Source organism: Rhopalosiphum maidis, chromosome 3 (assembly GCF_003676215.2).
Source record: "Rhopalosiphum maidis isolate BTI-1 chromosome 3, ASM367621v3, whole genome shotgun sequence".
In the NCBI taxonomy this organism is placed as follows: domain Eukaryota; kingdom Metazoa; phylum Arthropoda; class Insecta; order Hemiptera; family Aphididae; genus Rhopalosiphum; species Rhopalosiphum maidis.
Genome location: NC_040879.1, coordinates 27,628,723 through 27,748,731, shown reverse-complemented (window position 1 = coordinate 27,748,731; position 120,009 = coordinate 27,628,723). Strand labels below are relative to the sequence as shown.

Genomic DNA, 120,009 nt, shown 5'->3' with positions numbered 1-120,009 from the left:
TTAATACTTCATATTTCATTAATTTTAATTTAAATTTTCATGGTAATTTTTAAATTTATTAACAGTATACTCATTTACAAATTATCAAACAAAAATTAATATATAAAATAAAAACTATTTTATCTACTATTTTTTTCCTTGCTTTACTTGAAACCAACTCTCTTAATACTTAAGTTAAGTCTAACGACTTTAACAAATTATTCTCAGAATATAAAATCATTAGTAGTCTAAGTTTTTATTTATTGATGACATTAATGTCTATTGATAACAATGGAAAATTTCCTTTGAAAATATTAAATAACAGTTAAATGCGTCTTTTCTACCATAGGTAGTGCTTTTGTAGGTATTTATTATTAAGTTGTTTTTGTCAGTAAAAAAAAAAATGATTTTTAGAAAAACTATTCTTTAAAATCACTGAAAAATGTGTATCAGCTTATTATTGTTTGGGCCCCTTTTACTATGGTTCTTGAAAGGTCCCCGGGGCTTCCGCCTCAGCTAGACTCCTTTAATCCAGTCATGATCAGCGTTCTTTGTGTTAATTTGTTTTCCCTACCGCATATTTTTGTGTATTGATTTATGTAGTGATTATGTAGTTTTAAGACTATTTTTATCATATTCGAAAATCGTATATAATTCCTATTATACTATAATATAGTATTTAAATCGGTAAAATGTAGTACTTACTCCTACCGAACGACGCGCTTCTGGTGGCAGATAAACCGTACGCCTTTTGTCGATCCAATTTTATAACAGTCGGCTATGGGAGTTGGGTGTCTTCAAATGCGTAGTATTGATTCAATATTAAAAATTATTTGATAAATGTAAAATAACAATATTCTTATAGTTAATTTCACGAATATAATATTATATACTGTATATTATAATATGTCATATCTATGTAGTGGACGTAAAATGTCAGAAAAAGAAAAAAATGCTAATAAGTACTTATTATTTTACATGTTAGAAACAAATTATATTAATAATTATGTACTCAAACAATTTGCAGTTAGGTACATGATCTAATTCTTCATCCACGTCCGCATCAGATAATTTAAATAGGTAGTTTATATTTTATATATTTTAAATACTATTTGTTTTCACCTTAAACAAGCTTGGTATAGGAACGTTCAAAAATATTGTTTAGCAACTGAATACCAAAATAATACGAGTATTGGTAACTGGATTCAACATACTTTTGGCTTAATATTTTTAGAACCCACTGGAGTATCCGATTGCTTTACTCAAAATTTAATTACCGAATGTCCAACTGACGAAAAATTAGTTGAGTATTGCAACTATTTAGTAGAAAACTATTTCTAAAGACAGTGTTTTTAGTCCAACATTATTGGCATGCAATTCGGCAAGTATACAGTTCACAACAAATGCGTGTGAATCATTTCACTCGTATTTCAATAAAAACTTTTATTCTAATTCTCCGTCAACCATAAGCTGGTGGTTAAATATTATACGCAATGACATCCAGACAGAAATGTATATCAAAATTAATGTCGTTGAAATTCCCAAAAAAACAAAAGATAAAAAAACGAGGGAAAGACAAGAATACAATGAAAAACTTATACTTTTATATAGATCTGGTGAAATTACTAGGAATGATTTTGTAAAAAGCATGTGTAGAAATTTTAAAAAATAATAATATTTGTGATTATATTTTTTGATGACTTTTAGTGAATTTTAGTAAAAAATTATATACCCAGTGTAAATTGTTTAATGTTTTTTTGTATTATAACTGTAATAATGTATAATTAAATATGTATTTTATAAAAACTTTTCTTATGACTATTTTTAAAAATAGTTAATAATAATAATAAAAAGTTAATAATACTATATGTATTATATTATTTAAAAACGACTAAAATGGCTTTGGTCGAAACGGGTATCTGGGCGAAATGGGCTGCGCCCAAATGTACCTGATATAATTATAATAAAGTAATATAATTTTTTCTCAAATAATAATCAATTAAATAATTATAGTCAATACAATTTTATTTAAATTATAGTCAATACTACAAATTTTTTAAAAATAATAATCAGGATTGGTATAAACTGTTTCTAAAAACTATAGACTATACCCTAAAGGTTATAATAGTTGATAATATACAAAGCTTTAAAATGTATAGACTTATAAAAATAACTTTATTATACGTTATAGAAACGACGTATTTTAAATAAATGAATTAACTAAGTCGTTAATGTAAAATGTCGACGCAAGTAAATTTGGCACAAATGGGCTGTCAGAATAAACATACCTTTTTTCGCTCAATTGGACCATACCAAAACGAATACATTTTTTTTTGGAAAAAATGGTTAATGGCAATTTATTTTAGTGTTCAGAAAATTTATAATCAACATTAAACCAAAATAAAGTCATAAGTGTTCATCTGATCAAAGTGCTATCGAATCTATAAAATCTGAAATAAAAATAAAAGAAATTTCTGGTTCTACACCTAGAGTCATTTTCAATGAAGTAATTTACTAGGCACCTAAACAAGTTTTAATGAAAATACCTACAGAAGAATCAATAAAACGAACGATCCGAATTCAAAGAAGTGGAAATAATCCGGTCGAGCCAAAACTAATCAAACAATTTTACTAATTAATCACTACACATAAGTTCAAACTGATTTATACAGTTGTGAAATAATATAAAATTAATAATAGTACAATTTAATGGGAGGTAAAATAAAATGAAATCAATACAATAAACGCAATCGTGAATAATTTTGTACTATTATAATTTAATATTATTAATACTAAAATTTTGCTGTATGCTTTTTTTTATTATTATTTTTTTATTTGATTTTACTTATATTGTTTGCGTGGTATTGAAAGGGTAATTGAGAAAATTCATTTATTTATCTATTCTATATTGTATGGTTATAAGTATGAAATACAATTTAAATCTTGATACTGAATACCTTACAACAAAATTCCAGGTAGTTCATGATCATTTCTCTATTCCTCACGAAGGTAACTTAGGAAATCCGTTTCTTACCGAAAACCGCATTGCAATAGATTATTACTCGTCAAAAATCTTTTAAATTAATACCGACCCTCTTACACTTGTGCAGCGTGCAGAAACCATTGTAACAATCGCTAGCTCGAAACCCGAAGGAACAGATTTGGTAGTTCACTCATAAACATTACCAAAAAGAAACATTCGTCTTGAAATTGTGGTAAACAAAGTTAAGAAAGGAAAATTCTTAGCTATTGCCATCAACACTTCAGAAGAGCTCATTACAATACCATCTTTTTATATAGAAAACATCGAATTTGAAGAATTCCGAGAAATCCTCGCATTGCTCGCATTCGAGGAGCTATACAATATCAAGAGCTAAATGCGGAAAAATCAAATAGTCTCTGGAAGGTGATTGGCGAATATCCAGATATTTTCCAGCTAGAGAGAGATCCATTTCTTTCTACAGAAGCAATACAACACGAGATCCATCTAAAGGAAGGTGCGAAACCTGTTAGCTGTCAGGAGATCGTCAGGTAAATGGAAGAGTTGGAAAGCAACAATATTATACAGCCGTCTGAGTCCTCTTGGAACGCACCACTTATCGTGATTTCAAAGAAACCAGATGCACAAGGGAACCGAAGTGACCATTGGAGAGCGTAGCCTATACCCAGGATAGACGAAATTTTAGACCAGTTAGGCCGGTCGAGGTACTAAACAACGTTGGATTTGGTCAGTGGATACCACCAAGTATCAATAAGAGCGGAGGATCGCCATAAAACAGCTTTTCCTTCGACAAAGGCAACTATGAGTTCCAGAGAATGCCATTCGGATTAATCGGAGCTCCTAGAACGTTCCAACGCTTAATGAACACAGCTCTATCAGGGATAAACGGTACCAAAGCTTTCATATATTTAGACAACATAGTCAGGGGATATCAAAACAGCCACTCTGAACCTGCAAGGGCTCTCTATTTCCAGGCAAAACTGATTGATAAACATGTCATATGAAAAATTCCACAGTGCATAATAGAAAACGTCAAATTACTCATAGATACTGGTAGCGACTTAAATATGATAAAATTATCTACTTTAAGAAACGTAGTCATGGCCGATGAAAGCCAAAGATATCAGTTAAAGGGAATTAACGAATACTTAGTACGCACCTTAGTCTCTGTAACCCTCAATTTAAATCTTGATACAGAATCCCTTATAACAAAATTCCAGGTAGTTCATGATCATTTCTCTATTCTTCACGAAGGTATCTTAAGAAATCCGTTTCTTACTGAAAACAGCATTGCAATAGATTATTACTCGTCAAAAATCTTTCAAATTAATACCGACCCTCTTACACTTAAGCCGCGTGCAGAAACCATTGTATCAATCGCCAGCTCGAAACCGGAAGGAACAGATTTGGTAGTTCACTCGCAAACCTTGCCAGAAGGAAACATTCGTCTTGGAAATGTGGTAAACACAGTTAAGCAAGGAAAATTCTTAGCTATTGCCATCAACACTTCAGAAGAGCTCATTACAATACCATCTTTTTATATAGAAGATATCGAATTTGAAGAATTCCGAGAAATCCTCACGTTGATCACGTCAAATGCTAATGAAATAACAAAAGATACGCAACGCATTGCTCGCATTCGGGGAGCTATACAATATCAAGAGCTAAATGCGAAAGAATCAAATAGTCTCTGGAAGGTGATTGGCGAATATCCAGATATTTTCCAGCTAGAGAGAGATCCATTTCCTTCTACATGGGCAATACAACACGAGATCCACCTAAAGGAAGGTGCGAAACCTGTTAGCCGTCAGGAGATCGTCAGGTAAATGGAAGAGTTGGAGAGCAACAATATTATACAGATGTCTGAGTCCTCTTGGAACGCACCATTTATCGTGATTTCAAAGTAACCAGATGCATAAGGGAACCAAAAATACCGAGTTTGTGTCGATTTCAGACGCCTTAACGAAGTGACTATTGGAGAGCGTAGCCTTTACCCAGGATAGACGAAATTTTAGACCAGTTAGGTCGGTCGAGGTACTATACAACGTTGGATTTGGTCAGCGGATACCACCAAGTATCAATAAGAGCGGAGGATCGCCATAAAACAGCTTTTCCTTCGACAAAGGCAACTATGAGTTCCAGAGAATGCCATTCGGATTAATCGGGGCTCCTAGCACGTTCCAACGCTTAATGAACACAGCTCTATCAGGGATAAACGGTACCAAAGCTTTCATATATTTAGACGATATAATTGTTTACGCTTTAGACTTACAGGATTACGAATCCAAATTATGGGATTACCGATGGAGGAGTCAAATCTAACCCCGGAAAAATCCAATGTGTACATAACCATCCAGTTCCCAGGAACTCGACAGAAATTAAACAATTCTTGGGGATATCTGGCCATTATAGGAGATTTATTGAAGGATACAGCCAGACGACGAAACCACTCACAGCACTCTTAAACAAAGACGTACCATTTGAATGGTCGACTGAATGTCAAAAAGGTTTTGAGACGCTCAAACAGAAGCACCAGTATTGCAATATCCTGATTTTGAAAAACCATTTATCCTAACTACGGGTGCAAGCCAATTCGCAATTGGAAGTATCTTATCACAGGGAACACCGGGACAAGATCAACCTATCGCTTTTGCATCCAGAATTCTAAATAAAGCTGAACAAGCCTATAGTACGACCGAAAAAGAGTTGTTAAGCATAGTCTGGACAACAAAGAATTTTAGACCTTATCTACTTGGTCAACAATTCAAAATTTACACAGATCACATGCCATTAACTTGGTTGTTTAATGTAAAGGATCCGGGTTCGAGGCTTCTACGTTGGAGATTAAAGTTGGCCGAATATTAATAAGAAGTAATTTACAAAACAAGAAAACCCAATGCCAACGCCGACGCACTTAGTCGAATAATGGAAGTTAAATTCGTGTACTAGGGGTCTCAACAAAAATTGGCAGAATCACTTATAAATTTGAAACTCTTCCACGAATACATATCAGATAGCTCATGTAAAAATTATCGGAACACGTGAGTCCAAGAGATATCTGGGGATTTCTTCACCATTTCAGAAAAATTACATTTAGTACACTGCGTGTCCGCTAATCTAAAGCTGAATTAAAGTATCGTCCTGGAATTTAGAAGGAAATTCGGACAACTTACAGGATTTAAAACTTCAACGTCCAAAGAAGACCGAAGTAGTATACTTTTAATGGGGATCACGGTACATCATCAACCTCGTAATGATGGACAAATTTTGGCAAATACCAACTTTGGAAGACATTTACGAGTCTTTACTGAACCTCGGATTTTTTTTGTCAGGAATTTGAAATTCGGAATCTGACTATGCCCAAAATCGGTTGTGGAGCAGACTAATTAGATTGGTCCTCGATACTAAGTATGATTAAATACATATTTCAGAACTCAGAAATCAATATACAGATATTCTCTAAACAAATGGTTGTTGAATTGAATAAGCAACAAATTATATGTGAATATCATATGGCAGGACACCGTGGAGTCAACCAGAAAGTCAAGCGAATTTAAAAGTAATTTGATTGGGATGGGTTTAGTCAGGATTTCACGCATTTCATTAACAAATTTCCATCCTGTCAAATTAATAAGACTTTGTTCTGTAATACCAAGCAACCTATGGTAATCAGTACTACGGCGTCCAAATCCTTTGAAAGAGTATTTATCGATATAGTAGGCCCACTCACTCAAACTTATCAGGGAAACGTATAGATCCTCACCCTTCAATGTGATCTTACAAAATTTTCGGTAGCAACACCCATGGCTAACAAAGAAGTTAATACTATAGCATATAATTTCGTTACATCATTTTTATGCATCCACGGCATGCCACAGAATCTAATAAGCGACCAAGGGACAGAATTCCTTAATAAAATCAAAATCATAAAATATAACACCTAGGTATTAGGTGTAATGTATATATTTATTATTTTTAACGCTATGTTTGGTGAACTTAGAATTAATGTTGTAGATGTTTTTATAAGATTAAGAATTTAAGTTTTATTTACTAAAATTGTTTATGATGAAAACATAATTTTTCTGAAAATCAAACACAATATTATTATTATGATTAAGAATTTGTTGTTTTATTTATTTGTCTCAATTATTTTATTACAATAATGCTAATGTATATTTAATTAAATATGACAAATACTGGGAAGAATAATAGGAATCATGAAGATATAATTAAACCAGATATCATACTATTCTATAATGCTAGAAAAACTGGAATAGATTTATCGGATCAGTTAGCGTCATACTGCACTCCTATGAGGAAGAGTGTTCGGTGGTATCACAAAGTTGTAACTGAGATAATTTTAAATACTTTTGTAGTGAATGCTCAAATTATCTATAATGAATAAAACTTGAGTAATAAACTAATCATACATACATTTTGTGAAGTACTTGTAGGCAAACTTCTAAATTTAAAACCTACATCTTTACGTGTTTCGAATGCTGAACAACCTCTTGATGATAGATTTCAAAGACGACAAACAATAAAACATGAACTCGAAGAGACAGAAGAAAAATTTTTAAGTAACAGAAAAGAAAAAGAAAAAAATGTATTGAATGCTATAACATTTTCGAAAGAACTGGAATACAATTAAGTTTAAATTGAATTTTTTATTTATTATTTCTAGGGAAACTATTAACAAGGCTAAAAAAGGACAGCATTTTGCAGTCTTTGCCCATCAAAACCATCTGTTTACGTACAATGTTTTTAAGATTATTTCAATAAATAAAATGTAATAATACAATTTTGTTACGTTTTTGTATAATTTATTATTTTTAAATATTATAAAGTGGAATATTTTTTATCAATTTATTCAAGGTACCTCTATTTTTTTCTTATTTGAATTTTAACAACGTTTTATATTTTATTTCTTATACTAATTATATAAATATTACGTTTTTTTTTTGTATAAAATACAAATATATTAAATTTGAAGGATTTTTTTTTTTTTTTAAATATGATTAAATTTTTCTTGTCTACGCCATAGTTCAATCTAAATATTATTAACTCCAAGCCTTAAAGAATTAAATATGTTTAATGCCGATGTTAAATTTGGTAGCGGTCGACTCAAGTGGCGTCGTTAGTGGGCATGTGCAACGTGTTAAAAGAAAATACTTTACATAATCATCTCCCTGCTAAAAACGTTCAACGACAAATTATATCAAATCAAGTTTTTCTGGTTTCGGTTTTAAAACGGTTTAAAGCCCTGGAAAATACACAAATATAAATTTAAGACCTTTTTAGCTGATATTGAGGAAGAAAAAATAAAGAACAGTGATCACTTAATTAATTCTAAAAAGTGCATTATAGATGACTCTTCTACTTCTCAGCCTCAGTTAAAGCAAGTACACATTGAGTGTTATGGATCTATTAAGCACACACCAATTACACAAAAAATTCTAGACAACGCTATAATTAAATTTGTTGATAAACCATCCTTTATAGAAACCTACGCCTTGGGTTACCAAAAAATATAAAAATTATGTGTAAAATAATTTTATCAATTAATATTCAACAATCTGTTTTGGATATGAAAAATGATCTGATAGAAAAGTTAAGCAAAGTGTCATATGTTGCTTCTACAGCTGATGGTAAAAGAAGTTATTTTGGTATTACTGTGCATTGGATTGATCCAAAAACTTTGTCACGTTGTATTGGAGCCCATTCAAAAAACCGTATCCATGCATGCAGAGTAGATAATCCAAATCTCATGGACTTTTCGTTAATATCAAATGATTCAATTTTGAGATTATATCATAATCTCAAATTTATTAATATTATTCATTTGCGTAGGTGTACTTCCACAAATATAGCACCTTTGGCTTGAAGTTCCCGTCATTTAATTGTATACCTAAATTAATTAAACTAAAATTATATGAATCAATGTAATATTATCAAACAATTATACTTTTCTATCAACCATTGTGAACATCGATTTATACGTAACTGATATTTTATTGCCATTTACAGAAATAATTGAAGCACGCATTTGTTCAATTTGATCCTCAACAGCTTTAACTTCGAGCAATGTGGTTGAAACAGTTTCTTTTTTGAAGTCGAACATTATAGGCCGACAAAAACGTATAGATGAAGTACGGTTGTTTTTCCAAAGAACAACTTTGTCATTTCTATTGTCTAAACAATGCATTTGAAGGGGTACAGTAGAGAAAATAAAAAGGCTGCTATTACTGCAAATATTTGGATTTTCATAAATCTGTTTACAAGGTGATTGTCCATTACTGCCGTCACAGCCCCATTTGTAAAATATTTCAAAACTATTAAAATTATTTTCTTGATGAATTTTGACAGTAGCAATTTAAAATATTCGTTTTGAAGTGTGATCAAGAAGATTTTGTAATTTAATTTCACAGCGTGTCTCAGATATAAAACAATTATTCGGGTAACATAATTTTTTTGCATCTATAGTTGATGCATATGATGGATAAATATCAGCATTTCGGTTTTTAGCAGAAAATCTAATATTTATATACTGCTGTTTTGTTAAATTATTTTCTACAAAAGAAGTTAACACTTCGTCGGCGGTATATGGAATCAATTCCGTCGTATTAGATTTTTTCATGGCATTATTAATTTTTAAAATTCTACTTGTTGATGATGTAACCTCTTTAAAATGTTGGACAATACTTCTTTGTTCATGTTGTTGAAATTTGCTATTAGCAGCATATAAGACTTCAGGAGAAGTCATGTTTGAAGATATAATTAAATTATTTATTTTTCGACGTTTAGTTCGTTCGGAAGACTCCATAAAAATTTTAACAGAACGACCAATATTGGTAGAATTCGAAACTAAAATTTGTGGTATAAGTGGTGGAATTTCGAATACACTATTAAGCCACTCAGTGTTCGTGGCATACAATTTATCGAACTTCCTGTACGATTTCAACCATTTTTGTGATAACACTAACGAAAAATTAACAATTTCACTTTCAAGTAATCCTATAGGGCATGGACCAGTTGCGCCTAAAACAATATTTGTGTTTTAGATCAGTATACCAATTGCGCCGCTTAAATTTTAGATCAGTGCACCGATTGCGCCGCTTAAATTTTAGGTTAGTACACCAATTGCGCTACTTATATTTTAGGTTCCCTATTTTTACATGGATATATGTAAGTTACTACACAGCAGAAAAAGTTACATATGTATATACACAATTAAATTTAGCTAACTAATATACACTCAAATATACTTAATTTAAAGCAAAACGTATACAACATTACGGGAAAATACAACAAGCTAATAATAGTACCTATCCCGACTCGACATAGGGCGAAATATAAAATATTTTATTTATTATTATTAACGAGCATATTATAAAGTATGAATTTGAGTGATAGATTACTCGTATAACAAGTTTTCATTATCATTAATGATCGTTATCCACCTATTTATCTGCCTAATTTGTACGTTCCACACACTGTCTAATAGGTACTATACGACATATAGTATATATGGGATAACACAAATCACAATGATATGACATTTATATGTACGAATGTACGATATTGTAATTTGTTTATGATTCACTCTGTATATTTAAAGAAATTTAATGATCAAAAAGAGTACTAATAAAAACATAGATAGTAAAGGTACCTTGTCAGCAGTTTAGTATATTTTGAGTGTTTGAAGTTACAATATGGACCTCTTTCAACAAGTTCTGAGTGAAAAAGGCTAACCGTTATTGATTATCAATGAATTTAAATTTCGAAAAATTGGCAAATCAAAAGATGGAATTGATCCGTATTTGGTATCGCCATGCAGCGTCCCACCATTGGTATTGAGTGAGCGCCGCGCTCACCTCGATGTTTTTTTCAACATAACTCATTATATAATAAACATAGAATATTGAAACCAACACCAAATTGTTTATATTTTAATCTTTTACTAAAAATGTTCTTACAATTTTTCTTAATTATAACTATTTTGAACAATAAAAAATAATTTATAATTTTATATATATAATAATATTATTATTATCATTCATCTTGGCCCGAGTGGTTTGACATGGTTTGCTGATTGTTACACAGTACGCATGTAAATGTTGTGTGCTCCTTACAAGTCGGTCTGCTACATACTGCACACTGAGTCTACGAAATGTATTCACATTTTTAAATTGAAAATGGTATAGAATTATATATTATTACAGAATACCGAATTATTTACTAACCATAGTTTTGCGATTTTTTTTTTCGGACAAATGGTACACTTAGGCCGACTACCGCTGCTTGAGCTTTGATCGACATTGACAGCAGTCTTGTGTCCAGACAATTTTATAATTTGTTGACGAAGTGATATGGACAAAGTTGGTTGTTGAAGGCAATTTATCATAAACGGTTTTGTCAACTCATTTTCTAGGTTTTTCAAAAATTCACGAATACTTAAAATTTTCCCGGAATTTTCTCGATATATCATTTGGCTGTTTATTCCAGATATATTCATCAAGAAGAAAAATATGGTTGTGACCATCTGCAACTAATTCTAGAAACTGAATACTCGCCCTTCAATTCATCCACAACATCCACTCCACCCTTTGTTTGGTTGTAGAACATTATAACTTCAGGTTTTTTTTCAACGGATTCAGGGTCAATGTCTCCTTGCTCACGCATAGTTGAAATAAGTAACACATTTTTATTTATTTTTTTTAGCACATATGATGTAAGCAAAATATCTTCTCCATATCCATAAACAGATGAGTTCAATGTTCTTTTTTTTGTGTCCAAAAAACATGGAGGAATTTCACGTTTATTTTTCCGTATTGTTCCAACTATAGTTAGGTTGTGATTTTTCAACAAATCTAATGATAATGGTATCGAACTATACCAATTATCCATGGTTACATTACGTCCCGTTTTTGAAATAGGGGCAACAATTCTTTTTACAATGCTCATAGGACTGTTATCGCACTTATACTGTCCATCTGGCTGTGTCCCAACATAAATTTCCATGTTTGCTGTATAGAAAGTACGGGAATCAACTAAGGCCTGAATTTTTATTCCGTATTTATTAGGCTTATTCGGAATGTACTGCCGAAAACTACATCGCCCTCTACAGCCTTCGAGCATTTCGTCTATTGTGACGTTTTCTCCACTGTATAATTATTTTGACAGCGTGTTACGAAGTTATCAAATAATGTACGAATGGATGCGGGTTTGTCAGTTTGTTTTCTTGTAGCTCTAGTACCAATATCATCAAACCTTAAAGTCCTTAGTAAAATGTAAAATCGAGCTTTAGACATAACTGCACGAAAATATGGTGGGTCGTCATCTGACCATAAGTCATCGAGATTGAGATGGTTGCTACGTGTAACCTCAGTTAAATATAAAAGTCCGAATAGTGCATTTATTTCAACGGATCTAAAGATTCCATAAATGCCATTATTAAATGTAAATAATCTCGTTCACTAATTTTACATTAATCAAATTCTGCAGCTAAACGTGGAATTGCTAATTGTTTACGAGGTCTTTTGGGGGGGTTTGAAGTATTGGTTTCTTACTCTTTAATGGTTTCATTTTCATTGTTATCTTCTTGAGAATCAGAATTCGAAGTTCATTAAAATAAATAGAAAAAATATTATAATCAAATTAATGGGCAATTTTTATTTTATTTATATTAAAAACTTACTTTCAGTAGCCTTTTCTCTATCTAATCGTTGTAGTCGCTTTTTTTTCCCAAATTTTCTCTATTTTTATCAATACCAATCATGCAACCAGCATTTCTCAGGCTATTTAATTAAACATTGTTTATTTTCTTGAAGGTCGTTATTATTAATGCTTTTTTATATGATCTATCATATATATCATTCAAAGCTTGAAAACGCCTATTAATTAAAACTTTACTCGTTTTAATACTCTTCTATAATTTTTGCCATAATTCATACAACTTTTTGAGTTTTAACTTACATTTATGGGGCTCTTGTGTTGGAATCCGTGTTTTTTCAAATATATTACACTGTACAATGACTTAATTTGCATCAGTGTTTAAGTTAAAATTAACAATACACATGTTATAAAACAAAACTCGTTAACAATGTACATTTTATGGTAGTTTACTACCTGTTATTTGGTGCTTATGATGCCCAACGAGATAAATTTTTATAAATGATATTTTTGATAGAAAGAAAAAAAATAATGTTTTGAGTAATTCTAAACAATTTGAAAATAAAAGAATTAATTAAGTTGAGAAACCAGTCTTATGCACCAATATTTTTAATGATTTTTTCTCAAAATTCGGCGCTAATATAACCCACTCCATTAAAAATAAATGCCTAACAATGATGACTATAATAACTATATTAATACACTTGAAAACTGTATTTCCTATTTCAATGATATTTTATTTAAGGAGTTCTCAGAAACTGTAGTCCATGAAACAATTCTAATACTAAAAAATTATAAATCTCCCGACTTCGATCTGATAACTTCTGAATTACTTAAAATAATTACTCCTGCTATAATTAAATCTCATACATATCTAATTAATTTAAGTTTTAAAACAGGAATCTTTCCTAAAATATATAAACAATCTGTAATTGTCCCTTTTTTTAAAGTAGGTGATGCTACTAATATTTCTTATTATCGCCCTATAGTGTTAATATCAAATATTAGCAAAATATTTGAAACACTTGGTAAAAACCAATTGCAGTATATTTTAACTTCAGAATTGTTTATAAATTTTAACCAATTTTGGTTTAGAGAACACATGAACACTAATGATGCATATACTTCACTTAAAAATTTTATTTATGGTGACTTAATCAGGCCGATAAATGTCTAACAATTTTTATCGACATTGCAAAAGCTTGCTGTTGAATGTAAACAACACACCCTATAGTATGTAGATTATAAGTAAAATTATTCACACTGTAGTTCGGCAGACGCTGAATAGGCATTTTTGTATAACTAGCATATTCTCTATATGTAGTAGTCTGTAGGACAATCAGTCGTTGTTTTATATTATGCCTCGGAGCACTATAGTTATTCGTTTCAATTATACATATTATTATATTATTACATATATCCGATCTTATTATTATTTACCTTTAGCTTCTGTATATCTGGTGTACTTTAACACTTGCAAATTTTTAAAATGGTTTAAATCATATCTATTTAAAAGGACTCAAGTAATGCGAATTAATGGTCAAATTAGTAACGTGAAATCTGTTAAATTTTGTGTATCTTAAAGCACTATTTTGGGGCCTAAATTATTTTCAATTTACATAAACGACCTATTTGAGCTTAATCTAGATGATAAATCTCTTGCTTATGCAGACAATACAGCTGTTTTTAAAGCAAAAATAATTTTGATCTAGCAGCAAAACGCGATTTTATTAAAATAAGGACTTGGTTCGCAGTCAATTCATTATCATGCAATATTGATAAAACAGTTTTTATAACTTTTGCATTATCCAAGGCCTCGATGCCACCAATAAATATCTTAGAAAACCATTCACCAGCTTGTTTAAAAAATAGGAGTTGTGGTTTTAATTGTTTTAAACTAACTCATGTAAATAATGTCAAATATCTGGGTACCTATTTACTTTGATGAAGATATAAAATGGAAAACACAAATAAATTTAAATACAAAAAGATTAAGAAACCTTTTCTTTACATTTAAAGAATTAAATGTTGTTCTAGATTTTTTTCACTTTGCGTAGAATTTATTTTGCTTCGGTGCAGTCTGTTTTATCCTATGGAATAGTTTTATGGAGATCGGCTTACCCGACCACTATAAAACAGTTAAACACTACATATAGAATATTAATAAGAACTGCATTAAAAGGCTAGAATCATGATGATAGAATGAATACCTCACAACTTTTTGAAATCCTAGAAATATTTAATATAAAACAACTCTTTGAGTTCCTTTTATTATTCTAGCTAGATTCTGATTTGAGTGTTCGAGTTAATGAGTCCTTAAGTATTATTCTTAAGGGAAGAAGGGAGAATAGTCTTATAGTTCCTAAATGTAATTCTACGGCTTGTCAAAATTTGTTTCAATACAAGGCTATAGCAATGTTTAATAAATTACCAAAATATATTAAATTAATAAATGATAAAATGTTGTTTAAAAAAGTATAAAAATTATATGTGCAGAGAAATAATCATTAATATCACTTATGATGATAGTGAATATCACAGAATATTCACTCTTTTTTTAATCACTTTGTCTATGCATTGTTGTCGTCGAAAGAAACTGTTCAGTATGTTCAGAGCAGTAGGTACAATTTTCTTTTAACGAACACAGAATTGTTTGTGAACCGGCAAAGATCATGACTGACTTTTGAGTCATAAATGTTATAATTTTTATTTTATTTTTTATTTTTTATGTGTATTGTTTAGTATTATAATTCATTGAATTTAAAATATTTAATGATAACACTAAAAAATGTATTGTGTTATTATTAATTAAAATTTTTTATATGTATTAAAATGTATCGTTTTTTGTATAGATTCGGATAAAAGGTGTTCGGGTTTACGGACTTTCAGCTAAAAATGACATTCGGGAACAATACCGTTAACCGCCAATGAGAGTAACTAGAATGATAAAAAATTTGGTAATATTCAAGATTTCAATTTTGATAAGAATAGTGCTTAAAATAAAAATGTAAATAAATAATAGGTAACATTTTAAAATTTGGAACTATGATTAACTGTGGTTAACATAACTATGGTTTGGAGACTTCCACAATGGATTTATACATAATGTAAGTGGACGAACGAACATATGTGTTATCAAAACTAGTTATGTTTTCATTTGAATATGAAAACTGGTATTGTTATTATTAGTTTTATCTATTTAAAAAAAAATGTACATATTATTCGAGACTGGGCTTATTATATATATTTGTCTCATGTTTTAACAACAACATTATTTGCTTGCTGAATCTCCTTTCCATGTCTTTCGTTATTTTATCATGGTATTCGTCGTATTTTTCAAGGCCTAATTTCATCTTACGATTTTCTTCTTCTAATAAATCTTTTTCGTAACATACCTGTTTTAAACGAGCCTTTATATTTTGCAATTCTTTGTTAAAGCTTTTTAATTGTCTTTTACAATTGTTGTAACTTTTGTTTTCCTTTTCTAAATATTCATTTCTTTTTATGAGTACTTGAGAAGATTCATTAAGCATTTTTGTTTTTTTTTCAATGATTGACTTACGACTGTGTAAAAACTGATTATCTTCGGCAATGGATTCTAGTTTGTGTTGCAACGATTCAGACAATTTTAAATATTGATCTAACTTTTCTTCAAAATCGTCTTTTAACTCTTCGATTTCTTTGTTGTACGTATCCATCAACATCCTCGTATTATCATTATTTAAGGATCTAACCGTTCGTAACTCTAATATATGTTTTTTTTCGACAAATCGAATCGCATATTTTTGTTCTTCATCTATTTCTGCTAAATAACGGGCTGCGCTACATTTTATTACATTGACCCTGTCATTTAAACGTTTAATACTTTGAACTGCTATATTTATTTTTTCGTTTGTATGTTGTGCACTTTGTTTTTTTAAATCATCTCGAAGCGAATGATTCAATAGAAACAAATCATTGTTATGATTTTCCCATTTTAAATCTGTTGCTTTAGTGGCTAGTTCACATTCTAAACGTTTGACATCCATGTTATAGGTGTTTTGATATATAAACTCTTCGCGTTGCATACGTAACTGCTTTTCAAGGCCCTGTATTAGGATTGCATCATCAATTGCTTTTTTTTCCATTTTAGTTATCTCAAACTGAAGTTTATTTACAGATTTTTGGACGACTTTCATGGCTATATTTGCTTGATTCCGATCAACTTGTAACAATAATATTTCTTTATCTTTTTGTTTCAGCATAATAACACATTTTTTTGAGTACTCTAATAGTTTACTAGGGCTGAGTTCCGTTACATTGACTTCATCTAACTTCATTTTTGAATTTTTAAATTTGAAACTGATGATTTTCAAAATGCTATCCTTTATTTAGGTTATGTGTGTATTAATAAAACAACTAGACAATATTTAGTTTATAGTTACCATAATAACAAATTTTTGATTTATATTTTTAATTTTGATATTTATATTCTATTTTTTTGGCCATATATCCCAATCAGAAGGTCAATTTTTGAAAATAAGCGACAAATTCACGCATACGATGAAAGTCATAAGTCGTAGATTTTATCGAAGATGACTAATTTTAATCGCAAACGATTTAAAATTGGTATTCCTGAACTAATTAATAATATTTCATCATTTGTCGAATGCGATAAAAAAACGTATTACTCTTACTTTACGTGTATATCTCTTTTCTACACTGCTAGTGATCTATATATAAGTACAACCGCTAACTATAGAAAGTTTCAATTCGTCGAAACTTATTAAAGAAAAGCAGATTCAAATTTGGTTTATTGAATTATTTATAAAGTTATAATTGTTGTATTTTTATAGAATGTACCTAATATTAAAATTTTTATTATAGTTTTTTACTTTGTTAATATCTAATTAATTGTTAAGAGGATAGCCTTGATTGTTTTCTCTATCTGGCCCATGCGCAAAATAGACAAAACGCATTTAAGCAGATGCAGAATCCTTTATTTTTGTTTTTGAATACATTATCTTACAGCAAAAATGTAAAATCATCCATTACAATAACGATGAAAAATAATATTTTTGAGGGTATGAATATCGATTTGTTTAAATATTGTCTCAAACAATTTAAACATTCTTCAAAATTCACAATTTTTTTTTTTTTTGGAAATCGAATATAAAATAAACTAACAATAAAATATAAAATTTGTATATTATTCCCTCAAAAATATTATCCTCTATAATTTTTATAATTAGTGACTCTAAGATAACTCAAATCATAAAAATGATAGGTGAAAGTATTAATCTATGTGCTGGGTCTGAGAGAGAAAACAAATATTGCACTAACATCTTCTTTAGAAGGTGCTACTGCATCGACATGTGTTGAGTGTTGACTCTATTTTACATACGCCTAACATATCACATTTGCTTTCAGTATATATTTTACTCTATTATTTTTTTTTGAATTAAAGTAAACTTATCAATGATATACATACAATTAGTATACAATTTAAAGTTAAGATTATTATCCAGACCCTAGATTCTAGGACATATCGGAGGGTTTTATTGATATTTTATATGAAACAATTCATGTTAATTTAAAATTAACAAAAACCTACGATTTTAAAATGCTAACTTTCTTCAAAATTAAAATATCAATAAAACTTTCAGTATGCCCAGATAATAATTTTATCTTTACATTTTACAATATATAAATTTACTCCAGTTAAAATAATATAATTAAATGGATTTTTTTATTCTGTTTATTGAATTATTCTGAACGCAAAATATTCGGATTACTATTTACTGGAGCAGTGTCATAAATATCATCACCACGGGTTTCATCTTCATTGTCTTCGAGTACTCAGCGTTTTCTCGGAAAGGGTTTACGGCGTTTCTACAAAAAATAAATTTATAAAATGTAAATTTTTTGATTAAGTTTTCATGCTATGAGCATAGTAATATACCATACCTTCGAATTGTTGGGTTTCGGTTTCTTGGGTGGTGGGGGGTCTCCGTCCCCAGGGTTTTTGGCCCGCGTGGTATGTAAAATATTGGTTATTTCTTTTATTGTTTCTGTTGATGATATGAATAAATAGTTTTCCTTACACTCGTAGTCTAATTCAATCCAATTTTCGGCAGTAAATTTATAATTATCATATTGGAATTTTTGACCCATACCAGATACATTTGGTTTACCAAATATTTTTGGAAAGAGTACCTATTTCTATATATATTTTTCATTACATTATAATGAAAATCATACATTATTGATTTTGAAATATCCAATATTGCAAATCCTACATAAATAGGCTTATCAAATTTAATTTTTTCCTTATTCATATGAATGGCCATTAAATTTTTTGTGTATATAATTCGATCTTTAGATGTTGTTTTTGGCATTAATCGATGTGCTTTTTTCTTGTTAAATACTAGTGACATTGACATACGTTTTCTTACATTTTCCATACATTTTCCAATGACACTATTCACTAACAGTTTCCAGAATTGTCACTCAAATTCTTTCTTTGACTTAACCCTTATATTTGTACATAAATTTATATATGGTGCTATATATATGGTGTTATATATATAATTTATATATCCAACAAGATTGTGAAAAACGCAGAATCCTATGAATTTTTTTCACTTTTAATCCATTAACGATGGCCTTTTTTTAAATTTCCATAGTGAACTACATAACTGAATTTTGGTTCTTATGTTAACAGTTTTTTACTTTTGAATTGGGAGGACATTTATTCTCGGGTAAAAATGAGAAATCATTATGATTGTCATGTAATTGTTTTGGATAAATAACATCTACTTCTAAAATATAACCATTGTTCCAACTAGGATTTGTGGACTGTATATTAGGGTAGAGGTTGCGAAATAACGTAACAAGTAAGTGCTTGTTATGCCCGATGAACGGCGTACTATTGAAGATAACTTATTACTATAGAGGGTGCACAAAATATTTGCTGGTCAGTCTAATGGGACTTAAGTACTAATTTGCCACGTAACATGCATAATAAATAAATTAATGACATAAATAAAAAGAAATGTACAAATAAATCTTATCGGAACGAGCGCAGTGATTATGCTACTTGCTGGTGACACTTGCCGTTGGTGACGGATACAATGGTGACGGTGGTGACGGTGGGTAAAGGTGATGGTGATGGTGGTAACTCTAATTTTTTATACAAAGGCACAAGAGTGGTCAGAAACCTCGGTATGAGTAGGCGGTAGAACGCAAAGCTGTGACTGCCGTAATGTGTCGTGTATACGTACGCGGTCGGTGCACACATACACACACACACACAATTAATAGATATACGACGGCCGATAGTAATGCCGGTGCAGACTTATCTGGGGTCGTCCGAACAACAATATTCAGCATCATCTTTAATTTGTGTTATATCTATTGACAAATCGTTAAACCATTCAAAATTGTTATGAGGTAAAGCAGATAACATTGATTTTCCATATAGATTTACACAGTCCAGTTAAGCTAACCACGTTACAGGTTTGTTTGAATCATAATTAATATTTTGAATATTAGGAATGTTAGCTTTTACATGTCTTTTAACTGAATGACAAATTCTGCCACGTAATCCATTCTCTGGAAAAAATTGAATATCATACTGTTTAAGCCGTTCTAGTTTGACATTAGTATGTTTTAACATACAATCGAATGCAAATCCCGGAGTGGTCATAAAATGTGAAGCATCGAGTTTAAGTTATGAAAGTATATCGGAATAAATGAAACATTAGTCAATTCAAAATTACAATTTAAACAAACAACTGATCTAAAATGTCATGTAAAATGATTATGATCTCTTACTTTAACCAAATTATCATTTTTAAATGATTTGAAGCAGCATTCACATAACCTAGCATTTTGAAATTTGTGCTCTTCATCAACAGTTAATTTGTCTATCGGTATATTTATCTTATAAATATTATACACTTTTGAAGCTATATCTATCATTGTCTTTATGAAGTGTTTTGCTGCAGCATTACGGTTTCTATAAACATGAAGTTTTGTTTGAGTTTTATATTTTTTTTTATTAAATGTTCAGGTATAATGTCATAATCTATTTTTACGTAAAATACATAACTCATAGGTTTAAGTTTATGAGTTATCAATGTCTTAGTTGTTTATTACAGGTTTTAAATAATATTCGAAATCAGAATAAATTACTATAGGGATTCGTTGAGATCTTTTAAAATTTTTAAAATAAATAGTATCGTCACCACCGTTATCAAACATTACAGGTCTTCCAAGTTTATATTTTCCGCAAATTTTTTATATTTTTTTTATCCATTAATACCCCATAGTTTGAATTTACAAGGGGTATTACTAAAAACTGTAAAACATCTTTTACATATAATTAATTTAGATTTATGTTTCGTCTTTTGACTACGAATAAGTCTACAAAAATCATTAATAAAACAATAATGTGACGTTATATCATTATTAATTAAAAGCAGATCAAAATGGTTTTTATTTTCCACATTATTCATATATAATGGGAAAACAACATTTTTATTATCTAAACTAAAAACATTAACTGATACATTATTTAAACGTTCGAATGATCTAATTTGTTTAACTGGTGTCGGAAAATCGATACAATGAAAATTTAATCCACTTTTTTTTCAAGTATTTTAAAATATTGATTATTAAATTTACTTTTATATGAATGAGTATTATATTTTGTTAAAATTGCATATTTGAAACATTTGTCATTATTATTTTTTACATTTATAACAGCTTTCTTATTCCGTATAGAGACTGGTAAAATTACATAAGTAGATCCGGTTAACGGGTTTACAATATTAATTCTTAATTTTAATGCATCAATTGAATATAAACTCCACTTCCTTTAGTTACAAAATTACTTTCCTCTTTGTTAATTTTATCAAACATTTTTTTTAATACATTTTTGAAATTTGAATTTGTATATGCCAACACATTCTCTGTTTTAAATAAAATATCTCGGCGTTCCTGTGTTAACACATATGCGTAAACACAGTCGAGATACAAGTTAAATTTAATACTAGTGTGTTGTGACATTTTTTTTTAAATTTACAAATAATCATTTCAAAACCGTAGTCAAAAAAATGGTTAAATTCTATGAAATTATAATCGATTAAGAACATTTTTTAAACCAATTTATTTGAATAAGTCCGCTTCCAATTACGTTCATACGTGTTCTTTTTGATATTACATTTCGTTGCATTTTACTGTAATTAAAATAAATAATAACGATAATAAAAAAAAAAAATAATAATAATAATAATGATATAAAATTTACCATTAAATAACAATAAATAAATTATTATGACAATCGATAGCGTTGACCATTGAACGATCGAGGTTAATTTTAAAATATTACTGTATTACTAATTACGATCTATTATTATTAAAGATAAGTCAATATTATTTTATTATTTTACTTAATATAAACTGATAATTGTTTTTTATACATAAAAAGTTGAAAATACATTTCGTTAATTTAACATCACTAACTGCGTCGTGTATATAAATTATATCATGGTTTTGATCACAAATTGAATCATGAGTTTCCTTCAACGATAAAAATCTAGCATTTTTAATTATATAACCTAATTTATGGTTTAATATAATTTCATTACTTTGAAAATTAATTAATTTTAAATAAAATACTCTATTATTATCAGTATCGTATGCAGTCATATTCAACATTATATTTGTATTAAAACCTAATCTTTGTAAAATATTTTTATCTGAACTACCATTCCATAGTAAAATAATTGCATTTTGATTATTAAAATCAAGATAGTTTTTTAAAAAGTTTGTAATTAGGTTCGACGCTTTTGTTTCCATAGCTAAATGTAATTCATTTAATATAACTTGAAAACTGATCTAGTTTCTTTTTAAAAATTTTTACTAACAAATCTCTAGTTTTTATATATGAATGGTTATTCATTAATCTTATTCTTCCATCGGGTGATATTATTAAAGGTCGACTTTGTAGACGTTTAATTTTAGATTTTACGTGAGTCTGTGATATAGCTGCAGAAATAAGTATTAAATCTGTACGTTGATAGTTGCTGAATTTAAAATCAATAATAATTATTTTATTTTTTGGTTTTTGCCTGTAAATAAACAACACCTATTAAGTATCATATTATTTTATCTATGTTACTAAAATATATTTTAATAAAAATAAAATACTGATTTCATAATTTTTTATTTTTTATTTTATTGATTTAATTTTTTATTTTGCATAATATGAATTCATTCGATATTAAATATTTTATATTTTTATTTCACTGAAATGTTGTAAATTATTAAAACATATTTATTTATAATCAATAATATACATATTTTATAGGTACATTACTTATTATTTTTTTAAAAATATATAAAAAATAAATACTATTATATCCTTTATACTTATTCACTAAGACCAACAAATTCACCAGCAGCTTAATTAATCTATAATGATATAAAAATATTCAAATAAAATAATAATTTTTAACTTTGATTTTATATCATATTTTTTTTAATCTGTTCGTGTTTTACTAAATCATACTTTAATAAGACATATTTAATAACTTTTATTATATATATTAAATATTGAATTTGAATTCAATCAATTTTATTTTTTTTTATATTTTATTAATTGTATTTATATGTATTCATTTATATTTTAAATATCTCATTATTCATCTGATTTTTATTTCACTGAAATTTTGTAAATTATTAAAACATATTTATTTATTATCAATTATATTTGTATTTTATTTATATATTACATATTGTTTTGCTGCATAATTTGATGAATACTTGTCCACGGTCCACGTTGTTGCGTTGAATAAATAGATAGTAATTGAACAATTAATTACACAATTCAAAATGAATTAAGAACTAAACTGTTTCTTCAGATTAATATTGTATTGAATATAGAAAAACTGTGAAGATAGACGCGTAAGCGATGATAGTGTTGTAATTAAGTCAGCGACTCACACAAGTACTGAAAGGCTGAGGATAATAGACTATAACCAAGCCAAGAGCTCTCTGTAAATTGACTATAAATATTGAATGATTATGGACCAGATTTATAGTCTGATCCAATGGTGTGATATGTGATATTGATTCTAATTATAAACTTAAAACAGCTAGTTTTATGAATATGTTTATAGAATAGGTAAAACTATGGTCACGCCATATGACACCACAACCTTGCAAATCTGTATATAAATGATCAGTAGACATTGATTATAGTTAGTGTTAAATCTCAACATTACCTATAAAACTTTATGTTTCGTCGTTTCGTACCGTAATATATCCATTAGCTACAAGTTGATAACAAACCAAGTAACACAATTTCATCAGGTAAATGTTTTTAAACAATCTGTTATACTAAAAACTAAATTTATATTTATTATCGTTTTTATTTAATGTATAAAAAAATAATATACAATAATATGTCGTACTATACAAATGTATCTGCAGGCGAAACTTCTTCAAATGATGCTGTAAGTATACCTATTTGATTATGTATATGTGTGTGTATATAATATTAATATATTATTATTAAATAATAGAATGAAAATAATATTCTATCAACATTATCATCTTCTTTAAAACCGGTAAAAATGCAGAATAGAAAAAGAAAAAATGATATTGAACCAAAAGTTAAAAGTCTTAGGCAGGAAAGGTAATAATTTGTATTATATTATTTTTTAATATTACACATACACATTCTAATCATCGAATTTAAATTATTACGCAAATCTTATAGATAATGACGACAACTACTCAATAACAGATCACATGAGAATTTAAATGAGAATAAAAAGTATTGAAATTAAAAATAAGTACTTAATTAGTGTTCTCTGTATTTTTACTGTAATATGTGACAAGTATCAGACAGGGGCGTCATTTGGGGGGATCGGGGTATGCGATTGAACCCCTTACTTTTAAAATAGTTCCAATTAGCCTACACCCTGATGAAATAATGCACAATTATTAATAAGATTAAATTAAATTGCATTTTAAATATTTTGATTTTTATATTGACATTTATCAATATTGGTATACTGTCAAGCATGATTACAACTTTAAATTACATTGGTTATACACAAATATTGTGCTATACATTTTTATTGTATTTTAGTTTTTAAATTGATCTTTAATATTTATGTTAATGTATTGATTCGGTCCATGATGATGTATGGAAATAATTGGAAGCAGAATAATGTACATATACGTAGTATTTCTATTTTTATATGGCCTGGTGAAATTTCAAAATGGCCTTCTTGATACTTTACACACCTGAAAAAAACCCGAAATTACGTCCCTGGTATCAGATCGTTTTTAAATTTGAACATATTCTTGTTAATCATTGGTATAACACAAAATACTCGTAAACAGTTATTTCAAAATAAATTGATAGTAACCAATATAGCAATATAATCAGGGATGTACGCTAAAAGAAGTTTTGGGGAGTGTTTTTGAAAATCAGTACTTAAAAAGTAGAATTTTTTTTAATAAACATACAAAATTTTTTTATCAAAATTAGTTATACCTATTTAGATACAATACCTACTTTTATAAATATAAACATTGATATAAAGAAAAAATTACGATACTAAATCTAATTTTCGCGAAGTTTTAGCCATTATGTTAAGAATATTTTCACAGTTAAGAGCCCGCAACATCCGCATGTGTTGTCTCCGTCTTACAAGTACGTAACATAACAAACTTATACTCAGCAGATCACGTTTAGCCCCGTTAGTTTAAAAATTAGAGTGAATTGACCTATTATAAAACTTGATGGTAAGAGCATTATCTGTGTTTGTATGTTGGTTTTTATATATATGCTATATATGTGTTGTACATCATGCGGGTGTGACGCCTTTTTAACACCTATGTCTCTATTTACATTTAACAATATTAATTTATTTAATGTTTCATCACTAGTTTTGTTACGTAAATACGTAGGTACCCATGTAAATACACAATAAGTATAATTTTATTTATAAATCCTGTTTAAGAATTTTTATTTTTATTCAAATTTTATTAATTTTTTTAATTTTTTAGTATAAAATAGTAAAATAATTTGTTCACCCGTGAAACGTAAAACACTATGGAATATGTTCATTGAGCATGTAATGAATATTTGAAAAGAATTTGGTGTGAAAAATGAAACAATTGCTAGTTCTATGAATGAAAATATGGAACGAGTGTTTTAAGGCGCGTTTAACGAAGGATTTTTGTATAAAGCAGAACATTATGCTTATTGGGTAACCTTTATGAATCATAATTACTGACTTCTATTATAATAATCATAATTATTTTGTTCAGGCTGAACATAAAAACGAAGAATGTGATGAGATTTTGTCCAAGGCAATTCGGATGAATAAAGATAATTTGAATGTTTTAATTGAAATATTGACAATTTATATCGAAAGTGATTCTTTTGAAATGGCATAAAAAGTTTTTCAAAATGCCATCAAGTCGCTGGAATCAAATTTAATACCATTATGGGAATTAATGGAAAAATTTATAATTAACTTCGACCAAAATTCGGTATAATAATTAAATAATTATTAATTTTGGATAGTGAAATTGCATACTTAGTATTACCTATTAACTTTTGAAAGTTACAAAATGCATAGTTATTTAAAGCTCTAATTATTTTTTATAATACAATAAATTCCATATTTTAAATCAATGTTAATCATCTATACTCGATAGTACTCTATGTAGTACTGGGTGATGGTTTTGATAAATTTTTTATTATTTTTTTAAATTATGTTATTATTATTCTACAGAAGCCTTTTATCTATTTGTTTTTATAATGACATGAACTTGATACTTATTTATTTTAATGAAAATTTTCTTTAAGCACTATCGCTCAAATTCATTATAAAATCGGTATTCTCTCTCTCTCTGATCAATGTCTGCTAAAATAGATATTTTACTTATTTCTCTTATTTTTTTTTTTTAAATTATAGGATAATAAAAATTAATTTATAATTAATTAATTACTCGTATAATATTTTACCAAAGACCATTATAACATAATTCTATTTAAAGATAGAAAACTGTTAAAAAATATTGAACACTAGTGCCCTGTTGCATAAAAAAACTTAAAACGTTTAACGGAGTGTTAACCGTTTTAATGCCGTTTCTGTCGTACACAATTTCACCCATTGACAATTGTTATCAAACTTGTTATACTTAACAAGATATTATCGTAGAAAAAATATGTATATGAAAATATAATTGTGTTATATAAAATAATGTATATTTCTCTGAATATTATATGAGCACTGTTTTCAGTGTGTAAGTAACTATTTTTGAAAGGCTTCTCCAAACACATGGGTCATCTGTAGAATTCTAATACAAAGTCTTTGTACTAAACGCCGACCGTTGCTTATTGTTAGCGGAACCTACCCATTATAGATGATTCCCGCCAACGGGGAATGTCCGCGTTAAAATGTTCCCCTTCTCAAAATTTTAAATTTATTGAAGATAAATATTATTACGAGTGAAATTATTTTTCGACAGTCGTATTACATCTAGTAGATGGATATGGTGCCATGGTGAAATTATACTTTTAAGAGAATAAAATATAAAATAAAGTTATTATTATTATTTAGGCTTCACCTGATAGATAGCGGTTACTCGTCTAATCGCCATTCACAGTTGGATAATTGGCATCAGGCTTTTTCTCAACCTCAAAATGTTTTACCGGATATGTTCGCTCCTTCTCCATCATCACCACCAGCAATACGCGTGTGGGTAAGAAATGATCTATTTCAGGCAAACCAGCCACGAAGACTTAACCCGATAAATTTAAATCATATTTTAATGCCCGTGGAAATTATTCCGTTAAAATAAGCGCGCGCTTAGCGCGTAAATTCAGTAAACATGTGAACAGAGGTAACAATGTCGACGCGCGTTTAACGCCTCTCATGTGAACTAGCCCTAACTATCATACTTATGTGATATTCCTATTTATCTATTTACAGAGTAGTGGGCTAATTATATTTGATTTGAGTACACGAGTGTTGAACAATATACAGCAATATTTATAAATCATCTTTGGAATATTTGGGACCAGAGTTATTTGGCGTTTTGACAACAGAGTTCAAAAATATTAAAAGTGAATTTGAGTATGTATATAATTGATAATATCTAAATACAATAATAATTGTAGATCTTACTTAATAAAATTTTTTTTTAATTTTTAGAAAAACCCAGACTATAAATCCGGAAGTTATTAAAATTGATGAAGAATGATATTAAATAATTATCTATTAGGTATATTATTCCATGTTAATAATATTCTATTAAAAGTGTTTAATACCTCTAATGGTATTTCAAAATTACAACAATATTATACCTATTTATCTATATTTATTTGGTTTTCAAAATAATTTTCTTTAAAACATATTATTTTCATTAGTTTTAAGATATTTTTAACATTTGACAATTAACAATGTATTCAATATATTTAAAATATTATGTATAAATACTTACTCGTATTTCCTTCTTTTAAGATTATATACCTAATTATCCAAACAAATTTAAGTTCTTAAATTCAAGCAATTCTGTGTCAAATATTTATTTTGCTTTTAAGATAAAATAGTGTATGTCTGATTAATACATTTTTATTTTTTAGCAATTTTATAAATATCTTTATAATTAAGACTAAATGATTCACAAAATTCTTTAGTTCCAATAGAAAATCTACAAACAGACATTTTGATGTTTATCCACAACTCATTCTAGTTCTTACAAAATTATACACAAAAAAATTAAAGTCATTCAACTCAATTATAATATGTGAAAAATTATTTAATATTTTTAAATTTAATTGATAAAATTAAAATATATATATATGTGTTGTAGTTTAGTAAAGTCTTAGTGTTTACTTTTTTAATTTACCTGTAACTTAATACTTGGGTTGGTTGAAAAATAGATGAATATGCTGTCTGCTTAGGTAACCAATGTATTCATCATTGTATATTTCATATTAGATTGTAGTAGTGACCGTTAAGATTTTGCCAAGTGGGAGGCAGCGGTGGTGCCAAAGACGGGCTTGGGCAGGCCAAGGCCCACCTTGAAATCTTGATTTTACAAAAAAAGTTTGAATTTGTATTTTCAAATATTATTACTTAAATAGTTTTGAAAATATATGTGTAATTCCAGGGTCTGGTTTTCCTATATCATACTTACAGTTACACATACATTACTGTAGGTTATTTACAAACTGTAGTAAACATATATTTATATGTTAAAATGTCATAGGCTCGTAGAGTAGACAGCCTGGGACTGTGTGTGGTGTGAAAAATAAATGAGCAAGTCGCAATATAATCACAGCACAACATACGTTTATTTGTCGACGACGGACAACAAGCAACTAAAAATATGATGCGATCGGAAATCGGCCGTCGTCCCCACGTACATTAAATAACATTGTCGAATTAATATAAATATAAAATATAATACAACATAATGGTCCGTCGCCCGTTGATAACGACGTACGGGAAAACCATCCATACGACGTATACATAAATATTAATATACAAGTTAGTTAATATAATATAATAGTATGTATATGACATTTCTACAATATTGCCACAGTTCGGCCTTCCACACTGCATTGTCGTCTCGACAATACAGAATACGTACTTTTTTTCAATAAGCAAACTATAAAGAATATGATGAAAAATATAATAGTAAAATAATAATAATAAAAAAAATAATAACACGATATTCATCGTATCAGAGAAAATAAATTATACACACAAACGTCACAAACAGTATTAAAACAATAAATTGATGATCGTACACACACATATATATATATATATATACATGGTTTTTTTAATAAATATAACAAATAAAATATATAATCATTAACAGTTCAATTTGACTAGTTTTAAACGATCGAAACCCACTACTCTTTTATATGATTTATGACTAATTTGTTCACCCGAGATGACCCCCACTACATACCTGTCAAATCTTGGTGCTTTAATTATTTGATATGGGCCCCGGTATTTAGGTTCTAATTTTCTACTATAGCCTGTTGCAGGTACATCCCATCTAACCCAACACCAAATCACCTTCCGAAAATTTTTCCGGCGCGATCGCACGACTAGCGATCTTTTATTTTCTTCATCGACATGCCTACGGAGAGATTGTCGGGTCGCATTTATATCCGTCATTACCTAATTTTTCGTTTAGCTGTTTTATTTCAGATATCAACGGATTTTCCGCCCAACCATTTGCACTATAACGGTGGATAACATCAAACGGCTTACATTTTGTCACGCGACTTGTACTATTATTTAATGACCATTGTGTGTTTTGCCCAATATTTGCCTCTAACAATAAACACGGGAGTGAATAGAAATAAACGATTTCATTTTGTTATAGATTGCTTGTCAAAATTACGTAAGCAGCAATCATTGTACCTACTATAATGAATTATTATACATTTATATTACATTATAAATTATAATAGATATAGATATTTAATATTATCATAGTTATTATACATCTGTAAATATTTTATTTGAACTTTTTTTTTACCGTTTAACATGTTTTTACGGTCGATTTTGTTCTATTGTTGGTCTCTTTTTACTAATTTATTTAGTATAGTTAAATTAAATTTTTACAATTTTACTAATAGGCTTTATAAATTATTAGGAAAAATATTACAGTGTACAGTGTACTTGCTTAATAAATAGCCATTGTTTATTCTGTTATGGATACGCACTTAGCGACTCCGTAACAAATAAAAATAACGAGATGAAATTACTTTGGCTCAAAATTATATTCTTTATTTGATTGTTATAGTGTTTTAATAAAAGTAATACTCTGAAATGGTCTGTAATGATAATGTGTTACTCAATGTCTGACTGGTACGTGTGTGTCTCCGCATACGAGTTGGTCGCCCGTCCAAAAGAGTTTATTCAGCAGATTCCTTAGACCAGTCGTATGGAGAGGGAGTCCTACTCGCCTGTGTCACACACGTATCAGTTTACAATATATATATAATTATTTTACAGCTAAATACATTACATACTACAACATATATAGAATAGTGTTACAAACAGTATTTAATGGTTCTTAACAATTTCAATAATTAAACTTTCAGTGTAGTAAATTATTTTTATTTATTTATGTACCTACTTATAAATAATTGTAATTATAATTATTATAAATTATATTATATTAAAAAAACCAAATTTGTATATTAGTTACATGGTTATAAATGTTATAATACAGGGTATATTGTAAAGCGCTGTTGAGCATTATTTGCGATATTGAGAAAATGTTTTGCGTTGTTGGAAATACATTTTTATGTTGTTAATAATGTTATAATAATAATATTATGGGTGAGGAAGTTGGTGAAATGATTCGAAAATTATATTTTTGAAAAACCACAGATGTCATAAATTTGTAGGAATTATGTGTATTTTAATGAATTGATTTTCAAATTTTAAATATTACATGTTAAATTATTTGACTAGTTATATGTATTATTTTAAAAATTATTTTTCAAAAATCGATTACCTTATTGGTACTTGCGTACGCCGAACATGGACATACAATCATACTAATATGATTTAGTATTATGTGTATTGTATAATAAACTATTTATATGGGTTATAAATATAACATTATAATAGGTATTTGCAGGCCTTGGTTCCTTTCGATTCAATTCCAGTAATTCCACTGATAATTATTTTACAAATCGCCGGCTTTCTACTTATTGTACGGGTATATTCAATATTGTATTCATATTTGAAATATAATATTAGTTTGAGTGTGTACCTAATAAGTAATAATTAGATTAGTGTTTATAATATTATTCAAATATAGTATATACAGACGTCAGACACATCATTTCGGTAAGTACCTAGTAGTATAGTTGTATGTGAAATATATGTACGGTTTTTGTGATATGATCCAATTGGATTTTAATTATTTATTTGACTTTTATATTTTTTATATTTTATAATAAGCTGCAATAATAATAAATTATTGTTCCCATAAAACATATACCTAAATACAATTTGTTTTGTTTTTAATAAAATTTAAATATAATTACATAATCAGTTGTAAGTATACTTACATAAGTATCTTAAGTAGATAATGTGTATTTACCTAATTAATTTTTATATTATCAAAAACAGCAGTTTGGAATAAAATTTATAGAAAATAATTATATTATTTAATATTCTAATAAATGAAAATATTTTCATTTTTCAAATGCCGTGTGGGATGTTTGTTTTCTATATATAATATGTATTTTTCTGGCGCGCTGTCGATCAGCATCTGTGATCTGTACATTCTTCATTTTTATCAAATTGAAAATATGTAGGAAGACGAAGTAAAAATTAATTATTTTACTCTTTCTGGTAGACATTTTTTACACATAAAAACGAACAATAAATTGCACATTTATTTTTACTTTACATTATATAATTTTGTAATAATTAAATTTCAGAAATGGCTAAGAAAAATAAAAATCCTTTAAATTGGCCAATACCTAAATGTTCTACGGCTTCTGATATTATACTTCCATTGAATAAAGAACTTGATAGTTTTGAAAATTATTCAAATAACACTACATCCCATGTTGATGACGTAAGATCAGACGTTAACATAAAAACAGTTTCTTTTACTTTTCAAATATCAAATGATCATAAATTTACACAGGTTTCGTCTAAAACTTCCATTTCATCATTTAGTAAGAAAGAATCTATTGCTAGTGTTTCAAGTATTTGCAAAAAATCAGGTATATTTAAACACTATCATAGAAATGGAAAGCATTTTATTCGGTGTGAAATATGTTACAAATTTCCTAATTTGGTTAAAGCATTTTCCGAGAAAAGTCAAATTCCAAATATTGCTCAGGAGTGTGGTGCAATTTATAGAAATTAATACGTAAACAAGCATTTAGAAACAAAATACCATCTACAATGCGAAAAGGCTAAGCGATTATTGACACTGCCAGTATTAGATTTTTGTAAAAGTTCTATGGATAATTTAATATTGAAATCTCAATCTAATCTTGCAAATAAAATTGGTTCTTTACTCATTCACGTATACGGTGATACTAAAAAATTAACGTTTAGTGCTCAAACGTTTCCCATGAGAGTAGTAACCTAACCAGTAAGATAGCATGTGATTTTTCATTTGAAACTTTTAACCAAAATTATGAATCAACTAAATTATTTGATTTTCAATACATAACACCTAGTTCTCATAAAAAATTATTAAATAGCATCGTTGAAAGTTTCCAAAAACAATTTGCTTTGAACATAAAACCCAAGGCTATAGCAATGTCTTTGAGGTGTAATGGTTCAGTCGATCGTAGTCAAATTGATAAAATTTATATTTTATTGAAAATAATTACAAAGAAAGGGGAACAAGAACAATATTTTTTAGGAGCAGGTCAAGTATGTAAACGGGGAGTTGAAAGCGTATTAGAAGCAATAAAATCAGCATGCAGGAATAATATTGGAGAAACAATAATGGAATATATTTTAAGGAAAATTTCATCCATCGTTACGGATGAAGCAAATGTAAATATTGGAACTAAAGGAGGAATATGGGTTTTGATTGAAAATAGACGAAGAACAACACCATCAACGTCAAACATAAATTCAAATATCCCTTAACAGAAAATTTGGTGTGCAGCTCAGTAGTAGTAATTTGGGGCGTCTGGCTCCATTTTTACAGGGAGACGAAAAAAGTTTAAGCGGAAATGTCCTCCTTACAGTGTAACCAATCTCCCTATAATTTCAACAGTCACATTATTAATTCGACAGATATGGTATTAAATAACAAAATAAGTTATAATTAATTGATTAATTTAAAACATTTAGTCAGTTACTAGCGGTTGACAATTAAGTCGTGTTATATTTTTTTTATTTCTCTGGTAAATTAACTTATTGATTTGTTATTTTTTTCAAGTATTTATCTTGAACTTTATTGAAACCATGAATTTACAGAAGTTTTCCAACGATTTTTCATCATTAGTTTATTTAGTACGAAATAATTCATATCCAGTACATTCAGATTATATCACATTTTTGTCCAGATTAAAATATCTCGTGAACTTGTTGTTAAGTAAGATAACGCGTCTAATTATAATTAAATATATTAAATTTAAAAATTGCAGTTTCGAGTTCGACGGATCAGGTAAGTAATTCTCCCTTCCACGCGTTATTTGATTTGATTTCACGTTGATTTCAATTTTTTAATGTAATCATTTTGATATATAACCACAAATGTAAAAGTAATATAAGTACTTAGTTTATAAATATGTGTTGTAACGATCATATTTGTGTAAATAACATCTGTGTTTCACGTTTATTTAAGTTATTACATTTATTTCTATTCGTTTTTAAAAATTATCATCAGAAATCATCTATATCAAAAAGATCACGTCGTCATACAATATGATTCCATCAATTGTTGTAGCAAAATCAATATTCAATATTAGACCTTTTAGCAAGAAAAGTGTAACGGTTGGATTTTTGGTTAATAAAACGATTTCTGTTATTGTATTACTAGAATGTAATGTTACTAAAAAATTGTTAACCTTCGATTTACTCCAGTGTTGTACACTAATGTGTGATAGCAATTATAGTTCAATAACTAATAATCTACATACTAATTGTAAACGTGTGAAAATAACTGATAACATATATTATTCAGTCAATTTAAATCAGTTAGCTATTAAATTGCATGTTAATGATCATTTTATTACCTTATCATATACTGACCTACATCGTTTAAAACAATTATAACAATGTATCGATTCACATATTGTAGAAAAGCAGAAAAAGTTGGTTTCATATCAGTCAACTTTCGATACCGTATATTCATTATCATTAATTAGAGCAGACATCAATTCTACCATCATCTTGTCAGCGAAATGATTTTACTAATCAGTATATTCAAAATTTTGTCTTAAGCATGTGTTTGTATACAGAACGATGATTCTTGTTTTATATATGAAATACTTCAATTCCACAATAATTCACTATCAGATATGATATTATACGATTTAATGATGATATAAAATACAATTTGTATTGAACTTTATACCATTATAATTGTTATAATTACTCTAAAAATTGATTTCAATATCAAAGTAAAAAAAAAACAAGATTATTAATTTTATCAATTTTAATAATTTTATTGAATGTTGTAATTTATAATATCAATAAATATTTTTAACATTATAATATCTTTACATTTATTTTTTGCTGTTTATTTCAATCTTACGTTTCGGGTCTGATGAACATCGATTCAAAATTGATCGAATAACTTCGATTATTTTATTCGAATTTCATTTCAAGAAACATTTAGCATGAACAATATTTATTTTTAGTTATTAGTTATTTTATTTTGATATGAAAAGAAGGGGAGTACATTGTACTTGTACATTTGTACTACTCGAACTCTCGAAAATAGACGTCCGTCTCCATCTCTTGATTTAAAACCGTATTTGCCATTTGGTTATAATTATAAACCATCAAATAATCAGATCATTGTTGTGTCTTGTGTTTTTGATAATTTAACTATTTTTTTTTTTTTTAAATGCCTGTGAACTGTGTTACGTGTAATAAAAGTAGAAGAAACCTTAATAAAACAAATTGGCAAAGACACATCGAGTCATGTAAAAAATAAATTAAAAAAACAGAAATTAATACAACTTCATTGCCGATTGCCCGGCCGATTGTTTCTATTCAAAATTATTTTTCAAAAAAAAAACAAAAAATTGATGAAACTTATGAGTTAGGTAAGTGTTGTTATTATTGGTATTGTTTAATTTTGTTTATAAATTAATAATTTTTTTATATAGTCTTATAGTCATTAGATATTAGAGAACCGAGTCTTTTACGTATGTAGGTACTTATTTTTTCTTTGTAAATACTTTATTGAATACCTAATTTATAGATATAATTAGAAGTTTGATGGAATTTTGTTTTTTAAAGTAATATGTTATGTACTTATATGTATATACTTAAGACTTAACTCCTTTTATATCTTTAAACTTTGTCTCATACGTTTAAAGGATTTTATATTTTTAAAACTGAAGAATTTATTGAATTTACATTGTTAATATACCAACTTTTATTCACCACAGTGAGAATACCACTGTCTATACTAGCTGCTAGATTTCATCAGTAACATTATGTATCTATAGTACATTATTGTTTATATATATTATATATTATACTAAAATAATTTAATTGATACCTATATAGTTATATGTTATAATTTGTTAAAATGTATAGGTATGTATTATCTATTGGTTTTTGATTTTTTGGGTGGGCGGGTGATAGGTTCTAAACTAAAATGATATTTTGAACCACTATATTTTAAAAACCCTGGCGCCACTGTCAACGATAAAATCCTAGATGTCATTATTTTAATTAGAATTTAATTTGTGATGTATAATAATAGGTAACGGTCAAATTAAAAAAAAAAATAATCTGATTATCAATAAATGATTGTATCGCTGTTGTTTAACTATATAGTTAATTTAATCATTGTTTTTTTATTTTACTTACCTTTCAAGTGACGGAATGCCCTTAATAGCACTAGTTTTATAACGTTGGATGACATAGTAGTCATCGCATTTTGGCGCAACTGGACACCGAATCGTATACGTGCAATTTCCTTCTGTCAATGTTATAGAGTTTGAAACGTAATCTTCAATATTTCTTTTTGAAATAACACTAGCTAAGGCATCCTTGTATGACTTTATTGGTTCTGTTTGCTGCTATGCATTTATATATATTTATATTAAAAATGAATGTGTGTGTGTGTGTGTGTGCACACGCGTGTGTATATGTAATATTAAAAAATAATATACAAATTATTACCTTTCCTGCCTAAGACTTTTAACTTTTGGTTCAATATCATTTTTTCTTTTTCTATTCTGCATTTTTACCGGTTTTAAAGAAGATGATAGTGTTGATAGAATATTATTTTCATTATATTATTTAATAATAATATATTAATATTATATACACACACATTTACACAATCGAAATAGGTATACTTACATCATCATTTGAAGAAGTTTCGCCTGCAGATACATTTGTATAGTACGACATATTATTTTATATATTTTTTTATACCTTAAATAAAAATGATAATAAATATAAATTTAATTTTTAATATATCGCGCGAGCAGCCGTACCTAACGCACGTCTCTCCGTCGCTCCGTTAAGCACCGCCGCGATTTCTGTCATCTACGTTTAAATCTATATATGTTTTATGTATTGTTAAACATTTTATATATACATACATAGTACGAGTGTAATATTATATTATACTGATGATTCTTATATTATACAATTTGGGTTCATTAGTAATAATTCCGCAGTGACTTAATTACCGCGCAGCCGTTGCGTTATCGCGTACACTGAGCAACGGTCCGTTGTTTTATCTCCGTGATTAACATGCCACCAACGCCGACTTAAAAAACTAAAACTGTTAAAAATAAAAGTAGTAAAACCATTATACGGGAAGCTCGCCTAAACATATTACAAAATAATACTAATAGTCCAAACAACGATGGCAGGCCACAACAAGCCGACAAAAGAAACCGTTCGAGTTGCTCAGAACCAAACTCTCCAACCCAAAAAACCATCAAACATAAAAAAATATTTATACCAAGAAACCGATTTGAAGTACTATCGCAATCAGATCCAATCGAAGTCGACACAATTACACCAAATCCAGATTCAAATGTAAACAACTCCGAAATGCCCACTCCACAGGTAAAAAGAGCACATCTACCCCCTCCTATAATAATCAAAGGAATTAAAGACTTTGTAAGCCTACGCTCGGAACTCATAGACCTTGTGGGTCCTGATAATTTCAATTTAAGTCAAATATTAGCAGTCTCAAAGTTCAAACAAAAAATCCAGAAACCTACAGAACCATTATCCACTTCTTGCAAGACGCAGAAGCCGAATTTCACACGTATCAAATGCAAGAAGACAAAGCCTATCGCATAGTTATAAGAAACCTCCATTCAACAACCAACATAGAAGAAAACGGCTTTCAGTTCGCCAAATTACGAATGTCCAACATAAGACTTCAAAAATAAATCTACCAATATTCTTTGTTGATCTTGAACCTTCAGAATTGAACAAAGACATATTTAATATAAGCAACATACTCCATACTAAGGTAAAAATTGAAGAACCATTTAAAAAACGTGACCTAGTGCAATGTCTGAATTGTCAGGAGTACGGACACACAAAAACCTATTGTGCATATTCACCAAGATAACGAAATCACGAAATCTTCCTGCCAAATGCGCGCTTTGTCGGGGTGACCACCCTGCAAACTATAAAGGATGCCAAATTCACAAAGAGCTTCAAAAACGTCGAAATACAACCTCAAGAACTATCCATCCAACTTCAATCAACAATCAATCCAATCTAAAAACCACAGTGAAGGCCTCTTTGGCGGAATTCAACCCCTCATCCTCCAAAAATAGAACATATGCAAATGTAACTACAAACCACGAACCTCCAATATCTGAAAACAGCAATCAATTAGACACAGGTACCTTATCTAAATTTATCAGTGACTTCCAAGCTCTCATAAATCCACTGCTCTCCCTAAATCTCCCTTCTTACAACAGTCCTTGCCAAACTTTCATCCCAAAATGATAAATAATACCCTAACCTCCAAATCACTGCTCATACTCTTTTGGAATGCCAATGGTATTCATAATCATATAGCAGAGCTCTCACTTGTACTTCACGATAAACGTATAGATATATCACTCATATCCGAAACACAGCTTACTAACCGAACAAAAATACATATTCCTGACTACACGATACTCAGATCAAACCACCCAGACGGCACCGCCCACGGAGAGGCGGCAATAATTATCAGATCCACAATTCTCTTTCACAGCGTCTCTAAACTAAGTGAACCTCACATATAATCTTCCACCATACAAATTATATTAGACCATTCCCCTATCTCTATCTCTGCAGTATACTGCCCCCCTAACAAAATAATCTCACCAATATTATTTGAGCAATTTTTCAACTTCCTCGGGAACCAATTTATAGTAGGAGGTGATCTTAATGCAAAACATACTCAATGGGGATACCACTCAAACTCACCCAGAGGTAATTCTCTAAGACAGGTTTGTATTTCCAAAAACTACTCAATCATTTCCCCCCAAAACCCGACATATTGGCCAACATCACCCCAAAACCGACCAGATATCCTTGGTATATTCGTCTCTAAATTACCGAACAGATTTAACACTAGGATAGACAATCTATCAAATCCCCACTCAGACCACTCACCAGTACTTATCACCGCTCCACTAAAAAGACAAACAAATCCATCACTAATCAATGGAATATTAAACTGGGAAAAATTCTAATTGACGCTTCGGTACACCGAAGGGTTACCACACGATGCAAACATTTTAGTAAAAGCTAGTAAACCGAATAAATTATCGGACTGTGTCCAAATTGCATTGGAAGAAGAGACATCACGCATAAATCAAAAAGAAATTCGCAAAAACATTAATGAATATAAAAATAATAAGTCAGATTTCAAATCAACTAATAATTATGGAGGTAAGACAAGTTCGGCAATAAAATCTAACGGTAAGCCATCTGGTGCATATTTTCGTTGCGGACGTACAAACCATCAGGCAAAACAATGCCGTGCTTCGGAAGCCGACCAAGCCCGGTACAGAGAACCGCAAAATAAAAATAAAACGGAAACAAAAGCTATCTGAGTAGTTACGTGCAACTATTGTAAGAAACCAAACCACACTATAAGCGAATGTCGTAAGCGGAAGTATGTTAACGAGCGCAAGGCCCCGGAGCAGCAAAGCACCTTGTCGGGAAAAGAACAAACACCGGGCCCAAGTGGTGCTCGCCCGGTGGGGGATATCAAAATAGCTACTCTGAACCTGCAAGGGCTCTCTATTTCCAGGCAAAACTGATTGATAAACATGTCATGTGAAAAATTCCACAGTGCATAATAGAAAACGTCAAATTACTCATAGATACTGGTAGCGACTTAAATATGATAAAATTATTTACTTTAAGAAACGTAGTCATGGTCGATGAAAGTCAAAGTTATCAGTTAAAAGGAATTAACGAATACTTAGTACGCACCTAAGGCTCTGTAACCCTCAATTTAAATCTTGATACAGAATCCCTTACAACCAACTTCCAGGTAGTTCATGATGATTTCTCTATTCCTCACGAAGGTATCTTAGGAAATCCGTTTCTTACTGAAAACAGCATTGTAATAGATTATTACTCGTCAAAAATCTTTCAAATTAATACCGACCCTCTTACACTTAAGCCGCGTGCAGAAACCATTGTATCAATCGCCAGCTCGAAACCGGAAGGAACAGATTTGGTAGTTCACTCACAAACCTTGCCAGAAGGAAACATTCGTCTTGGAAATGTGGTAAACACAGTTAAGCAAGGGAAATTCTTAGCTATTGCCATCAACACTTTAGAAGAGCTCATTACAATACCATATTTTTATATAGAAGACATCGAATTTGAAGAATTCCGAGAAATCCTCGCATTGCTCGCATTCGGGGAGCTATACAATATCAAGAGCTAAATGCGAAAAAATCAAATAGTCTCTGGAAGGTGATTGGCGAATATTCAGATATTTTCCAGCTAGAGAGAGATCCATTTCTTTCTACAGAAGCAATACAACACGAGATCCATCTAAAGGAAGGTGCGAAACCTGTTAGCTGTCAGGAGATCGTCAGGTAAATGGAAGAGTTGGAGAGCAACAATATTATACAGCCGTCTGAGTCCTCTTGGAACGCACCACTTATCGTAATTTCAAAGAAACCAGATGCACAAGGGAACCGAAGTGACCATTGGAGAGCGTAGCCTATACCCAGGATAGACGAAATTTTAGACCAGTTAGGCCGGTCGAGGTACTATACAACGTTGGATTTGGTCAGTGGATACCACCAAGTATCAATAAGAGCGGAGGATCGCCATAAAACAGCTTTTCCTTCGACAAAGGCAACACTATGAGTTCCAGAGAATGCCATTCGGATTAATCGGGGCTCCTAGCACGTTCCAACGCTTAATGAACACAGCTCTATCAGGGATAAACGGTACCAAAGCTTTCATATATTTAGACGATATAATTGTTTACGCTTTAGACTTACAGGATCACGAATCCAAATTATGGGATGTATTTTCAAGACTTCGAAAATTTAATCTTCATTTACAACCATCAAAGTGTCAATTTCTACAAAGAGAGGAGATATATTTGGGACATCTCATTATCGATGGAGGAGTCAAACCTGACTACAAAAAAATCCAATGTGTACAAAACCATCCAGTTCCCAGGAACTCGACAGAAATTAAACAATTCTTGGGGCTAACTGGCCATTATAGGAGATTTATTGAAAGATACAGCCAGACGACGAAACCACTCACAGCACTCTTAAACAAAGACGTACCATTTGAATGGTCGAATGAATGTCAAAAAGCTTTTGAGACGCTCAAACAGAAGCACCAGTATTGCAATATCCTAATTTTAAAAGACCATTTATCCTAACTACGGGTGCAAGCCAATTCGCAATTGGAAGTATCTTATCACAGGGAACACCGGGACAAGATCAACCTATCGTTTATGCATCCAGAATTTTAAATAAAGCTGAACAAGCCTATAGTACGACCGAAAAATAGTTGTTAAGTATAGTCTGGACAACAAAGAATTTTAGACCTTATCTACTTGGTCGACAATTCAAAATTTATACGGATCACATTCCATTAACTTGGTTGTTCAACGTAAAGGATCCGGGTTCGAGGCTTCTACGTTGGAGATTATAGTTGGCCGAATATCAATAAGAAGTAATTTACATAACAGGAAAATCCAATACCAACGCCGACGCACTTAGTCGAATAATGGAAGTTAAATTCGTGTACACTAAGGGTCTCAACAAAAATCGACAGAATCACTTGTAAATTTGAAACTCTTCCACGAATACATATCAGATAGCGAATGTCAAAATTGTCAGAACGCGCGAGTCCAAGAGGTAACTGGGGATCCCTTCACCGTTTCAGAAGAATTCCGTTTAGTACACTGCGTGTCTACTGATCTAAAGCTGAATCAAGGTATCGCCTTGAAATTTAGAAGGACACTTACAGGATTTAAAACTTCAACGTCCAAAGAAGACCGAAATAGCATACTTTCGATTGGGATCACGGCACATCATCAATCTTGTAACGAAGAAGAAATTATATTTTTTTATTAATGTATAATTTTTATAATATTTTTATGTGTAATATTTACCTATTAAAATTTTAGTTTTTTTTTATCAGGATTATTTAATTTATTCAATAGTAAGTATGTATAATAATTATGTAATATGTGTTAAAGTAATAAAATTAAAGTAAAATATGTAGTAAAATAAAATTTATAAAACGTCATTAATTTTTTTTTCCACTTCGCCTATAAAATTCATTCGGTTATAAGACTCATTTTGTACTGGTCCCAAAGTGAGTCTTATAAGCGGTGTCTACTGTATATTATTTTACATTATATCTTTTTTGTTTTTAAGAATATGAAATACCTGCACGGGCCATCTTCAAATCAACTAAAATTAAGTGTGTACCAAACTTTCCGAATGCATGCAAAGCCAATGCTCCCATCGATATAACCATAATATTATAAATATCTATTATTCAATATCTGTATTATTTATTATTGTAGCCAAAAGATTTGAATGTGTTTTTACTAAAATTTTTTGTATGTTTTTACATAAATTAATATTATTTCATGCATAAATTCGTTTATTTTAAATCGAAAATCAATTATGTATAAGCAAATACTAAAATATTGAAACAAACATTTTTAATGGCTCTTTAAAAACTGGGGAATTATGTAAATTGTAACTTTTGGCTCTGTTGTCTGGAAAGGTGTCTTTGGTGTACGGAAATGTCAAACGAAAACTAACCGAGCGGCCGGGCCAGAAATATTGAATAGAATACTATGCGGGCCGTACTTACCTATCGTAAAAAAACATTTTATACAAAAAATAAGCATAATAGTTATTGTCGTTGGGAAAGCATGTTAATACTTTATTCACGATTTATTAATATTCATGTACTTACCTATACAATATTATATCTTTTTCTCGGTAATCGGAAAAAATGACAAAGGTAAAAAACGTTAGGTTATATTATTTATTACGAAAACAGATGATGTATATTGTTAATAGCTCATACAGTCAAAAAGACAAAAACGATAGTAGAAAAAATATTGATTTTAAATTAGTATACATAGGTCAAAAGGTCAATTAAAGTAGGTACAGGTATTTTGTATATTCTAATATTTATCACCATATCGTAAAATATGATAATGAAAACCGTGAATTGAATGCATCAAAAAAATAAATAATGCACTAAAAACATACTATTATTATCTATTAACAATCATAATTAAAAAAAAAGTAGGCAAATGGAAACTATTCCATCAGCTCCTCTATACATTAGGTGTCGAATGGGTCACTATTATGGGTGTGTTAAATTTGAATTCAATGATAGATCACTGTAGATTACACGAAAAATGATACAACAAGCTATATTCAATTATTGGTATCTATTTAATTATTATCAGGGCTCATAATATATAGCTCTAAAAAGTATTCATAATATAAGCGCTAAAATACTAAAATATACGAAAAAATAATTTGTATGAAAAAAATTGTCAAACTTATTATTAAAAAAAAATTAGTTTCCATCTATAAGGATTACCAAGTTACGTCGCGCGTCACTAAGACTCGTAGGTAGTTAAACAAAATTTTTTTTTATAATATTATATAAGTATACAACATAATTATAACATGTAATATTATAAGAAAAAAAAATAATTAACATGAATTAATCACTAATATAAATAATTAATACAACTATAATTACTATTTACTAGTTATTATTAAGAAAAAATGTTTTAAGGCTACGGAATTGAAAAAAAAAATAATAATAAATATACAAAAATAATATCGGCAAAATAGAAAAAAATCAAAATATCACTTATACTTCGAAATATGCAAAAATATGCAACATAAAATTTCGTATTTACCTTCTTGGTTATCTGAAACAAATTATAACTCACTTAGGTCTCTAGAACCTCTCAAAAAAAAAATGCAAATGCTAGTAGTTATGATTATTATAATAATATATTATATTAATTTATAACTCAGAATATTTTTTTTTTTTTAACAAAATTCTATACTTAGCAATCTGTTACAATATAAAACAATAAGCTTAAGTAATAACATAACAAATTAAAAAAAATAAATAAAATAAAACGGGCAAAAGAGACAGATGGAAGAAGCCTCCCATTGAAGGTACTTCGACTTGATATTAACTTAAGGTTTTATCCTAGACATAATGATAGTAGTACAATATATACATAAAAGTTAAAATTACAACATTATAAGTAATTAAGATCATAACTGAGGTGAAACATAATTTATTTATTATTTAGATAAGCAGGTCACGACACCGTTGTCTTTTTAGACTTTTGTGGGGATTACCTAATACCTGGAATAGTTGCAGATGATAGCTGGGCGATTAGGGGGTTAGGATGATGAGTTAGTTTGTTATTGAATCGCTTATAGAGGATTTTGGCTAATTCAGTAACAGTGGATCGATTGAAGTCGGAGTGAAGGGTATTGTTGGAGACATAGTATAGAGCTTTAGAAATGACACGAAGGACTTTAGATTGAAATCTTTATTCCGGTAAGTGTTTGATACTTTGGCTGAACCCCATAGCTGTAAACCGTAGGACCAGATGGGTCTGAGTAGTAGTTTATAAAAGTAGTAATTTAGTAGGAATTTTTATATTTTTAGAAGTTAATAACGGTCGAAGGAGTCGAAAACGATCATAAGGTGTTCTGGTTTTGCTTTTTATATGAGTTGCCCATGTAAGTCGGCGGTCAATGTTGACTCCGATATAGCGTACGCATTGGGCAGTAGGAAGGGGTTGGGTTGTTGAAGAAGAGCCTGACATACTTCCTGTCGAAGAGTAAAAAATACAGTGGATCGATTTGGATTCGTTCATCTTAACTCTCTATTTCTTGTACCAGGCTTGGACAATAACTCAGAACTTAATATTATTTTTGTTGAAAATATAATTAATATATTACATAAGATCACACCATAATGCATATTTGTTGCATCAACTTATTATTGTAAATGTAAATCACGTGATTGTTTATTTCTATAACAGGGTCATAAGGGGGCCGCATACAAACGAAAATTTTCATATGGAACCGTATTTTTTAGGAAAATAACTATCCAGACTAGATTTCTTGTAAGGAAAGATATTTCAAAAGAATGGTTTAATAAAGGAATGATATTTTCAATGATTAATATATACTTGGAACGATATTTTTCTAAACAGTCTTATCTCAGGAAAATATAAAACAGTTAATTATAAACACGGAACCGTATTCTTCAGGAATGGTATAAATTAGGAAAATATTGCTCAGAACTGTATAAATCGGGACGACATTTTTGAGTATATTATACACATGGATCCGTATTAATCTAAAATCGTATTAATCGAGAAAATAAATCATAGGACTGGATGTGACAGAACAGTTATTTAAAGGAAAATATTCACGAGGAATAGTATTAAAAAGAAATATTATTTTCTAAAAAAAATACGGAAAAAGATTAAAATATAATTAAAACTTATTTACTTATATGAAATTATTAATTGATAATCACTTGTCTGAAAAATGATAAGAGTGGTAGGGTAATCCATAAACCTTATACTAATAGACGATACATAAGGTATAAGGCCTATGGTAATATCAAGGTTTATAGATTATACTCTATGGACCTTGGGGTAATATGCATGGTTATACCGTGGTTACCCAGTGATCCACTTGAGGTGATGTTGCATAGCAAGTCGAAGGATATTTTCGTTTTTTTTGTCCGAGTGAGCGCAGCGAGCGAGTGGCGACACGGGCATCCAAATTTTTCTTATAAAATAATATTTCTTTTTAATACTATTCCTCGTGAATATTTTCCTATAAATAACTGTCCTGTCCCATCCAGTCCTATGCTTTATTTTCTTGATTAATACGGTTTTAGATGAATACGGATCCACGTGTATAATATACTCAAAAATATTGTCCCGATTTATACAGTCCTGAGCGATATTTTCCTAATTTATACCATTTCTGAAAAATACGGTTCCGTGTTTTAATTTACTGTTTAGAAAAATATCATTCTAAGAATATATTAATCCTTGCAAATACAATCCCTCTACTTTATCATTTCTTTGATAAACCGTTCCATGAAAATACCAATCCCAGATTTTGTTTTCCTTCTACATATTTTCCTGATTCATATAGCCCTCCGGTCATAAGGATACTAATGTTTAATACATAAAAACTACGAAATAAATACACTCTATGTTCACTGCATTATAATATTGCCAATGTGTACATCATGTTGTCATGTATATCATGTAAGCATAATACTAACATTGTTTGAAGACAATTTAGCTGTCATACTTAGATATATGTTTAGTTATAGTGAAATATTACTTATTAGTTATTATTATTTTAACTAATTATGTTGTTTATATTATCTTTTGTTGATCCACATTATTATCCTCAATCGATAATTTGTTTATAAATATTGTGGTGATATATAACCATAGAGGTATAGGTTCATAGATCATCGGTAATAATTTTCAACATTTAATATTTTTAAAACTCAAACTATTGATTTAAAAATAAATTAACTGTTTTTGATAGTTTATTTTATGTTTATTTCTATTCTTGTTATTTTCTAACAACTATACTCTCTTTTATGCAATCTTTAATTCCCTCCAATTAAATCTCAGATTAAAATCAAAGATAAAGATAAATAATTTATTAAATTTTAATTAAATACTTAAAATAGCACTTTATGTTACATTATAGAATTACATATCCAAGACTTTATATACACATATTTAATTTTAATTTTTACACTACTAATAAAAAGTAAAAACAATTATTATGTAATGTATATTTAAAATCATAATAACATTATTTTATTTATTAAATATTATCTTCAAGACTCAATTTTCAAAACAAAAATTTATCTATAAATAATCATAACACAGATGGAAGTAGTTCGTTTTTATTGATAATAAAAATGTAATATAATGAATAATAATAATAATAATTATTTATGTGTAAATACTGACAGATTTTTTATAGTAAGACAATAATTAGGTATTTCGGAATATGTAATATAACCATATATTCTTTTTTACATTTTTAGATACAAGTTTTATATACTTTTTTAATTTAAAACTTTACAATTTTAAAATACCTAAAAAAAAAATATATATTCCGAAATTTATTAAGTCAAATAATAAAAAATCGGCTGTATAAATATTTTAATATAATTAATGTACCGAAAATAAAAGTTGGAAAGGGAATGCATTTTAAGGTTTAATATAAAATACGACCTAATCTAAATTTCTTATATCTAATGTCTTAATATTTCTATACTTAAATTAAATTATTAACTATACATAATAATATAATCAGAAAAAAAGTGCAATTATGTACATATAATTTTATGAGTATCTAATAACAAAATGTTTTATTTTACTTTTATTTTTTTTTTTTTTTATTGGAAATACAACATAAATATTATTGGATTAAACTCATAAAACTTATAACTAAAACTTAACATAAATATTTTATTTTTAATACAATAAAATTATACATACATAGTTCTATTTGTATTGATACAAACTGAAATTGTATGATAAAATTAACTGCTTTATACAAGATAGATATTATATTAAAATATAATATAAACCAAACCGTGATAAAAGTTGGTTCATGCAATTTTTAACATTTGCTTTTATGAAGATCAGTAGCAATTTAATATTATAACAGTATTATACTGCAAGTAATTAAATGCACCATTATTAACAAGTCGAGTAAGTGAACAACTCAATTTTAATTAATGTACATTATAATTAAATAAAATGATTTGTTTTATTTAATTTAATTCTCAGATGACTAGAAGTAATAATTATTTCAAACCAATCTTTTAAATGTTAGAAACATTTAAGAGTAATATCGTTTCAAATTATTTTTTGATATATAAAATGTCTTAGTTTAAAACATTATCACATAAATTACGATTTATTTAGGGACCCATTTTAAGTTATGGAATTATTTGAAAATTATATTAACAAAAAAAATGACTTATTAACTTTATAAAGTTATTAGTTTGACTGATTATTGATGAAACCTAGAACAAAGATCCCTTGAATTATAATGTAACTTTGGCATCAATCAGGTCTAATAAGTCACTTAAATTCCGACAGAAAATAATTAAGATTCAGTCCAAGTTATACTACCAAAATTATTAAAATAAATACATCAAAACGTTATATGAATTGAATAATAAAAAAAAAATTAAACACATAAATATATTTGGTAAACAAAAATGTAATGATACTAAACACTTTAAACAAATTGTTTTTTTTTTTTTTTTGTATGTTTATTAATAATTATAATATAAAAACATGATAATAATACGTAATGATGTTTTCCATTTTCTAAACTACATAATATTATTATAATTTGTAATTTTAGACAAAAATATTTAAAATGGTACCAGTTTACACAAGTGGTGTCAAATTAAAAAGGGAATGTTACAAATAGTATAAATTATTAAATTAAACATTTAAAAATCTCTATCGCAACTGTTTTGTTGAAAACATTTCATTTGCGATAAGATATAATTTAAGGGAAGGGAAATGATGTGAAACACTTATAGGATCTACGATTCAATAAGTTAGAAATAATATCAAGAATTGATTATTATATGACTGGTGAAAATAATTTAAAATAAAGGGAAACGACAAGGTCGTTATAAATTTAAAGGGTTTGATTACATTTAATATTACATTATTTTTTTTTATCATACTGCTAACGTTATTAATTTAAAAAATACTAATATGGAAGAAAAACATTACCCAGTCTTATTTATTTGGAAACAACAGGTAACGAATCGAGGAATCATCATTTAAATTAAATTAAAATTAATACTATAGGAGAGGGTGTTGGTAGTTTCACCATCCTTGAAGTCTGAAATAAAAACATTTTATTTTTATTACAAAATTAAAAAGTTATATTACAACTACTTTTATAACAATATTTACCTCAAGTCATCCTGTATGTTGTGATTATGAATAACAATTGCTCCAGTATAACTGTCAATTCCGGGGTCTGCCATCTGGCATTGATGGTCCATAATGATGTTCGTATAGACCTAATAATTGAATTTATGTGAATTATAAAAAGAAAGTACATAATTTATTAACTAAGATAATGAACATTATGAACCATAAATATTATTGAAATTATAAGTAAATATTAAATTAATAATGTACAAGGTGTTTCTTTTACCAAACAACACTCATTATAACGTTTTTTTTTAAACATAGATTTTTGAAGTTTTCAATATTTTTTAATGATAACATCCATTTTTAATAGCATATTCCAAAGCCAGCAGTTCTCAAAGTGTGTACCACAACATCTCAATTCTAATCGTTATGTTGTCCAAAAATAAATTTAAAATATTCTATTCATTATTTTATCTAAAAAAATGGTCATCGGTTTTATCAGGGGCGCTATGAGAAAAATTCAGTTCTAAAAGGGCGCCGTAAGACGAAAAAGTTTGGGAACCGTTATCCTAAGCAGAATATTTTTTGGGGGTACTTCAAATTGAAATTTGAACGAGTAGTTTTGATTTATAACTTATAAATTATAAGCATTAAAAGTTTAGATGAGCAGTATGAAGTGGCAGAGGGTACCCTGAAAAATATTGATCCACTGCTCTGCTCATATAAACTAGGCGTAACTTGGCTAAGCCCCCCAGTTTTTTTTCATGTGACTTCAATTTATTTTGTGCTAATATAGTTGATAACCTATCAATATTCAACAATGTTAAGTTATTAATGATAACAAAAATGTTTTTAACTATGTTGTTTATCTAGTAATAACGATTAATTATTATACTTTATAGTGATACTAGGGTGGTATAATATTATTTGATCGGTATGAACATAGTAACCAACATTATAATTTGACTGTTATTACTCTGTACCTACTCATTTTTCTATAGTTTCTGTGTTTTTTGTTGAAAAATTAGTTTTGAGTGAATAATGTCTGATAAAACACCAAATGTGTTTTCTCTATTTAATTTTAAGAAAAAAAAAGTTGAGTCTGACGTAAATACCTATATTATATTACAACAAGTAATAACTTTGTAGCAAAATATTGATAAGTATAATAATTATATTTTTTTTTAGAATGGTTGCAATAGTATTAAAACAACAGTGACGCATGGACTTGATCAACCTGAAGTAAAAGAAGTAAAAGTAACATATCAGAATGTCCCTGTTGAAAAATCCAATATTGGCAATATTTCAAATTTAGGCAATATTGAAAGTGGACCAAAACAAATCAATATTAATGGTAAGATATAATTTGCTTTTTGAAATTTTAATTTGAATATATTCTATTTTAAACATTTAACTATTAATTATAAGGCATATCCTAAAACACTCATTGGCACTCAAAAAATAGAATTTTCTAGTAGTTGCTATAAAGATAATGCATGGCTTGAATATAGGTGTCACCTCGATACTGCTTTTTGTTATTGTTGCCGGTTGTTAGCTTCTGGTAGTGGGAATCAAGAAGAAGCACGGACAGTCACTGGGTTTTGTAATTGGAAAAAGGTAGATAACCATTTACGATATTCCTACTACTAAAGTAATTAATGTAAATAAAAAAAAATAGTAAACATTTTTATTTTTAGCTTACACATAAAATAAAGAGTCATTCATCAACAACAATTCATTTAACTTGTATAAGTAGAATGAATGCTTATAAATCTTCCAAAGTATCTGGTTCAGTTATGTGTCAAATTTCTACTGCCCAAAATGATCAAAAACAAAAAAATAAGGAATACATAAAAACGTTAATTGATATAACTTTTTTTAGCTAAGCAAAGAATTGTTTTTAAAGGGCATTTAAAGGATAAGGAATCTAACAATCAAGGTATAATTTTCTTTATAATGCATAACCGCATATTTATTTGTTTGTTTCATTATTTGTCTATTTTAATTTAGGCGATTTCAAAGAAACATGTAAGCTTGTAGCCAAATGTAATTCAAATTTTGATTCATTATACAGCAAAAAAATTTCACACACTAGCTGGATAGTATAAAATGAATTAATTGATATTTGTGTAGAACATATTAAAACAACTATTATTGATGAAGTAAAGTTGACAGGGATTGTGGCAATAATGGTTGACGAAGCTAGGTAATTAAATATCAATACCTAAATAAGTTGTTATTTTTCACTAAATATTTTATATTTAGATCATACAAAGAAGAACAGTTATCAATATGTATAAGATATGTGAATGGTTTAGATGTTTGCAAACGTTTCTTAACTTTTATTGATGTTTCAAGTAGCCAAAAAGCAATTGATATTGTTGCTGCTATACTCATGTTTTTAGAATAATCAAATATGAAAGATGTTAAAGTAATAGTACAATCATATGATGGAGCCGGTGTTATGTCGGAACAGCATGGTAGTGTACAGACTTTAATGAAAGAGCATTATCCTTATGCCATATATATTCACTATGTGGCCCATAGATTTAATTTGACTGTAGTAGATACTTGAAAAAATATAATAGTAAGTTATTTCTTAGTAAAAATTAATAAATTTAATTTAAAATTTGTATGACATTTCAGAATACAAAAAACATGTTTAATGTATTGGAATCAATTTATACACATTTTTCTCATCCCAAAAAAAATAAAATGTTACATGAATTTCAAATAAATTTTGGTCTTTTGCAACGGTCTAATAGTAAAATCTGTAATACACAATAGATATACTGATATAAAACTTGCAATACTATAAAAACAAATTTTAAAGCAATAGTTAACGCATTACAATTTGAAATTAACGAGACATCAGATAAAGATGTTACTCAAGCTATAGCTATGAACATTTTTTAAACTATTTAAATACCTATGAATATAATAATAAATAAATATATGATAAGTTATAGTGTATAGTAGTGTAATTTAATATGTTTATGTATTTAGTATTAATTACTTTTGAAACAATTATAGGTATATTAAGCTCAATAGAAAAAGCATCATTTGTAATTCATATGTTTATACTGAATGATGTTTTAAGTATAATAAATATTCTGAGTAATCAACTACAGAAAAAGACAGAAACATTGGGTAATGCCGCTAATTTGATAAATGGAGTTATCACAACCTTTGAAAAAAATAGATCTTGTGAATATTTTTCAATATTATGGCAACAAATTGAAGTATTTTCCAACAATAATGATATATCACTAAATGTTCTTTCAAAAGGTTGGTATAAAATTAGTAACTCGTATCATCAGGAAAATAATTTAAGTTCTATTTATAATATAAAAAATTATTAGTTACTTATTTTATTTTAATTAATTATATGTATTAGGTTCTAAACGTACAAGAAAACTGTCAAATAGGTATGAGCACTTTGTGGTGTTAGAGAAAATTGGAAAAGAAAATGAAGGAGAGTGTAACATTGAAACAGAAGAAGAGTGGCTTACTACAGAATTATCAACATATTAATTAATTATCTTAAAAGCAGATTTTCAACCGAAAGCTTATTATTAGCCACTTCGTTAGATAGTTTTCTCAAAATGGATTCAAAAAAACAGTGAATATTTTATTAATCAATATCAAGTAAATTTTGAAAACTTAAAAATATTTTTTTAAAACATACAAATTCATATTAATTGAACATTTTGTGGTTTTTAGTCAATTTTAAATGTCAATCAAAATGATTTAAAGGCGGAGATGCTCGTTGCTAAAAATTGTGCATTAAATTTAAATAATGATTTTGAATTAGACAGCATCAAAGAAATTGTGAAAAACAATAAATTTCCAAACATAAACAAGCTGTTTCAAGTAGCTCTAACCATACCGATAAGTTTGGCAACATGCGAGCGATCTTTCTCATGTATGAGATGCATTAAAAATTGGTTGAGAACATCAATGGAGCAAGATCGATTTTCAAATTTAGCCATTTTCAATATTGAGAGGCATATGTCCAATAATATAAATAATAATGAAATACTGGAAAAATATAATAAAATAAAAAACCGACGAATGTAGAATACTAATATAAGAATTATTATAACAATTATTTGTATTTATTTTTTGATTATAACTAAATGAGTAATGTAATATAACATTTCTAATGGAAGCAAAGAAATTTGTTTAGAGCTATAGCCCCCCCTCCCCAGAATTTTTACCTTAGTTGCGCCTGTGCATATAAACTTTAAATGCCTATAATTCAAAAACTACTCATTCAAATTTCAATTTGTATATGCACTGAAGTACCCAAAAATATTCTGCTTAAGAATATTCTATTAAAAATGTATGTTGTCATTAAAAAAAAGCAAAACCTTAAAAAATGATGATCATAAAAAATAGTTAAAAAATATTTTTTATTGACCAAATTATGTAAGAAAATAATTTCAAAAACTTTTATAGTATTACTAATATTTAGTTAATATTTGAAAATTGTGTAAATTATTTTATTTTTACAAAACTATTTGTTAAACAAATATGCTATTGTTATAACTGATTTACCTGAGAAAAGTTAAAGGTTACTTAAAAATATAAAAAATTGTACTACTTTTAAAATGTTTTAAAGACATATATGAATGCAGTTAAAATGTAATTTTTTGCATGATTATAAAATTAATCTGATTTTTCATTTAATCTACCTTTACTTGTTATTTCTTCCATTGTCAATTCAGTACATTCAGCTCCTGTGTGATTCTGTCCTCCACAATTATAGCATGATACTTTTGGTGGATGATATGCTAACACTTGAGGTTGCATTAAGACGGGTGTAGTAGTATAAAATGTTTGTGAAGAAGATGGATAATAAACAAATTCAGTAGGTTGTTGGTAAACTTGCTGATACTCAGGTGATTGAACAACATGTTGTTGCGGTATATATTGTCGTGGCATAGGAGAAAAACCTGACATTGGTTGAGAAGTTTGAGGTTGATGAACATAATATGCTTGAGTATTATAACCTCGAGCACTTGCTCCATTATCATACGCCATAGTATAATATTGTTGACCATTATTAGGTACTTTAAGATGAGTTTTATGCATATTTTCCCTACCCGGTTCATTGAAGGATGATACTGGAAGTCCTCCTGCCATAGATTTTCTGAAACGACAAAAAACTATACTTTTAACTATTTACCCACATATTTATAAAAAGTATAGAGAATATTTAAGTAAAATAAAAAAAAAAAAAGTAGATAGTAAAAATAAACGTTTATAAATGGGTTTATTGATAATGATTAATTTTAAGTAAGAAATACAGTTTATTAAATGAATGTCAAGACAAGAATTCTAAAAAAGATATAAAAATAAAACTGTTCAAATAATAAAAAAATATTAAAGTAAAGTATAAAGTTTTGTAGACAAAAAAAACTGTCAAAATAAAAAAAATGATAACTTTTACTTTTTATATTATTTTATTTTTTTAATTTCCAAATAATTATATCTCAATTAACTAGTTAAATATTTATTTTTCATATAATGAAATAATAATGTTTATTAAAATTGAATTTTACCTATTATAACTATTATTTATATTTCCATCGCGTGAAGTCCTTGGTTGAGATTGTATTGGACGACCCTTATAATATTTACTGGTTTGCGCATTATATGAACTAGTGGTTATTGAAGTAGTCATTGGTTTTGCACTAGCACCAGCTATTGGTTCTTTAACTTCATATACTTTTGTTGTGTTAGTTTCAAGTTGCAATGGAATTTCTATAAAAATTAAAAATATTTAAAATAATTTTATCATTAATTTAAATATAATATAAATTACTTGTATTTTGTGGTCTGTGTTCAGAATTAGATTTGGACTTTTCTTCAATTAGTTCATTTGGCTCAGCAATAGACTTTTCCTCTTTATTTTTACCATCATCCAACACAGATGAAAGAGTAGAGAGATCAATATTTTTTATGGATTCACTTCTAGGAAGCCCTAATGTAGCAATTGTTTGCTGATTTGTATCTGAAGTACAGAGTGTTTGTTGTGAATTTATAGGTGGTGAGTTTGTTTTTGGTAGTGTTGGCTGAATTGTAGAAATGGTTTGTCCACCATTGTCTGTTTTTATCTTGTTTTCAAGAGTAAGTTTTAAGTTACACACTTTTGCACTACCATTTTGACATTGGTTTTCAGATTGAAGCAACTTTGGACTTGCATTATTAGAGTTACCCTGAACTGCATGCTGAGGAGAAGCTCCCGACATTTTATCCGAAATAGATGAATTAATAGATTTATAAGAGCTACTTTGACTACAATCTTCTGAAGATTTTGATGACGATGGCATCTGATTATGTGTTTCAAGAATAGGTTCGTTTTCAATTGTAGAGTTTAATGTGGCATTTGTTAAAAGAGGCTTACTCTTCACAACAGTATCAACCTTATTTGGAGAAGTAGACTGTAAATAAAAATAATTTCATAAATATTAATTATTTTTAACATTTATTTAAATATTATACCACAGGCGCTGGCGGCGGCATTTGGCTTTTACATTGATCTTGATGTCGATTGACAGTTGAATGTTTAGTTTTTGTCCCGTGTCCTTGATAGTTACGACTCATGGGATTTTCAGGATAAAAAGAAGGGACCTAATTAAAAAAAAAAATTAATAACTAACTTATTTACTTTTGCTACATATTTTAAATAATATAATTTTATGTATTTAGAAATTTAAAAAAACATTGATTATTATTTTTAATGTATAAATAACTCTAAAAATAATTAAGTATGAATACTCAATTTTGATTACTATAATATATAATTGATACAATTTTAATATATAATAAATGACAGTCCAAGAAAATGATAAATAACTAAAAATAATATTAATATTTTATTGGTTAATAAATGCTAAAAAATAATCTGTGCACCTCTACTTAGAAGCTGTTTTGAATAATATGATAATAATAATAATGATACAATCCATACAAAATTGTTTATCTTATTTTAAAACCAAAAATTGAGTAAAATATAATAAAAAAACAAAACTTAAAGCAGCAATGAATGTAATAATTAAGGCTCAGAAGTTGATTTTGTATTTTTTTTTGGAACTTTTTAGACAATGCTCTCATGGTCACAAATGTGTTTCTTTACCACGTGAATCTGAACAACTAATTTTTATTTTACATTTTTTTTGTTGCATTTTTTGGTGTTTATTACTTTTTATGTCATTTTATTCATTTTTACTGATTTCACAATAGTTCACTTCTTATTTTATTATTTTTTTTTTTTTTTGTCGTGTTATAGTGAATAATATTGTACCTACATTTTATTATTTTTTCGTAATACTTACGAAATGCCGAAAATTAAAACGTTGGTTAATGCTCGTCAACGTCTACTATTTTTGTAATTTTTTTATTTATTTTTTAAGCACATTTTTTGTCTTATTTAGAGTAATTTATAAGTTTTGATAAATGTTTATAGAATTTTATAGTAAAATAAAGTACAACTAAAAAAAATATATTTTTTTATTAATTTAAAACAAATATTTGTAATTTTTTAAGTCATTTTTCAATGCTTTTAAGGTCATCAACTTCTAAGTTATAGTAATAATATTAGTCTCTCACCGAGTGAAAAAACAAAAAGAAATGATTTTTTTGTAGGCTGGTATTTTTGGTAAAGGTTTGAAAACCATGTGTTAAATTATATACATGTACAACCCATTACATGTTATTTAACTAATATTTAAAATTGTGATAAAATGAAGATCGCTGGGACAACAATTTATATAAGCTAAAACATCTATCTATCTAACTATATCAAATTGAATACAATTAAATTAAATATAATTAAAATAACTATAATAGGTATCTATGGTATCTTTTTATTATCAGTAACTCTTTAATATATTCAAAAAATTTGGGTTTTGCGATAAAAAAAACAATCAATAAAATAATGCATGTATAATGTCTTCATTTCATAGTTAAGAGTTAATCAAACAAGGCTAGTTAATAATTAAAAGTAATTTTAAAACATTAAAATAAATAAAAAACATTTTTTTTACACAAGCATGTTATTATTAATATTTATCTATCACTAAATAGTAAAATAAATGTATGATGGGAATACAACCATTTTAAATAGGTATAATATATAATATATTATGATAAATCAAGTGATAAATAAAAAAAGGTAGGTTTCACATAACATTTGGACCTAGATTTAAGTAAGTTCTCAAGTTAAATCTTATAATATTTAGTTTTATAAGTATGTAGGTACAGAGAAATTTATTTATTTCCAATGTTTTAATTGTAAAACAATGGTTAGTTTTTATAAATTTATTTAATTTATAATATAACTTACCATGCCTGGTGTATAATTATAATTGGCATACATATTATGTGGTGACATTTGGTACATGTTCCAATTATTCCAAGTTTGTGAAAATGGATAACTAGGATCTGAAGGATTACGATATCTCGGTGGAGTAGGATGTCTTTGCTTTGAGTTTATGTTTGGTGGTTGATTACGTGGATTTATTTGGAATGTACGTGGAGGCCATGAAACTGGGCTTGGAGATTTTGAAAAATTAGCTTGATGTGGTCCTCTAATTCCTGAAACTGCTGTTGGTGGTGGATAGTCATAACAAACTTGCATTGGTGGAACATTCACAGGAGGAAACGGATAATCTGAAATGTAAATATTATGTTCAACTTCTATATTTTTTTTTAATTTAAAATATTGCATATTTTTATTTACAATGACGTGGATATAAATATCCATTTCTATTCAGAGGATAATTCGATCCTCCTTGAGTTTGCTGATACATATAGTTGGGTGGTGGAATCATGGTGTTGATATTCTAAAACAAAAAAAAAACAATATCAGCTTATCCTGGTGCTTGTTTTTAATAATATTTATTATCAAAATTGTAAATAATACAAAGAAAAAAGATAATAATCAAAAACATTAATTTTATTTTTTATTTAACTTAATAATATAAATAAAAAATAAATTTTAAGAAAATTAAATCATAGTTATTACATCTATAGACAATCTACAGTAGTATAATAATAAATAAATTATGTATTGTTTAATTTAAATAATAATTGCCATCCCATGTATTTCTATTATCTATTCAATGTTTATTTCAAAGGGTAACCGGGGAGGAGGTAGTAATACATCCCCCCCAGAGAAAAATTTAAACAATATTTTTACTTTTTTTTATTATTTACTCCTATGGCATACCCCCCTGAACATTAACTATAACCCACATGATAGAAGGTCTGAAATAAGCACTGATATCTATTATCTATATATAATAAAGTATTGATGGATTAATAGGTATTTAAGTAAGAGACAATTTAAAAGATCCCAATTATATATGTATAATTATAAAGTGTTAAATCCTAATACTACATTCTTTATCACATTTTAAAATTGAATAAAATCTTAATTTAAATCTGAAAAAAATATTTTGGGTCTGAAGTTTGAAGTGAGGTATTATTGTTAAATTTATACATTTTTAAAATTCGTGAAAATTTACTTATAATTTTATAACTATTGTCTCTTCACAATACTAAAATATATTATTTACAACCAAGATAATTTTTTTTTTTTACTATACTTATATAAATATGAGATAAATAAAATATTAATTAATATTAACTATAATTAATTATGATTCAGTAATTTATTTTTAATATTTAAACTTTTGATTTTCGAACTGTATACTATATATCCAAGCTATTACATTAAATACTTTTTAAGTTACAATTTATGTTTAGTTATAATTTTATAAACAAAAAATTATACACATTAAAATTATAAATACTAAGAATAAAAGTACCTACTTAAATATTGTAAAAAATAGTAAAGCATTCATATTAATAAACAACATAATAAATGATTTATCTATTTATTTATTTATTTATTATTTAACAGATTATTTAATTTACAATAGCTATTACATTAAATTGTACCTACCTATTGAATTAAAACAATAATAAATCTATTAGCTTTTAACAATTTAAAAACTAATATCAACTATTAAGTTACATTTGTGCAATTTAAATGAAAAAAATGTCTAATACTATTTTACACAACAAAATCGAACTTATAAACTAAATATTATTAGTAAGTAAATCTAATAAAAATTAAACAACTATATATTTGAATACCTTTTTTAGATTATAAGTAAAAAAAAGTGATAAGTGTTGTTTGAAGAGATACAAATTAATAAATTAGAATTATCAAAATAAACATTTGTCAATTGTTTTGTCTTTATGTGTTTTAATTCTTTTAAAGATTTATTTAGTAAAAAAATACAAATGCATAAGTTAAAAAAAATGTGATACGGAGTGTTTCAACAACTAAAATTAATCTTAAATAAGAGACATTTAATTATTTTAACCCCGATTTTAACTATTCAAAACCAATTTAAATAAGCAATGTGTGATTAAGGAATTGTTTTTTTTTTTTACTAAATATATTGAAACATACAATTTTTTTAGTTTAAAATTGGTACATGTTCAGATTTTGTACTTGAATAAGATATTAAAAAAATTAATGTTTATAATTTAAATTTAAAGTTTTTAATACAGAAAAAAATGTTTAGCTATCTATTTGAGATTAAAATAGGTATATATATATATCTTATAGTAATTGTGATCTTTGGCAATCAAGATAAACATATTGTTTTAACTATTAGCTAATCTTGGGTGTTAGAGATAATTAAATTTTGCTGCTAACAAGACAAGGTCATTTGATTGCTATTTATAAATTAATCATGTACATAATATAGGAGTAGAAACAATTATAACTCAAATCGTAAAACAAACAGCTAAATTCAACATAGCATTTGACACAATTAAAAAATATTGATATTTTTATAAGTATGTAATAAATATAGTACTCTAATAATAGGATTTTCTCCGGGATTATCTTTAATTTTTTATTTTTAATTAAGTTCATATTTGTATTCAAACACTTAAGACAAGAAAATAAAAAAGTTTTTACTAACAACATTTTTAAGCTGATTTTTTTAAAAATGTATGATAACTGGTAAAGTTTTATGTTTAGATAACTTTTAAAGTTAGTTAAAGTTGTAACATTCAAAAACAAAAAAGTAAAGATAATTAAAATTAATATAAATCATTTTAGATATATAATTTATATTTTACCTAGAATTGTATTCAATACACCTAATAAAAATCACTATTCAATACATAAAAATTTTGATTATACTCATGATCTTGTGACTTATTAAAAATCCATAATAGTTTTAAATTAAATAGAATTTATTGTCTAACATAACTACATGATTTTTTATTATTATTTTTGAGTAAAATATTTGTATATTTAATTAAATAAATTAAATCATCAACATTAGGATTGATATCGTTTTCAAATAAAAACCTATTTGATGATATGCTAGGAGAAAAAAAATATATAAATAATTTGTACAAATTTTATTGAAGTTAAAATTATTAATATAATTTTGTTTCAAATATATTTTAATAATTTGAAAAACATAAAATTGTTTACAAAAGAGTAATAAAATTGTATATTTTCATTATGTTATAATTATGTTACATTTATGTAAATTTAATGTTTGTAGAACATTAATTATTTTAAGGTTTTTTTATTTCATCATTTCCTTAAATAATTTAATATTTAAATAGTCAGTTGTATACTTTTATGTTTATTATTTTTAATTTTAAGTAAGTTTTTGCCATTTTTATTAAATTTAAAATAATAATTAAATATTTAATATTTTAAATACATGCTTAAACATAAAAAATATATAGGTAATAGATTCCCTTTATAAGTAGAATTGTATTTTTTTTTTCAATCAAGTATTAATAATGTTTTAAATTTCTAAAATGATTTAATTGGTATTAAACTAGAAAATACAATACAATTTTCAGATGAGGAAGGAGTCAAAAATTATTGATGGGTAGCACATTTTTATAATATTTAAAATGCAGAATATTATTAATTTAAAAATAAAATTTCTTTTTTTATTGCTAGTTTTATGAATAACTATGAATTAAAATTAATTTTCTTAATATTCTATTTCATTCTATCATGCTATTAGATAAAATGTACAAATTAATAAGTATCTTAAGCTTATAAAATAATGAAACAAAAAAGTTATTAATGCTAAAAATAAAAAATAAAACTGATGTTATCTTCATTATATTATTTTAAGTGATAATATTAAAAGAAAAAGAAAACACAGTACCATTATAATATTTTGACTTTCATGTCAAGTAAATACACATTTTTTTTTCAATATAGGCTATACTGAAAATATTTACATGTATATTACAGCCATCAATTTGAATGTATAAAGTTGTATTGCCTACTAATCTTAGTAATAATCTAACAATTAGATACTACAGTAGATGTTAACCGCTTAACAATTACTATTCAAAATTTAATAAAATATGTTAGTTATTGTTTTTCTATTTGTTTAATATTATACATATTATATGTATATTATTGAAAATTAATTTAGAGATATTAATATAAGCAGTATACATACCTCCAAAATATCAGAAGATTCTTTGTCTAGATCACCGCCTTTCTTTTTGGATAGTTGTCTCTCTTTTTCTTTCTTAATACAGTTGAATATGCTATCTAATTGAGTTTTTTGTTCAAATATGAATGCTGGATGATTTACAGCTAATGTGTACAATACCATAAGCTCCTCAAATGCGTTTTTATCGTTAAAGAACGCTTTTGGACACTTAAATATACGTTCTAGACCTTTGTCGTCTGTTAGCGCTTTATAAATTAGTTCAGAACACTTTGTACTATTAGTGTTTAATACAGATAAATACTTGATAACCGCTGCCCTAACAGTTTTATCGCAAATACACTTGCAAGCTACTTCACTAACGCTGGCTGGATCGTTGGCTTCAAGTTCCAATTTTTTCAATATGTGAATATCTCTTTTAGACAAGTTATCTAAACAAGTGCCGAGGTACCTCAATTCAATTGGAAGACAGTGGCTTTGGAGTCTACACATCATCCAAAGCCGTTCGTAGCTTTTAAGTGTTTTGAAGTAAGCAACTACTTCGTCTATACAAACCATTTTCGGGCAACATCACAAATGCGATTGAATAACTAACACAACATGATAAGATTACTATTTACTAATGTGATCGATCGTTCACTAAAAACACGGGAAACTAGAAACTATAAATAATCGATAAACTCGAATAACTCGGGTACGAGGAAAAAAATTTTTGTTCACAAGTCAGAGTACCCCTCGTCGTCCGTCGAATGCACAATGGGAAGATGATTGACCAACGACAAAAGATTAACCGGAAAATTCCCTCAATACAATTTTTCTCCCACTAAACATATGGATCATTGTTCAAATTTCGTACATAAAAATTCGAAAAAAATTTCATAATGAAAAATTTATTATTCAAACGCTATTTTAATGCAAAACATATTTTATACAAAAGAAAATCTTTATTTTTATTAAATTTTTAGTTTACGAAATATGTATTTTAATATAGGCATTCGGGATGCCTACACTGCGGGTTTGTTGATGGGCACGTGCTGATATCATTTATTTTATCTGATGATAAGAAATATTAAACTGATACGACTTTATTTGATTTTTATCATTTTCATTTTTTCTTATTATGTATTAATTGCATTGAAATCTACAATATACTTTAATTTTTCTAAGTATTGATTCATAACACAGAATCAATGGTTACTTTTTACATTTAATAACAGAATGATAGTAAAAAACTATATAAAAGGATTGTTTAACCGCTTTGTACAAACAAAAAGTTGTGTACGAAAAAACTCTACAGCAAAATATTGTTTGGAATTAGTTAGGTAAATATCTGTGCACAACATTTCCACAATACTTTATGATACTATTATTTTTACTTGAAAACAATACATAGACTTCAATGTATAAAATATTATTTGAATAACGCTGGTACAAGTGTTATTAGTATTAGATACTAATTATTAACAATACATTTATATATTATGTTGATACTGTAAAGTTATTTAATTTAAGAAATTAAATTTATTTCTGCTGCTTATCATAAATTAATTAATAATGATCTGAAACTAAATTTTAGTATTATACCAATATTACTTTTTTTTAAGTTATAACCATTGATATTAAACTTATAAATGCGATTGCAGCATTTTGTAATATTCTATTATTATGTTTAATTTCTTTGTACATCCTCATTATTTTTGTATAGAAACTCCATTTAACATTCCTATTTTAGATAACTACCTCACACTATTTATTTTCATAAATGAACACTTCATTTGATAATATATTTATTTAGTTTTATTATTATAAAAGTAGTTGTAATTTCGAATTAATATTAATTTTTCTTGTATAATTTATTAGGTAAAAATCATAATTATGTAATATTTGGAAATATTTTCTTTTAATTATTATCATTCAATAAATATTATATAAAAACATACATAAAAATTGAATAACAATGGATGAACTATATGCAACATCAAATTTGAATACTTAAAAAACTTATTTCTTGAATAAATTATGTGTATGATTACATTTCTCTCCATTATTAAGCTGATGTTTTTTATTTTCTCTAATGTTGCTGAAATTATGTGACAATAACTGTACTGAAGTATATATATATTTTTAAATTATCTAATGGATCTTTTTGAAAATGTTTACAGCTCTAAAAAAATTGTAGAATTATTAGATAAAACATGTTAATGTAGATACATATAATCTAATTGTAAACAAAATTCCGATACCAATAACCCTAGATTACACATTGCACAACAATTATTTATTAACAAAGATTATAGTATAGTATAAAAACATGTTATGCAGTTACTTAAGCAATGAGGATTATGAAAACATATAATACATTGTATTGTATAAAGGTCCTTGTTATTCTGATCAAATGTTGAAAAAAATTAAGCAATAAATATATTTCATACACACTATAACAATTATGTTAGTGATATTGTATTTATCCATGAAATAGATTATATTAAATGTTTTATTAATATCATATATATATATAAAGAAAGTCAAATTGTAATGACGTTAATATTTCTTAGTCTAAAGAACTTCTTATTGATTTTAAATCTTAATATAAAGTAAAATTTAAAATATATTTATCATATTTACAAAATTATAGTTACTACTAGATTTTTATTACCAATAAAGGAATCTTTAACATTACATGCTCAGCCATTGAAGATATGTAGTTTTATTTAAAAACCAATTGATAAAATGTTATCTATAAGTTATTAAATAATTATTTAAAAAAAATTGATAACCTTTCTTAAGAGTATATTCATTAAACAATTACTATCTCTGTCAAACTCATACAAACTGTACTACTATGTCAAAACTATTCTTAGCTATTTTGTAACCAAACTGCTTTAACTGTATACGCATTACATATTAGACAATTTACTTAAGTGTTGGTGTTCTATAAATTAGTTTTCAATAGTTTGAATATTAATTAACTATTATTAACTTCAATCTGTTATATCTATTTAAAAAAAAAAAAAATAAAAACCTATTATGTAGCAATAGATTATCACTTAGTACATTTTGTAATAGGTCATGCTTACATAATTTGAACACTTGGCTACCAAATGATAAATCCAAAGAGTGGATTTTCTATGATAAGGATGTGAAATATTGGGATAGAAATACTAAACTTACATTATAATTATATTAAAATATATATTCAACTGTTCACAGAAAACATGATTTTGAAAATTATTTATGTACCTTATTATTACACAAAAATATTAGAAGAACTGGGTTTGCTATTAGAGCATTTAATATTGAGATAGCAACTCTTCAAGATCAAATAAGTGATATGAAAATTGGAGAAATGCGGTTTAAATTTTGGGAGACATCTTTAATTGAAATATATAAAAATAAAATCCCAAAACATCCTGTACTCATTGAACTATATACAGTAAGTATTGAATAAACTATTTATTTATATAACAACAAGAATAATTAAAAAAAATTGTTGCAGGCAACAAAAACACAAAAATTAAGTATTATATATTTGAAACGTTTAATCTCATCTCGAGAAAATTATATGTTAAATTCATCTCTAAAAACTATTGAAGATTTAGAGACTTATGCTGAGAATTCTGTTTCACCAGTATATTATTTGTTTCTAGAAGCAATGGGTAAATATTTTTTAATAATTTGTATGTTATATTTTGTCTGTGTATTATAAATATTATATTTTTATTTTTTGACTTTCCTCAATAAAAATAGTTGTATACTACTTAAAGAAAATAATGCATTTCTGTAACAGCCTTTATAAACAAAATTATGCAAAGAATCTAAAAGTATTAAACATAAATTAATAATAATATTTTTATTTTTATTTACAATACAATAATATTATCAACTTTTGATTTTTATAACATTATAAGAAAACAATGAAATATTTAATATTTCATCTATTATAGACTTTTTTCAAATTTTTTTTCATCAATTTTTAGTTTCTTGCTTTTTTAAAACTATATAACATTTTTATTTTTTTTTCACCTTTATATTTAATTTATTATGAAATAGTGCAAAATAATACATTTAAATTATTATAATAAATAGATATTTGTTTAAATATATACTTGGATATTATTACAGGTATTAAGGATATGACAATTGACCATACTGTAAGTCATCTAGGTAAATGTCAAGGAATTGTAAACATTATTAGAGGTATTCCTTATAATTCAAAATCTGGGCGTATATCAATACCTCAAGATATTTTGTTAAAATATAAAGTTTCTTATGAAAATATCATCAGAAGTTCAAGTGAACAGAATGTGCGTGATGCAATTTATGAATTGGCTTCAAGAGCTAATAGTCATCTAATGAAAGTAACTTAAAAATAACTTTCAATAATAATCAACATATTGTTATAATGTATATATTAATTTTAGGCCAGAAAATTGGAAAAGGAAGGAAATAAACGTGTTAAATCAATATATTTACCATTTGTTCCTCTTCATTTATATTTGGAAAAACTACGAAAAGCGGATTTCAATGTATTTGATAAAAAACTACAAACACGAAATAACTTATTACCTATGAAACTTTTATGGCATAAAATAGTTGGCTGAAATTATTTAGTGAAATAGTTTTGTTAACGTTTTTACAAATACACTTTTATATACTATGATTAAGAGAACATTAAACTGCTGTTATTGTCTCTATCTTAAAAAATGAATGTCAGCAAATTTGTGTTCAATAGAACTAATTTGGTTTTATTAGCTTTAATACTAGAGCAAATTATACCATTTATAAACTTAAAGATTAGAAAAAAAATTTTTTTACAATATTTTAATTTTCAAGAAATTTTTGAGCATTTTCAAATTGTAATATTCTATACTCAACTGATTTAAAAATGTATAAATCCTACTTACTAATACAAATGATGTTTTTTTTCCCTAAGTTTGTTAGAAGATCATTTCACTTTAATGTTAAAGCTAACAACACAGAATTAGTTCTGCAGAACTCAAATTGTCTATGTTGTATATTTGTAAAATTTAAACAACACATACAGGTATATTTTCCTCTTTACTTGATTAAATGTCTAATAGTTTTAGTTATTGAATTAATTTTAACAATTTAAAGATTAGTCTATAATATTTGTTATTTATTATTATTATAAAATAAAATTGTTGAACTTACTTATGTGTTATAGAATATGATAGATAGCATGTTCTACTGATGTATCATAAATATAGTGGAAAATTAAAAAATACATTGACATAGTTTTTTCATCTTAGGGCCAGCATTAAACTATTTTTCACTTTTATTATATTTATTTTTTGTATCATTGATAAATGATGCTATTAGAGCCTATAGACCAGGGGTCAATAATAGGCTCGTTGGGGGGAAATAACTGGACCACCAGCATTTTTTTAATGCTGGTTTTTAGCGCATAATGTAGATAATATTTGATCTATTTTTATTATGTATATTTAGTAGACTACGATAGGCGATGGCGTTTATCATTTATTGCCGTTAATAATAATAGTCATGATAATATATCAGTTATTGACTAATATATAAGTTTTTTCTTGCCCATAAAAATTTTTTTTTGAACCATCTAAACCACCATAGAATTTAATTGCTGACCCCTGTATTAAACAATACCTAACTTATTTTAGTACCTATATTTTTATCGACTAATTTGTAAATAAACTAGGTAATTCATTACAAATAATTGTTGGACAAGATATCTATAGTACCAAAATGCATTATGTATAGAAAATAATAAACCCAATCTTATTATTTTTTCCATACCAATGTCCAATGCATTAAAATATTTATTAATAATAATATATAATTATAAAACATAAAATACATTATTTATTACATTTTGTAGGTTAATAATTATCGTGACCATAACTTGGGATTTTATACATTTGTATATTTGTTTGGAATATCTGCATATCAAAAGTGTGTATTGTGTATTTTTCATATTTCATTAAATTTAAGATATTCTGCATATTTTAGATTAAATAAATATAAACACATATTTTGTTAATAAATCAAAAAAATGATAGTATTGATAGCAGTGATTTCCAACCTTTTTCATTCTACGCCCGCCTTGTAAATTTACTAAAAATCTCATTGCCCCTCCTTAAATTAGAGTTTAGGCGAATTTTTTTTTTTGTGAGCGATACAAAATACAAATAAATCATACAAAATAAATATAATATACAACTATTTACTTTTATTATTTTCATCATCTTAAAAATTTTTTATAAATCAACTTATGAAGTAATAATATTAAGTATAAGAAAAATGATTGAATATAAAAACAAAAATATTTATATAAAATATAAATATGCAAGTAAATTTAATGAGAAATGTATAATATATAATTGTTATCGATGCCTGATAACCTGAAAACTAATAGGTGATTTCAATTTTACACATTGTAAAATAACAATTATTTTTGTGATTCCATCATCAGTATATTCCCCCCCCCCGGCAGACTCTAAATTCCCCAACGGTTAGAAACCGCTGTATTATAGCATATTATCCTAAGTTAAATAATATATCGTGTACACTGTTTTTTTAATCCGAAACACCAGTAATATCTCCGAAAATTATTTAATCACTAAAATTGTAAATTACGTTTGAGCCTGTAAGGAGGGTTTATCGGGAATGTGAGGATGTAGCTATGTTTTTAATAAGCAGATTAGTAGGTACCTACTTGAAGTTAATTTTGTATGGAAGCGGTTATAGTGGAGTTTAGTGAAATCTGAGACATTTTGTATTAGTAAATCTTTATGCGAATATAAGGGTTGATCATGTATTATATAGAACACCAGTTAAAGTAAGTACTGAGAGCTATATCGCCTACTCTATGAGACTACGACACTGTTCAATCAAATAATATACATATTATTATTGGGTAAAAATGAACTCGTCGATCGTCTTACATCAGATTATAATTAATTATAGACAGTAGTTGAGTAGTACTTATCTATTAGTAGGTATATAATATATTATAATTATAAATATAATGAAATATATAGGTAGTATGGCAACAATTTACAAAAGCGCTATGGTAACCATAAAACATGACAATTTATTATTATGGATCTAAACATAAAAGGCGATGACACGTACATTACCAGTGACACTCAACTTACTGTGGCGGTGATACGCACCGATCAACCCACATCGTGTGAACTGAACTATTCGCCGAGTGATGTTGAGAAATGGACGAAAAAATTTTTGGACGCTAAAACATTTAAACAGAATACTATAACGGTGTTCGGCATGCCGCGACTAGTGCGGCCGCCGTTTCAGGAACACTATACGGTGAGCCGGTACTATGGACCAGAAAAATTCGTTCCGCTCATTTATCGGGCAGAAGAAATGTTTCCGAGCTCTGAAGGCATTCCGCATATTGAATAGTAAACTAAAGTACAACGTAAAACTTACTTAAAACACCTCATTATACGTACGTACGCTATACATTAGGTACGTCGTATAATAAAAGCAAATCGATTACTATATAGTATAATAAATAATAATATATTAATACATGCATATGTTTATATCGATGTTTTATTTATTGGTTAGTTTTCGTTCAGCTACCTGCCGATTTGTAGAAAAATGCATTAAATTAAATTTACTTTAAAGTTTAAAACATGACATCCTTAAAACAAATAAGTTTAAATTATATACACCTACCATTGTCCATTAACCATTTTACTAATCAATTTAGTTTTAAATTTTTTTTGTATTTTTCATATCTTTTTATTTATTAGATAATTTTTATTTTTAATAGTTTCCATATTCTGTTAATTAAAGTATTAAACTTTATGCATATACATCATATATGTATATGTATTTTTGAATTATTCTTTATTAACTGGTTTTTACGAACGTCATACCTATTTAATTAATAATACCTATCTTTATCTCAAACTAGTTTACACTTGATAGATTTTTATATTTGTTAAATATTATTTTATTTATTAATATATTATTATTATTATTATTATTATATTTTATAAATTTACTCCTAACGGCTTTTAACACGGGTATTAACAAATTAAATAACAATATTTACATAAGTAGTTATAACAGTAAGTAATGAAAAAGGTTAATATAATAAGAGAGGTAACTATAACATAATATAATTCTTAAATAAAGGTATACCTATTTACAGACTACAGTTCGTTTTCTACTGAATGTATTGAAATTATATTATAATGCATTTACAAAGTTTATTAGTACACTTTTCCGGATTTTATACAGTATTGTTCGACATTTTTAGTTTATTATCAAAGTTTATTTTTAATGCATTAAATGTACAGCTCTATAGTTATAACTTATAATTATTATTTTAGCGTAAATGTGTAGTATGTGTACTTTTCACGTATTTCGTTTCTACCAATTATAAATTATAATAAATATATTTATACTATTTATAAACTTTTTTTTAAAATGCACTTATAGTTTTGCTTATAATTTAAAATCATAAAAATACGTTGTTATCTACTTGTTTGAATTAAAATTAATTTAAATACAGCCTAATTAGTTTTATAAGTTAATAAAAAAATAAAAAATGTATTTTAAGTATCTACCTAAATATCTACATTGAAGCCATCGATATGGCATTAGCAGATAAGCAGAGTAATGGAAAAACATTTTGCGGGGTAACTCCGTAGTATCCTCCACCCCGCGCATCATAACTTTGAATACGCATAACTCATAAACTACTCACCCTAAATTCGATTGTTATGTATCAAAATACTCAGAAAAATATTCTGCTTTGGAATATGAAATTAAAACTATGTTATCATTCAAAAAAGTAAAAAACTCAAAAAAAATATAAGGATAAAAAATATTTAAAAATATAATTTTTTAATAAAAACGTTTTTTTAACAACTTGAAACTATGAAAAAAAATATTTTCAAAAACATGAATACTTTTTGAAATATTGAGTGTTTTATGATAAAAGAATCACCCCGTATCTATAAAATTTCAAAAAAATAGTTCAAAATTAGTACCAACTCATCATGATGTTGGCATTGCAATACCTATAGCAACACGTAAAAAGATTAGGTTTTGCTGTGGTTGTTTAAATCGTTTAATGCTTATTTTTATAACAATCAAAAATATTTAAAATTTAAAATTTAAAATCAGAAAAACTGCAGTATTTAAAAGAAAGTAATCCATACAGTATAAAAATATAATGTAGGTACTTACTTAAATATTTGTTGGTAAATGATACGATAGTATTTAAAATTTTAAAATACTTTACAATACTGACGATTTATAGATACCTATTAGGTAGGTACATATATTATTTGTTGCTTTATTGATAACTAAAAATAAATTTATATTTGAATATTTACACTTAAGTACTTATTTCAGGATTTATAGGTAATTAATATGTTACAAACAGCAAATAAATGAATGACAGTTTAGTTTATTTTTATATTCAAGTAACACAGTATAATATTAAATAGATGGTAGGTAGTTCCGGAATTCAATTAAAATCCACCATTGGGAGAAAGTATAGGAAAGTATTATGTAGATAGTATTTATGAAGGGATACTTGATTACAACACACACGAACACACTTTCAAACACTCACGATTTTGAAATCGCGCCTAAAAAATAATATTAAATAAAATAGGGGAACTACCGTACAAATTTGTATTAAAATAAAAATAAGAAATGAACAATTTTGAAAAAAAGTTGTTTCTTTCATTTATAACTTATTCAGAAGTCAACTTCTTAATGTCGCCATTCAAAGTATCAACGCTAGATTGCATTGCAGCAGCATTTTCGTCCATTTCCTTGCATTCCGATGACTTCTTGACGTTCTTTTGATGCATCTCTTGGCAACTAATAGATAAATGATAAATATTTATGTAAATTAGATAAAAAAATAAAACAAAACATTAAAAATATTTATATCATTATATCAAATAACAAATAATAAAATAAATAATACAATTATATTAAAGTTAGAATATGTATCAAGATCAGGGATCGGTCACTATTTAAATTATCACTACCAATTAATAGAGCGTGTAGGTACGAGGTACTGCGTGGTACGACATACATTCAGTGCCAGTCTTAGGCAAATTGGCATCCCAAAACTGTATAATGTGAATTTTTTAGGAAAATTAATATACAAAAAATTTTTTTTTTAATAATAGTTGAGTTTAATCAAATTAAAATTATATACAAAGCCTTTATAGAGGCACTTTTCTTGCTTTAATTTTTTCAAAGTCATTCACCAAACTTGACAAATCACGACTTTCAGCAATATCGTTTTCTATAGATAAAATCGCAACTAGCAAGTAGCAAGTGATGATAGTCTTAGTCTAAGATATGTTTTAATGAGTTTTAGTTTTGAAAAGCTACGTTCTCCTGATGCAACTATTACTGATATTGTCAACATAATGCGTAGTGTGATCTAAATATTTGTAAATGTGTCTTTCATATCTGTGTCAAAAATGTACTGTAAAACATGATGTGGTGTAATTTTTTCGGTTGATTAAATATAACGAATATGTTCTAGTTAATTTGCTACTTTGCTAGAATGCTAGATCTATACCATTTATATCTGATTTACCCCCTTCTGATAAAGTAAGTCGAAGATACATGCAATGAGTGATAAGTTTTTGTTTTTTGGGTAATTTATCAGATTTATACCAGAATGTCCTAGTATCTTTATGAAATGTCAATTGTTCAAAACGATCTTTAATTACTACTATCGTCGAAAACCCCTCAACTCCATAAATATAAACTCTACAATATATAATATACATTAATTTCTAATGCCTGTAAGGTTATAATTACTCAATACCAAATTAACTATTTGAACATTTTATTGACATTAAAATCATTAATTTTGTTATTATCTACCTTGTTATATTTTTGTTGATTTACCTACTATATGTATTTAAATACAATTTCAACATTATTATTTTTATTTAAATTACTCATGCCATTTTTAGCTCGTCCAATTATTATTTAATTAATAAATAAGCAAACTACAATAACTGTAAATTTCTTGGTAGTTCAATAGTATAGGTATTTTTTTAAATACATAGTAAATCAGTAAGTATCTACTATCTATAGGTACATAATGATGAAAATTAATAATATTTATTTTTACAACCTGAAGGAAATATAAGTAAGTCATTGGTATAGTTTTAATAAAAGATACAGTTTTAATATTTAACAAAATATGTCAAATAGATTTGGTTAGATACCCTGTAGGTAATCCTTTTTCTCATTTAAAAGATATTTTCAAATGATACTTTTTCGCTTATAGGTAAACCGTGTAATAAATTAACAAAAAAAAATTAAATTTTTTTCAATGTGTAAAATATATTGTAACTATGTACTTAACTTTAGTTTTTAAGTACTTAGTTTAATATATTTTGAGTTGCTATAATAGTAGCTAGAAAACAATCATATTCTTAGAATATTAAATAATAAGATTAAATAAAACCTATTTTAGAGAGTATTCAAATTCCATATTAATTGTAATTCCATACATCTAATGAGCTACTGCAATCTACATTGAATATTGCAATTTTATTTTAAACTCAGTATTTACAAACGTATTTAAAAAGACTAAATGATTTTAATTTTGAAATGAATAATATTGTTCCTTACGCTTTGCCTAAGCCGGTGTATACATTCAACACATAATCCAGCTCATTTTGTTTATCCGCAATCTCTGCTTTCAAATTGTTGATCTTAGAACGATAGTATTTGGACGACTCTTTGGATCCATGTGAACGTTTCAGTATAATCGTTTGTTTCTATAAAATTAAATATACAATTTAGTTAATTCAATTGTTTAAATGATATGTAGGTTAGTACATGAATATAAAATATTCAACATTAAATTATATATAATTATATATTAAATATATATATATATATATATATTGTAATTACTTCTACAATTTCAGTTTGTTCTTGTATCTTTTCCATCATTCGCTTAGTGATCTCAGCATGGTTTCTGAAAAAAATAATTCTTATTAGAAAATAAAAATAAATAATTCATTTATACAAAACTTACACTTCTATATATACATAATTAGTATTTTAGTTTAAAAGTTAAGACAATGGTTGTAATCACGTACAATTTTTATAGTGGAGGTATAGTATAATAAATTATAATATATTTAGACATATATATTTTAGTCTCTAATCGATAACTTACTGAGCTGCTTCTCTATCCTGCATGTCTACCATGAGTGAATTACTGCGTTTTTGATTGATTTTCTTCATTAAAATTTCACTTTTAGCCTTACGCTCATTAAGTTTTTGTATCAAGCAATCCAAGCTCTCTTGAGCCGCTTTTAACATCGCTTAATAATAAACATTTATAAACTATTATTAAATTATTCTTAATCATATAAATGTATATAAATATAAAATTAGACTAATACTTTAATACACTAATACCATTGATTATATATAAATCTGGTTTATATAATTAATGCTAATACTAATACTATTACAGTGGTTGGAAAATGTTTATACTCAGGCTACAATTAAAATGGTTTCGCGAACTGGACAAAAATAAAAATCCGATACCCTTATTTTAAACATATTTTATTTAATTAATTAACTATAGATTTAATAATACTGCAGTTTATCTATAACAAAATTATGTTACATATAAATGTACAAAAGTATAGAAATTGCTAGTGGAGAGTGTCATTTACTGATCTGTTAAGCGTGATAGGTACCTAAATATATAATGAGTTTTCAAATTTTTCCATAAAATAAAATATACTTATTCACACCATATGTAGATCCAAATATATTCAAGTATTTTGCAGCTATATTTCTAATTTTGAAAATAAAGGAAGATAAACACAAAAAAAGAGATTTTTTTTATTGAGTTTTTAACAAAATTTTGTAAATGTTGGCTGTAAATATCTAGAGTAAATCTATTATTTTTATTTAAAGCTTAACTGCTTAACATCAATATTAAGCATATTGGTGAGTAGTTGAAAATATTTTGAACATAGTTTGAAATTTTGAGTGATTATTAAATCCACATTGTATAGTAGTCTTTAAAAAGCTTTGATAAATAATTTAATTATTAGAAATTAAATTATTAACGATTCAAAAAGATTTCGTCATTTTGGAGCGAGCTACCGTATGAAATATATACAAATAGACGCGTCTAAATCTAATTTAAATTTATTTTACGGGTAATTATTAAATTTCGAAACAATTTAGTGTCATATATATATAAACACGCATTTTGATTGTTTAAAAATAATGCTAACCTATATAAACTATATAACTAATTGTAAGTAATACTTAAAATTATTTTATCAAAAAACAGAATAATATTTAAAAATATTACCCTCATTCTCCTTTTTTTTTTGTAATGTTGCTTCCATCAACTTCCTAACAGCATACTTTTCCTTATTTTCCAATTCAGCCAATTCACGTTTTGCTCTTTCTCCTTTGATATGCATAGCTCGCATTTCCTGAAGACAACAATGTAAAATCAATATTTTAAATTGCTCAACTATATTTAAATAATATTCAATACACATAACACATTAACACATAGTTTATATTAAATTGGTAAGTATACTTATTCGGAGTATATTGTATATTACAGGCTACAGCTATGTTTTATATTAGGTACGCGCGTACCTATAGACCCAACACAACGATTTACACAGTAGTATAGGTTCATTGTGTTCATACAATCAGATGTAGTATCAATACCCATATACACATTTTAAACGAAAAAATTTAACAAAATATAAAACAATTGAAATAGAAGCGAAATGTTGACTTATTAAATCCTATGAGTTCGATCAATTTCCTTTAAAGTAAAAACTAAAACATAGTTCATAACTACAAATAAAAGTCTATTATAAATTATAGTTGGTCAACAATAACTATAGATACCTAATCTAAACTTGGGTATAATTCACTAGTACTAATAATTAGTTCATATTTAGTTATTAATAGGTACTAGAAGAAATCAATAGATCTACGATCTACCTATATAATGTATCAATATCAGAAATAGTATTGAATTGTGGTAACGAGAATAAAAAGATTGTTGTCAACTGAGGTGATATTTTAAAGATAATTATGATTTTTAGTTTATATTGCTTATTATTTTCAAAATATCAAAAATAAAATTAATTTTTTTCTAAGTGTACTTTAAATAACAAAATCTATATAAGTATATTTTAATAAATCTCTTAACTTTTGATCATTTAAATTTCGTTATTTTTGAGCATCAAACATAATTAATCTTTGATATTTATAAAATAAAAAAATAGTTATTTTTATAATTTCGCATATATTGCAACGTAGTTTTTATGTTATACCGTTTTTATATCTATAAGATTAGATTATTTTATTTACTCATTAACCTATTATTGCATATAAATAATATGCATTATAAAATCTACGAATAACTATATAACTCAAATAATTATGACACAAAATAAAAATTATATTTTAATATTATGTGCATTGTCCGATTTGTACCTATATTTGCAATTTATTAAAACTAGCCACTTGCAAACTAACCAACTATTTACCTATTTTCAATATAGATAATTCAATAGACTAAAAGTATAAACAGAAAATTCAAAAAAATATGCCTTTTAGCTTTTTGAATACATAAATACTACATATAGATCAAGCTGACTAAACAGGATGAGTGTATACTGTATAATTTACAAAACATTAAATTTTACACTTCGTGGTTAGGATTTAAATTCAAAAATATATTTATGTAAATAGGTACTAAAATGTATTTGTCTCAACACCCTTTATAATGTAAATATCACTAAAAACGAAGGTATTAACGAAATCAAATATTGGAAGACTAAGAGTACTTAAAAAAAAAAATGGGACGGTGAGTGAAGAACGAAGATAAAGGATCAAAAACACAACGAAACATAACAAATTTTAGAAAATAAAAATATTGTGAGGTACATAAAGTCATATACTTGTATAATGAGATGGGTGAGTTACATTTATACCCAAAGTGTCGATAGCAAGATGGTATAAGGAATCACAGAGAAACAGCTAATCAGTTAGTGGAGAGTATAATCGAACTGGAAGCGTGAATATGGACTATAATGCACTGCTTAGTAGTTAGTAAATACTAAGTAATAGTAGTATATTAGTTATTAGTTATTAGTAACTATAGTATAAATATTAAAATATAAATACTATTATGTATAATACAATATTTATATATATTATAATATGATTGGTCGTACCAATTGTAGAGATAATGATAGTCAAACCGGCTAACATCAATATATGTAGGTAAACCGTATAAATTAAAATTATTCATCATTGAATAATGAATGGTCATACAGAGATGTAAATAATAAAATTATTATATATAGTAGAATATAGAAGTCACAGTGATCATTCGACAATAAGTTAGGTGCAATATTTTATAATTAAGAACAACATTATGCACTACCCTATAAATGTATAAACTTTTTTTAATTATTTATTTAAAATATGGAAATTTACAATCTGTACAATAAAAAATGAGTAAAATAAACTAGTTTTGTAAAGGTAAGGAATTAGGCGTGAGTGAGGAAGTCGCCCAGTGATATCACCCCAGAACTTATAAACCTATAAATTATAAGTTGCGTTGTGATAGTCAAGTTATAAGATGTTTATAATAATTAACACTTTAAAATTATCATATGCACATAGCCGAATAAATTTCTTTGGGATCTATAATATCGATCAAAAAAATTACGTGAAAATGTCATTACTCATACAACATCGAAATATAAGCTAATAATATTTTAGTTTAGTAGGTATACTATTTATTATATGGAAAAGGCAAGAATCCACAATTATTTACAGTTATTGCAGGCTGCAGCCCTCAACTCATAGAGTATAATAATTATTACCTAACCGATAATAATGCTACCACTTATCAGTTATCAGAATTATTACAAAATTAAAAATAACTTTTTAAATTGTTACGATTATTAATTTTATTTTCAAAAAAGCATACACTAATTATAAATTAAGTATCTGCCTATTCTGCCTACTTGATATAAGTCCCCCTCAAGTCTCTCATATATTTTGCTCTAATGAAAATTACTTTAACATAAAATTTGAATGAGTTAGGCTTAATAATTGTAAAAACGTAAAAAATAATAAAACAAACGGCGATTAAGAACATTTAAAAGAGATTGATATAGGCGATATAGCTTTTGAAAAATAATATGAATAATAATTGTAATATATTAAATACATAAGTAAATGGTAAATTATACTCATTATAGGTAAGCAGACTTGAAAAACTCATTGCAATTTATAAGATTTTATTATACATTGGTGAATAATAAATAAATAAGTAACTTGTAATATTATTACGATTATTCTATTTTAATTATATCGTATTATTTTTATTATCCATGTATATTTAACTAACATAGTATCATTTTTAAACGCCTTAAAACAACTCTTTGTACGTGATAAAATATTATAATTAATTACACACAACAATAAATAATGAACTATTGAATTTAATTTAATTTGTTATCTTTTGTCAATGATTTTTTTTTACGTCTTTGGTGTAATTTAATAAAACGTTTCTACTATATATAGGAAATAACGATAAATGGTCTTGATTTGATTCATATTTTAAGTGGTCGATTAGTATTATTTATTTCAACCACCTTACTTTTTATAATATATTTATGTATGTAGGTACAAATGGTATTACTACAATAACCACTGCATACATGGCTCACTGCAGTTTGTTGTTGCATAAATACAATATTTGTTTAGTTATATTATTTTTAAATTAAAATATGAATAATATATTATATTTTAAAGTGTTGCAACATAAGTAATTATGTAATTTGTATAATATGTACCTACAAATCGACACGGCGTTGCGCGAGTCCCGTCCACCAGATTTTAATTAGGTATATACCTACATAAAGTTATAAGTTATACGTTTACCTATATATGGGTCCATGTGCTATAACCAATCAAATTATTGAACCCAATATTATTAAAAATATTTTTCTACGCGTACATAATAATATACACTGTGATAGTACTATTACTTTATCATAAATTCTTATTCATTACCAGCTGTGCGTCAACTGCCAAATCGTGTCGTATTTAGCGCGAAAAGCACGATATGTACGCGCGCACTACCCACCTACGTAATATTATTTCCATGCAGACATACAGGTAACAGGTAGGTGGTACTCCAGCTATACCCATATAATCGTGGTAATACGCGTATTTTCACGATACGCGCAACAGTTACTACTTAATATATTATATTTAAATAATACGTCCGCCGGTGTCGCGTAGTTTTCGCGTATACTGCGAGTGTGATGTATCTACGTACCTTGGGAAGGTCTTTCAAAATTTGATTCATGTCCATGGCGGAATCGGGTTTGTCCGTTTCACCGTTATTTCGCAAATCGAGTAGGTACAATATATTATAATATTATATTGAATAACAACGATAACAGCGTATAATACTATATAGTTAATTAGGTATAATTAATGAATGTTGTATTGTATTTTATTGTCGGTGCCCAATACAGGGATGGAAGAGATAGACAGTATTATATAAGAGGACGTGGCAGAGTTAACGCTCCGGTTTCGGGTCCGCCGGTGTTCTGGGCAACACTACGACGCTGCTGCTGCTGCTGCTGCTGGCGCGTCTGTCCCTGCCGCCGCCGCCGCCGCTGCCGGCTCTCCCGCCTCTTTTTTCCACTCATTTCCCGCGTGACCGCCCGCCGCGGCGGCGTACCGCGGGGACCGGTACGTGGGCCTCGGTGGGCGGGCGGACTGGCGGGACACGCGCGATCTCGTCGGAGAACGCGCGGCGGCGACGCGTCGAGTTCGCGAAATAATATAATCAATACGTCGTATTTGCTCGCCGTACCTACACACATACACGTCGTCATCGTCAGCGGCGCGTCGGCGGCGGGCGGCGGACTTATCTGGAAATAATAATATTATATTTGTTGATTCTCAGTATATTCGCGCGCACAGCACCCTCCGTCGTTTCGGTTGCGCCGTACGGACCGCGCGCGCGATCATAACACACACACACACACACACACGCGCGCGCGCGCGCGTCACGATATAATAATAATAATGTTATGTGTAGACACATGTATGTACCGGCCGCGAAACGTCGATTATCCGCACTACTACTAAGTGTCTGTACATATTTAAATATTTATATAATCCGTTCTTATCGTGTAGTATCGAAATTATTTTATTATCTACTGCGGCCCTTATGCGGGTTAATGTGTCCGATGTGTGTAATCTTCGGTTTAGTTATTCATTCTAATTCATTGTAGTTCGTAAACGCGGTCGAGTTTTGACACGCGTTTGAATAAAAATGGGTTCCAGAAGAAAACATAATGTATTAAATATCGAAACAAAAATCGAAATAATAGAAAAACTCGATAAAGGAGAAAGTGGATCTTCTTTGGCTCAATTTTATAATGTAGGTAAGTCTACTATTGGCGATATAAAACGTAAGAAAGAAACTATTTTATCATATGTATCAAAAATGGATTCGACTGATGGCATTAAAACTAGAAAAGTAATGAAATGTGCCGCAAATGTTAAGTTGGATGAAGCACTTTTTTTGTGGTATGTACAAAATAGAAATTTAGGTAACCCCATATCGGGGCCTATATTGTGTGAACAAGCATTAATATTTAATAGCAAAATGGGCAGTACATCTGATTTCAAAGCTAGTTCAGGCTGGTTAAAAAATTTCAAATCGCGGCATGGAATAAAAGAACTTAATGTTGAGGGGAAAATGTTATATAATTCTACATCTGAAGAAAAATTTAAAGAGACATTTTTGAACGTCATAAAACAAGAAGGATACACAAGAAATGACATTTACAACGCTGATGAAACAAGTATAAACTGGAAAGCATTTCCTCGTAAATCATTAGCATCACGTCGTGAATCGTCGGTCCCTGGTTATAAAGTTGGTAAAGATAAGATTACTGTAATAGTTTGCGCCAATGCTAGTGGAGATCACGCTTTACCATTATTAGTCATTGGAAAAACTATTAAACCACGGTGTTTCAAAAATGTTCCTCAACTTCCAGTGACATATAAGGCGCAAAAAAGTGCACGGATGAACTCCGATTTATTTTATGAGTGGTATTCTGGTGAATTCATACCTAGAGTTAAACGAGAACGTGAATGTAAAGGAAGAAAAGGAAAAGTTTTGCTTTTATTAGATAATGCACCATCTCATTTTTCTGTTGAAAAATTGAATAGGGTAAACTCAGATTTTAATGTTATGTTTTTTCCTGTAAGTACTGCTGCTATAATTCAACCTATGGATCAAGGCGTAATTGAAAAGCTTAAACGGATTTATAGAAAACAAATATTACGACATTTACTGTTAGCGGATAGTGAAAAAAATGTCGCAAGTTTTTATAATAATTTTAATTTAAAAGATGCATGTTATATGTTAGCTGAATCTTGGCAATCAATCACAACACAAAATATAAAAAATGTCTGGAATAAATTATGGCCAATTTCAGAAGTAATTCAAGAAAAACAAAAGTTACAAGAAATTTCAGAAATCACAAATTTACTGAAATCAATTCCTGGATTCGAAGGAAATAACGAAGTTGATGTGAACGATTGGCTAGAAAATGATGCGAATAATTTGGGATTTGAGATTTTAAACGACGATGAAATTGTTGATTCTGTAAAAAGAACAGAACTGTCTTTTGGAATTGAAAATGATACAAATGAATATGAAGATGTGGAAAATTATAGTGGTCCTATGCCTGGTGAAGCATTTACAGCATTAGAGACGGCAATGCAATGGTATGAACAACAACCAGAAAGCAATTCAACCGAACTTTTATTATTAAAAAGAATAAAAGATTTGGCAGCAAAAAAGAGAAGTTCATTGACAGTGCAAAAAAAAATTGACTATTATTTTGAATAAATCCAAAAATGTATTTTAATTTTATATTTTTAAATTTAAAATTTAAATATACGATATCACGTACTTTTAACAATACATACTTATTTATTTTATCATATTATACTTATACGTTATACATGCAGTTTATAAGGTTTATTGATAGTTGCATAAAACATTTAAATAAATGTATGTTAATTGTATATTTTTAATCATTGTTTGATTATCTGCACAAATCGTTTATCTGTAACCCCCTCGGTCCCAATTAATGCGAATAATCGATGGTCCACTGTAATAATGTTGTATATTATTATATAATAGTATACGTATTATACTAAAAATGTATAATATTATTATTATATTATTTAAGTACTATATCTAAATGTTATTAAATTATTGTGTCTAGAAGGGGGGTGTAAGAACCACGTATATACAGTATACACACATTACATACGTATCTAAATACACCAATAAAAATATTCATAATAAATTCACTCAAATTAATATTATTGAAATGTAATAAATAATAGTTTTTACAAAATTCTTTGATTTTTTTGTAAAATATTTTGATAGATTCCTAACTAAAATCATAATCATTTGAATATTATTTTGTTCTTGAAAATTCAAACACTAAACTATAGACATTAGTTTTAAAGAATAACACAATTTCTTTCCAAAGGTGCATTAAAGGATTTGACGCCAGGTACACAAATTATTGTCTGGTAGCCTTTTTTTAAAAATCCCCCTTTTTTACATTAAATTGACAATGTGGATGATTTACATGGAGTTGTCTATATCAAAGGGCCTTTTTTTAAATTAGCTCTCTTAAATTTTTATTTTTAATTTAATAATTTTGAAATTTTTGGGTTAGTATGGGTTAGTATGTAAATTCATCCGAATTTGAACATTGTCTATAAAAATAAATAAGCATAATTTTTTAATAGTATACTATTATAATGAAGTATGTATTAAAATTTCAAGTTTAAGCAATAAAAATAGTACATTTTATAAATGTTCAACTAAAATAAAATAATAACACAATATACAATAACTTTTGATTAAAGCACTTGAAACAAAAAATAAAAAGTGGGCAAATGGGTATCGCTCTGCTGTATAGTAGAGTTGGAGAGTAGGTCACTGGTCACTATAATGGATGTGTTAAATTTGAATACAATGACAGGTTTCATTGTATTCGAAAAACGATTCTGAACGGAGATGATTTGTTAGTCAATGATAATTAGTAGGATATATTATATTATTGCCTATATTTAAATTTTAATATATCGTTATTTTACGCGATTTTGTAAAAAATTAAATTTCATAAGCTCATAAAATTTTTTCTATATTGACACTGGAATTTTTTTTACACTTACTTGAAGAAAAACTTATGGATAACCTTGTATTGGATTTTTAACCTTAGGTATAAATCACAAAAATGTTATGAATTTCAACTTCAAAATTCCTTGCAAATTTTCGCGGTTTTGATATATTTCGTAAACATTTGAACTATAAACTATAAACAAAAATTGTGACTAACGATTTTTGATTTTTTTTACTACAATAAGTACAACTTATAATAACAACCTTGTATTAAATTTTAAAGATTTTTTGGATAGCTAAATTTTTTTTATCGGCATTTTAAGAAAAAAATTTAAAAAAGTCGAAAATTTAAATTGTCTATAAGTAGCTTAAAAAAGGTCAAAATATTTTGGAAATTTAATCATAAATAGATAACTATAATATAAACATTTGGTGAAAATTTCAAGTATTTACAATGATTCGTTTTTGAATTACAGCAAAATCAAAAAATCGTTTTGGCGAAAAGTGGTTATGCGTAACAATTCCAGTTTTTCCGTTATTTTTTCAGGGTTTTCCCCGATGTTTTTGAAAACTACTGGACTTTTTTTACTTTAGTTTTGAAGTCAAAACTCAAAGCATTATTTCTATTCCAAAACGTGATGACAGACACAAAAAAAAAAAAAATTAAAAAAAATAAATATACCTCATTGTAATATCAATACATTCATCACTCCGTTCAGAATCTAAAAAAAAGATTGAACATTTGTCATACCCATGAATAATTCAAAAAGGGTAAAAATATTTTAAAAATGAAATTTATAATAGAATAATGGTCAAAGAAATATAGGTGTAAAGAACATTTTAAATAAAAGTAATATCTGCTGTTTTTTAATTACCTAAACAAAATATCAAAAATCGTTTGAGGAAAAATAGTTTTTACACAGATAGAATATCCAATGTCGTAGAAACTTTAATAAACGGTTATTTGACTCTCCTGTAAACTTTTTTTTACAAAGATTGCAAAAGGTTTTTAACCTCGTCGTAAATTTTCAAATCTTAAATATAAAAAAAATGACTATGAATTTCCAACTATAAAATAATTAAAATGTTTTCGATAGTTCACATTTATTATTTTACAGTAATTTTTAATTTAAATGCTTTTCGAAAATGTTCTATATTTTTTAATTAGTAGTAATTAAGGACCATGTATAACATTTTCAAGCATTTATGTCCTGCAAATAATTGGTAATAAAAAAAGAAACTAAAAAAATGAAAAATTTCAAATGTCTATAATTAGTTGAAAAAGAGTTAAGTATTTTTTAGATCCATACCTTCTGCTCCATTGGATACTCCATTGAATTACCGAGAGTAGCATATTATTATACCTACACCTATACTTATAATACCTGTGTCCTATGTCTAGGTATTAATATAATAATGTACTGACACTGTATCAGCTCGGTGGAAAATATTTTCGTTTTTAAAATACGAAATACTTACACATTCTACATTTATTAGTATTATAATAATATGATTATACCTTCAAAATGAAAGGGTCTCGAATATTTTAAATAACTAAATATAAAATACTTTCTATATAGCCGTAGTTTTAAATAGTGTATTTAAATATAGGTGTCAAGTACTATATTGATCATTGATCGAAATATTCACTATTTATCTACTATATACTTTATTTAAAATATTGCACATTCTTGTGTGTCAAGCATGTGTACTATACAATTCATAAATAGTAAGTATAAAAATATCAATAGTATCATAATGATATCGTCGATTGTGCAATAATAATATTTGCCTAGAAACAGCAGTTATGCATGATTAACTACTCGTTCGAAACTCGATTTGTATAGGTCGAAGTTCTCAGAAAAATATTTTGGTTGGAATATGAATTTAAAATTGCTTATGCCGTCATTCAAAAAGTAAAAACTTAAACAATTATAACAATGAAAAATAGTAAAAATATACTTTTTTCATTTGTAAATTTGTAATGAATAATTCAAATTATGTAAAAAAAATTTTTTTAAAAACGTTAATATTTTTCGAGAAGAAATAAATAGTACTAAAATAATCACTCTGTAATCGGTTTATGTTCATTTTAATCTTTTTTTATTCATTGTTCGGCGACGCCGACTCAAATTGAAAATAGTGTTTCCCTACCCGCCGACTTATTACAACGATTTCGATTTCGTACAGTATTTTGTGCATAGGCGTGCGCACGGGGCGATCCGGACGAGCCCCGGCTCGACTGGAATCTTTTTAGGGGCATAGTAAAATTTCAAATTTGTGTATATTATATTTGACTTTATCGTTATATTCGTGGAGATCATTAAAATTGTATTTGTCGTAATAGTGAAATAAAATAAAAATATTTGTGTACAACCACATAATTTTTATTGATTTATTTATCTGACTAAAACATTGTGCATTAAATGTCAAAATATGTACCTATTATGACTGAAGAAGTACTAAAGAGTTTATACTCCATAGTATAGACAATGGCCTATCGCCTATGGGAAATAAGAAAATTAATTTATCAATTATTACATAATTACACATTTTTATATTACCTACTAAGTTTATATGTATTATAATTAGATATAAAAAATGCATTGGTATGTATTAATATAATATGTAATTTTATTTTTAACTTAAAAAATATACAAGTACTTATGCCTAGCACATTAATGTCGTATGCACATTGCACATACAACTTGATTCTATTTGCATAGGAACACAATTTTAAATTTACAATTATTACAATTATGTTATAATATATTATATTACAGTATGTTAATGTGTCAAAAAAAATTAGGGGCACTGTTCAGGTGTTGGGGCATTAATTCTTCCAGGCTGGACCGGAAATTAAAGTCTGCGCACGCCTATGATTTTGTGTATATAGTGTTTGTTACATTATTACTTTATTAATTATTATTCTAATATATAGGGTGATTCTTTTATCAAACAACACTCATTATTTCAAAAAGTATTAATGTTTTTGAAAATATTTTTTTACATAGTTTCAAGTTGTTAATAAACAATGTTTTTATTAAAAATTTATATTTTTTATTCTTATAATTTTTTGTATTTTTTTTTAATTTTGTAAAAAAATATTTTCAAAAACATTAATACTTTTTGAAATAATTAGTGTTGTTTGATAAAAGAATCGTTCTGTATATTATTATAGGATTACTAATGGTTATCAGTATAACACTGTAATTAAAAATAAATATATACACATTTCATATTATTTTAACTGAAGAAAATTTACTCAAAAATTCGTATTCTAATTTATACATTTATAATGTAAATATTCAAAAGTGCAAACTGTTTGCTATAATGTGACGCATTATAATAAACTGCAAAAAGTACTGATTTATAATATCTCAACATATTTCCAATTGGTATGTATTCTAACTTAGAACTATGTTATTATGTATAATGCATATATTATATAATTATGATAATATATTAATTTACTTTCATATAAACCATGATTAAAATGTAATTTAATTAAGCCAATTTATTTTTAATTGGTTAAATAAAATATACGATGGTATTTATTAATGTGAATTATAACAATATTATTCAACTCTTGTTATTTTAACCTTTTATTATGTAGTACTTATGTTGTTGTGCATGCCATGTACGATAATTTGACGCTGGTAAACAGACGATGCAAACAATAACCGATAAATACGGTAACTTTTAGGTAAACGCAACACTAATAATTAATAGGGTTGCGTACGATTAATATAAAATATAGCATATTAAATAAGTAAAAATTACAAAATGTCTCATAAACTTATGTTTATTGCGGTTATATCGTTGGCATTGACTTATATGTTTACTGCATTTTACTGTGCAATTTGCATTATTATTATTTATTCATTTTGAATCGATATTATACAAATTCAAAAATTAATTTACCATAATAAAGTTATGATTTTTTTTTTATTATTAGGGGAAGACTAAGCCTTCCTTTGATAGTTTGTATAAATCTGTACCGTCCGTTCAGTGACCGATGTTTTAAATTTGTTTTTAAATTCAGTATCAATGTCGTTCATTTTTATAATAATTAATAGATTAGTTAATAATTTATTTTATTATTATTTATTTATTTTAATGATTAGCAGTGACAGGTACTGTAAGTTGAAGTGAAGTTTTTTAGTTATTTGGATAATCCCGTGTCGTTGTGAAGTTGTTTAGGTATTTTGCATAAACCAGAGTCTTTAATGATATTCTTAACAATTTATTATAGAATAGATGACTTAAGGATTTTATTTTTGTCTAGGAAGCGGTTGCTCATATTGAACATGATACATTGGTTAGTAGCGGTCTTATTATTATACTATGTATAAGTTTTAGTAGGGAACATATAATTTGTATAGTTGACAGTTGAGCTGAGGTTTAACAACTTAACAAGGGGTATACCGTATACAATTCTTATTCTCGTGTATTCTTGATTATAAGTAAAATTAATTTTTGTTTAGTAGAAGGAACAATATTACTGCCATATTATATTTTCTCGTTTTGCTAGTATACTACTCAGCCAAGGAATTAAAAAACTGTACAATATTCTCAAGTTGTAAATGTTGGTTGCTTATTGTATAAGAGGGTGTATCAGGGTGAATATTTTAAGGGTGCGAGAGTATATTTATTTAATAAAGTTCACGGCTCGCGCGTAACAACATCATTATCGTGAAAAATATTACAATACGGCAGCGTGTTGAAAAACCCTGTCCTTCCTCTCACCATCGTCATCACAGCCGACCCATCGCCGCGGGGCCAACTACACCACTCCTTTACAGCTACTCGCGCCCGCGCCATCCATCGTTCGAAGTTATATTATATGTGTAACAACCGTGGATGTATATATTCAGTAGGTACTTATTACCTTATATTGTTACATTCGTGCGGGGACTGTGTTCGGAGGTGAGTAGATATATCGACGTCACACCGGAGTGGGTTTTTCATAAGATTTCAATCGGGATGGGACAACCAAGCACCTATACTCCTATAATTCGTAGTATTTTATTAACCAGGCTGTAGAAGTTTAACGTACTAGAGAAACACGTAATGTGTACTAAAAATACCAATATTTTCCAAGTTATTTTCAAAGAACATATATCCGAAAAAATATAAATTTACAATAAATATTATGTTTATGTCTTGAAATGTACCAGAATAAATAATATTGAGCATAAAATATTAAAAAAAAAATAAATGTTCTATAAAATAAGCTTCAAAAAAAAGTACCTAACTATAATGTTAAAGTATTAAGTACGCATTTATTTAAAACGACAATTCCATAATTACCATAGTTACCCTAAAACCAACACTTTAAACGTAAAATAATAGTATAGGTATGAAGTAAATGTGTATCGCTCTGTTGTACATTAGGTGTTACCAGTGGTGTATTTTTGGGGGGTGTCCACGGTGTCTAGATACCCTCCAAACTGAAAAAAAAAATTTAATATATAATGTCGATAAATTTTAAAGGGAATTTGGCAAACATTAATATGTGATTCGTTTTTTTGATTAATTTAATATTATATAAAGTCATAAAGTAATTTTAAATTAGTTAATAACGAGTCACATATTAATGTTTGCCAAATTCCCTTTAAAATTTATCGACATTAAATATTAAATTTTTTTTTTATATAAAGTAATAAACTAATTAGGAAGGAAAATAAATTTAGTTTTAAATAATGTAATTATTATCCTATTATATTTTTAATTATTTATAAAACTGTTATTCTCATAACATCACTGGTATTGAATTTAACAAACAAAATACATTGTAATAATTATGTTTACAGTAGGTATTTTATACCTGTATGATTTAAATTACATAAAAATTACTATTTTTAATTAAATAAATAAAAATGTTTCATTACAATATTTTATGAGTATATTATGATCTTTGTGGTAGTAGATGTAAAACAGAAATATTGCAACCAATTAACAAATAAGTATATACCTATATTATCTGGACACCCCCCAAAAAAACATTCAAAATACGCCACTGGGTGTTACTAAGTGTAAAGTTGATCACTATTATGGATGTGTTAAATTTATTTATTTAATCAATATTATATTTATAACTTGTATGGGATATCTTGTATTAAATTTTCAAATATGTCTATACCCAGTGAATAATTTTCAATCAATATTTTTGGATACAAAAACTAAAAAAAATTGAAAATTTCTCAAACTTATATAGCTATATATATAGCTCAAAAAACGAAAAATATCATTGTGAATAAAAAACAAAAATACAAATATTTGGTACAAGTGTAAAATATCCATAAGTTATTCGTTTCTGTTACAGTTACACACACAAAAAATCAATTTTGTTGAAAATTGGATATGCGTAAAATTTCTGTTTTCCTGATAATATAATTTACTTTTAACTGTTAAGTATTTTTTACTTTCGGCTCTCTAAAATACCAACTAAACACTTAAAATTTTTCATATTTTTAGATTTTTTTATAAATGTTAATAAAAAATTATTTCCGGGATAAAATATATTGTATATAATGATATTCTATCGTTGAATTCGACTTTAAGACACTCAGTACAGCGACCTACTGAAAGCTAATGTACAGCAGAGCGGTACCTCTTGGCTCTTGCCTATCTTTTTTAATTCTGAATGAAGTTTAATACAATGATGCACAACATAATTTAATATTATATTATAATACGAAGTGTTACTCTTTGGTTTTAGCAATAGGAGTAGTGTGGCATCCAGTCTAGGTAAATCTATATATTTCACGAAAACGCATTACAATATATCAATATTATTGCGTCTGTCCGTTTTACTCTCATGAATTAGCTCCTCCCTAATGTACACAGGTAACTACGTATTTTACTTGTTGATATACTCACATACATATACCATCTATGGCTATACAGTATACATATTATGTATATTTATATTAAATGTACAAACTGCTGTAAGAATAATGTATATATAATAGTACTATACTACTTACTACTATAGCAGTGTTAAATATATTGATATATACAGGGTGAATCGCCAAACACATTCATCTCAAATTTTCTTCTAATAGTGTATTTATTCAAATAAATCGTATTTAATTATTTTAAATAATTAAAATTTTGTTTGGAGTGCTTGGAAAATTAAACATTATACAATATTTTTTCTTGTAAATTCAGATATTTTTTTTTGAAAAATGGTATCCAAATCAAAATGAAAAATAATATTTAGAATTATAAAAATGTATAAAGATTAAAGGTACTGTCTACTATAAGGATTATAGCACCTAAAAATGGAATGGGTTTTATAAAAATATAAAATATAACATGAAATATATAATTTAGTATTCATTATAATCGGATAATTTTTACAAATTTGAAATTATTAAAGGTGATAACCGATAAATAAATATTAATTACCTACTATAATTTTTAAATTACCATAATCCCTATACCTATAAACGAAATCTACATTACCATGGGTGTATATTAATCATTTCAACCTTATAACACAAAGTTATACAACAACTCAAAAATTACTTGCTCGAATTTCGATTTCAATTTTAGTTATATCAATATTTTCAAAGAAGTCATTTACACAATAATTCACAGGAAATATGGGTGATTTTAATTTTAAAAAAATATTTATAGGTATCGTTGTATAAAAATCTCTTAAAGTATATACAAATCTAAATATCTAAAAATGTAGTATATTTTAAAATTTGAATAAATTCATTATTAAAGGGAAAATGTGGCGTGGCATCCCTGTATACTCTAAAGCCATTTAAGAATATATTATATGTAGGTATACACAATATTATTGAACTGCGCGTGTTACACCTATATATATTGGTGTGCGCAGACTTGAATTTCTGATGATGGTGTTCACTGCTCACAATCACAAAGTATATTTTTAGTCTCTTTTTCTATTGGCCACCTCACTGGAGACGAGTAACTCTAAGTTCTAACTATAATTTTATATTGTAACGTTATAATGTTCCTTGAAAAATGTGTTAAATTATGTAACAATTTTTAGATTACACAAAAATATTTTTTGGTTTCATTAATCGAAATATTTAAATTTAAAAAAATTAAGATTTTTAAATTGGATTTTTATTTTTTCTATTTTTTATTAATAAGTTTCATGATAAGTATGTTTTATTGGGCATCAACGCACTATTTGTTTTCTTTATTTTACCCATGTACGATATTTATCAAATTTAAGTTTAACACATTATTGAAGTATAGAACCAATCAAAAAAGGTTAAAGTTAGCTTTAGCATTAGGCTATTAGAGTGATTTGACCTTTGAATTATCAAATTTAGGTTCAAAACATTATCTCTGTGTTCCTATATTGACATTTTCACGATACTTCAATTTATTGTACAAGTTATGAGTATATAAAATGTTAAAATTCACTTAAAAATTAAAATATCGTAAAAAATCATTAAAACAACACAGATAGTGTTCTTACTAATTAAATTTTTAAGTTTGACAATATTTTCCTACATTTCACTTAAATATTTAAGCTAAACACACAAAATTGGAACTGTTTAAACTTAAAAGTAGGAATATTATCTAGTGAATCACGTAAACTTTTATTAATATTTTTATTTTAAAATAAATTATAAGTATTTTAAATTGTTAAAGTTTTAATATTTTACATAGCTATAACTCATTTTAAAATGAAAACATCAATAAAAGCCTACGGGTGCCTTAGATAATATTCTCACCTCTAAGTTAGTTTTGTTAAGTGCTACAAGTGGGTGGCTCCTTATTCACACAACTCTAATAATGATTTTTTCACAAAACAAAAAATTACATTTTGAAACTTTTAACTTGCAATTTTTTCTTTTTAAATTCAATTTACAGTATTTTTATCGAATTCAGATAACTAGTACTAACTTTATATACATATTGTTTATTTCACACTGGCTATATATATACGTCATATTTATATTTTTTAAATAATTTCCTTGTTTTAAAATAATTTACATAAGTTGTAGTCTGTAAATATAAATATAAGTATGTAAATACTTAATTTGATTTGTTACGTTCCGATAAAATAAGGCAACAACTAGTTTTATATATTAGTAGTGAATTTTCTGTAAGCTATTATGCATAATTTGTATTTATTTAAAATTAATATGAATATAAATATTAACTAATATAGGTACTTATACATTTTTTAATAAGACGACAATTTCTTATACTTTTAGAATTAAAAATGAATTTTTTGAGATTTCAAATGCATTTTTAAGGGAATTTACTGCGTTTAATTTACAGCTCCAATCATTGTAAACGTATTGTTGTTTATATTATTATGTGTCCGCGGTGCACCGTTGTTGTAGAAGACGGTCAAGACGCCACAAATCCGTTATTTAAAGGGTTTAATTTAGGCAACTCTTATGTATTTTGAGAAGAATTAAAATGTTTAATCTATAATTCATTTATATATTTAAATACTAATTTAAAATATTTTTATAAGTGGTAAATTTTCACATATATAAGAAAACTTTATCTGTCATAGCATTAATATTCTTTTGATGTCAATATTCATAATTTCCAATAAGTCAATGACAAAAAAAAATATTTATACGAATGAATAATTTTGATTGTTCTTACGACATAGGTACATACATTTTCTTCTATATTATGTATTATAAAGATTTGGTAAGATTGCAGCATGTGAATACAGTCTTCGTAAGTTGGTCTATAACAATTTTCATGATTAAATTACGGCCGGTGTTGTGTCCTCTAGAGGGAGCTAAACTAGCTGAAGTCGATCAAATTTTAAGGTAATTTTACGGTGTAAAAGTGACTCGCATTAGTATAATGCGTGTTAAGTAAATGAACATAAGTGACATAAGCGTGTCGTATATATAAGTCCGTAAGTTTATCAAGTCTAATGGATATTCATAATCGTTTAATAAGGAACATCAATTAGAAATCGTCCATTCATCGAAATTAAACACCGAAATCAATAATCAATCTAATTAAATGCGAATCATAATTATTATTGCCAGTAAAAAACAAACAAAATTGACAATAAATGTCAATAACAGATAAATTATTTTTAACCGTCATCAATATTAAATCAAATACTTATTAACTTATGACTAGGGCTCGGAAGTTGATGCTTTTAAAAACATTAAAGATGACCTAAAAAAAAATACAAACATTTGTTTTAAATTAATAAAAATATATATTTTTTAAATTGTACTCTATTTTACTATAAAATTATATAAACATTTATCGAAGCTTATAAATTACTCAAAATATGACATAAAAATGACAAAAATGCCCTTAAAAATAATATAAAAAAATTACAAATATAGTAGACTAACCGACGTTTTAATTTTCGGCATTACGAAAATATTACGAATAAACAATAAAATTTAAGTATAATAATATTCACTATAACACAACAACGATGCAGTGGCGCAATTATCGGGAGTGTTGGGAGTGCAATTCACAGGGGCCCCTAGATTCAAAATTTCATGTACGATATTCTTACTATAATCTGTAATATACACATATTATATTATTTATTTTCATATAATAAATGATTATGTCTTTACTCTTTTGTATTTAGAGAATATTTCAAATTATGATTATCTCTGTGGGAAACCAGTTAAGAGAATGTCAGTGCACTGTTTGTTTTCTCTCTTTAGCCCACGCGCAACACAGACAAAACGCATTTACGTAGTCTGAGTAGAACTCACTAAATTTTGGTTTTAGAGTAAATATACCTATTATAAAATTACATTTTGATAATATTTCTGAGTATTAGACTATGGGTTTTAAAAAAAAAAATTAAAATGTTGAAAATTTAAAGGTTATAAAAAATATTGTAATTTATAGCTATTTTTAACGATATAATTAACGTTGTATTGGGAATAATGGAAAAAACTCATCGTTTTGTACTCAGAAATATTATCAAAATTTAATTTTATAATAGGTATATTTACTCTAGAACCAAAATTGAGCGAGTTCTATTCAGACTGCGTAAATGCATTTTTTTTTCTATGTTGTGCGTGGGCTAGAGATAGAAAACAAACAATGTGTGACATCCTCTTAAGTGTATCGTTACACATACAATATACTAATACAGCAATATAGGTACCAGAATGCGAGTATAGCGTTTAGAAAATAATTGAAAATTTGAAACTTCTTTTATTATTATAAATAATAATTATGGTGGTGTGTGTACTGTGTAGTGTGCAAGTCATGATTCGTGACAATAATATTATGTGTCTAACGATATAAGACATAAAAAACTATCTATCTATATAATTTAATAATTATTGTATTACTATCTGATAATAATGAACTGGATATAAACAAAATCATTAATGACTAAAAAACAGGAAGAGTTAATTTTTATGTTTATTTAAAAAAAAAAAAAATTTAACTAATAATTATATTAATTATTACATGTGAAAAAACAATATTTTTTAAAGTTATAATAAAATATAATTGTTTTTAATTTTTATTAGTAGGTAAGGGCCCCGGTCCGGAAATTTTCATATGGGCCCCTTATTATCAAGTTGCGCCACTGCAAAGATGACTGTAATCGGTGAGATAAAATTGGATAGGTATTAATCTTAGTCCGTGGTAATTTCAAAGTTTTAAGTAAGTTATCGGCATAATGGTCGACAAGAAACAATAAAGAGTGAACTAATGTGAAATCAGTAAAAATGACTTAGAAGTAATAAACACCAAAAAATTCAAAATAAAAATTAGCTGTTCAAATTCACATGCTAATGAAACACATTTGTGGCCAGGATAGTATCGTCTAAAAAGTTCCAAAAAAAAAATGCAAAATCCATCAACTTCTGATGAGCCCTATACTTATTAATTTTTGAATATCATGTCAAAAATATTCGTACATTTTGTATGACATTTCATATATTTTGGGATACATTTCGACTTATCTCGCCACATACTATTTGAGAAATACTAGTATAGAATATAGATTTGAAATGTTTGTATGATCATTTTGCACAAACTATAACAATATTTAATTATTTTTAATTGATCTATCACTCGAGTTAAGTATTTATAACTTTATTTTTATTGCAGACTGGCAGACTGCTGCTATAGAGTTGCAAATTTCATTTCTTAATTTGATTATTTTGTAGTCAATTAGTTAAAAAATTATCTAATAGTCCATTAGCACACACTTTTTGATCTAGTCATGTTTATTTTCTCCTCATATTATGAACACAATAGGTATATTGTTTTTTTAATTACCAAATAAAATAATTAATTGTTTTGTTTGCTGTACCTATGAAATTATGACACCAATTAGTTAATTTTTATTTGTTAATATTTATAAGTTTTTAACATTCCTTTAGATTAAGAGGATTTAGTATTGAATGTTTTTATAAAGTTCAATAATTAACATTTTTGAAGTGTGCGAGTGCCAAGTGTAGGTTGTTTGAATGATTCATGAGTATTTGTTTTTTTCTATGGCATAATAAAAGTTTTAGTGCTAAATGCCAACTAAAAATGTATGCACTAGGTAGTTGTATGCAAAATGATGAACATAGGAGGCCCTATGGGATCACAATTCCAACACTCATAATATTTATGCTACTGTTATACACCTTAGTTACCTACAGCTTACAGGCTATTGTTGTCTATTTTTTTGAAAAACTAAATTTAAAAACAATAAACAATATAATATTTTCCATTGAAGGATTTAAAATTTTGTTTAATTGTTAATTTAAAAGAAAGCAACATTAAACTTAATTAGGATATTCCTAATTTTTTCTTCTGTTTTTGTTATTTAGCTGTTATTCAGTTATTAATTTTGCTATGTTGCTCAAAGATTTTCAGCAGACCTTTGTCTTAATATCAATAATTTGATGGCATACAAACTGACTAGTCAATGATTACTGAAACACATTGCAATTTATATGTTTTAGTGTTTTTTTTTAAATAAACTTAGGTATGTCTTTCTTTTTTGATCAGGAATTTCTTTGGTTTCAAAAATATTCAATAAATTGTCTTCTAGTTCAATGGTCTTCAACTGGTGGGTCGCGTAAGCATTAAAATTAGGTCTTTATAAAATAAAAATTATATTTATAAAGTAATACAAGGTAAAAATTAATTTTTTAATTATTAAACTTAGAAAATTAATAAATGAAAATACCTACTAAAATGTAATTTGTATTTATTCAGTTTTAATAGTACTACTGCAAAGCATTAAGCAATTTTAGCTTTTATATAAAGCTTACGTGGGTCGCGAAAAATGTAGGGCTAAAAAAGTGGGACGCGTGTCTAAAAACGTTAAAGAACACTGTTCTAGTCCATTAAAAATAATAATTCCAAAATAATTTCTTTAACCTTTAACTTGTTATTTATAATTGAAAATAAAAAGTATTTAAATAGATAATTTTTTTTGTACTAATTATTTTTTTACAATACATAATCTCAGTGATAATAATGGTTTCCATATTCTTTCACTTATAAGAATAATAAGAAAATAAATTCAATCGTATAATATGTAAGTCTTGAGCTACCAGTAAAAATATGTTTAAAATGATGATACTTATATAGCAAAAATCAATTTTATTTTTAACAGTAGCACAATTTTTCTTATTTGGTAGCATTAAATTTTGATTCTCAACTTTTATCTCTGATAAATGTTTTCTATATAAACTGGATCCTCTCATTAAGCCTGGACCACATGGCATATAATGTACATTGAACTTAATTATTACCAGATAATATAACATTTTATTTTACAAATATTAACAGAATATTAATAGTATAATTATTGTATTCTTATTAATAATAAACCATTTAATCATTTAAAAAAAAAAATTAAATTAAATTTAGAAAAATATAAAAATTTACTAAACTTAACCATTATTGAACATTATCAAAACAATACTTTATTTTCATAGCTAATGAGAAGAAAAAATTAAATAAATTTCTTAGGTATGTGTAAATTAGGAATATTTTCACTACTACATAGGAAATACATTAAAACCAATATTAAATAATTACATTATATACAAAACCAAAAAATAACAAAAAATACATAACAGTTCAATTGACTATTCTTCAAACTAGATCATTTTCTTTATCATAAGAAAAGATACTATGCAAATAACAAAAAAATACAATACCGACAAAATTATAAAATTGTATCTATTAAAATTTTTTTTAAAAAGTATTAATTTATTAAAATAATGACTGTTATTTTATAAAATAATCATCCTGTATATGCTATACTGTAGAATGGAAGATTATATAAATGATAAATGGCAACAAGACCCATTATGTATTTTCCCAATTCTTGAATAAAATAAAACATAGTTTTTATTTTAAATTAAACAATATTAAAAGTTTATAATATCTGTACTAATAAAATTAATTTATTATATTACTTGTGTTTGTGATGATATGATAGAGTTAGGCAATATATCATCATAAGAAGCATTTTTGTTTAATTTTAGATCTGCTGCTGAGAGAGGCAAATGAGCATTTTCAATTATCTTAAACAAATGATAAAAAATACATAGGATAATGAATTATTGTTTTGCAGAAATACATATTAATTAAGTAATAAATAATAAGTAAGCATTACCAATTTTGAACCATCATTTAATTGAGCTGCCATGTGTTTTCCAGGTACAAGGTTTAAATTAGTAAACGTATTTATGTGAATACAAATATTTGACATCCACTGAATAATGCGGGCTTTGGAACATTTGAATGAAATATCTCTTAATTCATGGTACTATAAATAAAATATACATTCATAAAATCAACTGGGAAATTTTATCTAGTGTGAACAAGATTTTATGTGTATCTACTTGATAAGTAGATTACTATAATGGATGTGTATATTATGAATTCAGTGATAAATCATTAAACAGTACTTATACTGAATAAAAAATAATTATATGTATATTAATCAAAACATTAACATAGATTTTATTTGAATGGGGATCGTGTTTTAAATATTTGAAAGATACTATTTGAGAATACCATATTTTTATATTTTATATCATAATAAAACATGTATATTTATAAATATAGTATTTAAGAATAAAGTGAACTGTTTAGATTGTAATTACTTTAAGAAAACTGGATCAAAATAAGCTTAAATCAAAAGCAGGCATACATTTTATTATGGCGTACATTTATAATACTCAATATAACACTTACCATACAACCGAGTCCTTGTCCATAAAAATCAGATTCTAAAATGTTACAAACTGAATTTCTTGAACTTAAATTTTTTTCTACATCCAAATGTAGATTCATTTTTTTTTTTATTTCTAACAATAATTGCTCAGCATTTCCTATTTTGAATATAGACTTACAACGTTCAGCATCAACTATAAAATTTGATAAATATTTTAAAAACTATATAAGTAATAAGTTAGATTAAAATGTTTTTCAACAATAGAATTATCAGGTATACCTATTGTAATTAAGAATGATAGATGATTTTAAACAAATAATGTAACTAAATTGTCACAATGACAAATTATAAATATATATATATATAAGGTGGTTTTTTTTAAGTATGCTCGCCCCACTTTTATGCTTAAATTATGCATAAATTCAAATTCTAATTTTTGGAATTTTTAAATATAGTTAAAGACAGTATTTTCGAGTACATAGATTTTTCACATTTAAGGAGGCGATACTAACTTTGGTTTAAGTACTTGAAAATATTATCTTTAATTACATTTAAAAATTCCAAAAATCAGATAATCTAAGCATACAAATAGGACGTGCATGCTTAAAAAATTACTTTTTATAATATGAATTTTAATTTATTATTACTTGGAATAGCTTTTAAATACTTGTTAAAAGAACCAGAATAGTTACTTAAGAGAATGTCACACCCGCATGTGTTGTCTTTCGTTTTACACAAGTACTACATGGGTAGTACATTTTCGTTCACCAGTTTCAATAGTGTGCTTTTAGTTTTAATATTAGGGTGAATTGACCTATTAACAAACTTATAGGTAAGAACATTATCTGTGTTCTCCCATTGGTTTTTAATGATATTTTAATTTTTAAGTGAGTTATGATTATAAAAAATATTTAATATTTGAAAATGCTCATAACTCACTTAAAATTTAAAATATCATAAAAAACTAACGAGAAAACACATATAATGTTCTTACCTGAAAGTTTGATAATAGGTCAATTCAATTTAATATCAAAACTAATAGCACACTATTGAAACTGGTAAACAAAAATTTACCATGTCATACGTGTATAAGACGAAGACCACATGCGGGTGCGACATCCTCATAAGAGGATATCAGTGACGGCACGACCGTGATTTTGAGGTACAAGTGTTCCAGACAAACATTTGGTGGGTGGGCAGTTGGAAAATATCAGAGTTGACAAGTTTTATTTTTTTAATGGCCCTGGATTAATTATACCTGATAATTATTGTTCATAGATTTAGAAGTATTATTTCACATTTGTATTAATACACCAACGTACCCCACAAATTAAAATTGTTTGTGCTGTCACTGGAGAATATTATACCATAATACGTTATTTAAGTCAGTGGTTCCCAATTGGTGGTCCTGGTGTTGATGTTAGGGGGGTCCATGGTTATATAGTACTGAAGTGATATTTTTATTTTATTTTAGTGAAATTATTAAACACGTAGTAGTCAAAGTAATCACAAATAAGGGGTCCTCCATCCAATTTAAGTTTTAGCTAGGGGTCTATGGCTCAATGCTAATTGGGAACCACTGATTTGAGTTGCAATGTTAACAATTTATTGTATTAAGTGCAATTAGACCACACCGTAGATAGTATAATATTATTCAAAGAGGGTGATAGTAATAAATTTATACTAATTTGATTTACCTTCTGGAAAAGCTGTGGAGTATAGTCTTTCCAAGCTATTTTTAGCTTTCATCATATTTACACCAATTTCTGACTGTACAGTATATAAATATGGTAACTCCAGAGTACCTTCTTTTAAATCTGTACTATTGATTATTCCATCCTAAAGTAATATAATTAAAAGTTGAAAATTATCTTTCTAATTATTAGATTTACCTTAAGAAATGTTGAAAATTCAAAAAATATATTTCGATAATCATCCGGATGTTCATCCCAACAATTAATTTGATGAAATTTATCAGAAAATACTCTCATACCTCCAGCATAACCTTTTGGATATATTTTAGCTATAAACATAAGTTGAGTTAGTTTTTTTTTTAAAGAAAAGAATTTTAGTTTCATGTTATTAACTTATTAATAAGTAATTAGCCTTCTAGAACAGAGATTATAAGTATGTTTAAGAAAAATTTGATAAATCATTAATGAAATATTTAATTATTAATAATTTTTATTGTTTTCATTATCTAACATTATCCTGTGCTAGAGGACCTATATTAATACTGCTATAATATTTAATATACTTACAAATACCAATAATTTGATGATAAGTGCGAGAAAGCCCATCTTTTAAATTAAATTCTAGTGCTGCTATTTCAGCAGGAAAATAATACTGTTCTCCATCATGAGAATGACAATTTATGTGTAATAAAATAAATTTTTTATTTAATAACTCTGAAAATTAAAATTATTTCAAATTATTTATAAAAATAAACTAAAAGAACATTTTGTTGAGAATATGTATGAATGTGCATTATATAAATGTATATAAATTTAATTGATATTATAACATAATACAACAGTTAATTTTTCTTTTCTTTTTTATAAGATATTTACAACAAATTTATAGTTTTTATGCTGGGTGCACGAAAGTAATATTAATTGAATTAATTTAGGATTAATAGTACTTTAAACATGTTTTAATAGTCTATTAAATTTTGATAAATTTTTAAAATAATCAATTTTTTTTGCATCATAACATAAATAATAAATATATAAAAAATACACTGTATAATGTATATTGATTAGTAACAAAAAATATTAATCTAATGTTTTATTAAGTATTTTATTTATAAATTATTTTTTTAGAGCTTGACCATCTAAATTTTTGTCAAATATCAATAACACGCCAACTGACTTATGTTTATCTGCACAAGATATGTAAGTAGTTCAAGCAGAAGTCTAAATTGAAATATCTCATTACTTTTAAAATAATCAGGAAATAAAATATAAATATTTATGAATACAGTAGAACCCCTCTCGTCCGTCACTCTGGTTGATCTGACCATAGTATTATTGACATGAATAATTTAAAAATACATATGGATTTTCCAATTTATAATAGATATATAAAATTAATTGCTAGTTTAATATTTCCCTATTTATTTTTTTATTGTCATTGTGGAACACATGACAAATTTAAAACATCAAATACCATTACTATTTACTTAATGTACAGCTTATTTAGCTTATCAAAAAAATCAGATTCAATCCAATGTAATTCAGCACAGAAATTATCGAACTTACTGTTATTATTTAATTAAAATTTATAGAACTTGGTCCCAATTCAATATAATAGTTCTTACCTTGAACGTTAGATATGTAATTAAACATGTTAGTTATTTGTTTCGGCATATTCCAAAAATCACGACTATTTTTTTGTACATCACTAATATAATTCAATGGCTGTTCTTCATTAAAATTTGAATTATTTGAATTATATTTATGAGCAAGAGCTTTATATTTATTTTTTTCATCTTTAGTCATATTCTATAAAATAATAATCATCAATATTAACTTTAATAAAATTCTATATCAAACTAGGAGTGGCCAAATTATTGTAAAATTTAATCATAATGTATAAATTATAACTAAAGCAATTTGATTTATTGTCATAAAATTGGTATAGGTAAAATAAAAATATACAATTTTTATATATATATATTTTTTTTAAATAGGTAGTATATTTAAAAGCAAATGATTCAATTTAGAGGTTACTTACATTCCATATGGGTGATAATTTAAAATTTAATTCTTGGTAGTTGGATGGTTTTTTTCCTTTCTTAATTTCATCATCTCTATGACAAGCTAAGAAAATGAAATATGCAGATTTCTTGGGAGCCATATTTATCTATAAAAAGAAAAAAAGTTTCTGAAACAACTGAAAAGTTGTTTACCTACATATCATTGTAGATAAAAAAAAAATTTGTATGGTTTCTTCATGATTTAAACTATTGTGATGGTTCTCTATTTTATTTCTTGGGCAAACTTTAGGTAGAGCATTTTAAACATTAAAAAGCCTTAAAAATAAAATTGTTCATGTTAACGATTAATCAAATTAATATTGTCAATTAGTTACATTAAAAATAAAAGTATATTTTATTTATTACATATTTTATTAGTTTTTACTCATATTTTAAGACTTCAGTTGTGTGCATAAATATCTGTGCTTTATCCATGAAAATACTATTTAATTTTACAAGTCAGTTTTGAGTTTATATGTTATATTTAAAATGTATAGATATATGGTACATCAATACCAAAGGCGTCATGTACACAGAAGACAGAAGGCTTGTGTACCCATAAGAAATATTGCATATATTTATTTATTATTTTATAGAAGTAATGATATTGAAAACAAGAGATTCCATACCAATTATTAAGGTATCTTATGATATTTGTAAGTATAGTTCTCCAAAGAAGAAGGACAAATTTAATGTTTTTCAAGTAGAACAAGATTTAATTGTCAAAACCCTACTATGACCATTCTGTTCAACTTGATGGTGTATCGTAGGTCATATGGAAAATTAGTTTTTTTGCAAAAAGACTAGGCCCTTTGCAATGGGGTAGCCCGTTTGCGAACTACTTATTATTTTTCCTAACAGCCTGCTGTTTTTCAGGCTCATTGCATACAGACTAACAGCAGTTAGGCCTTTTATGAACTACAATCATTTTATTGTAAAAACCATTTTAATTATTTTATTTTAAGGGTTATTGATAATAATACAGTACAATATATGTAACATAAATGTGTTAATATTATTACATTCAATTACCATTATAATATAAAATACTATTTTTGTATAAACTTTTGTAAGATGTCATCTCTATTAGCGCAGCAAGTACTAAGTCATCCCGCTGTAGAAATTTGAACACATTCTTTTATAAAACTTCAAATCATGAAAAATATGATATCAAAATATACGAATAGATTATGTAAGAGTAAGTGAAAATTAATATCATACTCATAGTAGTCAATACTCAATAGGGATTTATATTGTTATCATCACATTTATTAAAGTCTGTATAATATTGCAGTATATTATTATTCAGTCATAATTAATAATCATATTTTAATTTTAAAACATCAATACTGGACTTAGTATTCCCTACACATAGTAAGTTATAATAATTTTTGAGGTATTATACTATTATTATAATACCTCCATTACTAAAATATTGAAATAGTTACAGATTTTAATTTATTATAGATTTATTTATTGATTTTCTTGCATAGGTTATATTTTATAAAATTGTTCTTTTCAAAATAGTTATTTAACCAAGTAGATACTAGATACCTAACTAGTTTAAAAAAATAGTATGTATTGATCAACATAGTATGATAACTTTTGCTGATAGTTCTGACTTTTATAAAACCAAATTAGTGGGTGTTATTACAGCTAAGTAATATGTGCAAAAGGTGTCAAGTCAGATATTGTTTGTGTCATTAATGTCAAGTCAAGTCATTTATAAAAGTCTTAAAATGATTTAAAATTTAAAGTTAAATGAAAATCTAAAAATTAGTATGTCTATGTGATAGAAATAAGTATTTTACAAAATTAATAAGTAATGAATAATACATGTTACATATATTGTACTGTGTTATTATCAATAACCCTTAAAATAAAATAATTTAAATGGTTTTTACTAATTGTAGTTTTTAAAAGGCCTAACTGCTCAGAGGCGCAACTTGATAATAAGGGGCCTATGTGAAAATTTACAGACCGGGGCCCTTACCTAATAATAAAAATGAAAAACAGTCATACCTTATTATAACTTTAAAAAATATTGTTTTCTCACATGTCATAGTATTAATTAATTAACATAGTTAATTTTAATTAATTCAATTTTGTTTTATAAAAAAATCAAACAAAAATTAACTTTTCTTGTTTTTACGGCAACAAAATCATTAATGATTTTGTTTGTATCCAATTCATTATTATTAGATAGTAATACAAAAATTCTATAGATAGTTTTTGTCTTATTATTGTCAGACACATAGGTAATATTGTCATGAGTTATGATTTACACAGTACACACACCAACATAATTATTATGTATAGTAATAAAAGTTTCAAATTTTCAATTAAAGTGTATACTCTTTAACTCTTTACCCGCATTTTGGACCTATACTGTATTACGATACACTTAATTGCTTTCTTACATAAGTATTCGTAATTTGAATTATTCTTTAATTTAAAAGAGTAAAGACATAATTATTTATTATATTAAAACAAACATTATAATGTGTTTATATTATAGATTATAGTATAGGAATATCGTACAAGAATTTTTTAATTTAAGGGCCCTCAAAACCGGCCTCTGTGAATTGCACACTCAACGTTCCCGATAATTGCGCCACTGTAACTGCTGTTACTGCTTGTATACAATGAGCCTGAAAAACAGCAGGCTGTTTGTAAAAAAAATAAGTAGTTTGCAAACAGGCTATCCCATTGCAAAGAGCCTAGTCTTTTTGCAAAAAAACTAATTTTCCATATGGCCTACAATATATGCATATCAAATCTTTAACAATGCTGTATTAAAATTATACAGTTTTAATGAAATTTCTAGAAAATATTTCAAAAGAAAAATTTGAAAAAAAGAGCAAAAACCAGTGATTTTTGTAATCAAATTATTGATTTTGAATTTTTATTTTATAAAAGTTATATTTATTATTTTTGAGAGTAGAAATTCTCAAGGAAAAACTTCAAAAATGTAGTATCATTGAGTTTTTATTGTTTTCAAGAAGCATACATAAAAATTAAAAATATTATTATATTGATTCAGTAACAAAATTATGATAAATGCGAAGAAGATTTATGAAAATCTAATGAGTTAAAACTGAAAACACTAAATCAATTGAGAAAAATAAATTGTAATATATTGCTTCAAGATAGTGGATAGTGAAGGGCATTCATTTTCATCAATAAAAGTAAAATATTTAATAAGTTACTAGATGTTACACAGTCATTATTAAATAACAAATTAAAAAAAAATTTTTTTTATATGTTGATTTATGTAAGCTAAAATTGTTTATTATTGCTAAAGAAAAATAACCAACAGATATTATTTATTTTTATGGAACTGATTTTACTAGGAAATATTTTAATGGAATTTAATTAAATTTTAAAAATTATTTTAATAGTATCAGTTTTTTTCCTACACCATAGAAAAGTATTTTTCTGCATTCAGAAGATTAAAAACATGTTTAGAAGGTTTACAATGACTCAAATTGATTTAATGATATTTCAGTGCTGACTTGAGATATTATGGCACCCCCGCAAATTTTTAAAAAACGTCCTTAAAATATAGCTCATACAACATTTTCATTGTTTTACACAATTTATTATTGCAGATAACTTTATTATTAAAAAAAATTTTTAATTATATAAATTCATAAGTTTTTATAATTTTTTGAGCACCTTAAAATGCGTTTCTAGCGCCCCAATCTGGAAGCGCCCAGGGTGACTGCCCGGTTTGCCCGTATCTTGGGCCGCGACTGGATATTCTTATATTGTATATTTATTAAAATGAATATGCAGATATTGAGAAAGTAGCAAGATAATATGATCAAAATTTGTCAAAACACATTTTTTTTTGTAATATGTTCTTTAAATTGTAACCATAAATATATTTTTCATTAATTACCACAAATATTATAGAATAGTTTCAATTTGTATAATACCTAATATTTAATTGTTTTGCAGAGACTTGAACTATTTTTACTCTAACATAACTTTCATTCACTAACTCTTTTCACATAACATTGTGGGAAATTGTTAAAAATGTTAAATATAAAAGGAATTCCTGATTATAATTATTACATGGTTACTATTTTAAGAAATTCAATAAACAAAGTAACTAGGTATTATACTTTAGTAGAATTGAAGTAGTTTAACTTCAGCAGGTGCAAAATCATACTATAACATCAGCCGCATAATACCAGAACGAGCAAGAAGCCAAGCATGCTAACAATTACACTACAAACAGTACTAATAATTATGTAAATTAAGTGGTGCAAATAAAGTACTTGCACCACGAGAAAATCATAAAAATGTGTATAATTTCTATTTGAAAAATTCTATATTTGTTTATTGAACAAGTAAGACAAGTATATACTGTATACATGTAATTGTCGTATATGTGACTTTTTTATATTAGGTACAACTAAATAAACAATTTTAATATGAAAAATGTGACTTGAAGACAGAGTAAGGAATTTTTAATTTAAAATATAGCAATTTTAGAAGCAAAAATAGAATATATATGACAAAATAATGTTCAAAAATATTAAAGACGAGCCATTAAAAATGTTTTTAATCATAAAAACTAACATAGCAAGTTATGAATGACAATTTTCCTCACCTTAAAATAACGATTTGGCAAAAATGATTATATAGTTACTTGAAAAAAGTTAAAACATTAATTTTGACCAAGCAATTGATGAGTTTAATGTAATATGTTTTGAAAGAGGATGTCAGTAGCTAACTTTGAGCAAATTAAAAATTGTTAAATATATTTTTTTTGTTACAATAATAAAAATGTTTACAATTAAAATTATTCAATATTTATTAATTAATTTAATAAAAAAAAAATTGGTAGAAGAAAATAAATTGTTTATAAAGCGAAGATTTACAAAGGAAATTTATTGAACTATTGGTAGGATAAAATTAAATTATTTCTCTGCCCCATCAGAAATTGAGGCCAATTAATGCCATTGAGTACTAACTTCAAACACTCACACATTGAAACATTTATGTTCACAATTTTAAACAGTATAAATATAATTAATTTAAATACGTTACCTTCACTAAATTCCAGTAGTAGAATACAATTTTAGTTACTATGCAAAAGCCATAAAAAAAAGAAAACAATTATAGGTCAGAAAGGAAGAAAGTGTGGGAGTCTGGAGACAAAGATTCGACTCTTGTCGAAGTGTTAGACAAATATAAAATGAGTTTACTGGTAAGGTTTATGTTCGTCTTGGTGTAAACGAACCAAAGCCTACAAAAAACTCGTGATATTATTATAATACAATGTCAGCGGACAGAAAAATTCAAAAATCACACATTCACACGTTATCGGTTAATTATATGGCTGCGATAGTGGGAGATTCAATCAAAAACTCACAAAGCTATACTAACATTGAGTATACCTCCAAGCAGTTAAAGGTTAAGCTACAGAATGTAGATGCTGGGCGGGCTAAGCTAGTAAGCTTTAACGAGAAAAGACTAACGAACTTTATTTATCTTGGCAATGACCAAAGAGGCAAAGAGTGATTAGTGATAATATAAAAGCGTAGATGGACATAATATAATATACACCTTTTCGAGAGTTTATTTTCGTAACGAGCGTGGTAATCATAGGCCGATAGACAAAAAAATGTGGTGATAGCTCACTAGCCCGGCGTTGCAAATTGCTAGTATTACGGTTTCGGTGCCTATACGACAGCGGCGGTTGGAGGGGATAGGGCGAACCACTTGGACGACGTTGCCAGATTTCCTGAAACATTTTATTGTTTGTATACTTGGTATGTTCCAGCATCCAGCGGTTTCCCAAACTTTATTGGTCTACGCATTCCCAAAAATAGAAGTATTTAATGACACCTCCCTTGAAATAATAAAATAAATTTTTTTATTAAATAGTGTATTAAAGTGTATAGATGCAACATCAATATTTACATCGCGCCTAACAGCTTGGGAACCGCTGGTATATTCTATAATTGTCTGACTCTGAGTACTCTGGTCTCTGACACTGAGTACTGACTGTCTGCCTGTCTGAGTGGTGAGCCGTGAGCAGACCTCTCTGAGTTGCAATACATATTAATTGTTATACATTGAAGTATAGGATATTAGAATGCGAGGAAAATATCACCTCCGAAAAAAAATAATAATAATACCAACGTCTACGTAGTTCGTGCTGGTGAATGGAGGTAAAATTAAGTAGGTAGAGTTCTAGAGACCTAGAGCAGTGAGGTTTTTGACGTTTTTGTGGTTCGGCGGCCCATTCAGACGAAAACACGGATTAATATTAAAATCCGTGGACGAAAAGCAACCAGTAATACTTTGGCTAATGATTAGGGGGAAGTTAAATCATACAATAACATGTAATGCTTAAGCAGTTTACCGCAGCGATACCATAGTACTGTAATTACAAAGAGTAATATAATAATTTAAATAATTAATAATTAATAATTATTATTTAAACCGAAAAAGTATCAAATGGATAATGGCGTCATTCGCGTAGTTGCAACGGTGACGCATCGGTCGAAAACGCACCACGATAACGACTGTTTACATCACGATTCACGGCGACTGTTACAAACCGTAATCAGTAATCACGGAGTATCGTTTTCGGTGAATTGTATATTTTGTTTTTTTTTCACACGCCGTCCTCGTCTCCTCGTTTGTTCGCGTTTATTTTTTGGCTGTTTACCGTTTTCACGATTTGGCAGTCGGCATTTTCTTAACTTCAAAAGTTTAAACCATTTCACATCTGGTGCATCCGTTATCGTGCCTACCGCGTTTTTCCGACGCACGTTTTATCTGGTTTGGTTGAGTACGGTTTTTTGAAATTGTTTTTTTTTGCGACTTTCATTTTTCGTTTACGATGGGGTGCACGATAAGTTCGGGTGAAAAAGAGGCGGTGGAGCGATCGAAAAAAATCGACAAGACGCTCCGTGCCGACGGCGAAAAAGCGGCAAGAGAAGTAAAGCTATTATTGTTAGGTGAGTAGAAATCTGTCGTTGTCTAATCATATTTTGTTTCGTGCAAATATTGCAGTAGACATATAATGGTAGTTTTGAGTAGTAACTAACTTTTATACTTACTTAATCTATATTTTTTAATGATTTATATATTTATAGTAGGTAATATCAATTCATTAATTTAATACTATTACTTTAATCATAATGTAAACGCAGTGTCATATTTTCAACGTTATTCTTTGGTGAGGGGGTAGAGGAAGTTCTTGAAAAATCATATGTATTATGTAAACTAAAATTTAAAGGTGCATATTTTTCAAAATATAAGCTAGTGTGAACACATCGTGAAATATTGGTAAAGATTTTTGTTTTATATTAATTCCTCAAATTATTCAAATGTATATCTAATCTTAAGTACCTAGGTACTAGCTATTCTCAAGTTTCAAGATACTATACTTAACATAATAATATAATTAAATACAAGTAGGTATTTTACTCGTAAGTTGTCAAAATATCAAAATAAAGATAAGAAATATCTAATTATCTCAAGAGAGCACAAACTCAAAAAATAAGTATTTTATCTTAAAGTATATTCAATTATAATAAAAATGGAGTTACATTTCTACTCACATTATTCAATAAGTTATAAGGAATTGATAAAAGACAAGTGGCGCCACAGGGCCATGTTTGCCGTGATTGCCTATCTTGTATGTTTAAAAGTTATTTCACATGATAATTTAATCTACCTTTAAATATATTTTTTAATTTTTTTTTAACACATGTATTTTAGTCTTATATACTGAATATGTTAATGGAATCACAATTTTTCTAAAATATTAATTTTTTAAAAATGTTTCAAATCTTTTATAAGTAATTTTTGTATCGCTACGTTAATTAAGATGCAGGTTTAGTAAATATTAAAATAAAAAATATTATTAAATCTCATTTAATATTTAAAAAAAAACCATACATTAAATTGAAATTTGGATACTTCTATTATTTTTAGCACATAAAATTAAACAATTTATTGCCATGAATTTATATTTATGTACACCTTGACTTACGCTTACCAGTTTTTGACAAAGTTAATAGGTAATACAAAACTGTTGTTTTTATTCGTAATTTAAAAACAAAAAACCAGACTTAAAATTTCAACTAAATATTTATGTAATAATTTTCAAAATATTTTAAATGTTTTTTGAGCTACCTATTTATATATACTTTAAATGTTTTACATATTTTAGATTTTTTTTTTTTTTTATCTATGTTGATAAATATTTTTTTCTGATTCAAAATGCTTACCAATTTAATTTAATGCTTTTCATGTATTGTTATTCTAACAGTGTTTCAATATATTGTTTTAACATACTTAAAAGTTAATAGCAATATTATTTAATATTGAGTTCATATTAAAGATACTATTAGTTATATCTACTATACTCTTTTCCAAAGAAATTTGGAAAAACTCATGCAGCTGCTGCCTGATTGAAGTTCTATAACTATTGGTCAGCATATATTGTTACTCATTGTCGTCACAAGCTGTGTGACCCCATCTGCGCGAACTTCAACATATTTTTGTCCTCATTCTTTCAAAACTTATTAGGAATAGAATATAATTAATGATGTAATAGAAATAGGTACCTGCTATGATTTTAACAAAAATGATTTAAAGTTCAACCTACCATATTACAAATAGAAAAATTAATTATTTATACATACTTTTTATTGGAAGCAGTTTATGAGCCTAGTTTTCTAAAGATATTATTTATTTATTATTCATATTATTATGAGTTGGTAATTCATTTTAATATTAGGAATACGGTAGATGATTCTATTTGTATAGAAAACATTATTTTTATTATATTATTACATTATATTATAATACTATACTTAGGTATAATATCATTATTAATAACTTATATGATTAATACAGAATTATACAATTTATACAAACAGGTAATAGCTTAAAACTAATCTAAACTATTTGAAAATTTAATTACATGTATCAAAATTTGATAAATAAATATAATAATGAGTGTAATAACAATATAAAAGTTTCACATATAATTCCACTAATAATACTTTATAGTTATAACAAAATAACTAATTTTGTTATTTTTTGTTTAAATATCGATAAATTTCATTTAAATTTGAACTTATCAATAAAAAAATCATAGTTATATAACTATTAAATTTTTAAGTTTCAGTATAAATTATTTATGATAAACCTTGTTAACCTATATTTAATTTTCATGCATTACTATAAAAATTGTACGTTTTGTATAGGTATAATTAACTTCAAAATAATTTTCAATATTTTGTGATTTTGACAAATTTTGAATTTCAAATGCTTATAAGAATAAAGTGTGTGGTATTTTATATTAAATTTTCAAGATTTTTTAATGAACCTCAAATGTTTTATGAACAATATAAAAAAAAAAATTTAAAAAAAATATATAAAATTGAAACTGTCCATGTGTACTAATCTCAAAATTAGTCTAAATATTTTGAAAACTATATTAAGTATAAAAAAATAATAATTTAAGATTAGTGATGTGAGTTTTATGTAAAAAAAAATTATTGTAATTTGTATGAACAATCTTACCAGTAAAGTTATGGTTATTTGGTAATTTTCTATTAATCATTGATTTATGTAAGTAGTTTATAATATCTCTATCCATTCAATTCTGTAACAAATATTGTCTCAATATTATGAAAAGAAGGTAAGAAAAATATAAAATAAAACAATTGTCTTTAATTCCTTTGTTACTATAAAATTAAATAAAAATAAAAATCATAATTTTTAATCAATTATCAGTCATTGTTATTTTATAAAAATCTACATACTGTGGTAGTATCTACATTCTACACAATCTTAATCTATTGATAAAAAATACAAAAACGTACACATTTCACTCAAATTTAGAATGGTAAAAATTATATATTATACAAAATTATTTTGTTAAATTTACAAGTCTCACTTCACTAATTTAAATAATAGTACCATGTTTCAAGTTTCTAAAATGTATACATTTTGAGTTGAATCAAAAAAACCAAAATTGTTAATTCATACATGAAATATCTTAACTTGTCAAAATTTCAAATATCAATCGCTCATAAAAAGAATTTATTGAGAATTGAGTTAAACTTTTTTTTAAATTTTTGTAAGAAAAACTTTTGAAGTACTTAACATACAATATTCAATAAGCTCAGAAATAAATATTTCAATAGAATTTTTTCTTTAAAGTAAGTATATTAGGTATACTGTTGTACAAAAGTATAGGTAAACATAAATTATTCTTTTTATTTCTTGTGCCTATATTAACTTAAATTTACCTTATTTTGAATCATTGTTTGTTAACTGTGGTCTATGGTTGTGGTCGATCTTGCACCTATTAAAAAATATTCAATAAGCTACTATAAATAAAAATACTGTGACCTCAGAAATCTGTTTCTCATCCCAACCTAAAATTTAAACAGATAAAAATTGTAATAAATTTAAACTTATCTTTTGTTTTTTATTTTACTATTTAAAATATTATTTCTTGCATGAAAATACAATTAATGATATTAATTAATAAAATTATGTTATCTTATTGCTAAGCTAGAGTCACATTTTAATATTTTAGATTATAAATTACATTATATTACATGCGATTCTATGTTTAAAAAATGAAAATGGTAAATAAAAGAGTAGTTTTCTTAAGAAGATGCCATACCCGCATGTGTTGTCTCTGTCTTACTAATTAATAACTAATTATTATTATAATATAGACAATATTTATGTTATTGAATTGTATTAAGTCTAGTAACCCCTACTAAAATAATTCTGCACACCCTGTGAAAAATTCCTGTACACGCCTATGAAGAAAAAAAAGTAGTGAAAATAAACACTGATAATTGGTATTAGTTTTATAGAATGAAAATAGACAATATTAGATGTTTTATTATATATTTATATGGATATTAAGAGGACGCTATACCCACATGTGTTGTCTCTATCTTACTAACATATATCATAACAAATTTTTGTTCAGCAGAATACATTTTGTGGCGTTAGCTTTAATATTAGATTAAATTTACCTTTTATCAAATTTAAAGGTAAGAATATTATCTAGACAATGACTTTTGATTTTGATGATATTATTATTTTAAAGTGAGTTACAGCTATGTAAAATATTACAACTTAAAAATGTTCATAATTTACTTTAAAATGATTATATTAATAAAATCATATGTCAATGTCTAGATAATATTTAATAATAGATAAATTTACTCTAATATTAAAGCTAACATCACAAAATTTATTCTGCTGAATGAAAATTTGTTATAATGTACGTTGGTAAGACAAAGACAACACATGCAGGTATGGCTCTTAAATTAAAAATAAAATAATATTTACTGTATATTTTATTATATAATATTTAATTAATACATATTTTTTGTATAAAAGGTGCTGGTGAATCTGGGAAAAGTACTATTGTAAAACAAATGAAAATCATTCATGAGACAGGCTATTCTAAAGAAGAATGTGAACAATATAGACCTGTGGTATTTAGTAATACAATTCAAAGTTTAATGGCAATCATACGAGCAATGGGAATTTTAAGAATTGATTTTTCAGATCCTAGCAGAACGGTAAATAAATGTCAAAATAGCCCATTAATATTATATGTAATAACGTTCACTTATGATATTAATTAAAAAATGTGAATTCATTTTTTATTTAGGAAAATGCCCGTCAATTTTTTTCTTTAGCTAGTGCAACTGAAGAAGGTGAATTGACTCCAGATCTAGTTAAACTTATGAAAAGATTATGGGCAGATTCTGGTGTACAAGAATGCTTTTTGCGCTCAAGAGAATATCAACTCAACGATTCTGCTGCTTATTATTTAAATGCATTGGATAGAATATCTTTACCTAATTATGTACCTACACAACAGGATGTGTTACGAACAAGAGTAAAGACAACTGGCATCATAGAAACAAATTTTTCATTTAAGGGATTGAATTTCAAGTAATTAAAACAGTTTAAATAATATAAAGTATAAAAAGGTTACATTATTAGGTTTATATATTTTTTGGGGATTTTCAGAAATTTATCAATTTAAGTGCATATTTCAAATAAAAAAATTAAATGTTTTTAATATTTTTATATTTATATTAACAGTTATCAATAAACAATTTAACTAATAACGTTATTTTATTATATTATTTAATGTATAAATTATCTTCTTGTTGTTGCCATAAAATATTTGTGTACATTTTATACATATATATATATATATATAAATATATTTATACAGGGTATAACAGGACTATTTAACAAATATAGTAACATTTGTAATGAAAGTTTGTCAAATAGTCTTGTTACACCTTTTATACGTATTACATAATTAAAATTTGTTTTAGAATGCCATAGTACAACTAAATATTTTTATCTTAGTATAAAATTTAAATAGTATTTTTTTAAATTTATTTAATAAATTAGTTTGAATTCAAAAACATTTGTATTGCATACATGCTTACATTAAAAAAAAAAATATTATACATTTTTATTTTTATGATTACTTTGTTGGTATAATTTCTTAATAAATAGTATTTATAATTATTGTGTTTTAATGATATCATAAATATTGTTAATTACTTAAATATTATCCAAATATTCCAATAAAATACTCAATTGTTTGTTATAGAATGTTTGATGTTGGTGGACAAAGATCAGAGAGAAAAAAGTGGATTCATTGTTTTGAAGGTGTTACTGCTATTATATTTTGTGTAGCTTTATCAGGTTATTATAATACATAAATCTATTTTACACCTTTGTACTTATTCTTCGTTATAATATAATACTGTTTTTATTACTAGGTTATGATTTAGTACTAGCAGAAGATGAAGAAATGAATAGAATGATTGAGTCCATGAAATTATTTGATTCAATTTGTAATAGTAAATGGTTTGTTGATACATCGATAATTTTATTCTTGAACAAAAAAGATTTATTTGAAGAAAAAATTCGAAGAAGTCCACTAAATTCTTGTTTCCCAGAATACATGGGTAATATTTTGTTTTTAAATATACATAATATGATAAAATGGCACAAATCCTTATTTATTAATTTCAAATTTAACTATAGGTTCTAATAATTATGAAGAAGCAGCTGCTTATATACAAATGAAATTTGAAAGTTTAAATAAAAGAAAAGACCAAAAAGAAATATACACTCATTTCACTTGCGCTACTGACACAAATAACATACAATTTGTATTTGATGCTGTAACTGATGTGATCATCAAAAATAATCTCAAAGATTGTGGTCTTTTTTAGAATCTGCAGCCAGTTGCCAAAATTATTGTGACTATTAATTATTTAACTGATTATTATTATCCTTTTTTTCATATGACTGATAAAATGATAAAGATCTTAGCAGTTCTCATTTGTTGTGCCAAATAATTATAAAACTTAAGTAATCAATTACTGAACAAATATTTTTTGAATATTTAATTCTTAAATTAATAATACATATTTTTGTGAGACTAAAAAACTAATTTTTTTTTTTTACATTCTGTTTTATAATACATTATTTTTATATGTATATTACTTTAATATTATTTTATTATTAATTCTTTTTTATTTAGCATGCGATTAAACTTTATTTGTAAACTATTGCATGTTTTTTTTTTTTTTTTTTGTTAATTATAGTAATTTCCAAAGTACTTGCCTATGATTATATTTTTGTATTTTGAAGATTCTTGAAATTGTTAATTTTTGTTTTAGCTTCACGGTAAAATTTGTATTATATATTCATTAATACAATTTACAAGGATATACATATTTTAATACAAAACAATATCATCTGTAAAATTTGTGATTTTTTTTAATATGTCAATTATTTCTCAATGACTGAATTAGTGATAACTTGATAAATCTTTACATATTTTTGACTGCTCAAAAAAAGAACAATTTTGTACTTAATAATGATTTTCTGTGTTACTTTGTAAAAGTATACATTAAAAAAGTGTAACTTTAAATATGGCAGTATTTTATTTTTATTATTATTTTTAGTAATTAGTTATTAATTATCATTTATATTAATTTATTTTTAATTGAATAAAACAAATTAGTTTTTGTGTATACTTATTTTTGTATTCACATAATATTTTTTTAATTATCAAAGACATTGGATGTATTGCTTTTAAAATTCCAGGGTTTTATATTGTGATTAAATGAAACATCAAAGAATTCTTTATATTTAGCATTTTAAAATATTGATAATAAATATGTTTTTTGGAAACTTCTTATTTTGAGTAATGTATCATAATAATTCTTAAGACATTTTGTATTTAATATTTAGTTACCAATATTATTGTTTGGATTTGTCGTTATTTATGTATACATTGATTTTTCTAACAATATATTTTTAATGCAGCTACCTAAAACTTAACAATGATGAAGTTATTACATTATTTCAACCTTTTGTCTATTGTTTACCAGGCAACTTTATATACATAATATTTTAATGGTTAACTAATATTTACTACATATTTACAAATTGTATAAACAATTTAGTAATAGTTATTACAAGACCCTATTTTGTAAAAATAATACAAAATAGTCATTGATTATCTAAAAATCAAAACTAACCATAAGCATAGTTTATATTTTTTTATTTTATTATAAATTTTGTTATACTAAAAGAAATTATTCCTTAATAGACACACACCATATTTACTAATCAGATAGACATAATGGCCGAATTCTAACGACATGCCAAGATATTTTTATTTTATTGCTTATTCTTACATTTAATAGAAAATAATAGAGAAAATTTTTTTATATTTATATCTAAATAATACAATCTTAATTGAAAAATGTTTGGAACATAAGATACATGCTTATACAGTCATTAAAGTTTAATGATAAATGTCAGTATGTCAGAACTAAATAAATTGATTTATTAAACTTCTTAGATAATTTTTTTTATGCTTTTATGCTTTTTGAGTCTTATGGAATTTTTGTCTAACTTCAAATTTCTTTTGCAAATATATATGTATTTTAGCTATTTACAAAATATTCATTTGGTTTCATTTCAAGTTATCATTTATCAATGATCATTGAAACTACAGTTTGCATTTATAGGCTATAACAAGTATCAATTATTTAAGACTATGATATGAAACGTCCAATAAAAACTATATTATTGGTATATACAAAGTGAACAGTTAAGTTAAAACAACATTGTACAATGAAACAGCAATATCCAGAACCAAGGTAAATAATACCTAGCCAGTAAAAAAAAAAAAAAGATGTATAGGTATATCCAAATATCCAATGGTGTGGCAAGCATAATTAGTGCCCTGATCAAAGTATTTCAAAAATAGCCCACTATACGCCCTACAACATAATATATAATTTAAAACTGTATGATAATTTATAATTTTCATTAAAGGACATAGACCATCAATAATTTAATACAAAAAAAAAAATTCTATGTTAATTAACAATCATTTATCCACACAAATTTTAATTTTTAAGCTCAACATAAATTTCTAGGGCTAAGCTATTGCATTAAACAAACATCGTTCACCACGCCACTGGGTATATCATAATTATAGACATAATATTATTAAAGTATTATTTAAAAATATACATTTAAAATATTAAATATATTTTATTCAATTGTTGGAATTATGAACGTCTTTTAATATCACTTATACATATTAGCTATTTATGGGTGAGATCAAATTTATCTAATAAATAAATACATGAATTCCGGTTTAGTGTTTAAAATATAATTTTTATACTTATAAGCAAATTAGTTTATTTTTATAAACGTAGGTAATAAGCAATATTATTTATTAATGTTACTTACATACGTCATACGTAAATAGTACCTAAATTATGGTGCGGAAACCGGAAAGTCATACATGCCATGGGCGAAAAATTTTCTTAACTTTTTAGGACGTAAATAATATCAACACATAATTTCTCTTTATAGTTTTGTATATTCAACTTAAAATACTTTATCAAAACTTTTAGAAGTACCTAGGTACCTATATCGTATTTATTTATCTCTTTGTACATACAAAATAAAATTATGGACCCACAGCCTAGTCCCAGTACCTACCACAAGTTGGGCTCTCCCACCTACAAAATCTACCATCACAACTGTTAAATATAAATTAGGTGATCGGTGTTTAAGTATTGAGGTACTAACTACTAAGTATTAAGTAGATATGAAATCTTACCACGAGTGCAGTAATTTCCTTTTTTAAGTATACTTATTTTATGTTATAGGTAATTAAGTATTTAAGTTTAGCATACGTATACCGTACACCTCAGTTATTTCAATGAAATGAGCATATTTCATTATTATGCCCGGTCGTTAACATTTTTCGATTTGGCCACCCGGGTAATTATGCGTATTGCATACAATATTATTATATTAATTTACAAAAATGTATTATATAACCATAGAGAAATATTATCAAAAAAAAAAAAATTGATTGTGGTATAAAAAGAAATTCTGTTACCTACGTGATTGAATAGTTAGTTTATTTTAAACAAAACCGGTTGAACTAGTGTAATAAAAAAATAATAGTGCTTCAAAATAGAAAAAAAAATTACTCCAGATGTATCTATAAATTGTAAGGTATCTAGATTATTTTAAATTTATTTTTTTTAATGATTAGCTAATAAACAAGCAGTTGCCATTTAAAATAATGCAGTAGATAAAATACCTATATTGGAAAAAACTAAAAAATAATGTTTATATTGTACTAAACATTAAAGTAGATTTTGATAAAAAATTAAATATACCTAATATAAAAAGAAAATTTAATTAAATTTAGATTAAATTACCTGACAAAAATAAAAGACTATACGACTTGGATTGGATGGATTTTAAATTGTGTATTCGGGAGTATGACACATCGATATGTCTAAAAGAATTTAATATCCATTTAAATTAATAACATTTTTTTTCCATCAAATATATAGTCAAATAATAATAAAATATAAAACCGATATGTAAAACTCAAAAATATTATTTTTTTTATTATAGTAATTGTGGTGGATGATTTTACTCTACAATCACTCAAGAATCATAAAATAAAAACTATTTGTGTGAATGGATTATATCTATATTAAGCCTAACATGTATGTAGTATGTGACATGTATAAGAGAAAATAATTAATATTGGGTACGCTGACTGCTGACACCCTGTCGACAGTGTTAACAGTGTTAACGAGATATTAACTTGATCAAAGTGTTTTTTTAATATTCTAAAAGCACTACATTATATTATTACCTACAGGCTAAAACAATTGAAACAACAAATTCTGTTTAAAAAACAAATATTAAAAATCGCTTTATATTATAACTAAAGACTGGATTTGATGATTTGAATTTAAAGTGCATTAGTTTTCGAGAAGTCCAACGAAATTATCTTCAAGTACAAAACGTGTTCCATACATCAGATAATAATTGAAAGCTTAAATTTTTATTTTGTAATTTTTAATTAGTTCATGTCATAAAATTTTAGTGTATATCTGTGCATTATATGAACTTTTGGATAAAATTAAAATGTGATTCAAGAGGTTTTGTTGCAATCATTTATCATTTGTCAATCGTTCTAACAATAATATTAAATAATATCTTTAGGGACTACAATGCGGTTAATGGCTATTCACTATAATAGTGCGTCTAGTAATACAGTACAAACGTAGAATTTAATATTACCTTAATTATGTTATGATTAGAATGAGTATAATTTAGCATCAAAAGTGATGGTTTTTGCCGTTAAAAACCACCGCAGACGTATTCATTAAAAAATTTTCAGATTCTTCATATCGAAATTAATTAATAAAATTGGTCACTTTTAAAGACAATATTGAAGTTCAAATGCATTTTTTCATAGTTTTTAGGGCATTAAGTTCTAAGTTATAATTATGATGTATATTTATGGTTCAAAATCCGTTTTTAAAACGAAAAGGCACCCAATATTTTGCTTTTGATAAAATGATAACATAATAGACAATAGTGTTGTTTAATCAATGTGACAATGTTCCAACTTATAATATTATTAAAAATAGTTAAGTGCTTAAATTTTGTTAGGCGATTAGCTCTAAATAGTAAACTTCTCTTAGTTAGGGTGACCTTGCGAGGTTAGGACTTTTAATAAATATTTTAAATTTTTATGATTTGTGTAGGTATTCTGAATTATAAAAAAAAAGTAATCTTATATAATGCCTAAAGACCGAGAGACATTACACGATGATAATTTGTTAACCGACGGTAATCATCACACGGAGGAGTCGTTACAGTCGTTGATGGGGTTTCGGTTAAAGCCGAGATTTAACGAAACAATTAACTTGTTGTTGATGAAACAAGTCATGCACGATGTCCATCATGACATGTTGCAAGGAAAGA

The 120,009-nt window shown here is 26.7% G+C and overlaps 9 protein-coding genes across 11 annotated transcripts; 3 read left to right on the top strand and 6 right to left on the bottom strand.

The window, feature by feature from the left end:
• Positions 1-11,494: 11,494 nt before the first annotated feature.
• Positions 11,495-12,118, bottom strand: LOC113557873 (piggyBac transposable element-derived protein 4-like). The gene has a single exon (XM_026963415.1). The coding sequence runs from the start codon at positions 12,116-12,118 to the stop codon at positions 11,495-11,497; it is 624 nt and encodes a 207-aa protein (XP_026819216.1).
• A 3,752-nt stretch (positions 12,119-15,870) lies between these two features.
• LOC113557872 (uncharacterized protein PFB0765w-like) lies at positions 15,871-16,971 on the bottom strand. The gene has a single exon (XM_026963413.1). The coding sequence runs from the start codon at positions 16,969-16,971 to the stop codon at positions 15,871-15,873; it is 1,101 nt and encodes a 366-aa protein (XP_026819214.1).
• Positions 16,972-34,916: 17,945 nt separating this feature from the next.
• Positions 34,917-36,786, bottom strand: LOC113557871. The gene is made up of 3 exons (XM_026963412.1): positions 36,736-36,786; positions 36,238-36,449; positions 34,917-35,001 (listed from the first exon to the last, which is right to left on the bottom strand). Exons 1-3 carry the CDS (start codon positions 36,784-36,786, stop codon positions 34,917-34,919), a joined length of 348 nt encoding a protein of 115 aa, XP_026819213.1.
• An 11,545-nt stretch (positions 36,787-48,331) lies between these two features.
• LOC113557428 (ataxin-2) lies at positions 48,332-62,157 on the bottom strand. Its single transcript, XM_026962939.1, has 9 exons — positions 61,417-62,157; positions 57,627-57,729; positions 57,231-57,556; positions 55,388-55,516; positions 54,708-55,326; positions 54,445-54,646; positions 53,575-54,032; positions 48,914-49,023; positions 48,332-48,839 (listed from the first exon to the last, which is right to left on the bottom strand). Exons 1-8 carry the CDS (start codon positions 61,966-61,968, stop codon positions 48,968-48,970), a joined length of 2,445 nt encoding a protein of 814 aa, XP_026818740.1. The 5' UTR covers positions 61,969-62,157; the 3' UTR covers positions 48,332-48,839; positions 48,914-48,967.
• Positions 62,158-62,501: 344 nt separating this feature from the next.
• Positions 62,502-66,070, top strand: LOC113557510 (NADH dehydrogenase (ubiquinone) complex I, assembly factor 6). The gene is made up of 5 exons (XM_026963079.1): positions 62,502-62,732; positions 64,621-64,843; positions 64,907-65,066; positions 65,533-65,768; positions 65,832-66,070. Exons 1-5 carry the CDS (start codon positions 62,629-62,631, stop codon positions 66,009-66,011), a joined length of 903 nt encoding a protein of 300 aa, XP_026818880.1. The 5' UTR covers positions 62,502-62,628; the 3' UTR covers positions 66,012-66,070.
• A 4,765-nt stretch (positions 66,071-70,835) lies between these two features.
• On the bottom strand, positions 70,836-78,838 carry LOC113556057. Its single transcript, XM_026960778.1, has 6 exons — positions 78,803-78,838; positions 74,783-74,909; positions 73,622-73,769; positions 73,354-73,417; positions 73,066-73,214; positions 70,836-71,277 (listed from the first exon to the last, which is right to left on the bottom strand). Exons 1-6 carry the CDS (start codon positions 78,836-78,838, stop codon positions 71,148-71,150), a joined length of 654 nt encoding a protein of 217 aa, XP_026816579.1. The 3' UTR covers positions 70,836-71,147.
• On the top strand, positions 78,535-81,640 carry LOC113556056 (jerky protein homolog-like). Its single transcript, XM_026960777.1, has 2 exons — positions 78,535-78,646; positions 79,773-81,640. The coding sequence occupies exon 2, from the start codon at positions 79,814-79,816 to the stop codon at positions 81,401-81,403; it is 1,590 nt and encodes a 529-aa protein (XP_026816578.1). The 5' UTR covers positions 78,535-78,646; positions 79,773-79,813; the 3' UTR covers positions 81,404-81,640.
• A 13,816-nt stretch (positions 81,641-95,456) lies between these two features.
• Positions 95,457-107,274, bottom strand: LOC113557211. 3 transcript variants are annotated; one of them, XM_026962596.1, is made up of 10 exons: positions 106,681-107,178; positions 101,598-101,726; positions 101,182-101,365; positions 100,124-100,270; positions 99,755-99,885; positions 99,560-99,701; positions 97,883-98,055; positions 97,299-97,451; positions 97,099-97,206; positions 95,457-95,598 (listed from the first exon to the last, which is right to left on the bottom strand). In XM_026962596.1, exons 2-10 carry the CDS (start codon positions 101,718-101,720, stop codon positions 95,596-95,598), a joined length of 1,164 nt encoding a protein of 387 aa, XP_026818397.1. In that variant the 5' UTR covers positions 101,721-101,726; positions 106,681-107,178; the 3' UTR covers positions 95,457-95,595. The 3 variants fall into 3 exon arrangements, with proteins under 3 accessions (XP_026818397.1, XP_026818395.1, XP_026818394.1); XM_026962594.1 differs by lacking the exons at positions 95,457-95,598; positions 106,681-107,178 and adding exons at positions 96,847-97,006; positions 107,200-107,274; XM_026962593.1 differs by lacking the exon at positions 95,457-95,598 and adding an exon at positions 96,847-97,006.
• Positions 107,275-108,210: 936 nt separating this feature from the next.
• On the top strand, positions 108,211-115,105 carry LOC113555545 (guanine nucleotide-binding protein G(i) subunit alpha). The gene is made up of 6 exons (XM_026959958.1): positions 108,211-108,602; positions 113,032-113,216; positions 113,309-113,595; positions 114,275-114,369; positions 114,447-114,635; positions 114,715-115,105. Exons 1-6 carry the CDS (start codon positions 108,485-108,487, stop codon positions 114,903-114,905), a joined length of 1,065 nt encoding a protein of 354 aa, XP_026815759.1. The 5' UTR covers positions 108,211-108,484; the 3' UTR covers positions 114,906-115,105.
• Positions 115,106-120,009: the final 4,904 nt, after the last annotated feature.

Bases quoted from the DNA above. Each gene is read 5' to 3' on its own strand.
- LOC113557510 (XM_026963079.1), top strand. From the start codon at position 62,629: ATGATAGTAAAAAACTATATAAAAGGATTGTTTAACCGCTTTGTACAA. The intron at 65,067-65,532 runs GTAAATATTTTT...ATATTATTACAG, and splicing joins TTTGTTTCTAGAAGCAATGG to GTATTAAGGATATGACAATT. The intron at 65,769-65,831 runs GTAACTTAAAAA...TATTAATTTTAG, and splicing joins CTAATAGTCATCTAATGAAA to GCCAGAAAATTGGAAAAGGA.
- LOC113555545 (XM_026959958.1), top strand. From the start codon at position 108,485: ATGGGGTGCACGATAAGTTCGGGTGAAAAAGAGGCGGTGGAGCGATCG. The intron at 108,603-113,031 runs GTGAGTAGAAAT...TTTGTATAAAAG, and splicing joins AGTAAAGCTATTATTGTTAG to GTGCTGGTGAATCTGGGAAA. The intron at 113,217-113,308 runs GTAAATAAATGT...TTTTTTATTTAG, and splicing joins TTTCAGATCCTAGCAGAACG to GAAAATGCCCGTCAATTTTT.
- LOC113557211 (XM_026962594.1), bottom strand. From the start codon at position 101,720: ATGGCTCCCAAGAAATCTGCATATTTCATTTTCTTAGCTTGTCATAGA. The intron at 99,886-100,123 runs GTAAGTATATTA...TTATGTTTATAG, and splicing joins TCATCAAATTATTGGTATTT to CTAAAATATATCCAAAAGGT. The intron at 98,056-99,559 runs GTAAATCAAATT...CAAATTTTATAG, and splicing joins CTCCACAGCTTTTCCAGAAG to TTGATGCTGAACGTTGTAAG.
- LOC113557871 (XM_026963412.1), bottom strand. From the start codon at position 36,786: ATGTCGTACTATACAAATGTATCTGCAGGCGAAACTTCTTCAAATGAT. The intron at 36,450-36,735 runs GTAAGTATACCT...ATAAATGCATAG, and splicing joins AAACTTCTTCAAATGATGAT to CAGCAAACAGAACCAATAAA. The intron at 35,002-36,237 runs GTAAGTAAAATA...ATGAAATTCGAA, and splicing joins GGCATTCCGTCACTTGAAAG to TAAAATAATCGAAGTTATTC.
- LOC113557872 (XM_026963413.1), bottom strand. From the start codon at position 16,971: ATGAAGTTAGATGAAGTCAATGTAACGGAACTCAGCCCTAGTAAACTA.
- LOC113557428 (XM_026962939.1), bottom strand. From the start codon at position 61,968: ATGGTTTGTATAGACGAAGTAGTTGCTTACTTCAAAACACTTAAAAGC. The intron at 57,557-57,626 runs GTAAATAAAAAT...TTTACATTTCAG, and splicing joins ATATTTATATCCACGTCATT to ATTATCCGTTTCCTCCTGTG. The intron at 55,327-55,387 runs GTATAATATTTA...TTTTATTTACAG, and splicing joins TGCCGCCGCCAGCGCCTGTG to TCTACTTCTCCAAATAAGGT.
- LOC113557873 (XM_026963415.1), bottom strand. From the start codon at position 12,118: ATGCTCGAAGGCTGTAGAGGGCGATGTAGTTTTCGGCAGTACATTCCG.
- LOC113556056 (XM_026960777.1), top strand. From the start codon at position 79,814: ATGGGTTCCAGAAGAAAACATAATGTATTAAATATCGAAACAAAAATC.
- LOC113556057 (XM_026960778.1), bottom strand. From the start codon at position 78,838: ATGGACATGAATCAAATTTTGAAAGACCTTCCCAAG. The intron at 74,910-78,802 runs GTACGTAGATAC...TGTTGTCTTCAG, and splicing joins TTTTGAAAGACCTTCCCAAG to GAAATGCGAGCTATGCATAT. The intron at 73,418-73,621 runs GTAAGTTATCGA...TATTTTTTTCAG, and splicing joins CAGGATAGAGAAGCAGCTCA to AAACCATGCTGAGATCACTA.